Source organism: Corvus cornix, chromosome 27 (assembly GCF_000738735.6).
Source record: "Corvus cornix cornix isolate S_Up_H32 chromosome 27, ASM73873v5, whole genome shotgun sequence".
Classification (NCBI taxonomy): domain Eukaryota; kingdom Metazoa; phylum Chordata; class Aves; order Passeriformes; family Corvidae; genus Corvus; species Corvus cornix.
In genome coordinates, this window is record NC_046355.1 from 1,349,341 (window position 1) to 1,489,494 (window position 140,154).

A 140,154-nucleotide genomic window follows, 5' to 3' on the forward strand; every position below is an offset into this window, starting at 1 on the left:
GGGGTCATGCAGCTGCTGCAGAGACTTCTTTCCTGCCCCTGCTGATGTCACTTGGCCACGGACATCGGGGATACGGGATTCTTTGAACGCACGCGAGGCGGGCCAGAATGCCGGCTGTCCCCGTTTCTGCCGAATTCCTCCGGGAACAGCTCCCGTTCCCTCGGCAGCGCCGGAGCTGCAGGCCCCGGGGCTAAGGGCATCTCCCGGGCAGGGACCGCAGCGCGGGGCTGGGGCCGGGGGCGCACCCGGGGGTGCCGAGCCCTGGGCAGGGGCCGTGCCCACCCCGGTGCCCGCTCCTCCACCGTCCCCACACGCCGCGTCCCAGGGCTGGCGGCGAGCGGCGGCAGCGCCGAGGGGACGGCCCGAGGGACGGCCCGAGGGGCGGCGGGGCCGGCGGGGGGCGGCTCCCGGGGCCGCGGCCGTGGCGGCGCGGCCCTGCCCAGCGCCGGCTCCGCTCCGCGCCTGGTTGGTGCCGTCGAGGCCGGGGGCGCGGCCAGGCCGGGGCCGGCCCGGTAAAGCGGCGGCGCGGGCGAGGCGGCCCCGCACCATGGAGGGGCACCTGGCGCGCTGCAAGATCGTGGTGGTGGGGGACACGCAGTGCGGCAAGACCGCGCTGCTGCACGTCTTCGCCAAGGACTGCTACCCCGAGGTGCGGCGGGGGGCGGCGGGGGGCGGGCCGGGCTCTGCGCCTCGCATCACCTCACCTCTGCTCTCCCCTCCGTCCCCCAGAGCTACGTGCCCACCGTCTTCGAGAACTACACGGCCAGCTTCGAGATCGACAAGCAGCGCACGGAGCTCAACATGTGGGACACCTCAGGTGGGCCGGGGGCTGCGCGGGGGGCGGCGGGGCCGGCCTCGTTCCTCCGACCGACGGTGTCCCCGTTCGCGGAGCCGCCGGGCCGGGCCGTGGCTGGGGCAGGGGCAGCGGCTCCGAGCCCTGCTGGCCTCCCGGCTGGCCTCGGGCAGCGCCGGTGCCGCCGCGCCGGGCGAGCGCTCCCTTGTCCCGCAGCCGCCGCGGCTCTGCGCGGCCTTTCGGTGCTGCACCGATGTGTAGGGAGACAGCGAGGCCGGAGGGGAGCGGGGAGGAGGGAGAGTGCTGCTGGAGGAGGGAGCCCTCACCTCGGGAGGGATGCTCTGGCCTGTCGTCGCCCGCTTGCACAGAGGCTCTGGGGTTCTCTGGCGCCTTTTCGGCTTGTTTTGGTTTTGCCTCTTTGCGTCCTCAGTTGTGGTTCTGCATGAAGCCTCAGGCACAGCTGTCCCAGCCCACCAAGACCCGTCCTAAAGTTTGTGCTGTCAGTGGATGCACGAGTTGCAAGTGAAGTGCTTGATGCAGAGCTAATAGGAATATTGGCGTCCCACGAAGTTCACATGCACTTTCTAATTTACCTTTGGAGTCCTTTGTTCAGGCGGTGCAGCTGAATGCTGTGCTCTGCTGATGAATATACATCATGTGCTTGCTGATGCTCTTTCCCCATATTCTCATAATTTCTGGAATCCTGATTACAGATGAAGTCCTCTCAGTGTCCAAGAGCAGTAGTAAATTAAACATTACATAGGACTTTCTTTTCCTGTTGTTCATTCAGATTCCTTGCTGTAATTTTGCATTCATCAAATGACAGTTATAGGATCGGCATACCTCTACCTAGAGTAGTGGCTTTACTGAGTCTTGGACTAGCTCAAACACGTAAAATATGTTTGAGTCTTCCTCAGGAGCTCCCTGACCCAGGACACCTTGCTTTTGCTGATTTTTATTCCCCGAGACAAAAAGGTAATTAGATTAACTTTGCTCACGAGCTGTGTGCTGTGATGTGAGCCACAAGGACACTGGCTCGTGGGGCAGCTGCTGGGGCTGGAGCTGTGGATGAAGTGTTGGCTCTCGGCCTTTGGCCAGGAGCTGTGCTTGAAGCACAGAGTGGTGGTTATGACATGGAAGCTGTTGCATGGTGGTTGGTGCTGGGCTGATGTGTGTTTGAAGCCTCTCAGACGTGGCCACAGTGAACCCATCCTGGCTGACCCGGGGCCTTTGCTGCAGAGGGTTCCTTGAAGCTGCTCAGGGTGCACCAGGACTAAGGGGTGGTCGACCTCACGTGTCACTGGGATGCACATGAGTGTACACTCCCAGCTTGTTCACCCCCATGGCTTTGGGGTTTTCCAAACCATGGCCTTCTGCAACTCTGGAAGGAGATGGGGTGGGTTATCTTTGCTAGGCACTGAATGGCTTTGCTCTTGAGTATCTGTACTTGATCTAAAAAACTTCATCTTTGGAGGGTGGGGAAGCACGTTTGAAGCATTATCTGCTTTTTAGGAATTCTCCAGAATGATTTGCTTTGGTCTTACAAATGTTTAAAGAAAAGGACATGATAAAAAGTCCTTAAAGTATGTATCTGATACCTGCATTGGATGCTGTCACACATTCATTTTTCGCCTTGCGACAAAAGATGTTTTTCCAATATTTATCTCTAGAGCCAAAAGGAAATGGGCTTTGATTCTTTCTCCCTTCTCCTATGAAAAATGTCAGACCTTTTTAACAGCTTTGCTGTAGATAGAGTTCATCAGGTAGTTTTCCAGATAAATTCCCTTTGATTTGAAATACACAGGAGCTAGCTCTTAATAAACAATCCTTCAAAGCACTATATAGCAATTTTCCCTAGTAATCAAACTGAAATTTTTAGCTGTAGACTGCAAACTGCTGTTGAGTTTCCACTACCCTTCAGAGGCCCTTATAAATGGGAGCTTTGGCAAAAGAAGTTTTGCACAATAGTGAGTTGAATCAGCTGAGCTGAAGGGATCAGGAGTAGCTCATTGCTTCCCCCCCCATGGAGAATGACAGGCACCGGTGAGCACTCCCCCTTCTCTCTGTGCTACCTACTCTCTCTTTTAAGCTGCTTTTCATTTAGTTTTATTGTTCATGATAAATTCCATCCCAGCGAGAGTGAAAAGGGAGTTGTTGAGAAAAGGCAATCCTGACATGAGGAGAGGAACACTTTCTGTTTTAAATGCTCTCCATCTCTTAGATAAGTAACTGGAACCAAAATTCCCTCAGAAATCAGCAGAGACCTGGGGAGAGGAGCTGGATATTGTTTTTTAATTTTTTATTAATTCCCCTCACCCCATACTTGGTTGAGGAAGCAGTTGGAGACTGGAAGCTGCACAGAGTGAGCACTCAGCAGTGGGTGGTGGGGAAAGTGCAGTCTGGCCTGGAAAACTCCCTTTGTGATGACTGAGTGTGGCTGCAGTATACCTGGCTACTCAGCCATCCCACTGGTAAGCCCTGTACAGCCCAGGGTGTTGTCTGCTCCATGTGTCCTCTCATCCTGGCTGATGGTAGTGTGTTGGAAAATGCAGCCTTTTGGGCTGAATTGACCCCTCCTGCTAAGTGGCAAACACAGACTGTGACATTGGCAGCTGGCAGGCAGGAACTCTCATTAGAGGAATATTGACATAGACTGGACAGAAATGATGGAGAACTGAATGGCTCCCAAATTGTATTGGGACCTCTGATTTTCTTTAAATGTCTTTTAACTCTTTGTCCATTGATAAGGTTTTCTGGGGCTGGAGGGTGACTCTGGAGAGTTTCCAGCACTGAGAATCCTTCACAAGGATGAAACCTGTGGTGCTCTGACAGAGCAAATGCTGGGACTCTGCAGAGTCCCAAACATACCTTAGATCTAGGAACGTACCAGGGAGAAAATCCCGTTGTCCAACATCTGCAGGTGCTGGTTGCATTTCATGTTTGTTTCCATTTGTGTCCCAGCTTGGGACAGACCGTGGGAGTAAAAGTGCTTCAGGTGCCATTTCACAGCATGTCAGGAATGTCCCATCCCTCCTGTCCCCTGGGAAACCTGTGCTACATGCTGTTTGCTAAAGCCTCCATTAAAAAGCAGCTTGACATCCTTGTCTGTGAGGGAAGGGGTGCAGAGCCTGCCAGATGGATGGGGTAGGCATGGTTGCAGCTCAAGGGAGTGGCCATGCCCTGGTACCTGTGCTCACGAGCCTTACGGAGGACACGGTGCTTTGCTGCTCTTCTTGCTCCTGTTCTGGCAAATTCCTTTGGCTGCCTGTTGGCTGAACATGCTCAGCACAGAAACAACTCCTCTGCACAGTGCTGGTGTCTCGTGGTGGGGGAAACTCCTGTTCAGTCGGATGTCTGACGGCTTGGGAGTGCTGTTCCCAAAGGGCTGGGTGCCTCCCAGACCCGGAGCGCCTGTGCCCCGGACCATCAGGAAGAGCTTTGTTCCTTGGCAGGTGGAGGAGGGTGGATGGCTTGTGATCATTAGCGATGCTCTGCAAGGAGTGGGCGAGTTTCGTTTGAGTGCGTCAGGTCTGGGAGGGAGCACTGCTACCCCTAGGCATGCACGGGCAGGGAGGTTTTCCTCAGCAATGCAATATTGCTTTCCCTGTGGGATCAGGGAGTGTCCGTGGGTCTGCCCAGCTCCAGGAGGTCTCACACTTGAAGTGGAGCCGCTGTGGTGCTCAGCAGGTCTCCAGCAGCCAGAGCCTTCAGTGAGCAGGCTGACCTGCTTCCCAGGGACCAGGGCTGACCTGCTTCCCAGGGACCTGTGCTTGGAGCATTTCCCACCATGACTCTGGCATTGCCACTGAACCCGCTGCCCACACTGGACTGGCCCAAGGCCCTGCCTGTTCTGCAGAGCTTCCCTGGCTCTGGGTGCAAGCAAGGGGACGGAGGAGCTCAAGCCGTGCTGCTGCCCAGTGCCTCGGCAAGGCCAGGGTGCTGCAGCACTGATGCTGGCAGGTCTGAGGCTTTACCCTGTGCCTAGGGTAGACTTTTTGTTCTGTTTTCGGTAATAATGGCGAGGAACCTACACTGTGCCTTGCAGCCTGGACTCCCTTCTTTGCTTCCCAATGCTGGGAGGCTCTGCCTGCCTGCTGTGCCTGTGGCCTCAAAGTGCAGGCAGGCAGAGCAGTGAGTGACCTGAGGCCATTGAGCTGCTTGATGCATCCTTTGCTGATGCAGATCCAGCTGCAGAGTAGAGCTGCCTGCTTCTGGTAGGGACATCTTTGCCAGTGCTCAGTGGGAGACCCAGCCTGGCACTGTGCCTTGCACAAGGTCACTGTTGCCTTGGAAAGGTGCTGGAGGGGACTTTCCTTTGTGGACCGTTGGGATGCAGCATGGTCGAGAGTTGCAGTGTGTGCTACAAGCTGCAGTGCTGCAAAGGTCAGTGCTCACAGGTTCAGCAGTGCCCTGCTCAGCTCACAGCAGAGGAGCTGTGTGGCTGCCAGCCCTCCACAGCCGCTGTCTCTTCAGCAGATGTGCTTTCAAGACAAGAATAACACTGAATTGCAAATCCCCCTCCGCCTTCCTCTTTGCCTGTACTCAGCAAACAGTCTGCCTTGGAATGGCCTGTGTGGGAACCCACAGGCTGTGATAACAGATCCTTCTTTTAAGGGAACTACAGAGGAATGCTGATGAGATTAGAGAGCTGAAAGGGGCTGAGTTTAGCAATGGCATCTCCATGGATGCTGTGGCTGTCTGTGCCTGGATTCCCAGTGTGCAGCTCCAGGATTGCCATGGCTGCCTCTTCCAAAGTGTAAGAACAAGTTCTGTCTCAGAAAGAGTTCAATGCTACTTGCACTCTGCCTCAGAGAGAAAATGTGGAGCTGCCCTTTCCATACCAAAAGAGCTCCTCCCATGCTTCCTGTTGAGACTAAGAGCCCAAAACCAGCATGCTTGTGTTGTGCCTCAGCACAAATACATAGTTAATCCTAAAAATACGTGCAGCTGGGTCACATTCTCACGCAGGTCAGTAACCAGTCAGACAGAACTTTAAAGGGTTGCAGCAGAAGTGCTGATACTGAAGTGGGTGGAGAATGGACCTTGAGAAGACATGACAGGGCAGGACAGTGCCCAGGAGGATCATCTCTCTGGGCTGTGCACGGTGTGGGGGGCATGCTGCAAGGCTGTGTGGCTCAGGGATGGAGGTTGCTTCTTCTGCATCAAGGGCAGCATGCCCTGTGGCATCATCCATCCTTTGTCCCCTACAGATCTGAGAGGCTCGGCCTCTGTGGGGCCATGGGATGTCCTGGGAGTTGTGGGGGTGCTGAGGAACACTGCCTTTAGTGACAACCAGCTGACCCTGCTGGCTGCTGTAACCTCGTGGAGAAGGAAGGGTGTTCTGTGGAGTGGGTTTGTTCCCAGCTTGGGTGCAGACCCCTTTCCCACAGCGTGGAGGTGATCTGCTCTCTCCTGTGCTCTGCTCTCCCTGCTCCTTTTGCCCCAGATTCTGAAGATAAAATCTCCACTCCATTAAACTTTGCAAGTGTACAGACCCAGCCTTCCCTGTGGGAAGAAACCTTATCTGGCAGCCAAGTGGTTGGGGAGGGATCTAATGCTTGTGAACAGTAAACCTGAAATGTGCAACATTGCATCAAGATAATTGTGTTCATTCGGCCCTGGGACGTGTTCCCCAAGGGCAGAATGTGTACTGGCTGTGCTGTGAGAAGCTGTTGCCACTCTTGGTCCTTGTTGTACCCTATAGGAAGCATGACAGGCAGATTGTGGCAATGCCAGCTGTCCTCGTGACGTGGCAAGAGTGCCAGGAAGGGACTTCTGACCCCCGTTTGTCTCCCTGGTCAGCTGCTGCAGGCATGATTGTGAAAAGGCTGGGTGAGCTCTTCTGCATCTGCAGACCCAGGCCTCCCATGCCAGACACCCGTGATACTCCCCCAGGAGCCAGCAGGGACTTCTACAAGGAGCTTTCAGGGGCTCCTCACGGTTGCTGGAGGAGGTTTGCATCTGAGCAAGCTTCTCTGGGCCACTGGTAGCTGCATATGTGAGGCAGAACATGGGACTGGGATGAGGCAGAAGCACTCTGTGCCTCCTGAGCTGGGGATTCCTCCACCGGTAAATCCAGCAGAACAGCCTCCTCCTGAGGGGCAGGCTTCCAGTAATGAGATCTGGAGAGGGGCCCAGAAATGCCACCTCAGCCTACGCAAACACCATTGCCTTCATCCTGAAGGTATGCCAGCTGGGCTCTTTAGTAATTCACTAATTTTTATACTTGCATTGTAAGAATTAGGAGCAGAGGTTAATTGTCCAAGCTGATGAGTTGTTTTTTTCAGTCGGGCACTTTCCAGAAGAGTATTTATTCTATGTCACGGAGCAGTTTCCTCCTTTCCTATACTTCAGGCGTTTGCAGTGATGTTGCACAAGCAAGACAAATGTCAAAGTCCAGCTGGGACAGAACGTTGTAGAAGTCCTGGCGTTGTTGACTTGGTCCTGCTTTGGCAGCTTTGTCCTTTTACCCAGAGCTTGGCTGGACCGTGGCTGGGATCTGTCTGGCAGAGTGGACATCCTCTGTCATCTCTAAAGGCTGGTGCTCATCTGGCACGACTGTTTGGGGAGGTGACCCAAAACTCTTTGGTTTGTCAGTGCAGCCCTCCAGAAAGCTGGGATTTTCTGTTTCATTCCACAAAGGTTGTTCTTGGCAGCCCCTGCAGAAAGCAGCATGTGCCTCAGCATCGTAAACTCTTAGGGGAGAGTTTACAGTGAGCCCCCCAAGACAAGTGTGCAGCTGAGAAATGTAGGTCTTGGCAGCGCTCATCTCTGTTTTAAGCCAGAGCAGGGCTGTGGGAGCCCCTTGCAGAGCAGATCGTGGCTCTGCACATACACTGTCTTTCCTGGTTTGTAATGCCCTATTGTTGGATGGAGGGTGCCTATGTGAGGAGGCTCATTATCTCTGGAACAGCTAATGAGGAACAAATGAAGATTAGCACAACGAAGTATAGATTAAACAGCATATTTCCGTCCCCTGCCCAAGAGTGCCATCTCTGAGCTGCGGTGCCAGGCATTCCAGGATCTACCAGCCATGGGGAAAGAGGAGCTACTCATGCTTGTATCCACCCCTGTGTGAATTTTATTTTTGAGCTGGTTGTTGGCTTGCTCCAATTCTCTCTTTCATCATGAACAGATGCACATAGGTCCTGTTTCTTGCAAACCTGGATGCCAAGTGGGAGAATGACTCATGCAGTAAAGGAAGGCTGAATCTGCAGATGCACCAGCCTTGGGCACCTGTGTGCATACATGTGTTTGGAAGTGCTAGACTGGGGGTCTCTGGGGTGTCTTGCTGGAATATCTGAAAGGTGTCAAGTGCTCATAATCAATAAAATTGAAGAGCCAGAGTTGAAGGCACTGAGGCTTTTGTGGGTTGTTTGGGGGTTTTTTTTTTGGGGGGGGGGGTGTTTTGTTTTGGTTTTTTAATTGTCATATGCAATGAAAAAGTAATAGATGCAAAACCATCACCCAAACAGAATTTCCTGATTCAGTAGAGATGTCTCCAGAGCAAACTGGGGGTTACCGTGGCTGGGAGCAATGCAGCTCTCCTGCCCCACAGGGCAGCACTGGCTGTGGGTCCCCATTGGTTTCTGTTGATCTCCTGAGGTGGGCAGAAGCTGCTGCTTCTGGCTGTGAGCTGAACTGCCAGCTGAGGTGCCAGGGGTGACTCCTGCTCTATGGAGTTGGAGCAGAAAGTTAATGAATGGGAAGCAAATTTTGATCTCATTAAAAAGATAAGGTTCTCTACCTTGTGCTTCCCTGCCCTCAGTGTCTCCTGCCAGCATGGGAGTCTCTCCTCCTGTGGTCCCAGGTGATGAGAGCATGATTCCTGGCACTGGGATGAGACAGTGGGGGTCTTGTGGGATAAAGGGGGGCTGCAGCAGCGCTGTCGGCTCTCTGCTGAGGGGCTGGCTGGCTGCTGAGGAGCAGCAGGTTGCTATGATACAGTTTGCTGTGGCAATGTCTGTGCTGAATGAGCCAAAACTACCCCTACAAAAGGAGCATTCCTTGGCTGGGAGGGGGTAGATTTATCTGAAGTGTTTATGTAAAACTGAGAAGCTGCAGGGAGAGGATGTGCGTGGGAACGTTTCCTGCAGCACTAGGGCCCCTGTCGGGAGGCAGACACCCCTGTGTGCGTGGGGGAGAGGGCATGGCTCAGATAAAGGACCAGCCTAATTCAGGCATGCGGATCAGCACTGGATCTCCCATCCCATCCCGTCCTGTCAGCCCATGCCAAACGTGAGACTGAAAACCCTGTTCAAAGGGGAGCTCAGAGCTCCTGTGCTCGGTGCTGCCTGTGAAAGCAGCCCTGTGCCGAGCAGGGCTGGGTCATCTCGCTGTTCCACGGGGCCCAAGAGGGAGCAGTGGATGGTGTGACTCTGCCAGGTGTGAACTGCAGCAGTGTGAGCCTGAGGCGGGGTCAGAAATCTCTGTGCCTGGGACACTGAGTTGCCCTGGCTCACCATGCCTGCCTGTCTGGCATCCCTGTCTCCAGAGCTGTCCAAGATGCCACAGGGACTGGCTCCTTTCCATTAGGGAGCATGACTTTCCCTCTAGGAAGAGGGCTGGGCTCTGCAGAGATCAGGGTCTATTTCTTCTGTGCTGATCCCCGCTGCTTCCCTTCCTAGGGACTTTGCAGGGACAGAGACCCGTCTCTCCCCAACGGGAGCAGGGGTGCAGGTGCCTTTGCTCCTGTGGGCTGGCTGTAAGAGCTGCAGACACCCGTAGCCAATTTTGCTGGGAATCCAGCTGCACATCAAATCCAGGGCACCTTCCCCTGGCTGCGTGGGAGTGGCAGGGGCTGGGCTGGTCAGAGTCCCAGAGCTCTGCTGTTGTTGGTACCGTGCTCTGAGCTGGATGCCAGTCTCTGGCAGTGGGCAGGGTTTGGGAAGGCTCCACACAGCCCTCAGCCTGCCCCATGTGGACTCTGGGCAGAGGCAGGAGCGTCAGGCTCTGCTCCCCAGGCTTAGCCTTGCAGAGGGGCCCAGGGTGTTTGCAGAGCACCTGGTGTGCAGCGCTGTGCTGGGGGACTGTGCTCACTCTGGGCTGTACCTCAGCTCGGAGCCCCTGTGCACACAGGACCTAGGACTGGAGCTCCTGCAGAGAATCAGCCCATTCTCCTCTCCTTAGCCCAGGCAGATTTCCATCCTTCCGGAAACATAAGCCACCATCATCCATAATTCATCAGGTGCTGAACTTCATCAAGGAGCCACCTGGCACCTGGGCTGCACCCTTCTCCTGGGGTGGGAAAGTGCTGGGTCCAGACATGCCAAGGGGCTGCAGCAGGAAGCGTGTCTAGCTTCCTCGGCCTAGGGTGGGCAATCCTGCTTTTGGAGGAGGCAGATTCAACAAGGACTCTGGTGTCTTTGTTTCCTCTTTTCATAAATAAACATCTGCTTCTCATCCCTCCAGGAAATTTAAGTCATTTGTCTTTGCAATATAAAACCAAAACAGTGTTTTTAAGTAGCACTGAGCTGGTTGCTCCGTGACTGTTTGCTGAGGTGTCTGCACTCGCCAACAGAATGCACTGCAAATAAAAACCCTATGGCACAATGACTTCAGTGCCTGAAATTTGCATTGAAGGTGTGTGCATGCACACATGTGTGTAGTAAAAGCTGTTCAGGATTCAGGCTGGGCTCTTTGCCTGCTCACAGAATTCCTAGGGAATGCAGAATCATCCCCTTCCATTTATAGCTTGTTCACCAAATCCTGTCACTTCTTTTATATACCAAAAAGAATCTGTCTGACTTTTCCCAGCACAAATCCAGAAAAAAAGGCAATTCGTTTTTACCTGTCACAAATTCTCACAATCTATATGTGAGCTAGCTCTCCTGTATAAAGATAGCAAGAGAGGATAAAAACTAGCAGTAGCATTGCCTGTCTTCTCTCAGCCACACCTTTCCACTGTTAGTGGTGCAGCACTGGCATGACAAGTGATGGAATCCAGGTGTGAGTGTGCTGTGGCACTGCAGCCCTCCTGAGCTCCCTCCTGCGTGAGCAGCATCCCCAGCAGCACAGCTCCACCAGGTCTTGCCAGATGCTCTCTAGAGAGGGAGAGCGATGCAAAACTTCCCTCTTCACTCTATCAAGGGGTAAATATAAGAAAACAAGGACAAAACCTCTGACTTCCATGCCTAAACGAAGAAACTAAAATCCTTTGCAAATCAAACTCTGCTGAACCTTATGGTGTCTGGTCACTGGCCAAGAGCTCGGCTTAACGTCCTTTGTCTTCAACAGAGCGGTCTGCATCATGTGCCAGTGTCTCCAGTTCTTACTGGAGTTAAAGACCTCTGCCTGGTGGAGGGGGCTGAGGTCTCAGCCCGCCCCTTTGGGCCAGAAGCAGTCCGTGGGATGGGACCTGCTCACCGCACTCCTCCCCTCCTCTCCGCAGGCTCCGCGTATTACGACAACGTCCGGCCCTTGGCCTACCCGGACTCGGACGCTGTGCTCATCTGCTTCGACATCAGCCGCCCCGAGACCCTGGACAGCGTGCTCAAGAAGGTGAGTCCCCCGTGCCCTCTGGCCATCGAGAGGGGTGCTCTGCAGCACCTTAGGGCCCACCGTGAGGTCCCTGTGCCCTGAGGCTCTCATCAGGGCTCAAAGCTCTGGCCCTGTGGCCAGGCCTTGGCTGGAGTGTGTGTGCTCAGAGGAGGATGGTCAGGTGTTCTGCTTGATCTGTGCAGAATGCAAGATATTTCCATTTGAAAGGAGCCTGGTGAATGGTGAAGCTCATGGTAGCTTGCAGTATGTGTGTGGAGTCTGTAGTCACACGTACAAGTGTGGGGACAGAGAGAAATGTAGGGCATTTGTTCTGTTTTCCATTAAGACCTTGGAAGATGTTAGGGATCTCTGTTAGCAGAACCACCAGTGCCTATCGATTGCCTGCAGCAGCTGAGGAGTGGCCCCTGGTGCCTGTTTCCAAGCAAGCAGAGTGCTCAGTTTTTTGGCTTTCCCCCCAGTTCAGCATCTGCATAGCAAAAAAGACAGCAATCAGTTCTCTATAGCTTGTCAACAAAAATAATGAGCTGTGGCACTGAATTTCAAGCCCATGGATTAATAAGATGAGATGGCACAATGCCACTGTCCTGGAGAGCAGGCAGGGCCCTGAGCCTGCCCCAGCAGAGCTGAGTGGCTATGCTCTGTGGGAGCAGACAAGAGTTTTCTACCTGCAGCTTAGTGCCTTTCAGCAAAGCTGATATTCCAGCTGGCAGGTCCCAGAGAGCCTCATGGGGCTGGGGATCTGCTGTGGAGCACCCCTGGCTGGTGTCCAGTGGGTCACTTCTGGGAGAAGGTCCCACACAAGGCTTTCCTCTGAGATGGAGTGAAGTCCAGCAACTCAGAATGCTGCTCAGAGGAGTGAGGGTAAGTGGCTTCCAGGTCGATTGCATCCCTTGGTCCTGGCTGTAGCCGGCTTCCTTCCATGAAATTCAGGGAGCTGTGGTTCTGCTCTGCAGGAAAGCATCTGGCAGCTGCATCCTGTCCTGGGAGCCTTGGCTGGCATCTCATTTGTGACACTCTCTGAGACACTGAGGCATGAAAAGCATCACAGAGCAGTGGTTCCCGTGGCTGTTCTCCTCAGAGAGCCCCAGGCTGCTAGGGCTGGAATGGCCACAGCCTGAACATGTCACATTGTACTGGCTGGCCTCTTGGCCTCTCCACATTTTGCCAGACGTTGTGCTGAAGCAAGTGCCTCTTACTCAGCTGCTGGGAGGGCTGAGAAGTGAGTCTTTGTCTCAGGAGTGTCCTGGTGAGGGGACAAAGACCCTTCAGATAAATCGGTCAATGGCTCAGTGTTGGCTTCCAGAGCAGGTCCCGGGTACCAAGCAGGCTGGGTTGAGGGAGGGTGTTTTATGTGGACTCAAAGAATTCTCTGCTCAGCACGGGAGTCAGCAGAATAATAATGCAAGTGAATCACTTACACCTTAATGAAATACAAACCCCTCAATAATTAGGTGGGGTTGGGAATTATTTGTCTCTCTGCACACGCTTCATGTGAGTCCATCCTGCTCAGTGTGTGGCTTTCCCCGTACAGCCTCACAGATGTTTTGAGTGCTGTTAGGCAATGTTTTTTTGATATGGTAACTTAAAATAAACCCTAAATCCCAGGAGATTTCTTAAGTACCTCTGAGTAGATGCCTTGTTTCCTTTGGTGCAGGCTCACAGCCTTACAGCAGTGAGGAAAATTCCTAAGACACCATGAAGTTGAAATGGGTTTTAGCTTGTGATATCAGGCAAATAAGGAAAATAACACTTCCTGTTCAAGCCTCAGGCAAAAATTCAGCAGAGGAAATCTTTATTAATGCTGCCCTTCTGATGCCCGGGCCGCTGTACAGCATGTACAGTTGAAAGGGCAGAGCCATCTGAGGGAGTGCAAGCAAGCAGCTCTGCCTTTCATGCAGAGCAAGTTTTCATGGAGTGGTGCTTGGTTCTGACAAGTGTTGATAGCACAGCAGGTCTTGGGCCCCCAGAGGTGTCAGTCATGTAGGGAGAGGGTCACAGCTCTCTCCATAGACCAGGGAGCCTTGTGTCACTACAGAAGCTGTGACCTCTGCCAGGTGTGACCAGACCTTGGAGCTCAAATCCGTCATGTAAATCAGGGTGCTTGAATTCCAGCTCCAGAAGAGCTGGATCTGTTCATTGTGAGGGTGTGCTGGCCTGTGGTTCTCTGTGGCTGCAGCACCATGATCTCCAGCATGCTGCCCAGGGGCTGGGGGTGCCTGAGTCCTGGGGAACCAATGTCCTTGGCAAGCAGATACTTGAAGATATCTAAGACAATCTCCTGGTAAAAAATAAGATTTTTCATATTTTGCAGTTGCTTTGGTCTGATACTGGTTGAATGATGTTTGGGTTGTTCTTGGCACTTCCCTCCCCTATGAGGTTGTGGACACTGGACTTGGTGGCTTGGCTGTGGCTTGGTTTTCTTTCTGCTTCTAATTGCCCAGGAAATATGCTTAACCACCAGTCAGCATAGCAGGAAATTGCTAATTCCAAGTGATGACTTCAGCTGGGGGTAATCTCTAATTATTTATCTTTATTTACTATCTGCTTTCTACTTCAGCACCACTAGATAAGTAACTGGGGCATTGACATGCTGATGGAGCTGTGCAGGTCTCCCCTGGGGGAGGTCACAGGTGATGGATTTATTTACTGCTGCAGACACAGCTGACATCAGGCATTCATTTGGGGAGCTCTGAAAGGAGCCATTTATATGAAGGACATGGATGTTTGCCCTGGCCTTCTCTCCTTTGCTTCAATTCTTTATTTCCCTGGCTATAGCTATGCTCTGAATATCATCATGTCTTTAACATGTGGCTCCCAGTAATAAATAGTGTGTGAGTGTGCAAAGAGCTCCCCACTGGCCAGATCTGGGGTCCCAGATCTGAGCATCAGACTGTGTGGTTGTTGTTTTTCCACAGCCAGGACTGGCCCCCCACAGGGGACCACCGCTGGGATGGGGCAGGTTTGCAGGGCAGAATCTGGAACAAGCGAGCATAAAGTTGTCCAAAGGGGACTCTGGCCATTCCCATCCTTGCCTATGGCCGTCATTAAAGAGTCCTCATGTGCTAATCAGTGTTTGAACAGTTGTGACACCCTGTTTGGAAAAGCCATACACACCAGAGCCTCTCATTTCCTCTGCAGTGGCAAGGGGAAACGCAGGAGTTCTGCCCCAATGCGAAGATTGTGCTGGTTGGCTGCAAGCTGGACATGAGGACAGACCTCAACACCCTGCGGGAGCTCTCCAAGCAGCGCCTCATCCCTGTGACACATGAGCAGGTGTGTTTGGGCAGTGACCCTGCAGGGCTCACCGTACCCAGGTCTTGGTCTGCAGCTGGTTTGATCGTGGCTCAGGGGCTCGGAGCTGCTCAGGTTTACAGCACTCTTGTCCCCAGCTCTGGAAGACCCTGACTTATTCCTGATGCTCTGCTGAGCAGCCAGCCAGTTAGTAGCCAAAAAGTCATTCCTCAGAGCAGGTGGAAATGCCTGATTTGACAAGTTGGACTGGCTAAAGGGGAGTGTTGTCCTTCTGCATCTCCTAGTTCAGCGCAGCTCTTTCTGCTCCCAGTGACTCTCCTGCTTCGGTTCTGTGTTGGGGCAAAACTGCAGGGGGGAAGGAAGCCACGGCTGAGGGGCTGCTGCCAGTGGCCTCCAGGGGACCCAGCAGTGTCTCCAGGCTGGCGACAGACCCAGACTCTGTGGTGCAGAGGCTCTGAGCTGCTGCTGTGCCTGGCTCTGTGTTGTGCAGAGCAGGCGACTGTCCAGGTGAGGGGGGCTGCCCAGGTGTCTCAGTTGCAGGGGTGGCCCTGTGTGAATGAGAAAGTGGCAGTAACCCAGGGCCCAGTGGTCAGCAGCACTGTCTGCCCTCACCTCTGCAGCTCTCACAGAGCCTTGCTCTGTGTTTACAGGTGCTGAGGAGCCACTGTGTCCCCATGGTGCCACTGGCAGGGCTGCTGGCTGTGTGAGAGGCTGCTCCTTGGAGAGCAGCGGTGTCCTAACCTTGTTCCCTCTTCCTCCTGCTCTGTGTGGCCTGCAGGGCAGCGCGCTGGCGCGGCAGATCGGGGCAGTGGCCTACGCAGAGTGCTCTTCCAAGGTCTCGGAGGACAGCGTACGGGACGTGTTTCATGTGACCACGCTGGCCTCGGTCAACAGGATGCACAAGAACTTGAAGCGCAGCAACTCCAAACGGGGACTGAAGCGGGCGTCACAGATGCCTGGCAGGACAGACTTACTGAGTGACACAGAGATCAGGAAAGACCGAGCCAAGAGCTGCTCCATCATGTGAAAAGTGGGCTGTAAATAATGTGTGTGTGTTGTCCATTTGTACAGTAACTGGCTGAGACAAGGGCACGGTGCTGGCTGCAGGAGCTAGCCTGCCTTTCCAAAGCCTTTTGCTCAGTCTCTAGGGCTGAGTAAAGGTCCCAGCTGCAAGCAGGGGTGCACGAGTCACCCTGCACTGTGGAGACTTCTGGGCTGGCTGCTGCTGTGCAGATTGCTTGGGATGAAGGAACCACTTGGCAGAGGAGTATTCGGGTGCTGGAAGGTCTGTGACTGGGTGAAACAAAGTAAAAGGGAGCAATGCCGTGTGTGTGCCACCCTCCTGTACCCACAGCCCAGGCCCTGCCCATGTTCAGCTGTACAGCACACACAGTGTGGGGTGGGGGCTGTGTGGGACCTGGGCTGGAGGGAGGAGGGGGGGTCAGCAGAAGGTACTCTTCCAATCTTCCTTGAGGAGAGAAATGCTGTTTGAGGTGGTGCTGCCCTCAGCCAGGTTGGACAGCAAGTGCCATGGAAGGTGCAGGTCTGGGCCAGAGCTGGGAGGGGCGGCACCCTGGGAAGGAACCTTACCCTGATGAGACACCACAGTAGTCCACCTCCTGCAAAGAAAATAGACAGATGTCTCTTTCCACGGTATTTGAGATACTTGAACAGTATTTGAAATGCAGCTGAGTGGATCTGGCTCCAGGGGAGAGGTCTGTCCCAGTAGATGGATCCGGAGAATCGTGGTTCCCTTCAGCAAGCAAATGCCCCTGGGGAGCTTTGTGTGAGCTGCTGACCCCTGGGCACTCCCCGGGCTCTCCCTGCTGCCGTCGGCCGCGTGTCCTGCGCACACGGCTCCCAACAATAACTGCAATAACGATCCATATCCTGCTCTCCACCCACTTCCAGCTGCAGGTTGTGTTGCATGGTGCTGTGTTTGTCTGGTATAGATGAGAAAAATGATTTTATGCCTACTGCACCCTGTCTCTGCTGTGGCAGTGGAAGAGGAGGTGCTCCCTGCCCTTGTGCCTTGCTGTCTGGCCTCCTCCCAGCATCTCCCATTGCTTCTGCTGCTGCCCTCTCTGAATGCCTTTGATGACAGTATTAGCCTGGGCTTAATGTCACATGGACACTTTATGGAAAAAAAGAATCTGCTCTGTTGCCAGATCCAACTGTGTCTGCGGGCTACAGGAAAAATAAACATCACTGGAAAATTCGTAGTGCTTGACTGTGTTCATTTTTAATAGTCAAACCACGCATCCCCTCAAAATCTTTTACCGCCCAGCTTCTCTTTGTATCCTAATGTCTCTCTCTAGCTCTTGAAATATGCTTGTGCTATACACTTCAGTGAAAAACCCAGAGGACTTATCTGCATGTATTCATTTTGGAGCTGGAACACCTGTCTTGAATAACCTCTCCCTCTGTCCCGACTCCTTAAATACTGTGGAGCATTTGCAGGTTGTCTGTGCCTGATCCAGCAGTCTGAGCTAACATGAGCTGCCTCTTCCTTCACTGCAGCAATAGCTTTTGACTCAATATTTTGTGTCTGCTCTCACTCCCAGGTCTTAGACTGCAGCTGCACGGTGAAGGCATTTTGGGGAATTGGAGCTGCTGATTTACCAGGACAAGAAAAGCTCCATCAGTGACTGGACACTTGGGCTGTGTGCAGGTTGCAAGAGCATGAAAATGCCCAGCTGCAGTCTGGGAGGAGGAGGAACTGAGCAAGGCAGTATGTCAAGAACAACCCTCAGCATTCCTGATGCTTTTTTTGCACTCTCTAGGGTCCCCAGAACCTTTGCAAACGTTGTTGAACAAAACCAGATCCCTGCTTGGATTGTAGCAGTCAATGGCACGTAAGTGTCACTGCCACTCCCCATAACCTGTCTGCAGTTGTTCTCACCATCCTCATGTGACACAGTGCTGCACTCTGCCTGGCAGGCTGCTGCTCCCTGAGAGCTCAGCCAGGGTTTCCTAGGACCATGCGATTCATCGCATCCCGGAGTTCAGTCCGGACAGCCCCGCGGTCTGGCTCTGGCAGCGTTACAGCGCAGTGCTGGCAAAGAAGGCAGAGAAGGGTCTCTCATGAGGGTTTGAGAGGGCTTTAATCACATCCTGTCCACGCTCAGAGGCAGAGAGCCCGCGTGGGCTGAGCGCGGGGTGGTTTTGTCAGGGGCCCAGGGGCGGTCCCTGGGCGGGGTTGGGGTACAGGAGCAAATAGGGAGAAGCTGAGGGAGTGGCCAGGGCTAGGGAGGGAGCAGGGGGTCCATACAGAGTCGGGGGGTTAACAGGCCGCCCCAACACAGTCGCTGGGACTTCCTTCTTTCCGCATGCTCACAGCAGCGTTTGGCCAGCGCGTTCCCTTCTACTGTGCTCTAGCATCTTTTAGGCTTTTGAATCTAATGTGGCAGTCTCTACAAAAGCACTTTCTGGGTCACTGATTAGTTTAAACTCGCGGTGGCTCAACATTAACTTGTTAGCTCACCCTATAAGCAAATCCTTCATTCCAGGATCCATCCTGAGGGGCTGTGCAGGGCAGCACCCCCTCCCCGAGGGCTTTCACCACATGCACTGCTGCAGTGTGGGCACAGAACATCAGACTCAACCTCCCAAGGCACAGCTCAGGGAGAGGTGGGAGCCTCAGCACCACCCGTTCCAGTGTTTGGAGCTGTTCTGTGTCGTGCTGGGGGAGGCACAGTGCTGGCAGCGTAGGGAAAGCAGAACAGATGAGTTCATTGAGACTTGCAGCTCAGTAAGGGCTTCATGAACAAGGTCAGTTGCAATCAGGGGAATCTACACCCCCACAAGATGCTCCCCCAGTAAGGGAAGTAGGACATGAACTCCAAATTGCCTCCATGAAGAGGCAGCTGCATTCTCCATGGTCTTCCCTCTGCTTTCCACGGCCATGTGACATCTCCCGTGCACATTCAGGTGAAGCTGCAGTGCCAGAAAAGCAGCTGCTGTTTGGGGATACACAAAAAGGATGGGATGAAAACTTCTTGTTCTGGTTTTGTTAATTTGTTTTCTGCACTGGAGGGAAATGTCATTTCTACCCATCTCCCACAGCACAGCTCTAACTAGCTGGAGGCCTGTGGTATGAAAACAATGACACTGGAGGGAAAGTAATTTGTGCTGCTTCTAGAACAGCCAAAAAGCCCCCAAAAGACAAAAAAAAAACTGTAACAGCCAGAAAATGTGCATTCTGCCAGAGGGAGCAGGACCAGACTCAGACGTAGACCTGACCAGTGTAGAGTTGGACACGGAAACATGCAGCCCATGAGAAGCTAATGAAAGCCAAAATGCAAATGCTGCCACAGCTGAGCTGAACCCAAAGCATGCATCTGTCACACTTGTATGCAACCCAGACATCGACTGTTCTTTGAAGGCTTGGGCTTGTGGCTTCAGAGTGGGATTGAATTCTGGGCAAATGAGTGTCCTTGTCCCCTTCTCTGCCCCTCCTCAGAGGACTCCAAGGCTGCTCTCTGCAGCCACAATTCAGTGAGCAGCTTAATATTCTGGCACTTGCTTCTCCACCAGCTTTCTTGTCTATAAAGAGTGTTTGGACTCCCACAGTAGCTCATTTAACCAGACTTTTCAAAGGAGCTCCTCTCCCTCACTCTCCTTCTCTACAGACGAATAAACAAGACAAAACAGGAAGCAAAATCAAAGGAAGAATAGAAAAAGCAAAAAAGGAAAAAAAGTCTGAAGCAGGAAAGGAGAGCCACAACCACAGAACAGATCAAATGAACCCATTGTTGGGTCCCTTCTCCTCCAAACCAAGCCAGAGCCTGCTGAGAGGACTCTGGGAGCCTTTCTATCTACTCCTATATATATATGTAGGAGGAGATAGAAAAGTAATCAATGAAAGTGTTGGGATTTTCCCCTTGTCAGCATGGGAACAGCTCCAAAGAACCTGCTGAAGTTAATGGCAGGGAATTTGGGATTAAAAAAAGCAGCAGCACATGTGTATGGGCTGTGGCTGTGGCACTCACTCCTGAGCATCAGAGTTTCTGTTAAAAAGCACCAGGTGACCCAGCAATGTCGTTCAGGGCTCCCAGGGTGTGGGATTCTGGCAGTTTCTGCCGCCATGGAAAAGGCTCGTGGGTCACCCTCAGCGTGTGCTGTGCCTGATGGGTGCAGAGAAGGCACCATCAGTGCACCTCCTCTGTGTGCAAGGGAGGATCCAGCCCGTGGGAAGAGCTCCTGCTTGCAAGAGGGTGACTTCATGGTCAGCTGGGGATGGAGTTTGCTTGGGAGACTGGATACCGTGGAGTCCTGCATGGCCAGTGGGGGGAACCAGGCTCCCCAAAAGAACGACTCAAATAGCCAAAACCAGCTGCTGGTCTCAGTTCCAGCCTTGGTCAGCTGGGAGTGCTGGAGCTGGTGAAAGCTGTCTCTGGCTTGCACGGTGTGCAATCCCTGCTGCCTCTCAGCTGCCTGAATGCCAGCTCCACTGTGTGCCTGCCTGCCCTGGCATGGTGCAAGCCTTGGCCTCGCAGGCACGGGATGGAGCAGCGGCTGCTGCAGAGCTCCCCAGAGGCACAGCCAAGGAGCTGCCTGTCTTGGGCAGATGAGTCAGCACAGGAAAGAGAGAAACAAAAACAAGCAGATGGAAGAAATGGAACTGACACATGAAAGACACAGCAAGTGAGGAGGACTTGAGGCCCCTAATTAGTGCCTGCAGAAAAACTAATGAGCAACACTGCCAGTGCAGGTGTCCTGCCAAAGAAAGCATTCCCTATCTGTGGGGTACACTGAGCAGCTCGCTGCCAGGGACAGACAGCCTTCGGTCTGGGTCACAGCAGAAATTGTTCTGCTCCCAGGAGTGGTGATTGTTAACCCTTTTACAGCCCCAGTCTCTCTGCAGCCCCAGCGCGGGGCTGCAGGGGCTGGGGATGGATGCAGCAGCCTGTGCCCCGGCGGGCACTGCCCTGCTAGGGGAGGCGACGTCCTGGGAAAGGCGAGGGCAGGGCAGTGATCTCCTGACCCAGCATGAGGGCTCAGGGAAGGTCTGCAAGGCTGTGGCACTGGGTCACCAACTCTTCAAGAGTCCTTTCAGTGAGGTTGCTGAAAAAAACTCTTATGATTCCAAGTTGGGCTTTAAGTGTTAATTAATGGACACCTTCCAAGTCAGGATAACATTACAGTGACAATTCCCTGTCAGCAATCCCATCTGTACTAACTGACCTGGTGTTTAATGTAATAGCTATGACTATAATGAGTTTAAATTATTGAAAAGAAATATATAAAGCCTTTATTAATAATTAATAATGTCTTCCTGGTGTGTTATTTTAATAAAGCTCCGTGACCTGTAAGATTAACAATCAGAGGACCCAAGGGAAAAGCAAGGAGAATGGGTGACCAAATAGAAAGAAATCAAAAGCAGCTAAGAGTTCATTTCTTCTGCAACTGCAGCAACAGGGGTCTAGAACTGAATATTTGATACATGCATGTGTATATCTATATATCTATATCTGTATCTATATCTATATACTGATACTTGTGTAACCAAATGTAAGTTGTTCCTCTGACTTCACCCACGTAGCTTTTTATTGCAGATCTGATGTTTTTAGGTGTGCTATTCTTCCAGTATTAGAATGCATTTTCTTCAGTATATTTTATAATGTTTATATCCACTTCCAGACTGTTTAGACTTCTACCCTTCCTACAAATGAGATCATTTGTTCCAAAACCATCAGCCTCACAATTTTTGTTCTGATTTGACATTGCAATTTCCAAACTCTATTATTTAATTATGTATTTTTTAGTAACAGCAGGTTCCCCTATACCTCTGGTATATATGCATGTCCTGGTTGACCCAGACAGAATGCCAGGCACCCATGAAAGCCACTCACTTAGCACCCTCAGCAGATGGACAAAGGGTTCCTGAGCTGAGATAAGGACTGGGAAATACCGCTCACTAAATACCATCCAGGGCAAAACAGGCTCAACTTAGAGATATAAAGTGACTTTATTGCTAACAGAATCAGACCAGGATAATGAGAAGTAAGATAAGCCCTTAAAAACACCTTCCTCCCACCCCTCCCTTCTACCCCAGCGGCACAAGGAGACAGGGAGTGAGGGTTATGGTCAGTTCATCACCTGAGGCTTCTCAGGGAGAGCAGTCGTTCCCCTGCTGCACTGTGGGGTCCCTCCCACGGGAGAGTTCTCTGCAAACTTCTCCAGTGTGAATTCATCTCAGTAACAACAGCTCTCTGCAACCTGCTGCAGCGTGAGTCCCTCGCACAGGCACACAGCCCTCCCAAAACTGCTGCGCCGTGGGTCACTCTGCCACGGGGTGCACTCCTCCAAGGCCAGGCTGCTCCAGCCTGGGAGCAGGGCCCTCTCTCCATGGGTCTCCCGCAGGATCACAGCCTCCTGCAGGCATCCCCTGCTCTGGTGTGGGGCTCCTCCACGGGCCGTGGGTGGATCTCTGCATCCGTCAGGGATCCCCACAGGCTGCGGGTGGATCTCTGCATTCCCCGGGGATCCCCAGGGGCTGCGGGTGGATCTCTGCATCCGTCAGGGATCCCCACAGGCTGCGGGTGGATCTCTGCATCCCCGGGGATCCCCAGGGGCTGCGGGTGGATCTCTGCATCCCCCGTGGATCCCCGTGGGCTGTGGGTGGATCTCTGCATCCCCCGTGGATCCCCAGGGGCTGCGGTGGATCTCTGCATCCCCCGGGGATCCCGTGGGCTGCGGGTGGATCTCTGCATCCCTGGGGATCCCCAGGGGCTGCGGGTGGATCTCTGCATCCCCCGGGGATCCCCAGGGCTGCGGGTGGATCTCTGCATCCCCCGGGGATCCCCAGGGCTGCGGGTGGATCTCTGCATCCCTGGGGATCCCAGGGGCTGCGGGTGGATCTCTGCATCCCCCGGGGATCCCCAGGGGTTGCGGGTGGATCTCTGCATCCCCCGGGGATCCCCAGGGCTGCGGGTGGATCTCTGCATCCCCCGGGGATCCCCAGGGGCTGTGGGTGGATCTCTGCATCCCCCGTGGATCCCCGTGGGCTGTGGGTGGATCTCTGCATCCCCCGTGGATCCCCAGGGGCTGCGGCTGGATCTCTGCATCCCTGGGGATCCCCAGGGGCTGCGGGTGGATCTCTGCATCCCCAGGGATCCCCAGGGCTGTGGATGGATCTCTGCATCCCCAGGGATCCCCAGGGGCTGCAGGGGCACAGCTGCTCCCCCATGGTCTCACCACGGGCTGCAGAGGAATCTCGGCTCTGGCTCCTGGAGCACCTCCTCCCCCTCCTTCTCCACTGCCCTTGGTGTCTGCGGGTTGTTCTCCTCACATGTTCTCACTCCTGCTCTTCTCTAGTCACAAAACTGCACAACAACTTTTGTTTTGATTTATTCTTAAATCTGTTGTCACAGAGGCATTATCACCATCTCTAACTGGCCCAGCTTGGCCAGCAGCATGTCCACCTTCAGAGCCATCAGTGATCAGCTCTGCCGGACATGGTGGAAGCTTCCAGCAGCTTCTCACAGAAGCCACCTTTGTGCCCCCCCCACTACCAAAACCAGGCCCTGCAAACCCAATGCAGTGCATTACTGTAAGTTTGATTTTATTACTCCAATTATTACAATACCTGGACAGTTTGGAGGTGACTGTAGGATCTATTCTATTTAGTAAATGTTTGCATTAAACACAATCAGGCAGAGTCTTTTCCAAGATGATCAATCTGTGTTTAGACTTGCTAATGGAAGCAAATTTGAAAGCAACCCCAACACAGATGAGAAGTGTAAGAGAACCCCAGAACCCACAGCAGATGAGACTCCAAGGAGACCAGAACTAACCACCCACCAGTCACCTGTCTGGCCAAGGGAAGATGCTGGCACAGGGATGTTCTCTCCAGCTCACCATCCAGCTTTTGTCATGCCACCGGAGCCTGGGCCAGGCTGAGTGCTCAGAACAGCTCACCTGAGGTCCTGATTTTCTAACTGAATTCAAAGGGTCAGCACAGCAAACAGCTAACAAACCATTCTCTTCTCCTGCCAAGAAAATACATCTCCCTTGTCACATATTTACAGGCAGGAATGAAATGTTGTTCCCAAACTGGAAATACTTGCTACTGTTGTCCATACTTTTTGAATCAGATGTGTGCAAAGCTTTAATGGCCTCTGTACCCACAGTGCACAAATAAACACATCATCTCTAACAGGGTTTCCATCTCCATTCAAAGACAAATAGACCTCAGTGAAATTCCACAGAGTGGCACTGATGCAAGCCTTCACACCCAGCAGGTGTGCTCAGTCCCCCTCATGCAAGCAGAAACAGCTGAGCCATGACATTTCCTCCCTGTCAGTCTCCCAGTTTGTATTTCGTTGGCATTTCTCCACCCACTGCAAGAAAATTATTCAACAAGGCAGATACCTGTGGAGAGGAGGGGATGGAGAGCCTCTCAAGCCAATGGGCCATCAGGAACCTCCTGTGTGGATCAATGAATGTTCTCCATTAGTGCCAGCCAGCCTGTGATGAGGATTAGAAGGGGAACAAGGATGTGGAAATTATTTTCCCAGGCAGCACATGACAGAGTGCTGCTGGATGGCTGCCTCGATGTGCCACTCGCTCACCGTGGCACAGGGATGCAAAGACAGTAGCCCATGGCAAGGCCTGGTCTCTGCTAAGTTCAGCAGCAGCTGTCAGGTTAATCCTTTACCTCCACAGACTGTCTATTCTTTAATAAATAGCTTGTTCTTTCTCACTGAGTTCAGCATCTTCTTTGCAATAGCACCAAGAGCGAGTCCCCTGACAGCCACACCACAGCCTGAACTGACATGGCAAGGAGCTTGTCCTTGCCCATTCCCACAACTTCCTGAGGATAAACCCAGTGCAGCTTCGTTGTTGAAAGCTCAGGAGTGGTTAAATTATTGACAGTAATTTCAGGTGGAGCAGGACAGTGTAGATGGAGGTGGGCACAGCTATCTAGGAAAGGGTATAATCATGAAATCACACAGCTAGGTGACATCACTGAGTCTGTGAACCTTGGAAAACCAAATGTTCCCGGTCTGGCTTCCACTGTGGCCACTGTGATGAGTTACTAGTGATGAAAGGTCTTTCTAGCAGCCCCCGAGTCCACTACCAAGGACCCCAGGGTTTCAGCCTTCTCAGAGTGATGCCTGTGCCAGGTTTCTTGCTAACTGTGACCTTCAGAGGTCACAGCTTCAGCTTTGATTTGGGTTATTGGAATGCTGTTATGTCCAAGAAAGTCCAGAAATGAACAGACTAAAAATTTTTTCACAGAACAATTAAATGTTCTCACAAAAAGAAGTTTGTCACATGTACCGGACATTCCAAGCAAAACTCAAAATATTTGACTTGTATTCTGTCTTTATTTTGTTTTCCCTTGGGAGTGGAAGAAAAAAAAGAAGAGTTTTATCATGCCTAGTGTCACTTGGCATAAAAATCACAGTATTTAATAACTTTAGCAATATATACCTAAAAATTACTTTAAACCTCTGAAAAACTCTTCATAACATAATTTCGTAGTGACACTGTGGCAAGAGGATGGCACTGTGCAGAGCTGAAAACACACCATCCATCCAGAGGTGGATATTAATTATTGTTGATTCTCAAAGCATGTGCAGGAGCAGTCAAACAGCAAAAATCACAGACTAAGGACTCAGGATTATTTGCCTGTGATTTGTTGCTCTTCACTTCATGGCAGAGCAGCCTTTTTAGCAGTCTTCAAGTGTAAAACACATTGACAGTGTGCCTTGGTCGAAATGCAAGAAAATAAAACTAAAGGCAGGCCTCTCTCTGCATCCAGCTCATCTGGGCCCCCTGATCAGCTCCAATTACAGACTTGACCGTGGTCTTTGTCTGAAGAAGGAGTATCAGTGTGAGATGCTGGGTTATTGCTGTCAGAAGCGGTTTAGCTCATTAAATGTCTACATGAGGAACCTCCTTCAGCTCCTGGTGTTGCCAAGTGGGTTTAAAAGACATTAAAAATCCTAGGACTGTGTCGTCATCCTCACAGGCAGTTGGGTGATAATTCATGAACAGTGTTAAGTCAGGATGTATTCCCATGAACCACTAGTCAGCATTAACTCCAAGGGTGGCATGAAGGACAGCGCTGGCACATCTGAGTGGCTGGAACAAGTTGAGAGCAGAGGGCTGCAGAAACCCCATGGACTGGAAAACACAGAGTGCTCTCAGCTACAAAACAGGCAGCTTTCTCCTGAGCGTGTCAGTGCTGCTGACCATTGCAAAGCCATGAATTTATCCTTAAAACCACTCTAGATGTGTTTTCCATGCTTGTTTCCATCTGCCCTATTGCCCTACCTACACCCTCTCGGTTGGTGTCTGGTAGTGAGTTTGCTCTATACAGCTTCTCAAGCTGGGCTTTTCCCTTTCCACCTAGCCTACCCCAAGACTTAATTCTGGGGTTAAAGTCCCTAATTAGCCAGAAGTAATTTGGCATTTATATTAAAAATGTCAAATTCTCTTTCAGAAAGAAAGAACAGCAAGAAAGCTCTGCGGACAAAACTAGGTCGAGGTTCCTACTCAGACAATTCTTCTCAGGGGCTCCTCGAGGGCAGGGCAGTTCCCCCTGTCTGTATCCCTTGGCAGCCAGTGCTTTCTGGGGGAACGTGGCAAGTACAGAGATTCCATGGCAGCTGCCAGTCACAGGGATGGGGGATACTAAGCACAGGACCAGTTTCACCTGTTTCATGCTCTGATGAAGACCAGGTTCAGGACTCTGGGAGGTGCTGTGGGAAGAAGGCATCGTGGCAGCAGATGGTTTCGGTGGGTGGGAACAGTGTTGGTACTGCAGGGTGGGGCTGCAATTTCCATATGGATGTGGATGGGAAGAGAGCAGCACAGGAATCCAGCATTGTTCCCAGCTCTGACCATTAACCTTCCATAGCCATGAGAAATAGAGAATGTCAGGCAGACCTGCCCAGAGGCACAGAGGAGACACTGGGGCACCTGGCAATGGTCCTGCTTTGTTTTTCAGTGGCCAGTGTCTGCCTCTCTCATAAAGCTCTTTCCTCTGTTCCAATCAAGTGCTCAAACCCCCTATGTAAGAAATGACAAAGAACCACTGATCTCAGGTGAAACTGAACTGAAAGTGAACCACGTGTATTTTCCATGTGTTTACTCTGACCCTCGCTGATTTGTACAGCTGTCAATTAACCACCTTATTTCATTTAATCAATCAACACATTGTAATCAATTGAAATGTATGTATGTATGCAAAATGGCAAATGCTTCTCTCAGAAAGGGCCTCGAGGGAAACGTGCTGTCAGCAGCCTTGCTCTGGGAAGCCTGTTTCATTTATATGAGCGAATAAATACAAATGCTGAGGGCTTCAGGACCTGAATATTAATGCAGGTAATTAAACATGGTTTTTTTCTGGCAGATGACTTCATGCCAGGCCCTGGCCTGGAGAGGCTCCATGAACAGAACCTCCTCCCTGAGTCTCTTGCTCTTGCCTGTATTGCATGAATATATTCTTGGCCCTTGATTTAACCCCACAGAAAGGTGGGAAGGGGAGGCACAAGGGCCATGGTTAGCAAAGACAATCATGTGCAAGACACAGATGAAATTTCCTCCTTCTTTTTGACTGTGCTTGTTAATATCAAGGTTGTGGAACAAGCCCAGCACGGTGCTTTGAAATTGTAATTGAGCCTGAAACATCGTTCCTGCTGCCTGTAGTTATGGTGTTCATGGACATGGTCTGGCTGTGAGCAGGAGGCAGAGCAGCCTCCAGCCCTCTGCAGGACACCCTGAGGGACCCTTTCCAAGCGAAGTCTCGCCCAGTTGAAGTCAGCAGGACTGGGCTTGGAGCACCTTCCCTACCAGAGTCCTCCTGGGCTCTGGTGTGACGCTTCTACTGCAGCCTGCAGTGCTCCCCGGGTGAGAGGAGCAACACAGGCTTGGGCTGCTTTTGTTATAATCCTCTATAACTGTGGAGAGTTAAAGAAATGCTCCATAGGTCAGGGTAAGCCCGTGTTTACCCATGTCTGTTTTCCCCACACCCAGTCAGATTCCCAGCTCCTTGGCTCTCCTTTATAACAGCAGAAAGCATTTTACTTGCTGTGGGACCAGGGCAGGGGAAACTACAACCCCTGCAGTCTGGAGTCAAATTAGGATTAAGAAGGGGTCAGTGGTTTTTAAAAAACTGCAGTGGTGATCAGCAAATTAATGAGCTGCTCCCATAACCCCGAGTTCTCTGTGCAGGGCTCTGCCAGCAGTGCTTTGATTAGTATTGCCAGCACACACTTGCACAGATGCACGGCTGGTTGCTTGGCTAAGGGTAGAGACAATTCAGTCTCCTCTCCCCCCTTCTCTGCAGCTCTCAAGAGAAATATTAGCTGCAAGACTCACCACACAAATCTCTCTTAAATTCACTGGCTACATAGAAACTTAAAATAATTCATAATTTAAAAGTTAAAATTAATATTTCTGTGCTTGGCTGTTCTCGAGGAATGGGTACAGAACTCTGCGTGATACACGGAACAGCCTGAAGCCTGCAACCCTGGTAGGGAATGGCACCGAGTTTCCTCCCTGCAACAAGGGAAAATAGGTTTTCTTCATTTGCTAATCTAGAGAAAAAGTCTGGCAAGGAAAAAGGGCATCCCAATGGGCAATGGGATTGGGTGCATGAGCTATAAAAGCTGAGTTCCCCAGAGCAGCATTGGGAAGGCAGCTGTACCACGATCAGCCTCTGAAGTTCTGTGTGTCACAGTCCACCAGCCCAAGGAAAGGCTCCAGTTCCCTGCTATGACAAATAATCACAATCACCAGGTGGGAAACAGGCTATAGCAAATTCTTTGATGTTTTCCCTCACCCACACTTGGTTCCAGCCATGATGACATTCTGTCAGTACTTGGTTCCTGGTGAGGCTTCCTCTTCCTCTGAAGTATAAATTTTCATCTATGTTTGTCTAATCCTGAACTGGTTTGAGGTGTTTCTCTCACCAATACTGATGATTTTTCTGCAAGAGGTTTCTTAAGCTGAAATAAAGCCTCAGTGAATCAAAATCTTTCAAGCCAGGAATGAGAAATAAGTGAGAGTGCAGGCAGGGGAGGAAAGCCTCCACACACCTCCTAAGAAAGTTTCTGGAGAGGTTCTTATGAATAGGGGAAAATGAACAAAGGAATTAAGAGCTCGTGGGAAATAGCTGACCCAGCATCCCTACAGGAGTATAAATAGCTGCCCTGATCCACTGCATTCCCTTTGGACCAGTCAAATCTTTGTCAAATCTTGCCTGGTAAATGCTTGAAAAGGATCTTGGCAGCAGCTCTGCCAGCTTCAAGAGAGGCTCATTCTTAACTTTGGAATTTCTTCCTTTTGTGCACCTTTCCACCAAATGGGCTCCTGGAGCTCGGTGTGGCTGGCAGACCTCAGCCAGCCCCCAGCACAGCTCAGGCTGTTGGAGCCCTGCACTGTGCAGAAGAGCTCTCTCCAGGAGTGAGCGCACCATGCTGAGCACTACCACCAGCTGGAGCTGAAATGGTCTTATCTGGCTAACACAAGGCATTTTAGCAGCAGTCACTAGCAGGACACAGCCACGTGCTGGTGCCTTTTCTGTCTCTGGCTTGCCCTTCAGCTTGAGGAGGTTTTCTGGCACAGTCAGACACATCTGACTTTGCAGCCTGACACAGACTCCCCGCAGCACTGCACAGCTTGTATTTGCCGTAGGTTTAATGACACCCCTTCAATCCTCCCCACTGGCAGGGCACTGCTCTGATGTTGGGAGCCTGTTTTGCAGATTTGTCTTCAGCAGGCAGCTTGGAAACCCCTGGCAGGTAGCTGTGGACACAGGGGGATTGCACTGCACACACCTGCAGGGTACATGCATGGAAATGCTTTGGTAATGAAGCAGCATTTCTGGACTTTCTGGTTCACAGGGAAGAGAATTTAGAGGTTGTTTGGGCACAGTCTCAGATTTCATTAGCTGATCCAGGCTGCTGGATTGTGACCTGACAGAACAGGCTATAAACGAGGTGAGTGCAGTGACTGCATCCTGTCTGACGAGAGCACAGCACAGGGAGCTGGGACAGCTGGTTCTCCAGAGGGGCAGAGGAATTAGCTGTGCACCTAAGCAATTTTTTTGTTGACCAGTAGCTCCAGGAAAGCCAGCTCTCACACTGTAGGGTACCATCCCCACAGGGAGTAGAAGGGAAGAACTGTTTCTCTGTACAGCTTGATCCAAATGAGTACAGCCTTTCTTTTGGGCTTTTCACCCAAGAATTAGGGACTGACCAGGGGAAGAGAAAAAAAAATCCAGTGAGACCAAAGGTTGCAATAACCAGACTTGTAAGTCTTTAAAAAAAAAAAAAAAAAAAAAAAAATTCTGTCAGGAGTTTCTCTTGCAACCTTTTGACTTCCAACAGCTTCAGTACTGGAATTGTTCCTCTGCAGCTGGGTTAAGGCATAAGGATGTCACCCTAACATCCAAAGCCCATGTCAAGACAGATGACTGCCTTGAATTCTGCTCGGGCCTCCAACCTCTCCAAAAGGCTGAGTGCTGCAGGGATTTAGCAGGGGAGGTAGTGAACAATGAGGAAGAGAGAGCCTGGCTGCTGATCTGAAGGTATGATTGTGTCACGTCCTGCTTTAGGGAAAAGGACTTTGTGTTCTGCTGAAAATCTGAACTTTGCACTAAATCACCTCCCAATAGCTTTTTTTTTTTTAATTAGACGTTACAGCAGCACTTGACACATGAATAAGCCACAGCCCGTCGAACATGCCCTCCCCTCAGGTGCCTGTGAAGATAAGTACCTGTTGCTGTCCAAATCTTACCAGCATTCTCAACATTAAAGGCTCAGAGCCTGATGGGTTTGGAATGCCTTTGCTTCACAGCAGAACAAGGAACTGCTCTGCAGAAGTGCTCTTTGCATTAAATAAACAAGCAAATAAGAATTGATGCTTTTTCAATCTCAACTGAGGCTTAATAAGGAACTGGGTGGCAGCTTTGCCACTTGGCCTCAGATCACACCCTCTGTCCTGTGAGCCAGGTGAGTTCAGGGGCATTTCCTACCAAGAGGGATCATTATAGATTATGCACAGATTTTTATTCATAACATCAGCAAAATAAAACTGACACCAGAACCAAGATGAAAACAATCCTACAGAAACAACAGAACCTATAAAGCAGGGGCAGTAATACCTAACCTCAATCAGGAGAGAATGATCAATCCCACCTGTAAAGCAGTTTATCCAGCAATCCCAGCATTTACTGGGACTGCTGGATGGCTGACCCTCACAATCTGGGCAGTGCCAGCTCAACTCACCTGCCAGCATCCTGATCCTTTAGTCAGCTTGCACCAGTGCCAGGCCAGAAACAGCTCAGGCACTCTATAAATGACAGAAGTCTCAAGAATCTCTGCTCAGCTGTGGGGCTGTGTAGAGAAAGACCCCAACCACACAACGCTGATAGAGGTAGGAGAGTTGAGTTTCAATAAATTAAAGATGCACTTTTGCACCTTGAAAGTCCCCTTTCAAACCATAATGGCCTATGAAGTGTCACAGCAGGGACTGGAGCCTAAAGAGCTTCCCCAGCAAATCCCTAAGTAGGAAAGAGAGCCTGCTGTGGGAATCCCAGCTGCTGTTTTCTGCCTTTGCCTCCTACATGATAAATGGATTTGCCACTTTAATATTTAGAGCAAGCCTCAAAGCAGCTCATTTACAATGCATAATGACGAGTAGATGTGTTTAAAATCTCTCCATTACAGCATAGAAACCAAGCCCCCTCCCACCTCCTTTTGAGCAAAGCTGCTGTCCATAACCTGTTAGGAATGTAAAGGGTGTTTCCTGGCAAACGACCACCACAACCATGTTTACCTTGTGCACTGAGTCTACAAATCAGGATGCAGAGTGGGAAGAAGTGTGCTGGTACCATCCTGCATATTCAGGTTGTATTAAAAACTCACATAATTTGGCAGCTGTATTAAAGACTCTCAATTATCCCCCACCCCCTACTGCTTTATCCTTTTTCAGGCTAGGTAAACCCAACTGGCATTTCTAGCACGTGGATTCTTCCAGCACATCTGTCTTCAGCGTGCCTTGCAGGTGTTTCCAGTAGCAGCAGCTGTGGCTGCAAGTTTGAGAGTTCTGAGCAAGGAACTGGACCAAGGAGGGCAAAAGAGAAGCAACGATATGGTTCAGTGTTGGGTAGAGCAAGGAGAAAGGCAGCAGAGGCACTGCTCAAACATTTTAGATACAGATGTGCTCCACCATGGTCCAGGAGAAAGCCTACTGTTTGTCCTTTTAAAGGTCAGAAACTCCCCTTGAGAAGCACTAGAGTCCTGCTGACAAAATTCAGTATTGCCAAAGGGCTATTAACTATCAAATTATTTTTACTTCGCTGTTTAATTACTCCCTCAGTCCACAAGCTTCTCCCTGTTGCTTCAGTCTGCAGCCTTCACAACAGTTATGAACCAAAATCAGTTACAAATTTATCCCAACAGCACAACTGCAACCCGAGTGAACTCTGTCAATGCTCAGCAGCAAAATGTAAAGGACAATCTGAACTGGGAACAGGCTGCTGACCTCCACATCATTACAGGCGATAAGAATGCAAGACAAAGTTATGCCTAATGAATGCACACTAGAAAAAAGTTGTGGACAGCTTCTGCCTCCCTATTAACAGTATCTGGTAGCCCCACAGCAATACTTCAACTCATTTGTGCTGGTGAGAAGGCAGAAACAGAGCCCTGGAACATCTCCAAAGCTTTGGGCTGTGCCAGAACTCACATGCTACAGCAGATGAGATCCAGCAGAAATATTGCTGAAGAGCCTGCCTGGTGGTACAGCTGTGATTGTTACTCTGCACAGCTGAAGGCTTGGCGAAGTAAAGGACAACAGAAGATGGGCATGGCCCAGCCAGGCATCAGGCAAAGCGTGCTGGCGAGGATCAGGTGCTGGGGGCTCCCACCAGCAGTGGCTGCGGGACAAAGGCAGCCTCGCCGTCATCAGCTCAGGGTGCACTCGAGTCCGCAAAAATCCCGCTATGAAAAGTCAATGTCCACAAAGGAGACAGAGGAGTCCTGCAGCTCTATTCGGATAAAGGGAGAGAGGCCACTGGGGCACACGCCCGCGGGGTTTTCTCTCTCTCTCTCTCTCTCTCTCGGTCTCCCTTTTATCCCAAACTCCCGCCCTCCTCCTTTCCCCATCGGCTGAGGTAGCAGGAAGGTGCAGCCTTCCCGAACCGCCTGCCCCGTATCCCCCCTTGAACCTGTCATTTCCCCCCAAAGTTCAGCAACTCAGCCTTGTGCAGACCCACGTGTCTGTGTCAGGAGTCAAACTGTCCGGACTCTGTAACAAACCTGCGGCTCGGAGTGGGTAGGGACATTAAGACCCAGCTCAAAGGCATTAACACCCACCGCCGCACCCATGGAATTGTTTGTAAAGACATTAGCACACATCTTTCCTATCACTTTGTTTCCCCAAAGTAGCAGATTCCCCTCCGTTGCTTTAGAAATTAGTTTAGCAATTAATAGCTTAGAGAGAAGGGGAAGGAAAGAATTCAACGTCCTGGCCCCTTGGGTAGCTTTGAAAACTTGGGCACAGCTCACTGTGAGCCGTGAGCCAGAGGGAGCACGGCCCGAGCAGGAGGTCAGGAAAGGCGGCGTCCGAACTCCGTGTCCACCACCTTCCCCCTGCAGCTGGCCCCCAGCTACTGCATCAAACTGCAGCAGAACTCAGGCTTCTTCAATTTCACCCTGATGCAGCTGCATCGAGAAAAGCTGCTGTAGAGTTGCAAACCCAGAGAGTTTTAAGTACAAACGTGGTACTTATCTGATGGCAAAGCCTCAGGCAAAGCTCCAGCAGCACCAACCTCTCCTGTGTTTCCTCCCTCCTTCCTCGCAGTGAATAGGATCAAAAGCACACGCTGCTGACGGCAGTGTGCAGCCCAGCCACGCCTGAAAACTGCATTCACCTCAGGTTTCCTACCCTGCAAACTATCACAAACCTACTCTGGCATATGAACAAACAGGGAAGACGACTTGGAGCTTGATCCGGACATACAGAACGACCCACAGAGTGCTGTGAATCTCCAGGTGCTGGGGCTGTATTACCAAAGCTGGAAATCTGACTAGAAAATCCATATGGATTCCACGATGGAGGCCTCAGCAGCTCCCTTTACACTGCCTACTCCTCTGGAAGCGTATCTTGGCTTTAACTGTCTGTTTTGTAGTCATTTCACTCCATTCAAATCTTACACGAGATGGACATCACTACAAAAGCTCACAGATAAATAACACTTTAAAGAAACAGTTTCCACAGATCCAGTCACCTCCAAGGAGGAATGGCAGCACCGTGGGTGTCATTCCGTAGACAATTATCCAGCTGGAGCTCGCACCTGACCGAAAGAGCCTTTGCATCAAGATCTGGGGGACAATTCCACAATGGCCAAAGCAAAACAGTTTTGCTTGGCCTTTTCCTTGCCTCTAACAGGCAGTATTTAGTCGTTGCCTCCAGCTATCCTTTGAAATGTAGATTATAAAATACCCAGTGCCAGCATGGGCTGTAGAGATAAGAGGAGCATCAGGCTGAAAGTGAGGCTGTGTTGAATGGCCTGGTAGTTATGGAATATTGTCACATAGAAGGAAACAGCAGCGTGTGTGTCAGCTGAGCAAGTGCTTCCAGCACTCCCACTGCCAGCAGCAATGCTTGATCAGCCAACCTGCACTTGGCAGCTGCAGGGCAGCTGATAACACATTCACTCCTCAGGTTGACAGCAGTTGCAATTCTGATTGCATCTCTGAAGTTCTCATTTACATTTTTTACTCTCTCTAGTAAGTCTCCACTTCCTTCCCCATTTCAGGAGGTTGCACTTAGGTATTTTTTCCACATATGCCTCAATGCAGAGACCGAGGGACTGGTTCACATAAGAAAAGCGAAACAATTAGGTAAAATACTTGCCAAAATAATTTTATTTCCTTTGTGCATTCAAATATATATAAACAGACTTTCTTAAACTTTCCAAGACAGCAGCATCTTATCACAAAAGAATTTTCTGAACTTAGCTACATTTTTAAAGTACCCAGTTCATGAGACCAGATTCTCCTTCTGCTCTCTAAGTACAAAATTAGGTATGAAGTTGAATTGCTTGGCAACAGAGACAAGCAAGATATTTTCTTTTATAAAAACCCAATTTCTTTGCAGCCTCATTTTGCAAGCAGAGACTATTAGGAGCAGATTCTTATTGGGCTTATGATGGGTCACTGGGATACTAAAATGCATCTATTCATTATCCTCTCACAGTGCCACACACAGAGTCAGAAATCAGACTGACAACACTGGTTCCTGGTTTTAAGGCTTGCCTTCTGCTTGGACTCAACCACTGCCTTTCTGGGGACCATAGCTGTGGATAGTATTTCTGGTTACAGTGAGTTGGCACTTTGATACACAACAGGAAAGCTGTATGTAGAGTTTTCAACACCACCATAATCCATCAACAGCCAAGGCTGATGCATTAATAATCACAAAATAGTATTCAGGGTTTGCATTTAAGCAAAATGAAAATATGAAGGTTACTCCAGAGTGCTGGTCTGTTTTAATTCAAGCCCTGAGCCAAATATTCCTCTTTTAAATGACTGTCTTCAAAATGTCCTCAAGTAACTAAACAGGAACTGGCTGCAGTAGCAAATAATATATTGCCACTCCTCTGAGGAGGCCATACACTACATCTTCTAACTTTTAAAATTTGTTCAACCTCTATAATTTCCTAGTTCTTTAAGTTAATGTAAAGCTTTAAAGAACAGTGGGTAATTCCATCTTGAGATGGCAATGTTGTTTAAGTAATTTTATCAATAAGAACTTGCTGTTCACCCTTAGGACATGAGGTAAGCACTGAACTCCTGGCACTCATAGCAAGCCACACTGTCCAAGACCCATTCCCGAGTTACCACGGCAACGTTGTTCTGCTGGTGGATTGCTGCAAGACACAAATGGTACAGCTGTTATCAAGGAGTCCAAACAAGCTTAAGGTGAGTCAACTGATGTCTTTCAGAATAAGCTGTTTGCTTTATCTGTGACATTTAAAAAGCCTTGATAAAAACCAGTGTCTAAAAGCAGTGATGTGGCACTACCATTCCCTTTAGCAGGGCAGCTAATACTGCTGCTCCAAAGAGGAGCTGTTTGGCAACTGGCCAGGCAGGCAGCAGTGAACACAACATAAACACTAAAAGCAAAGAATGCAGTTGTTATCTTTTAATTTAGGATCTCAGTGATGGAGCTTAGGTTCCTGTCTGCCCAGACATACTGAGTATGTGACAAGCAATGAGTCTCATTAAGACAGAAGCAACAGAAAATTACTGAAGTGCTTTCAGTTATTCCTCATTCCAGGATCTTTTCATTTTCTCATTTTTCCAGTGCCATGGAAACAGCTGGGTTTTTTACATCATTGTCCTGCTCCCCAGTTCTGTTGGATTTCACTGTAGACTAACTAGCTCCCATTCATTGGGGAACCCCACTCTCTCTGAGGCAGTCTGGATCACTTGCACTTTCAAAGTCTCAAGGTTTCTCCCAAGCATTTTGCTTAAAAGAAAAAAATACAAAACTGTATCTGTTAAGGCTTTTTAACACAACTTTTCCAGACCAAGGGAATCGTGTTCCATCTGAGGCTTTCTCCTAGATCTTACTAGTCCTCCAAGGACACCTTTCCCCACCTTTTAAAAACTTCTCAATTAGAAAAGTTTCTGTAAAGCTGATGATACACAGAGGACAACTGAGGCAATAGGTTTCATCTGCCAGAGTAACTTTTAAGACTCTACTGCTGATTCTTTAGACAATACACTTTGTCCTTCTAGGTTTTTCTTTCAAGACATACTTCCATCTCCAGATGCAGTAGAATTTTGATTCCTCTACAAACCTCTGATATTTAGCTATTAAAAGGACAAATGTGATAAAGACACTCAATGTGTACCAGAAAGCAGCTCATGACAGGGTTGCTTTACCTCTATAATCCGTGTTTTCCTTCCAGGCATCTGGCTGCACAACCACAACAGCAGTAGAATTCTAGGAATTTAAGATTAAAAAACAAAAATGCTATTGTTGTCTGTCCTTACATAATTCTCATTCTCATATCTATCTACAGAGAGCAATAACTAGGCTAACTCTGCTGCAGAGCATCACTTCAGAGAGGAATTTAAGAAGTATAGAGGGAGAAAGACATTCGTTCCTAAGATTCTTCTGTGATTTCTCTCCAGAAATGCTGTGACTACATTCAGGCACTAAAAGGCTTTCTGTGCTGGAAAGGGAGGCTCAGTGCTAATTTCAAGACAAATTAGTTATCTGGTCAACCTCAATCATTTCTCCACTACAAGGGGGCCTGTCTTCTAGGGAAGGTTGGCCAGGCCTAGAACCAAGGGACACTGCCAGGCTGCACAGACAGCTCTCAAAACTATGGGAGGGTAACATTCATCAACACTTACTGCTGTGTGTGTGAACAGATCAGGCTGCTTCACCACAGAGGCACCACACAGCTCCACCATCCACTCCAGATGTTCTGAAGAAATCAGATGAACAGTCAGTTACTTCAGTGTTTTAGATCACATTGAAGCTGACACTACTCCCAAAGCCCTCCTGTGTTTGTTCCATTCACAAACCACCATGATTTGAAAGAGATGTTAGCCTCGGTAGAAAATAAGTCCTTTCACTTTCAAGCCTGCTAGGGAACATCAACTCCCTCATCCCCTAGTCAGGTCTGCACAAAACAAAACCCTAAAAAAAGCAATGGAACACATGCCCAAAACTTAAAGTCACAAGTTATTTCCTCTTACCATAAGGATGCAAGACATGAAATGAAAATTAAAAGTCAGAAGTTAGAACCGTGATTATCTCTCATTAACAAAAGTAGCCAAAGTACTTAATTTCCACCAATTTGTTGAATTGGTAGTGAAGAAGATTAAGTCTCTCAAGTATAAGAGCCACAATTGAGGATCACTGCAGCAGGTGAAAGCACTGCATCCTTTTACAGCATCCATTGCATCCATTTACAGCAATTACTGTAAATGTCAAGAGATGTGAGCATATTTCACCCAGTCAAAAATAAAGTTATATTGGACAAATCAGAAAGTACCTGCTGAATTAACCACAAAAATGGGAAGTCAAGTACAAATATTTTAAGCAGGGAAATTATAGCTTAAATTTTCAAAACATGTAACACACTTTATTAAATCTTAAAAGTAAAAAAATGAAGCTCTCCTGAACAGCTTTTTCTTTTTATACTAACTACTGGCTTAGTTGTGTTTTGCTTTTAACACCTGCTCCTATAGACAGACAAGGATGTGTCAACTGCTAGAAAAAGGATGCTTAGGAGCTGCTTACTAAGACAGAAGAAAAAATGCTCAAATACAAGTGCTCAAGAGTATGGATCACAACTACCAGACAGCATGACATTAATGCTTTTCCTTCAGCACTAGAGAATCAGAGATAAACTAGATAAAAGGCCTAGTTTGAAATGCAAAATTGCTGGGGGGTGTCTGAGGACATCCAAAGAAAAAAGAACACAATTTCCACTCCATTTGGAGATACAAGTGGATAAAGTTCTTTACCTACACTTTACCCCCTGTAGGTATTTTAAAACTTCCAGAGGAGAAGAGCTAAAAAGTTACCCAAGAAGAGGTCAAATGTAAAATTCTGGTGAATGCACAGCTCAAGGTATTTTTATGTTAACTATTCATCCAACTCCACTAAAATGACACACCTGTAGTCATATCAGTGAAAGGTCCATAGCAACAGATCTCAAAGTCTTTAAAGATCTGAAAAGCAAGGAACATGTTAAAGTTCATGTGGGGTTTTTAAAGGACAATGCTTAATATGCTGTTTTCAGTGCACTTCCAGGGCTTGTCATCAAGTTACCTATTTCACAAAGCACATCCAAAGCTCTTTGTAACCTCCAAACCAAAAGAATATTAAAGACCACTAACTGTACGTTATAAAAAGATAGCACCCACTCCAAGCTTAGTGAGTCACTTCAGAATATCTGCTCTGCTGCTGACAGAGCTCACCTTTCATGTACAAAAATGCTTCATTTGTACAACTCCGTGTATACAGAAGAGCAGAGAAATTGGAAGGCATTCCAGACACTCAGCCAGCACAGCCACGTATCTGAAACAGAGCAGGACAGAGTTTGCATCCCATTTGTACCTTTTCAGTCAGAGCCTGTCTGGCCCTCTTAGGACCTTGGTGGTTCCGCCCATTAATTACATCTCCTCGAACTTCAAAGTTCTCCTGGAACATAACATAAGCAAGGAATCAGAAGCGAGAGACCACTTTCCTGTCAAAGTTCTGCATCAAAACAGGAAGATGGCAGATTTCAGAACTGAAAATCTATGAGTGTGTTCAGAATATGAATTAAAAGGCTTTGCAAAAGAAATGCTGGAGTAATGAAACTCCTGCAGCACCAGGCAATTTTTAAAGAAATAAATTATAGTCAACCTGTATAGTAGTCTAGCAAACTAAATTCAAGAAGCAGCACACTCCAAAGACTATAATTGTCTTATCAATAAAGTCTTATTTGATAGAAATTATCTGTACATAACATTATTTCCTTAAGCAAAGAATAGATCTTTTGCTCTATGATATAATCTATTAATACCAGTAGAAATACTAAAAAGTACATCTATAACCTGTTAAAAAAACAATAGGGACTCATTATGTCTTCAATGCCAATGAACACATATAGCCTAAGTGTGGCTTTTGGTCCTAGCATTTGGTAAAATTAGAATCCCAGGTTTCAGAGCTAAAATTACATATTGAATGTTTAGACAATATCTGAGGTAACTGGTAAGTCCATCATGTAACAGCATTACTTAACCATTTGACAGTTCACTCAACATATAAGACCTACCTCATCCAGTATCCTTCTTTCTTTAAAAGACTGAATTATCCCTAAATAAAAAGATCAGAACAAGAAAAGTCATTTTATCCAGCAAAATGGTTCTTCCACTACCACTAGTCTGACTTCATTGCTATAATAAATTGAAGGTATTTGTACTAAAGGAGTACAGTATAACACTGAAAGAACTTAAAGAACTTTTTTACCTTTTATAAATAATACTAATTTTACACTAATTGATGCCACACTTTGCAAAGATTTAAATTAAGAGGGACAAAAGGGTTTTGCCACAGTGGGGAGCAATCCACTGTGGCTATCTGAAAGCAGAAAAAGTATTCACAAGAGTAAGCAGCTTGATGCTGTTGTTTAAAAGAAAGTAAAATTAAAAACCACAAAGTATTTAGAAGAAACATTGCAAAACATCAGATGGCAAGACATGAAGAGATCCTTTTTCTTTCCTGTAACAAGTGAAGACTGCATTCATGGTAGAAGGGCAAAGACCATTTAGCTCCAGAACAAGTTACACATACACTGATAACTAACTACCCATTTTCCTCCTGCAATGCCCAGGAAGTACTTCAGTGTCCGTTCACACACCAGCTCCTCATCTGCAGGGCAAACAAGAGTAAGAGCTCTTTTAGTTTTGCCATTAGCAAAACACCACAGGTCAGGTTATTCGTATGTAAAAGCAAACATTTTTTGCAAAGTGCAGCAGCAAAATATCAAAACTATACAAAGGTTCCAACAATCCAGGGTCGTGATCCTACTAAACTGAAGGAAATGAGCAGAAACGAATCACTTGTACCACTTGTGAACCCTCTTAAAAATTATTCAATAAAGATAAGAGGCAAGAAAAAGCACAATTTCTTTGGGAACTATCTTTGTTTTCTTTTGGTTGGTTCTGAGCTACTTCACATTAGTGTGCTGTAAACACCTGGAAGTTATGACCAAGCAGCTGGAGAAACAAATACGAAGTAACATTAACCTTGAATTACACAAGGAAAAACACAAAAAGGAAAAACATGCCCTCACACTGATTCTGTGAAACAGAAAGATTCACAAGCTTCAACAAAAAACTTACAATGGAGAAAACAATCAGTACCTTTTCCTCAAACTTACTGAAATTTATTGCTTGTTGGTTAGACTAAAGGTAAAATTCTATATGGTCTGTCAATACAGGATTTGGTCCCATAGCTCCCAACAAACCTGTTTTCATTATGACATGGGTTGTTCCTTTGGTAATGTGATTAGATAAAGTGCTCTGAGTTTTTTTCACAAACTTCTGGACCACCAACTGAAAAGCAGTTAAGAAAATTAATAGTTAGCAACAGTTTTAAACCCCCCCAGCAGCCCCAGTTTGTAGGAGCATAATGTCACAGGACAGTTACTTTAAAGTAACAGTTTTTTGTGTTGGCACACAGAATGTACATTTCCTTAAGTCAGGTTTGGCACCATTCAACAAACTAAAGTAAAGCCGAGCTCTTGGTTTGTGTTTTATAACCCAAAAGCCAAATTCTTCTGGAAGTTGAGTGCAAAAACAGGTTATCAGCAACTCAGAATTATTACTTACAGAAATGCTCACTATGGATCAGAATTTGGGTGAAGCAGCATCACCTGGAAACACTAACTGAACCAAACACCCACACAGCCCCTCCCCACCCCCTTGCCTTTCTAGAAGTCCTCTGGTTTTGGAATCATGTGTTTTCCCCCCCAGACATCAGGGATCATTTAAAAAGTTCAAACTTCACTAAGCTTAACAGTGCCATTACAGGCAGCATTCTCACAGTCTTAGGAATGATAAAGTTTGACTTAAGTTGCTGCATTACTCACCTGCAATTCTTACAAGATTTGTTTTATTATACTTAGAGATCTCTCTATTGAGGACTATAGCAGTAATCAGGAATCACTTAACTAGTGATCTCAAAATTCTGGAATTTACTTACAAGCTCACTGTGATTCAGACCTGATGCCACAATTGACATTTCTTTCCTCTTAGTCACAACTGGACTTGTAGCATTTTCTTTCCCAGTTGCATTGTCCAGAACAGGTGCAGGAAAACAAACACTTTTCTTCAATTTGTGTCCTGGGCCACAGCTTTTATCAGTGTTCTGAGGTATGACAGGCTCATCTGTGGCTTCTGCAGTTTGAGGGGTAAAAAGCCCTACAGAAGAGGAAGGGTTATTTGGACTCTGGGTCACATTTCCAAAAAGATCTGATGAGACAGATGCGCTGTTTTGCCTGGTCCCAGATTTCTGCTCCTCTGCATTTTCTGAAGGAAAAGAGAAATTACCCCTTGAGAAAATTGCATCTCTTTCTTGTAGCCATGGTAGAAGGGTGTTGCTCTCTCTTTTAGGTTTAAATTCTGCAGTTACTTCCTCTCCTTATATGTTTATCACTTCATCTTTGCCTCTATCATTACTTTTTCCTGATCTATTGGCAAGACACTAGAACACCTGTGAAACTTTCAGCAGTGTATTTGTCAAAGCGTCTGAATTTAGAAGTGAGACAGAAAAACTCCTAAAACTGTCAAAATGCTGTCACACTGCATTTGATGGGCAGCCATACAGCTGGGCTACCAAACAAAGCAGTAACACCTTTTTAAAATGACCAGGAACATATAAATCAAAATCCTTGATTTACAGGAAAAAGTTGTACCTTGCTGATGTATAATAACATGAAGAGAACAGGAGAAAACCATCAGAAATAAAAACGCACTGGGTTTCTCTTAAATGTTACCTGCTTCAAGCTGACACTGCCTGTATTCTTGCACTGCTTCCTGCACAGGTTTTGTCTTTTCAGAGGGACTTTCATTCTTTAGAACACTGTCACACTCAAGGCCTTTCTCCAGATCTGATCTCTGTGTTGAAGATGATTTAGAAGATGGAAGCAACAATTCTGGAGACCTTGAGAGAGGGAAATTGATTTTAATATCTTTTTCACTCTAAATATCAGAAAAATGTAGCAACAGTGAAACTCCTGTAATTTCTCAGAAGCTCAGAGATATTTCAAGATTTTTTTAAAATAAAAATTTAGAAATAAACATAAAAGCCCCCAAACTCCAAACAAAACCATTGACCTTTTTCCTTCTCTCATTTGATCCATTTCAAATGTTCCTTCAGTACCAGCATGTGGCGGTTCCCTATGGACAGGTAAAGCTTCACAGTTCTGACTTCCATGCTGCTTTAGCACTGCTTCAAGCACAGCCATTTCCTGCTGAAGCTTTTTCAGGCTATTTTGCATAGCATTCTTTTGCTGCAAAGGAGGCACAAGAATGCCAACATTAGCAAATTCAGGATGAATTTCTTTAACAAACACTCGAAAATCAGAAATAGCAGAAGTTTTGAATTAGTTTTTGCCACATGTTCAAAAGGTGACCGTGGTGCTTTTACTGGAACAAACAGTGCACACACCTCACATCAGAAGCAAAACCAACCAACCACACACACGTTTTGCCAGTCATGTTATTTCAGTTTCGGTGTCTCAGGGTTTAATCATTCAGAAAAGAAAACAACCCAACTCCTGCACAAATTCACTTAAAAGTAATTTTGTCCAAACCGCATTAATAGTTCAATACATGATATTCATTATTAAATTTTAAATTGAGTCTTCATTTTCCACCATTACTACATGCCCCAAAGATCATTTAAAGGACTAAAATATTTCGTAATATTTTTCCTTATGTTCCCCCTCAAAAATCACATTATTAAAAACATGCCATAGGCAGGTCCTCATAAGAACAGCTCAGGGTTTCAAAGGATGTTTTTAAAAACCCAAGCCCTTTACTTTACATGATGAAGCAATTTCCACAGAACTGAATATTCCATTTGTAGCTCCAGCACTGGCACCGTGTGGAGCCTCTTTGTTACTGAACCCATAAAAAGCCCCAAACAAACAGAAAACCATCACCACACCACAACCCCAAATTCCCCACCCATACTGCCATTAATCCATTCAGAGCAGGCACATCCCAGTATCTCCATCCATGAAGATACATTAGGTAGCAATTCCCTGCCAGCTGATTACATTTTACACTGATGCTGTAAACAGAAGCACCCATAAAGCACAGAAATCAAATTCACTTTCCTTTGACATACATAAAGCCCATAGGGCTGGTAATACTGAAGAGAGATTTGGCATAAGACTCACCTTAAAGTCACAAAGGACAAAAGAAAAAAAAACCCAAAGCAAAGCAAAAAAACCCAAGCCCCTAACCCTCAACTGAAACCCCACCCCAATTCACCCAATACATAAAGTCAGGCCCCTGAGCAGCATTCAGGGTATTAACAGCAGACAAAAAATACACTGCTAGACACACCTTTCATTAGACACTGCCTGCTGGGACTTGTATCTATAATATTCTAATATAGAATGATTTGATTTATTCTGATATGGAATTATTTGATTTAATCTTTACACATAGCAGACAAGTCTCTGTGCTTCTAAATATCTACTGTAACAATTCTAATCCTTATCACCTAATCCTTATAAATTCCTATCATTAAAGCTTCTAAATATAGGGACTGACATTTCCAGCACTGGCCAAGTGTGGAGATGCATTAATTAGCATCTCCCACAATTAAGCCCTGTAACCAATACCACATAAGCTGTGGCCATTGCAGTGTAAGGTGAGGCAAAGTTGGAAAAGTAATGGCATAGAAGCAACTCTACAGTTCTTCATTAATTATGCTTTTGGAAGTAATGTAGTGACAAAGAATTATGATGAAAGAAGTTTTCCACTGTATTGACTTCACAGCTTTCATGTGCTTGCTTATCTCCTAAAATGTAAGCTGCTTCCAGCATTTAGTGCATGAACTCACCTGTGTAGTGAGGATTTCACCCTGAGAGAGTGGTCCACATGAATCTTCTACAATACTTATTTCGCTGTCATATCCAGATGCTTCACCTTGAAGAAGGTGGAAAAAAAACCCCCTTGGGTTAAAGAAAATCCCACCAAACAACAAACCAACCAACATTATCTCTTACCATGCAGAGGGTTTTAGAGAACTAATAACTATAACTCTAAAGTGACAAGTTTTGAAAATGTTGAAGTTAGAAGGACAGATCTACTTTAAGTGAGCATTTCAAAGAATACCATGTCACACACATGAGAAAGTAAACAGAATTCTGTGTTTCAACAGTGATAGAAGAGTCCTAAACATTTACAAAGGCCATAAAAAGGTCAAAATATTCACTACAAAATCCTACAGCCAATTTCATCAAACATTTCATCTGGGGAAAAATCTTGGATAGGCTGTGAAGTTTTGCTGATGATGCAAGTACCACATTGCAGTAAGAGAAATAGCATTTCCCTCAAAAATAAATTCCCATTAGACAGTCAGCCTCTAATGCCCAGTCTGTTAATTTGTGCTCTGAACAAAGAACACTGGAAGAACATAATTTTCAGGAAACAAACCACTGAGGGTTTTTGTTTGATTGTTTAAGGTAGATACATTCCTCTAGGAGACCAAGCACCCCATAAACACAGAACAAAGTTCCCATGCAAACACCAAAAACCTCAGTGTAAGGACATTATAAACACAGCTGCAGAGATAAAAATCTTGATTTGTACCTAGGTTTGCTCCCATGTCTGGGTCTTCTTGGCATTCATCTTCAGTTCTCTTCAGCCCTCGATCACAATTTTGGAAAGTCTCTTCACTGTCATTCACACTGCTCATTTGTTTGGATACATGAGCTTCTGGTAAATGCTTCTTCAGCTCTTGTGCTCCATTAACTGATTCTTCAGACATGTTGGACTGGGAAGAAAATAAGTTGACAGAGCATTCTGATTCCTGGCTTGGTGAAACACACACGTTACTCTGGGCAGCTTCAGGCACTTTCTGCACAACATTGTCATCATTACTCACACCATTAGGAAACGTGTTGGGACTCACTGGAGACTCTACCACAGATGTCATTTGTTTATCACTCTGCAAAGGTGTGCTTGCTGATTTGCTGAAGATTAACGTCTGAAAGCACGGTAAGTCTTCATCCTCGCAGGACTCTTCATCTGAAGATGGCAGTTTCTGCACTCGCCTTCGAGACTTGTGAATGCCTCGAGATCTTGGCTTAGAACTTGCATTTCTATTGTGCAGTTCTTTTCCCGGGGCATTGTCACTTTTTACAAACACTGCAGATTGCTCTTTCCTATCAGCTTCACATAAGCTGGTGTTCTCTTCAACATCAGAGCACAGCAAGCCATCAGGAGTTTCAGACAAACCTGTAAGATCACTGTTCCCTCTAAGAGGATCTTCTAGAGCCTCTGCAGCTAAACACTCAGGCATTGCTGTGCTAACAGTTGGGGCTGCTTGTTCTTCATTCCCCTTTACACATTTTCTTTCTCTTTTGCTACTTTTTGTCCTAGTGACTACACAGCTGAATTCAGCAGGGCTTTGCTGACAAGTTGCAGGACAAATAACTGATTTGGATTGAAAATGTAGAGTTGGTCCTTTGCAATCAACAACTTCAGTCTCTCCTGCTTGATTGCTTTCTGAACTGAAGCCTGTTTCCTGGCCTGTGTTTAAATCCATTTCTTTGGAATCATGCTTTTCTGTGTTACTCTGATCACTCTGGCTTCTATTTTTCATGGCATTCTGTCTCAACTCACTTTCTATCCCTATCTCAGTTGACACTGGCTTTTCATGGCCCTGCTCTTCTTGTAGCAATCTGGTTTTGTCCTCAGTCTGAGCAGTCCCTGTTCTTGTCACTGCTGCCAGAGTCCTTTCCCCTGCAGCCTGTGAAATATAATTCCTGTGCTCTCCTGTGCTGACAACAAAGGAAGACACACGATCAACATGGGCAGACTCACAGGTCTTAAGCTTCCCTTGCTCAGAAACCCTGCTCAAGCTTTGAGCAGCTGTTTTCTCTTCTTGCAAGCTTTCTGGTTGTAATTGTTTGCTATGTTTATTTTCTCCCTGAGCAGCACATGATAAAGTTTCAGAAGCAGGACCTTCCACTGCATGTGCCTGCCTGGGAGTCTGAAAAAGGCTAAAGGATGAGCGCTTTGAATGCCTAAATATATTTCGCAGATACTGCGTGTCTAATTCACTGTCTTCAGCCTCCTTAGTCAACTCCAAAACATTTTTAGCCATTGGCAACTTGTCAGTTTTGAAGTCTCCTGGAACACTCTGTGAATCATGCCCACACTCCTGGGGAAAGGCAGTATGTGATTCAGTCGTCTCTTCAGTCTGGTGAGAAGCAGTTTGCACAGCAGTCACTGAAGGAGGTTGCAGGAGGAGAGGGCTACCTTGTATTTCTCTGTCTTGAGAACTTGTGTGAGGTGCAGTGGGACCACAGTTTGAAGGCTGACGTGAAGGACTGAACAGACTTTTCCCAGTTTCTGCAGTGTCAGATAAATTCTTTAGACTAACCTGCATTTCATTTGCTTCCAGATCACCTCCCTTCAAATTAGTGGCTGGCTTGTAACTCAACATATCTCGAGGCTCACACAGGTCTTTGCATTCAGCAGAGTCAGTTACCACATTCCTTTGGCCTCCAGAGGCACACCTTCCATGATCACTGTTACTCTTTCTTGCTCCCATTAGTCCTTTTCTTGTTTCTTTTGTCATTTCCTCAGTAAGTAACTGAAGCCTTCTGCTGCGTCTGACTTGCTTTTGCTCAGAATCGACTTTCCTGGGCTCTCCACTGCTTGGATAGCTATCAATCTGTGGCTCAGCTGGATCAGGGAAAACAGAGCTTCTATCCACTACTAACTGTAGAGCACACATAGTTCTACTAGAATGCCTGCATCTTTTTGCTGCAGAACTTCTTTTTTTGGTGCTTTTCTGATCACAGTTATACATTTCTAGTTCCCCATCACAGTGCTTGCCAGTGACCTCCTCAGTAGCTTTCTTCCATGTGGATCCTCCTGCTTCCTCAAGTTCTGTTAGTGTATTATTTGCTCTATTCTGAGAAAGGTGACTCTCATTAACAGCAACACTTTCATCACATCTTTTCTTTTCAGCATCTCCAAGGCAGCAATTAACACTTTGAGGGCCCCCATCTGCCTCTTCTGTATCTTTTTTCTTGATAAAATCCTCAGGTTGCAGGACACAGACAGTCTTCCTTTTTCGTTTGAGTCTGTCTTTGCTGAAATTATTCAGGCACTTATCAGCAGCCACATCTTCCTTTCTTGTGGTAGGTAAAATGTCTTTTAAGGCAGAAGGGGGATTTGATTTCCTCTCTCTCTTGTATGTTTTTCCAAATATTTTGTCTTTGATGTCATCTGCTGTTTGTTTTTTTGACCACCTCTTGTTTCCTTCAACTGCTGCAATTTCCATGGAATCTACCATAGGGTCAGTCTTTTCTGAAATACAGGACTCTTTATCTGATAAACACAGATCTCCTTCACCTGAAACATCAGCTGATACAGCAGACTCATCCAGGGAAGAACTGGAAGACAGAATCTCATTGCTTTTTGAAAACCATTCATTGACTTTCTGAATGCTCCGCTTCAGTCTCTTCTTGGAGACTTTATTCAGGGTGGCAGAGTGAAGTGTCTCTGGCTGGTGTAGCTTCTCCAGAGGAAGCTCTTTGTCATGGAAAGAGTCATTCTCAGGTTCATATGCCTCTACAGCTTCCACATTTTGTACATCAGCATCCATTTCCTTGTTTTTATCCAGCCTGCCCTCTGAGCTATCTTCTGAATCAAACTCTTGGTTTTTACTGTTGCACTGGGTTTGCTTTCCACCCATTTCTTCTGAGTTCTTAAAGAATGATGTGTCCCCGTTCACTGTGGGACTGGCAGCACCTATTCTGTCACGCTGCTCTGGGAGTAGGTCTACAGCAAGAACATTTAAAGCAGAACTCTGGCATTCAGTCACATTCACTTGGTCAGGTTTGGCACATTCAGTGATGCTCTGAGTGCTTTTCTCGCTCAAGCCTTCCTTTGAGAAATCCCTTTTACCTGTCAGATTTATAGGTATTATAAATTATTAAGCTCTATTTTACACACACAAGCACAATAACAGGCTTAATGGCTACTTTGTTTTAAAAGAAGTCTTCTTTCCCCCCAAACCAGGATATTACACTGCACAAGTCTCCCTCTAGAAAAGGCAGAAAGATCTTACTACATGTTCTTCTAATTTTTTACATGTATTACCAGCCAGTGCTCTCCATTTGTACTGTAAGTTATAATATGGCTCATGTAGAATAGATTTAGTTTTGTACTTTGATCAAGTCACTTATTTTTCCTTTCTGTTCCTGTGTATAGAACATCCACATTTTAAGTCTTTGTCACCAAAACAACACACCTATGATATTTGGTAGTGTTATTTCTTTAGCACACAGCTTGTCAGGCTGCACATTGCAAGAATTTTCATTCCCTTTCTCAGCACTCTCAAGTTCTTCTAGCCTTTCTTGAGAAGAAATCTGATCTGCTGCTTTGTCTTCAAACCTGTTGGGAAAAGAAATCTAATTTCATTACAGATAAAGCCACAACAGACTGAATAGAAGATGATACTCATTTTTCCCTTTTTGCCCTCTGAAATAGTTTCTGGAGAAGTCAAGCTGCATGATTGACACTCACCAAAACTAGATCCCTTCAGAGTTTCAGGCCATTTCTTTAAAATATCCTTTCTTGCAACCCTGAATTTAATATTTACATTTTAAAGCACAGTATCTACTTTTCTATAGAAGATCTACATAAGCAACAAAACATTTAAAAAACAGTTCTAAAGCATGCAATATGGCAAACTGCTGGAATTCAACTACCCATTCCACCCTAATGCCCTCAAAGCTGAAAATCATTTGTCAGTTTAAGAATTACATCAGTCCTATGCTAAGAAACTAGAACACAGGAAATGAGAAGACTGAACTACTGTCTTCAGAAAATATGAATTCCTTATTCACCTTTACTTACCCAGTTTTGCTTGCCTGTTTAAAAAACTCTTCAGATGATTCAGAGCCTGAAAACAAATCAGCTGTTACTCTGGCTGGAATGATTCAGAGAAAGGTGACTTGCCAGATTCAGTGCCTATCATCACATACATACCTAGACCTTTCTAGAGCTAGATGCTTTCAACTTTTAGCAGATGAAATCAAGTTCAATTGTGAAGTATTTTACCTAATTATAATGATTTATATGTATACATAGCTACATGACTCCAGCATAAAATTGTGTTTAAATACAGTGACTGGTAACTAAGAGTTAATTAGCTGAAAGTTAGTTTCTGATTTCTAAATTTATACACAAAACAACTATTAGTATTTAGAATTTTGAACTGGAAGTCAGAGAAATATATTCAAATGTCTGCCTCAGACCCTTTGATCCTGGCACATGCAATAAGGAAAGAAGTGAGGAAACAAACTCTACCCGTTAAAAGCAGCAATTCCTTCAAGGAACAGGATAAAAAATAAGCTATGCATGGTATCTGTCTTGTTTCTCACAGCAGTCAGCATCAGATAAAATAAAATTCTGAAAAGCTAGGATAAATAGCAATAAAATATTGATTTCTCAAATAGATTTCACTCTCATCTCAAGCATTGGCAACAAGGCTTAGCATTCTTCAGAAAACAGTAGCCACCTTTAGCTGTAACAGCTAGAATTTTTTGCTCATCTGTAAACATCTTCTCTGGATCTTGTACACCAAGGCTTAAGGGTTCACTACAGCAGTGTTATTTGCCACGATATAATAAATTATGTAAAAAACCCTTCTGATTAACCAACTGGGAATTGTCCATAACTTTTGGCTGTTAAGGAGAAATTAGTGTTTATAATCACCTACAGAATCATACATATGATTATGATGAACATAATCACCTTTCACTACTTTGCAAGCATTGTACACAAGATCAATTAGTGTGGATTCACAACAGATCTTACCAAACTCCATATAAATACCCTTTGAAGAGTCACATTTCTGGGGTTTGTTTCTTGGACAACACGTTTTGGTCTCTGTGAGCTGAATATTCACATTAGCTTCCTGCTGACAGGAAAATAGAAATGAATAATTATTTTTAACAGTGGTGTATTAAAAAACCCCATAGCTATTTAAACTTTAGCAGGGGGCTGATATAAATACTTAGTTCACATGCATTGGTAGCTTCTATGCACAATACAGTACAAGTAATTTATCATTTTGATATCAGTAATGAAATGTGTCAACAGAAGCAATGTGTCATGCATTTAACAGATCAAATCATTGCAAGTTTGATCTTATATTCTGTTTTGTCTAACATTCTACTCAGCATTAAGCAGATGAAAACAGAAACAACATGCCATGGACAGTCACACACACAGCAATTACCCCAAGCTGGGTAATGCCTTATGAATCCTAAGACATAGTCATGATCTTACCCCTAAAAAGATGAAACCCCTACATTTTAAGGCAGCCTTATGAAACAAGCAGGTTGAACAAGTTTTCAATCCTAGTTTCAGTAACAGACTGTATTATGGCAATATTATGTACAAATTCAGGTCAAACATCTTTCTCAAGTAAGTCCAGAATACAAAAATATATAGATGTCCTTGTGCAGAATATTACTCAAGTCAAAGAGCAACCTGAGATCAACCCAAAATCTCCTACTTCATTCTTTTATTTATATGCATGTATACACATTGCAAATACATTTTAAACAATCCACAAAAATAAAATGGGAAAAAAGTTACCAAGGTGCAGTTTTCTTGTCCATTCCCTTTAGCACTTTTTCTCCTGTTTCTGAAGCCCTTACTTTGGATGACAGAACTTTCTTTACACAGGGACTCAGGAGCAGTGGCTTCCGTGGATGTTTTAGGAAAGCGATGACTCTTTAAAACTAAAAAAGTTATTAGGTAAAAAACCCAAATTTTTTTACAGTGAGTATGACAAGTATTATACAGTAATGAAATGGACTTGTGTAGACCCTATGTGCTTAGTGCATATACAGCTAAAACATGTTTATCCAAGAAAGAAATCTTGTTGAATTACTAGTCTGATCATTCTGAGTACTCTTCAAGTAGTAAGTAAAAAGCCAACTAGTTTTCTCAACCAATTTTGGTTAGCTAGATAATCTAGCAAGAACAGGATCTCATTCTAGTGACTTTAGAATGGCCGAGCAAGTTAGAAAGAATTAAAAAATAAAGTCTGTTTTTTATAGCACAATATACAAAACACTACCATCTGCCCCCAGCCACAATGTCTTGTTTACCAAAATATAAACAGGCACATACCTGACTTACCAATACCCTACCAGCACCCTTAACAAGGCACTGAGTTCCAGAAAGGGCAAATTTGGACTCCCTGAGGATCTATCTGAATGGCATGAGTTAACAAACACTGCTACATCACCTGCTAATTCAGGCTCTGGGACTGTTTAACAAATTAAAACCACAAGGCTGGGCATAATCAAAAGCAGGACCTTTGTTAACAGTTACAGATTAAACATTATTTGATAAACATTCAGCCATATTTCAGGAACTGAACATAAGATTGGCCAGAGTCATCAAACACACAGTAAAACTGCTCAAGAGATTTTCCTAAGAACATCTTGGAAACTTAATGGAACTTATGCTTCTACATCCAAGAAAAAAACCTTTTGATAATTCTTCCCGTATTTATTACTGCACAGTAAATGGGTTACCTTATAAATAAATAATCACGATATGCCAAAGCCTTATTTTAAAAAAGACTGGGGGCATACATTCACAACACTTACACTTCACTCCAGTGTCAAGCTCAAAAGCACAGATAGTCTCCAATAATCCTTCAATTAGTTGCTTAAATCTGGAATTTTCTTTCAGACTTCTGAAATAACATCAGTACTTCAGTCATTTTAAGACAAATGAACAGGTTAACTATAAATGCCTCTAGAATTTTGGCTGAACAACAACAACAAAAAAAAAGGGGTAAAACTCCAAAGTGGAAGATGAGACAATGAGAAATTGTTGCTAAGGAGTAACAACACAATTCCCCCAAACAACCATTTCTATGGGAATTAAAACTACCACAAAAGTGAACTATCATATTTTTCCTCCTGGAGGTGTAGTAGAGAGAAATCAGTCGCAAGAATTAAACACTGACATAGCACAGACATTTGTTAAGAGAGGTGTGATCACCTGGAAAACAGCTTACATTGAGGTAAGGGAGTACATTTACTCCTTTAGAAATAGACAGCTTACTTAATAACCACTTTTTCTTCTGTATTTCAGTCTTAGGTTAATATATTTTAAGACTATTGTTAGCATTTCCCCAGAGTTCAAACATCTCAGCCTCCAGCCCCCTTACAAAGATGCATTCCTCACCTCTTGGTAACTTCAGTCTTACACAGAGGACACTCTGCCACACCTTTTTTCTTTTTACTGATAAGTTTGAACATGCAGAACCTAAGAAAAAAGAACACTTGTGATGGTAACAGAAGAAGGACTTTGTTTTCCCTAAAACTGAGTATGCACATTCACCTCTTAGCAGTAATCAAGTATGTATTCTTGTTCTGGTGTTACAGTGAGTTAATTGATCCCCTTTGACACACTCGTGAAGCTGCAGTTCTCTTTTCTACAGAATTGACTTTTTCCCCTAAAGTAGCTGCACGTGAAGTTACCAAACCACAGTATACATACATGATTAGCACTGAAGAAATATATATAAAAATTAAAACCGGTATATATATGAAATTAAAAATTGTAAAACCAAAAAGATATTATATATAGAAACTAAAAATTGCATTGCACCTGCAAGTTTTCAATCCTACCTGCAGAATACGTGATCACATTTTGTTGAAACAGGCTCTTGGACCACATCCAAACTACAGAAAGAAAAACAAAAACACAGAAGTTGTAGACACTAGGGGGCCAGATTGCAACCAGAACCTTTGCTATTTCAGCATTTGTTTGCGCTAAAGAACTACACACCTCATTTACCTTTCAGAAACAAAAGGGACAAAACCCCACACTGCTCTACAAACAATACTCTAATCCAATCAGATACATTTTCTTCCCCCGCTGAATAGAGGAGTGACACATTTAGGTTCTAATAGAAAAGCAAAATTTACAAGAACATAAGAGCAAAAGACAAGCTTTTTTTCTTGCACTTTCTCATTTGAGCCCCACAAAACATCAGTATGTTTAGCCCTAAGCACAAATCTCCTTGCTTTCTGGTAAGCCATAGAACTGACAAAGCATATTCCCCCAAAATCTCCAAAAGATTAACTACACTGATATTATTTCCCGGCATACCATATTGGGCACTCCAAGTTCTTCTGCATAGCTGAAAGCACATTTTGTACGTGCCCAACAGTGATCACTGAGAAGTCCATCCTTCATCCAAAAATACTCTACAGAAAAAAAAAAAAAAATCAGCTTTGTTTCTGCAAAAAATTCTGTTGCATCCCATGACTACGCTTCCTCCCGCACGGCTCTGCTCTAACCTGCAGAATGGTATCAAACACGTTGCTGTTATTACTTGAGCAAAACTTTACAGTACAGAGTTCTTACTCTGAATGTTTACAGTTAAAACCTCTCCAGTGTCTTGTAGCCAAAGGAGCGCCCAGAAAGGGTTTAGAGCAGCAGCCTTCAGGAGGAGCTCAGTAAACGCGCAGAGCACAAAACGGCAAAGGAGAGGGGCTTGCTAGGCGGAAAAACACACGAAGTAGAGAAGACGGCAAACGTGCTTATGCAAAGGACCCCGGGCATACCCACACGAGCCAGCACAGGCGAGACCCCGCAGCAAATGCCCCAAATCCTGGAAATAAAGAGAAACCACTTGAGCTTCCCGCGGCGGCAGCTCGGGGCCGGCCGGGCCCTGCAGCGAGGCCTGTGGGCAGTCCGAGGCGAAGCGTCCTAGCACGGGCGGAAGGAGCGCGGGTGAGCGCGGGGCAGCGCCGGTGCGGCCGCCAGGACCCAACCGGGGCCGCCTCGGGGCCGCTCCCACCCCAGCACCGGGGCCGCCCCAGCACCAGGGCCGCCTCAGCACCAGGGCCGCCTCAGCGCCGCTCCCGCCTCAGCGCCGCTCCCGCCTCAGCGCCGCTCCCGCCCCAGCGCCGCTCCGAGCGCCGCTCCGAGCGCCGCGTTTCGCGCCCTTCCCGCCCCGCCGCGCGCAGCCAATCCGGTGCCGCGGGGCCGGCGCGCGCCCCTGCAGCGCCCTCTTATGGGCCCCTCCCGCCTCGGCGGGGCGGGGCGAGTCTGATTGGCCCTGCCGCTGCCACGTGATCCCGGCGTGCGCAGGCGCCGCCGCGGCGCAGTCGCCGGACGTGCGTGGCCGCCGTGCGCGCGCGCGCGCGCCCGGCTCTGTTTATTGTTGTGGTTCCGCGGTCCCTGGCTCCGCCCCCTGACCAACCAGAGCGGCGAGCGGGGTGAGTGACAGGCGGTGCCGCCAATAGCCGCGCGCGGAGGCCGCGGAGCCGGCCGCCCTCGGGCCGCCATGTTGTGCTGGACGGGACGGCTGGCGCCGCTGGCCGCGGCCCCGCGGGAGCGCGCCATGGAGCCGCGGGTGACCCTCCGCGTCACCTGCCGCGGCGACACCCGGAGCTTCGTTGTGTCCGACCCGGCGCACACGACGTGGGCCGATGTGGAGGCCATGGTGAGCGCAGGCTGGCCGCGGGAGGCGGAGCGAAGTGTCCGCCGTGGGGCCGCAGCTGTGGGGAGCCGGCTCGGCTCGGTGCTGGCTGTGCAGCACGATTCTGTTAGAGCCTCGAGTCTTCGAGGACCCGGCGTCTCCGCCCGCGCCTTCCAAAGCAGTGTCCCCCATTTCACAGACTCTTAGAACTGGTGGTTCGTACGGCTGAGATCTCGGTTTTTCTTGTTTCCTTAATGGTGTGGCTTGCTCCTGCTGTATGCTTAGAGTGACGTGAAAAGCCTGTTTTGGAAAAAGATTCTGAAGGGCCCTTTTTTTTCTGTGTGAGCAGGTGGTCTTAGCTGTGTTCTTTGCCCTTTTCCACAGGTATGGACGCTTGGTTTAGCTCTGTATCCATCTGTAAAGTACATTCTGTTCCTCTTATCTTCTTTTACTTACTGAAATAGCTCTGGTGAAGTAACACACGTCTGCTGCTTTTCTGAAGATTTGTCTGTGCTCCTTGGGATACTGAGTCACTAATACATTTTTGTTTGGTCCCTTGGTTCCTGGAGCTTTGGGTGTGTTAATTTGGATAGAGCAGCATCTGACTGGGCCCTGCATGCAGGCAGTTGCTTATGGAGATCTGCGTATCATGCACTTGGTATAGTTAAGAGTTTGGGTGCTTGTTTTCAGAGCTGTTTTGTGAAAATTCCTGTATTGGCTGAGGTTGAAATTGTGTTGTAAGGATTCCCTTGGCTATGATGAAACTAACATTGTTATTATTATTATTATTAATTCTGTAGCAACTGCTCTGTTTTTCTTAGCTTGCTTTCAAAGTCACATCTGAAGAGATCTTGTCACTATTTTATTTTCTCTCTCTCAGCTCTTTTTCTGCCTAATATATTCCAGTACACATATAGAAGGGTTTTGCTTTATGAGTTACTCAAGTTCAAAGTTTGAACTGCATCATCTTCACTTGCTGTATTTCAGTCCTCGGAAAGAGGCACCAGTTCAGTCTTAGAATACTTAGTGGCAAGTAGACCCTGCAGGAATGTCTGAGCTAGTCAGAATCCTGCTTGCATCAAAGCTGGAAGCAGATTACTGTGTAAGTACTGTGTTGCCCTTAATCTTGGGTAGTCTGAGAGCCAGGGTGTGTTTGTTCAAGGCGTGGTGTTCTATTTCAATGTTTCCTTATCCAGGGTAGTACCACGAGTTGTCTCTGTTGTGTGAATTGCTGTTTCAAGGGACTACCAGTTAAACTTGTGTCTTTTGTATGTTAGTATTTTATTAAATGAGTTTGATGTTTCTAAGGAGTAATGTGAGCTCTTGTTTTACCCTGAGTTTAGGGGAACAGTCTGTGGTACTAGACAACTTAAGTATAAACCACAGTTTCTTGACAAGACAAGTTGGTTTGCTCACTGCATTCACAAAATTTGGAATATGTTGCTGGAAGAAGCTGCCTGAAGCACGTTCACTGCAGAATGTGTCCATGTGTACACTGTGTCCATGTGTACACTGTGTCCATGTGTACACTGTGTCCATGTGCTCCAGTGGTGCTGTGTAAGTCCCAGGCAGCCACTGAGCCACCAGTTGGCTGAGGCTGCTGGTGTTGTTCTGTTAGGTCTGGGCTAGCAGGACATGGGTCAGTTGTTTCAGAGAGTTTCTGTTGGGAAAAACACAGCTTTTGTAGGTATCTGGTACAAAAACGTACAGGAGACTCAAAAACTCCGCATATGGAAATAACTACTTTTATTTTATGGTTCATTGGTGCTGCTCATTCTGCCTTATTAATGTAAAATGCAAAATAACTGCTCAGCTCTATTCTCTGAATTCTGATAGGCTGAAAATAGGCTGATCACCTATGTGAGCTGTTTTCCAGGTACTTCTTAATGTAGGAGATAGAGTTTAGGAGTTGTTTGCCTTAGCCTTCATGTTTTGCAGTGTTTACCATGACTGAGTTGGTTAACCCTGAGCTTGTCCTCTTAGAATGGGAAGGTTATTATTATTTATTTTGGAGTAAACATTAACCAGGCAAGGTGCAACAGGAAAGAAACTTGTTTATCCTTTTCATTAGGGAAAGTTAGTAAAGGCTGAAGGCAGGGCGCTGGGAAGAATTCAACTCCAGAGGAATGGATTTGGTAAAATAGTGTTTGCTTTTGAGAAAATGAAGGGAGGGATGGAAGCGTTTTAATGTTATTCCAAATTAATAATCATTGTTAACTGAGGACATCTGTTGTCCTGCCTCACTATGGTTTTATGTTCCTTTTTTTCGTTGCAGGTTAAAGTTTCGTTTGACCTGGACAACATTCAGATCAAATACATTGATGAGGATAATGATGAGGTAAAATACCTGCCACCTGACCCTCTCAATAAGTCAACTGAAAAATCACTGGTGGGAGTCTTTCTGCCTCGTGATAATTTGTAGTGGGTCCTTCAGGAGTGTTTGTTACGCAGATCGGGGTGGGGGAATGTTTGCCCCTTTAATAAGAAAATAGCTGATAGTCTTGTGCTTTTACTCTTGATGCAGCATACACGTTTTAAAATAGTTTTTTTAGAAGCTACTGCCTATTGAAACAGCCAGTGGTTCTCTGTGCTCTGAGGGAGGAATGTTTCTGCTGAGGAACTTTTTTTTTAAATGAGGATAAGGTAGTTGGAACTATTTGTGTTTGCAGCCATGGTAAAGCCTTGTCTCTTCAATCTAGACTCCTTCCTCTGGAAAATGTAGGTCCCCTGTCATTAGCATATGTTTGCTTCAGTGATCTGGTGTGCTCAAATCCTCTGCTTGCTTTATGCAATTGCTGTAATCTCCAAGCAGATTACTGACTCAGAAAACAAATTGGTTACTTCTAGTTGTCCTTGTTGAGTAACTTCCTGCTTGGCACAGTCTCACCCTCTCATATTATTTTTGTTTATCTGGAGATTCAGAGGAGAATGTAACTCTCACGCAGAACAGGCCTTTTGCAAATGCAGCGTTCCACTGCTTGGATTATAACTCTATTAAATGAAATAGGGGTTCTTGTTCTTATTTTTTCCCCTAAGGGGAAATGTCAAGAAGCTTCAAACAACCTTTCAGGGAAAGATTCTCCCCTTATTTTCTAGCCTGTGTAATATATAAATATATAGCTGCATCTGTGAAAGCTTTTTCTGAAATACTGAGCAAACATTGTTCAGAATCCTGTGATGCTGTAGAGATTGAATAGCTTCTTGTATTAGTGACTTCTATGTGTGGAATTGATAAATGAGTATCTGTAGAAGAATGGGCTTATGAAACACTTAACTGGTCTTTTGCTGGGCATTTAAAGCAACTGGGGCCAAGCTCTGGACTCATGTAGTGAGCCCAGTGGTACAGGCACCAGCTTTCTGAGGAGAGCATGCTTGTCCTGGGTGCCAGCAGTGCAGAGAACTGCTTCCTCTGCCAATCCAGTAGCGAACATGGGCTGCTTCAAAGCACCACAGCTTTGGGTAATGATTAAACATGGCAACAACAACAAATATCTAAAGGAGGGGTGTTTCAGAAACTGTATAAAAAATAAAAGTATGTTTATTCCGGAGTGTGTTAATTTTAAGAGAATTGCGAAAGTGTGTCTGTGGCTTTTGCTCACTGTTACTTCTCTTTGCAGGTCTCTGTGAACAGCAAAGGTGAGCTGCTGCTTTATTGAGGTGAAATCAAGAAAGAGACCCCAACTGTTGCTTGTGTTTTTTGGAGATGGAGTTGAGAATGCTTGCTTTTTGATTTTTGTATTTGGTATATGATTTGGCATCAAATTCTTCCCAAAGGAAGTAGTTCTTGATCCATAGGAACAAATTGGAAGTGACTAAATTAATGGAATGTTGTGGCTCTTAGCTGTGCAAATGTGTGCTAGTTGCTGTATTTACAGTTTCTTGCACTATTTTTAAGAGAATTTACAGAAGGTAGGGGAGGCCCCTTGTCATGTAAGGGTTTCTAAATACTGTGTGCTAAACTTGCATCTGTTGTGTGAGATAGGGGTCATTCACATTTCTTTCTATTTTTCTTTAGAGGAATATGAAGAAGCTCTGAAGGTAAATGTGCTCTTTGACTTTTTTCAATATATTCATCCTTCTCCAGTTAAAATTGGGGTAGCTGAGAAAAAAACCAGCGTTACCTGGCCCAGGATATGAGAATAGCTGTTTTCTAGCTTTAGACAGTAGCTTGAGTGTCCTAATACATTTTTTTTCCATCCTGGTTGGTCTTTGTTTTTATAAATTAGTTGTATAGGCAGTTATGATTGAGGACCCTGAGCAGTAGTGGCTTGGTTAAGAGACTGACTTTCTCAAACACTTCAACAGTAAATCCTGTATTTGGAAATACTGGGCTTTAGTGAATCCCTTGAAAAATCTTGCCACATAGACCCTACTGCCAGAGTATATCATTAGGAGTTATTAGACTCAATGCTTAATTACTTCATAAGCAGTTAGACAAAATAAGAATTGCGTTCCTTTATGTTTCTTTTTTACATTATTAAGTCTTTCAAAACTTTTTGCTCATGGTTTGAATTTCAAATCTGGTAATTGCAAAATAATAATTTTCTGGACACAATCTACTGTTTACTAGCTCCTATGAACACTTTATTGGGCTGAAAAATTCCAGTAGGATATTTTCATGATTATCCTTTGGCTTTTAATAAACTTTTTAATAAGCATATTAGTAACCTTTAAGAAGTAGAATATCAGCTGCCTCTGCCTTGGTGTTTCTCTCAGTTTTTCTTTTTGTGTCTGTTAGTCTTTCCCCAAACTCCCCAATGTAGTGTAATACTGTATTTTTACAGATTTTGTATGCTGATTGCAAGTGGGAAATGTGGTGTATGTATGTACTGTTTATTTAGATTGCAGTTAAACAAGGAAATCAACTTCAGATGAATGCCTATGAAAAAAACTCTTCTCGTGCTTTGCAACTACATGAAAAAGTTGTGACAGAAAAGCTGGTGCTTCTTAAGGATGAGAAGAAACCACTTTTGCACTGTTCCATGCTAGCTCAGGGATTAGAGGAAGAATTAAAAAATGACAAGGAGCTTACCATTCAGGTAGGAAGCTGAGCTGCATTAAAACAAAGAATTAATAAATGTAATTCACTTTGTAGACTGATTGTCCTCTTTACCCATATATAAAAACTGAGTTCAGAAGCTGGTGTCTGTTTTCAGTTACCTGCTCACCAAATAGTTTGAATGTCTTCAAGAGAATAATTTGATACTGTCTTTAAAAATGCAGGTGCTTTCATGTTGGCCATTCTTAAGTACTTTGATACACAGAGCAATTCGTCTCCTGAAGCCCTCATTGCCATCTAGTAACTTCTGGTTGACTTGACTTCTGTGGCTTTGGTGTGTAATTACACTGATGCTGATGAGGCAGAAACGTTTCAGGAAAATGTCAGTGGCTACTTTGTGTTGCTTCTCCACTGTTTTCTGAAGAACTTTAAATATTTTTTTATAAAGACACTTAAAAGCTCTTTCAGCAGTTAACTTGCTGTGTTGAGGTTTTTTTTTTTTAAACTTTGCATACTTTTTGTTTATTTTGGTTTTTTTCCTCCAGCAAAAGTTAAATCAGACTAGAACAGAAAGCACAAATGAAAATCCTCCAGAATGGTTTACGAGCTACTTAGAAACAGTAAGTGTATTGTCTTGCAAGTATTGGTATACTTGAAGAAATACATAAGAAGCTGTGCATGGAAGAGATCTATGTGATGCCTAACTCTAGACATACGAGCACACTTGACATGAGCACTTGTGACCAGGATCTCAGTGGGAATTAGATGTCTTGACTATGTCTACAGTGTAGGGGATACCTTAAAAAAGCCCCACAACCATAAACTTGATCAATACCACTTGTGAAAAGTGAATTGTTTAGTTTATGCATTTGATTAGTTTGAGTGTAGTTTGAAGTAGCTCCCATAATAGAATCCTTGTAGCACTCCAGCCAGCCATAGGAATTCCAGACCACTCATTGTGGGACAGCATGGAATAGTGGTGCTCTTGTAGACTCTTGATTGCCCAGTTTCAGCAGGGGAGTACTTTCAGCAGGGCAATGCTTTTGGTTTCCTGTGATTGAAAGCAGAGCATTTGATGACCTTAGTTTTCTTGACTGCTTTGAGAAAATACTTTCAGGAAGCCATTGACAATAACCTACAGTTAAAGATGTGGATGTTAACTTGTTTTGAACAGCTAATAAAGTGAAAAACAGTTTGATGCCACTGCAAAGAGTTCATTAGCTAGCGAGTTCTTGAAACTATGTGCATTTATCTTTAAGCATTTTTTCCTAGAGTCTCCTTTCCTTTGCCACCTATTTATACAAACTAAAAATAGGGGGAGCTCATGGTTATATTTAAAACATCCTTGGTGGGCAAATCAGAACTTAATGGTAGAGACTCCAGAGGGGTTTGGGAGTTGTGGTAATATTTTGGAGATGAGTTTCCTTCCCTTCGTGCAAGGTTATGGAGGAAAAACAATATTGTAAGCACAAATATGTGATTTTTAACTTGCCTTTTTAAAAGCTCCGGGTTGGTATTTTCTAAAATAAAAGTCCTCTCTGAGGAATGTGGTGTTTGTTTAATTTCGTGTAGAGTGTGTGGGGGGGTAGGGGAAGTGATTCTGAAGTAGTCTATGACGTACAGATCGGGAGACTTGTGACCATGTAACTCAGCTTTTCAAACTTCGTGTGTAGTTCTCATCTATGACTGCTTTAATTTCTTTCTAGTTCAGGGAACAAGTAGTTAAGGAGACTGTTGAGAGGCTGGAGCAGAAGCTGTATGAGAAGCTTGTTCATTGCAATCAGCCTCCAGATTTTTCTGAGAGCTCAATTACAGCAGCACCTCCACCTTTGGAGAGCCCGTCGGGGAGCAGCAGCCAGTGTGACTGGCTGATCTCCTGCTGCAACTGCCAGGCTCGGATTGTTGGGGTTCGCTACCAGTGCAGGTAGAGTCTGATGGGAGCTGGGAGTGTGGGGAACCTAACATGCATGGCGTGTGAGTGACTCTGAGAAACTATCCTGGGGTCACAGATTTCTAGGTTACTAATCTACAGCCTGCTATACATTTCAGAATGTCTACAATGTGTCTCACCAGCAGCTGATGTTCTCTCCTGTGGTGACTAGATTTCATCTGCATAAAAGCAAGATTAATACTATTTGAGAAAAGGCGATTGTTAAAAGTGAGAGAACTTCACAGTGCTGTGTTCTCAATGACTCTTTACCTTATCTGCATATAGCATGCAGTAAATTGTAAAGGAAATTGTTTTGTTTGGTTAACTAAACAAAAAAGCAGGGTTTGGTTGGTTGGTTGGTTCTGAGAGTCAGTGAGACTAAGGCAGGTCATACTTTTTTTTTAATGATCACACTTGTCAGTCTAATAATATGAAATAAGTTTTGATGAATGTCTTAAGTGAGGCATTAAAAGTGAGGCTTTTATTTGAATGAGGCAATTGCTGTAAAGATCAGCATTTTGGGAGTAGGCAGAAGCAGTGTATGAAATGCCAACAGGAGCTTTTCTTTGGATTTTTTTTTTTCCTTGCTGGCAGGAGATGACAGTCTGGTTTTTATCAGCCCTGTTCCTGTAGGAGCAGTCTGCCTTGCATTCCTGAATGCTTGTTGACTTAGCCTCTGTATTTTCATAAGTACGGCGCTGTTTCTGGCACTGGATTTTGGTAAAATGTCCTGCCCTTTGTAGCAACAATTTTAGTCCTTTGTGCTAAAGGAAGCATCTATTTTTTTCAATGTGTGTTCAAAGAAATAGGAACTGTGTTGCAGTTTTGCCAAGAAGAGAGATAATCATCTAGGTATTCAGATGGCTCCAAATACTGATACACGAGTGAGACAACCAGCTGCTGTCGCTTGGGAACTGCTTACTGTGGTAGAGTTGTTTCTCTGCAGAAATTCTTTGCCTCTTGGTAACCTCCTGTCTTTTCTGCTTTGCAGCCTTTGTCCAGCCTACAATATCTGTGAAGAGTGTGAAGCAGGAACGTATGCACATGATCCCAACCACGTGTTGTTAAAGCTGCGCAGACCCATCCTCTGTGTCGCTGACAATTACAGCCTTGCAGAGCTCTCACCACGCCTGCCTGCTACTCTGGAGCAAGTCAGGTAAATGGTGGCACCTGTCAATACCTCACAAGATTGTCCTGATAGCAAGTGGAAACACCTGTGTTGGAGTTGAGGTTCACCTTTTATTTTTAGAGATAACAAGAAATGGAAATGGTACTCAAACTTCATTGTGAGTAACTAAAAATAGCTATGTATTTATAAAGGGCATAAGCCATAAATCTTACAGTGCTTCTAATAACAAAGTAGGAAAGACAGACTTTTGTGCCATAGGTGGGTAGTAAACTTTGAGACCTTGTGTTTTCTTTGGGCGCTCTGTGTCTGCCTTTTTTTGTTCTTTCAGAGACCATTCAAAATAGTTCCACAAGCAACTGTGAGGATGTTCTTTTAAAATCATTTGGTATCCAGTCTAGAAGCATGGGACATTTCCTGAAGGGTTCTCTTGAGACTAAGACTGTGCTGGCTAAAGATAAATCAGTTTAATGTAATAAGGTGTCTTAATGGCTCTGCAGGCTCCAGAAACAGATGGACAAAAGATTTCTGAAGGCGGAGAAGCAGAGATTGCGAGCAGAAAAGAAACAACGAAAAGCAGAGGTCCGAGAGCTCAAAAAACAGCTAAAATTGCACAGGAAAATTCATCTGTGGAACTCTATCCATGTATTGGAAACGAATGGCTCACCTACTCTGAAATCTGAGAGTCTCCAGCCTAATACCTTCCTGTAAGGGTGGTTGTTAACTGAGCATCTGGTAGTTGTGCTGTCTGACCTTTTGTTATGAGACCAAGTTAAAGTAACAGGAAGAAGGTTGTGAAATTGCTCATTTGAAGTATGATTTGTCATTTGACTGTGTGAGAATTTTGTCTAAATGTGATTTGCACAGTAGAGCGTTTTTAATTGAGAGGTGAGTAGAAGAAAGGAAAAAAAACTACTGATGGTTATTACCAGAAACTTAGTGATTTATGTAGATTTAGGAGGAAGGAGAGTGCCTAGGATTATATGTACATGTACATGTGCATGCTCATACAGCACAAATTAACATTGCTGCCAGTTTTAAAAAGTCTGTATCTTCCTACCTTATTAAGTGTGTCTGCATAAAGTCAAGTATATTCTGTATATTTACATTCAGAGCTATTTTATCTTCTTTATTTTCTTATTTCTTATGTGCTCTTAAGCTGAGATTCATCAGACAGCAACCTTTGCAACTGCTTTGCATTTCCTATTCCCCTTGAGTTTATGAATGTGCAGTGTAAAACTTGTATAGTTTGTTTCTTTAGTTCATCCCTTCCATTTAGGGCATTTAAAAGGCAAATTAACATTAATCAGCAGCTGAACTTCTTCAGTTTTGGTGTATTTTGGTTTTTTTGTTTACTCTCTCCAATCCCAGGAGTCCTAATCAACCCTTCCAAGCAATTGTCCCAACATTAAGTGCAGTATTTGTGGATGAGAATTTGCCTGATGGTACTCACTTGAAACCAGGAACAAAGTTTATCAAACACTGGCGAATGAAAAATACTGGCAATGTGGAATGGAGCTCAGACACAAAGGTATCTTGCCTTTGCTCTTACTTTTGCACACTAAAATCATTCTGGAAGATAACATTTTTGTGTGACTTCTCTGTTAGGAACTGTTTAAGATTTCCTTTGGCCTGTTGATTCACAGCTGGGAATTCTGGGGCAATAAGCTGTCTAGGTACTCTTCACAAGTGTAGACTATAGGAAGAAAGCAATTCAGAGTACCATCACTGAACATGTTTCCCATTAATAATATGTCCCCCATGTATAATGTTTGACCTGGTTTACAACTGGTCTGTTGCTTTTCTGACCTCAAAAACCCTTTGTTCTGTGAGTGGCTGCATTGGTGTTGAAAGGTGGGGGTACCTTTGTGGTGTTAATGACTAAAGTGAGAATGTGTACGAGCAGCCTGTCTTCTCCATGCCTGGTACCTACAAGGCCTTTCAGCAGAGGAGCTCTGCTTCCTACTGCCCACACTTTGCAGAGAAGCTTGTGAAGTTAACTTTTGGCTTTTTCTGTTGTATATTTCAGTTGAAACTTATGTGGGGAAATCTGACCTTGGCATCTTCTGAGAAAAAAGATGTGTTAGTGCCATCCCTTCCATCTGGACAAGTAGGAACTGTTTCAGTTGAGTTTGTAGCTCCCAACATAGAAGGAACTTACACTTCTCACTGGAGACTGTCACACAGAGGGGAACAGTTCGGGCCAAGGATCTGGTGCAGTATTGTTGTGGATCCCTCTCCAGCTGCTGACTATGTAGAAAGTGATTGGAAGGATTCTGACTCCTGTCAGAAGAGTAGAGCTTCCAGAACAAAACAGGCAAGTCACTCACCTGGTATTTGGGGCAGTTCTGAATTGCCTTGGAGACAGAGTATTGTGTATTATTTGGCACAGTATTCCTAACTAACTATTCAAGGGGATTATTTTAGCCATTTGCTTCTAAATTTTATTTTTAATAGGAAAGACACACAACATATATTGCATTTATAAGTTCTAAAGTAGTTGGTCTTTTTGACAGGCATGAGGTTAGTTATCAGTCTGTTTCAGCTATTTGTCTACTTCTTTGTTTGAACTTAAACACTGCAGAATTTCTCTTTATTAGGTCTTGTCCTTTTGGCTCTGTAATGAGCTGATTTAAATCTCTTTCAAATTACTTGTGTGTTTACACAAAATTCAGGCTTTAGGTTTTATGGTGTTTTATTTACTGTGGCTAAGGGGCTTCTGGGACACTGTTTATTTTATTTTTGCAGGAGGCTTCCTTAAAGACAGAAACAGGTGCACAACTCACGGGTGGAATTGCAGAGCAGGCTGAAATATCTCTGCCAACTATTCCCTTAAAGATCAAAAATCTGCCAAGTGAGAGAGAATTTTATATCCCATCTGTCGATCTCCTCACTGCACAGGTAAAGTACTAAAATTCAGATAGATAGAAAACAAACCATCTTGGGTTTGATGTCTAGGTATGTAGACATCTGTAGGAATAAAGCTGCTGAGCTCTAAAAATGGCCACTCTATTTTCAGAAAGAGTGTATTGCATTTTATATAGCAGAGCTGTTTTCTCGAACTGGTATCAGGGACTTGTCATTATGTGGAAGGTATGTGCAGGATAGATTAAGATTCCCAAAAAAGACTCAATGCTGACTCTTTATCTGGCCCCTAACAACAGAGTTCTTAGCTTTGTCTCTTGCTGCCCTGATGCGTGCACCATATTCAATGATGTAAATATATATTGTGGGAAAACTGCCCTCTGAGGTCGTGTTGAGGAACAAAGTGTTATTTCTACATCAGTGGGATCTGTGCTGCCAAGTACAGATATGATTCAGTTTCAGAGTTTGCTCATGGAAACTGTGTGGTGTTTCTTCCTGTAGGATTTGCTGTCCTTTGAGCTGTTGGACATTAATATTGTGCAGGAACTGGAGCGAGTGCCACACAATACTCCAGTTGGTAAGGCTCCCTTATTCTCTGTGCTCTCTTGAGCACAGACAGCTATCCTTTGTGTTTTTCAGTCTTGGCTTCTTTTCACCTTCATGTCCCCAAGATGATAACATTGCAGATGTTGAGGAATGCTGCCATTTTCTTTGCACAACCAGTGGCAGTGTAATGTAAAGCTAGTTGTTTATTCCACCAGATTATCTTGCAAAATAACTTAGTTTCTTCAGTCTTGAAAAAATGTCCCTTAAAAAGAATAACTTTTTAAAATGTTACCTCCTGGAGGCTCCTTCTCCTTTAGTGCCAATTATCTTTGCTCCCTGTGTTTTCCAGACATGACTCCATGCATGTCCCCTTTGCCACGTGACAGCCCCTTGCTGGAGAAACCTGGCTTAGGTCAGATAGAGGAGGAGAACGAGGGGAGTGGATTTAAACTAGTGCCTGGTAAGCAGTAGTCCTGAAGAGCTTGGGGGTGAAGGGAGGATATTGTCACTTCTTTGTAGTCAGCAAACCTGATGCCTAAAAGAAATTCTAACTACTGTCTTCCCCTTCTTTGGAGAAAAAAAAAAAAAGGTTGGTTGGTTCATAAACCTGGAGTCTGACACTACTTTAGTGATTGTAGAGGTTGGAGCATAATATATGTTGATTTGGAAATACAAATCACAGAATCACAGAATGGTTTGGGTTGGAAGGAGCCGTAAAGATTATCCAGTTTCACCCCTCGTTCCGTGAGCAGGGACACCTTCCACTGTCCCAGGTTGCTCCAAGCCCCATCCAACCTGGCCTTGGACACTACACGGATGAGGCAGCCACAGCTGCTCTGGGAAACCTGTGCCAGGGCCTCACCACCCTCACAGGGAAGCATTTCTGCCTAATATTTAAATATACCCTCCTCCATCTTAAAGTCATTCCCTGCTGTCCTGTTACTGCATGCCCTCGTATAAAGTCCTTTCAAATGCTTCTTTTGATTTGTCTGACCACTAGAATTGTTGGGAGAATTACCAGTCTGCCCTTTATAGACTAGGTTATACTCAAAACGTTCCAGGTTTGGCTCCCCATACTTCTCAATCACTTTCACATTCAACTTGAGCTGAATTTAAAAATCTTTAAATTTTTAGAAAGAATTAACACACAGAGTCAACATTAGCTGTGGCTAGTCTAAAAAATTCTTATTATAGTTACATTTCCTTGTTTTGGTGGTAAAATCTGTTAGGTTTCCCTTTCCAAGGCACGGCAGAAGCCTGCCTTTCTGTGGACTCTTCTGTGGTGAAAGTGAAAGCTGAACATGCATTGAACCAGGAGGAAGGGGAAGAAGATATGAGTGGGACTCAGTTTGTCTGTGAAACTGTAATTCGATCTCTGACCCTGGATGCTGCACCTGACCACAAGCCCCCACAAAAACCCCCCAAAATCCTCCAGAGTAAGTACTGGCATTAGCTGCCTTCTGTGGCTTGACTTGTTTTGCAGTCAGACGTGAGACACAAATTGCTCAGCTCAGGTGGTTGATACCATTTAATTGTTTTTCCTGATTGGTTTTATTAGACTCTTTACAAACACTACAAGACACCTTCAGTTGCAATATGATAAACGAAGAATCTCCTATGATAAATAGTAATTCCACTTCCAAAAAGGAAGCAAAGATTCATCAGTCAGAGCCAATGACAGAAAATTCCTGTGGTGAGTTTGAATGTAAGATAAAGCTGTAAAAAAATCATGTGTGAAAAGATCTGATGCTGTTCTAGGAAACTGATCTTCATTAGATGAAGAGAATCATTAGATTGTCCCAGTTGTAAGAATGATTACATCAGAAAATTGGTGTCAGTACTTTAACAACCAGCTAGTTTAATAGCTGTTTTTTAAAGAAATGAAATTGAGACCAAAAGGTTCCAGTTGGGTATTCAAATAAGTGCTCATATGTTATGCATGACTGGTGCCTCCGTATTTTTTACACGTAGCTTGAAATATTTCTGACCTGTTTCTAATGTGTGTGATTTAGGAGCTGAAAACTAGAGTTTAGGCTCTCTGTATAGCTCTTACTCCTGTTTTTACTATAAGCATTAAGACCAGCAGCATATTTGCATAGGCTTAACATTAAGATCTTTTACTCTTTCACATTACATCCTCCTCACAATAGGGCACATTACACCATGAATAGCAGCAGATGAGGTTTACAGTTGTTTCTAAATCTTATCTCTTACAACTGGGACAACACTGTCTCTGCTGTTGTCCATACAAAATGGACAATGGTTAATACTTCACTTTTTGTCTTACTAGGGGACCTTCCACTGTCTGAGAGCACAATCCCCTGTAGTGGTGCTGGCAATTGTGATGATGAAGAAGATGATAAAGATGATGTTCAGAGTCAATGCTCTTCTGCTTCATCAGAGGATTATATCATTATTCTCCCTGAGTGCTTTGACACCAGTCGGCCTTTAGGCGACTCCATGTATAGTTCAGCTCTTTCTCAGCCTGGTTTAGAAAAGACTGGAGAACCTGAAACAGTAGCAGAGAACCCAGAAGGGGGAAGCCAGCCACAGATCCATAGGGTCAGTGATACTTTGACAGCTTCACAAACACTGGCTGCAGTACCATTAACCCCAGCAACTGTGGACACCTTACCCCAGACACAAAGGTATGCTTTGGGGACAAGAACAAAATGGTGATGCTGGTATTGCTGTAGGCTCTGCAAGGTCTGGTACTTCCAAACAGGAATTTTTGTAACAAAAGTTTTATCATATACTGAGATAAATGTTCTTAAATCCTGGAACTTTTTTATAGAGCCTGTATTCACTGATCTAAGTGAGTGCAAGAGAGGGAGAGAAGGGAGCATGTGATCTTTTTTCTTTTTTTCTGTTGATCTGGACTTATTTATGTGTGTACATGTAGAATAAAAGTAGTGATGTTTTTGCCTTACATTCTCAGGAATCTTTCATCTCTTCAGAATCCTATCTTCCAAGAACCAAACACACCAGCTTCAGAGAACCTCTCTTCTGCTCCTCATAATCAAACACAAAGAGAAGGTACTGACAGTATTTAATGCAGGGTGCAGACTATTGCTATCACCTATTCCTTATGCCTAATACTGAATTTGATGTCTCGTTACTCTTGAGGAGAGCAGAAATCTACTAACTAAAGATTTTAATTTTTCTCTGGGTGTTGAACTTTTGTTATGTGGATGTTGCAAATAAAGAAATAATTGGCTTTGTGGATTAGTTAAGAACATCTATTATAGGAAATGGTAAGAGGATACTCAAACGTCCTTACAGGCATCTGGAAAATTACCTTGCTCTGGAATTAATGAGCTATGCATTTAAGCTGCAGTTACAGTCACTGAGACAGCAGTTCCTCTCGTGTTAAACACCCGCTGATGAATCAGTCACGTGGTTCTGAAACTCTTCTGACTGCTTGCACTGCAGTGAGAATCCTGGACACCTGGTCTGCATAACTAAACTTAGAGTATTACAATTGTACCGAGACACACTTTTTTCTGTTTATGTATGTGTTGCATTTCTCCAGCTTAATTATTGTTACCTGGACATGTTGACATTTTTTTTTTTTCCTTTTCCAGAACCCAGTGGTGAAGATAGTCATGGGCCAGGATCTTCTGCATTTCTCACTAAGTTCTCAGAATACCCGAGGTAATGAAGCTGAAGCTGTGACTTCACAAACACTATTTCAGACTGAGAACTGCTTAATTAGACACCTAGGAAAAAGCTCTGGCTTATGGATTTCATGTAGTCATCATTTTGGAGAGAGGCCTCCCTTCTTAAAGGAAACATGCTGTATTTTCTTAAGATCTTGGTTTCTACTTGGACACAGTTCTAAAGGATGCAAGAACTGGCAAGCCAAAATTAATGAAGAGCTCAAGTTGAATGCTTCTGAAGTTCTGTGGCGTTTTTTTCTGGAAAATCTCAGGATTCTTAGAATGGTGATTTTACAAGTTAGCTATAAAGTTGTCCTAAAGTACTGAGACTGGAGGAGTAAGTCAAAATGTTGAGCAGAATATTAAGTAACTTAAGTATTCATAGAAAACAAATGGAAGTTACCCTACCCTGAATGGGTATGTGTCAGTGCACAGCTTTCATGTAGGTATGTTCTCTTCTAGATACTAAGCTCTTTACAAAAGGTTGCTTCATGGAAAGCATACATCCACAATTTAATAGAAGGTGTCAAGAAAAAGGGAATGAGCTTCTTGTATAGCTCAGTTCCCAAACATGGCTGATTCCTTTGGATCATAGGCTGTTGTCTCCAACAGTCCTCACATCAACAGGCAGCAACTTGCATTCTACTGAAACAAACCCTTGGCTTTACTGACCCTAAAGCAGCACCTGGTCTCTTCACAGGTACCCTCAAGGAAGCAGCATTGCAGGAGAACTCGTGAAAGGAGCTTTGTCAGTTGCTGCTTCTGCCTACAAAGCATTATTTGCTGGACCACCCATTATTGAACAGGTAACTGTTTTTCCTGTATTCAATGTGAGTTTCATAAAATGACAACCTTAAATTTATAGGTTTATGTTTTAGAAGGGTATCAATATTCCATATTGGACTTAATGTAAGAATCAAATATTAAGTCTGATGGCATCCCTTTGAGGAGATCAGAGTCTGCTCTCAGCAGACTGGGATATCCATGCCATAGGGATGGAAGCATGTCTCTTGTAGCATCATGTAAGAGTAGTAACTCATCTTTGTAAGTGAGCAGTGAAAGGGAATATAAATGGGGGTAAAAGAGCCTCTGTGCCTCAATTTGATTCTAGTATAATGCAGGGCCCCTAGTTCAAATGGCAAAAAATAAATTACCTTTTTTAGCTTATCTTACTCTCTTTTGTTTTCAGCAGCCTGCAGCTACAGAAGAGCAGACTGACACTCTGCTGTCCAGTCTGTGTGAGATGGGATTCTGTGACAGGCAGTTAAACCTGCGGCTGCTGAAGAAACACAACAATAATATGATTGAAGTGGTAACTGAATTGCTTCAGATCAGTAACAGAGACTGGTGCAATAGATGCTAAACCTGCCTGGTGGAGAGAGGAATAGTCTTCATTGAGTAAACTCTAATTAAACATTGCAAGAGTAGCAGGCTGCTCCTCAGCTGCTCTCTGTTTGGAGGTTTGACTTAAAACCTTGGCTTTTCTTTGAACATTTGACTTTTTCTTTTTTTACCCTCATGGAAATGTCAAACAACCCTTTTTGTGGCATCTCTTGAAATGGATACCAGAATTTCAGTTATTATTTGGACCTCATAGTTAAATGAGTAGTCTTTAAATCTCTAATTTCAGATCAAATCCTTTTACCAGGGAATAGTGTAGACCTAAACTTTGCACCCAGATGAGAACTTCCCATTTTATTGTGTATACCCTTTTTTTTTTAGGCAGCTGGAAATTTTTTGTTGGCTTAATTAGCTTTGGAATAGGAACCAGCGTAAAATGCTGCTATAAAATGTAGTCCTGCTTAATTTACAAGAGATGCCCAAAACTAGTAGTTTGTTTCTTCTGATGATTTTAGTAATTGGTTTTCCAATGCACGATAGTATTGTGACAAATTTAAATCTTACAAGTTATTCTAAGAAAAAGAAGTTACTCACAGAAGAAAGCCATCTTGAATCATCAAATGACTTTTGAAAAGTCTGAAAGTGTAACTGCAGTTAAACTGATGAATTCCAGTAAAGTTGTTGCTTGTTGTAGCAGAAGGAAGCAGAAGAATCACCACCAGCAACTGAACCAGTAATGACAGTGCAAACCAGATCTCTTAAGAGTGGAAGTATAACCCACATAAAATGTTTTGTTAAAAATGGAGTATAAGGGTAGGAAGGGCCTTTCTAGGAATCTTTACAGGCTCTTTGTTAAAATAGTAAAAATTTGACCATTACCTTTTTTCACTATAGGGCAAATGTTTTACTCTGTTAATACCACATAAATTCAAGAATGTGTAGGAACCCAGACCTGAACTGGAGCACACATTTTGGTAATGTTTAGGAATGGAAAGAATGCTTGAAGCAGGGATCACATAACTTTACATTAGAGTTTGAAAAATGTGTTAAGCACTTTCAAGTGTACAGTCTCCTCTGATGGTTCTAGCTGGTCCTGTGTTTCCATAGCCACACCTGTAGAATGCATTTTTCTCACAAGATTTTGTTTTAGATGCCCATATTTAATTTGGAAAACTTAAGAATTCCTTTCTAAATATGCTGAGAGAGTTGATTCTGAAGAATGACGAGAAATGAGCACCAGACACTGCTGTGCAGTGGGGTATGCACAGATAACTCCTCAGAGTTCAGTCCCTCAGCAGGTGACAGTGTTGGCTACCTTCTTACTTTTTCCTTGCTGCAGTAAGAGACCATTGATTCTAAAATATTTTATATTACTCCTGCTTCAAACTAGTGTTCTGTTTCGTCACGATATAGCTAAAGCAGTGTCAGTATTGTGACTGACCAGGTTATCAGTAATTTTTTAAAAGATTTAGTACCCCTAGAGATAAAATACCATTAAAATAGTTCAAGAAAACAAATGTATCATACCACTTTCGTTTTAAACCTATTTTTATAGATTGTGGAAGATATACTCTTAAATGTTTATTTTGAAATACAGTAGAAGTATTTTGCAGTGTTTCCCATCTCTCTGTACACCAGTATAACTGTGTGCTGTGGACCAGTTAAAGATCCTTCTGTAACTTTCCACCTTAACTTGGCTGTGTTGTTTTGAGTATCTTTTGACTAATGACAACTCTAGAACAAGGAGGAGGAAAGGACAGGGGCGAAATGCAGAAGCTGATGACACTTTGAAGCATAGTGTGGTTATTTGCTTGGGTCTTTCAGGGCCCAGCAGGACCCATGTTCACTGTGTGTACCTTTGTACTTGGAATGTTAATGTGTTCTATAAATTGCAAAACGAAAACATTTGAGGAGGAGCACTTCATTGCAGATTGAAATGGCAAGTGTGAGATGCTGTTCTCTTTAGGTTACTTTTTACTAGAGTTTAGATGCTGTATGCTCAGGCTTAAGATAGATATATTTCTGTTGGCTTTGTATATTTTGTTAATGGATGCATGATATAATTTATAATATATTCTACAGAGCAGATGTGATCTCTGTATCTTATTTCGGGTGAGCACAGGCGCCTGGGACAGGGGGGTTGGGATGGGGTTCCTACCCCTGCACCGGCCGCAGGCTGCCCAGCACGGGCCGCGGGCACCGCAGCCGCTTCCCCCGCCGCTGCCAGGAGCACACGGCCTCAGCTCCTTCGGCCAGGGGTCCGCCCGTGCCTGCGGCGGGCAGGGGGTGAGCAGGGGCACCCTGAGGGCCCGGGGGCAGAAGCGGGGCCTGCGCTGAGACTTCTCCTACCGCAAGGCCCGGGGTGAGTGAGCTCCCCACGCCGTTCTGCGCTGGCCCCCGAACACAGCAGTCGGGGTACCGTCAGTTCATGGTCCTTTGTTGTTGAAGGAAAGCACCTTTCCGCTTTCGTTGAGGAAATCCTTTACTCGACCGCGGCGATTGGTTCAGGCTGGCAGCCCGGCAAACCCCTCCCGCCGCCCGCTGCGGGCCGGTCCCTCCGGGTGTCCCTGTCCCTGTCCCTGCCGCGGCCCCGCCCCCGGCCCCGCCCCCGGCCCCGCCCCCGGCCCCGCCCCCGGCCCCGCCCCCGGCCCCGCCCCCGGTCCCGCCCCGCCCCCGGTCCCGCCCGCCCCGGCCCCGCCCCGCCCCGGTCCCGTCACGGCGCCGTTTCCGGCGCGCCCCGGACGCGGCCATGGCGGAGCTGGCGGCGGCGGACGAGCTTGCCAAGCTCGAGTATCTGTCGCTGGTCTCCAAGGTCTGCACCGAGCTCGACAATCACCTGGGCATCAACGACAAGGACCTGGGTAAGCGGGGCGGGCGCGGCCTTTGGGTACCTCCGCACACGGCGGCCGGTGGGTATCGCGTTCCCGGCCGGCCGGCAGCTTGGGGAGGGCCCTTGTAGCCCTTTCCGTGGGGCCGCACGCATTTTGTGAAGGTCCTTTTCGAATTTAGACGATAAAGCGGATTATTTTCCTTAAAAAAAAAAAAAATCAAAACAACTTGTCGTGAGCCTGAGGGAACGCTTCGGTCCGGGCTTCCACGGGGGGAGCTGAGGCACAGGGGCCTGGCTGCACCCTGCGCTGCCACAGCAGCTTCTGTCCCCACGTGCAGTCCTTACACTGCTTTTTACTTCGTTGTTTTAATTCACTTTATGCTTTTTCCTCACAGCCGAGTTTGTGATAAGCCTTGCCGAGAAAAATACCACGTTTGACACATTTAAAGCAATTCTTCTGAAGAATGGTGCTGAGTTCACTGTAAGTGAGATCTGGACGTTATTTATGTGTTCTTTTTGTTGTAGTATATCTTACAGAGCGTTCTGTTTTAAAGAGAGAGTTGTGAGGAGTGGTTATTGGTTTTCTTCGCTTGGAAAACTATATACTAATCAGCTTCTGATATTCCTGTCTCCCCTGCCTCCCCCTCCCTCATTTTTTTAAAAACTTTTGTACTCTTTCAAAAGCATCTTCCTGAGGACTCAAACTACTTATTGTTATGCTGAACATATAAAATGTGAAAGAAACAACTTCTCATGAAAGCAAATGTTGTCATAGGTCGTGTTATGATGCTTATATGCTGTGTTTATCAATTCCTCAGAAATAACTGCAGTTGGATTAAATAGATGATTAAAAATGATTAACAGAAAAGTCTCTTAGGTGAAATTATCATAATTATTTTCAGGTTCAATTTATGCCTTTTTAGGATGTACAGAAAGCCCAGTGATAGTTTCTAAAAATCAACCTACATCTTAGGAATTGAGGGGCTTTTTGTCCTGCGAATAAACCCTCACTTGTGCATTCTAATAATGAAAGTGTTGCAGGCATTCTTAAAGTATTTTATTATTTTTTTCAGGATTCTCTCATTAGTAACTTGCTACGTCTCATACAGACAATGCGGCCTCCACCAAAACCTTCTACGAGCAAAGGTACGTGGAGCCACTGGCTCAGTGTTTGGTGGGGTTGATGCAGTTACTGTTTTAGTCTTGTAAGGCAAATCCTATTGCACCATCCATCCTGCTGTTGTTATTCTGAGGGTACTGCTCAGAGTATTCGGTCTTTCACCTATTCACTAATAATCAGAATTTTATTTGAAGGAAGGTAACACAGTATTCCTTGAACTGAATCTCTGTAAAAGCTGTATCAACCTTTTCATTCAGATGAAAATTAAACTTTATATTCAGTTAATAGAAAAGTCAAGAGTGAAGTGTTGTAGCACTTCTAAGTTTTGTGTTTCATTGTGTTTTTTTCTTTTTTTTTTTAATATCTCAAAATCAGAGGCAGCTGTCAAACCCAAATCAGAGAAAGAAAAGTTGAGGGAATTGTATCCAGCCCTTTGCAGGCCAGACAACCCCAACATCAGGGTAAGGTGGTCATTTCAGATTTCTTTTGTGACTGTGTGAAAACTATTTTTTTTTCCCAGTTAGTTTCAACCTTTTTTCTCTGTCTAATGCATGGATAAATGTGAACTATGAGAAATGAACTGTGGAAAAGGTATAAGGCTGGTGTTACTACACATTGTTGCAAAGAATAGCTGTTAGCAATTGCCATGTTGATACTGTTCTGCAGAGTATGTGGAAGATGAGACTGTTGTAACATGAAATTTGTAGCCTGGCCTTCCTTATGTAATGTTCAAAGTAATGATATGTTATAAATTAGTTGAAAATTTTGTATGTTTAGATACTATGAGGTACTTTCATTTTGTGTTTCTGTAATAATTTGGGGCATTGAGATGGAACTTTCCTTTGCATAAAAGTAGAGTTGTCTCAATATTGTGGCCAAATAGGGAGAGAGCTTTATTACTTTTTTCTATATCACATATTGAGTCTTATATATCTTATTATATCTTTTTTTATCTCGCATTCTTTGTAAATAGATACACGTATGACGATCATTCTGTAGATTAATTCTTTGTGACAGGCTTTTTATCAGCCCTTGTGCAGGACAGTTTTCTGTTCTTGCAGAATATGCTGGATGAAGATGATGTGAAAGTGGCAGCTGACGCCCTGAAAGAGCTCGAAGCTCTGATGCCGAGTGCAGACAGGCAGGGCAAGCAGAGGAGCAGCGACCATCGGTAGGTGCCTGGTGTGTGTGGAGGGAAGGTCTTGGCTGCTGTCATTGCCTGCTCACTCTGTTCTGAGGTGGAAATTCAGTGCAAAGATGTAATATTTGTTTGTTAGGGCGAAGAAAAGGAAGAGGAGCCGAAGTCGTAGCAGGGACAGGAAGCGAAGGCACAGGTCTCGCTCCAGGTCTCGTTCCAGGACTTGGGATAAGAACAGGGGGAAATCCAGATACCGGTCAAGGAGCAGAAGTTGGAGTCCCAGCAAGGACCGCAGGGATCGAGAAAAGTACAGTGAGAAGAGCCATGAGAGGTGGAGAGACAAGCACATAGACCGTCCACCAGCTGAGGAGCCTTCCATTGGAGACATCTACAACGGCAAAGTCACGAGTATAATGCAGTTTGGATGCTTTGTGCAGCTGGAAGGACTGAGGTACCTTCTGATGTCCACAATAGATGTGGTACTATTTCAGCTGAGTTCTCTTTTCTGCTAGTACCTTAAAGATAAGGCTACCAGAAGGTGTGCTGGGCTGTGAAGGACTGTTTCAGGAAAAATAAATTTGATAGTGGAGAATTCTAAAATTCTCAAAACCAGTTTGTGAACACACACAATCAGTTGACAGCAAAATATTTTAATCTAGATTCTGAGTGATCTGAAGGACTGTCAGTGTAATAATGTGCCCCTCTCAAGCCCCTCTGTTTCTTCCCCAGGAAACGTTGGGAAGGCTTGGTCCACATCTCAGAGCTGCGAAGAGAAGGACGGGTTGCCAATGTTGCTGATGTTGTGAGCAAAGGACAAAGAGTGAAAGTCAAAGTGTTATCCTTTACAGGATCCAAAACCAGCCTGAGCATGAAGGTACAGAGGTGCTAAAATTCTTAAAATTATGCCTCTTTTTGCTATTTTTTATTCTTTTTGATGGAAACTTACACATAACCGTTCAAGTGGGAGTTAAAAACTGAGTTACTGTTCTGTATTTAACTGGCCTATTACTTTTTACTTGTTTTCTCTAGGTTCTTAGTTTTGATGTAGTGTTCCTAACAATTTATTGGCTTGACATGATAGCAAAGAGGCAAGGCAAGGCAAACCTCAAGCTGTTGGTATTTGTCTTCCTTTTTCAGTAGGAGAGAAACTTTTAATTTTAAACTAAATCACTACTATGGCAAAGACCGAGTAGAGCGTTCCATGCCTGAGGATGTTTTTACCCAGCAGTGCCAGCTGGAAAAAATAAAAAGCCTACAAAACAGCATTTTCTATGAATAGGCTGTTACTGCCATTAGAAAGCACCAGAGTTAATAGATGAGGAAAAGTGTAGAATGATTGATTAATCAATCAATGTAATGCAGGATGTTGATCAAGACACTGGAGAAGACTTGAACCCAAACCGCAGAAGGAACCTGGTTGGAGAAATCAATGAGGAGACCTCTATGAGGAACCCGGACAGACCCAGTCACTTGTCCCTGGTGAACGCCCCGGAGGTGGAGGACGACAGCCTGGAACGGAAACGCCTCACTCGCATTTCAGACCCAGAGAAATGGGAAATAAAACAGGTGTGTGTTGCATTCAGGGAAATAGGATGTCAGCCAATAAAGTTGCCAGGGAGTTTCATGAACTAGAATACAGCTCTTGGATTAATCGATTGTGTAACTTACTCCTTAACTCTGAATTACCGATTTGGGACTGTTTTGGTGCTATTTGGAATAACAAAAGGACTGTTTGGTCAGAGCCTGGAAGACCTGGGAACAGGTGTGCCAGGATATAGGACCATTCCTTTGTTCCTGTTTTACAGGAATGGTGTTAGAACTGAGTCATAGGCATGAGTTGTGTTTGTTCATGGGGACATACTCATGTTGTATTTATTCTGTTCCCAGATGATTGCAGCTAATGTGCTTTCCAAGGAAGAGTTTCCTGACTTTGATGAGGAGACTGGGATTCTTCCTAAAGTCGATGATGAAGAAGGTAATATGTTCCCAGTAGTCTTATTGTTGTAATTCCTTGTCTTTCTGGATGTATTTTGATTCAAAAAGATACTGATGATAGAAGTAACTATAAAGGATCTCACAGTTTGCTGTCATCTTGTACATTTGGAACTAGGGTTCCTCTGGCTGTATTATTAGTGGCATTTGGATGTGCCGTCTGTGCATTTTTATTTGAAGAGGCACTTTTATGTACCTGAAAGGTGTTTAACTTTTTCATAACAATTGTCACTTGCGGATTTTTAGATGAAGATCTTGAGATTGAGCTAGTTGAAGAAGAGCCACCGTTTCTTCGAGGTCACACTAAACAGAGCATGGATATGAGTCCCATTAAAATAGTAAAGGTAAGAGACTTCCAGGGCCAAAACCAATGTACTTGATTTAATTAAATAAATATTTGGGGAATTTTACAACCACTTTCCCACCTGCACACTACTGAGAGCACTGAAAAACATAACCACTGAACTGAAGCTCCTTCCTAGTAAAGCTGGGTTCTAACTTAACTGGTGACTGTGAAGTGGAATAATGGAACTGAAATGCCATTTTACATAAGTGTGTTAGAACATACTTTCTCTGTTCTGCTTTTTCTTATCTTTTGAAAGTAGAAGGTAGTAGAGAAATACTTTTCATTGGTTGTGCTCATAATCCTTCTGACTGGGCACTGTAAGGATGCTCTGTATTAGTTATGACCATGAAAGTTCATGAGGCTATTCTAATGGAAATATCCTGGAAATCTAACAAACAAAATTAAACTTTTTTTAAAGCATCTTCAGAAGATGCTTCTAAAGGACAGTGACAACAGAAGGATAATTGAAGGAATGGTGGTGCTTGAAGTCTTTTCTTCTTGCTTTCCAGAATCCAGATGGTTCCTTGTCCCAGGCTGCAATGATGCAAAGTGCTTTAGCTAAAGAGAGGCGAGAACTTAAACAAGCCCAGAGAGAAGCAGAGATGGATTCTATCCCCATGGGCCTCAACACGCACTGGGTGGATCCTCTCCCTGATGGTATGTCTGAGCACAGGTAAACTGTGCCTTTTTTGTGTTAGTTGAAGCAACCCAGGAGAAATGTCTTGATACTGTGTTTGTCTGCCACACTTTAAAAGTGAGTCAAAGAAGAAATGCTTTTCCACTGAAATGGAAGTAGGAATGTCAAGGAAAGTGTACAGGTATATCCTGTAATGGTGGGGATATACACGTAGGAACTTAAAAAACGTTTACACATACAGAATAGAAGGCCTGGATGATGGAGCAATTGGAGTAGGATCACCAGGGTCTGTGCTGTGTGAACCTGGATGTAATGGTGAAATTGTTTCTTTTCTAGTGGATGGAAGACAAATAGCTGCAAACATGCGAGGTATTGGGATGATGCCAAATGATATCCCAGAGTGGAAGAAACATGCATTTGGTGGCAACAAAGCTTCTTATGGTAAGAAGACCCAGCTTTCCATCATTGAACAGAGAGAGAGTCTCCCAATCTTCAGACTGAAGGAGCAGCTGATACAAGTAAGACTCCTGAAAAGGCATTCTGGTTTGAGCAAGCATTAATTTAAAATACATAGTCTTGGTTTAGCTTTTTGACAGGTGAAAGTCAGCTGATAATTTTAAGTGCAGAGCTTTAGTTTACAATATGTATTTTAAAGTATTATATATATGTGTATACTTTAATAAAGTTCCAGATACTTACTGTTATAAGTCAAAATTGATACCAGGATCATATGGACAAGGGATTAGTCAGCTGAGCAGTTAAACAGGTTGCTGACTTGATCAGTAGGAATACTTAAATGATTTTTGGTCTGGGTCAACTGAAGCAAGAGCAGTAGGTGTTCAATCTAGTCTTAGATAAACCATGCTGAATTTGTTTGGTTTGTTTTGATTTTTTTAAAATTTTGACAAGTGTATGTTTTCTGACCTTTTCTAGGCTGTGCATGACAACCAGATTCTGATTGTTATTGGAGAGACAGGATCTGGGAAAACAACACAGATTACCCAATACCTGGCTGAGGCAGGATACACCTCAAGAGGAAAGATTGGATGTACTCAGCCTCGCAGAGTGGCTGCCATGTCTGTTGCAAAGAGGGTGTCAGAGGAATTTGGTTGCTGCTTGGGACAAGAGGTGAATTTCCATGTTGAAGAACATGCCAAAATAAGCATGAGGAAAAGTAGGAAAAACTAGTACTGGAGCTAGTTTTCTTGTGTGTCCATGTGTCATGTGTCTGTTCCCTTGTAGGCTGTAAAGTGAGTTTGTGGAATAATCAAACTGGGAGTTAATGAGGCTGATAATTGTGTAACTTCCGTTCCTGTGCAACTCTTCCTTCCAGGTTGGCTACACCATTCGGTTTGAAGACTGCACCAGCCCTGAAACTGTCATCAAATACATGACAGATGGGATGTTACTGAGGGAGTGCTTGATAGATCCAGATCTGACCCAGTATGCCATTATCATGCTGGATGAAGCCCATGAGAGGACCATACACACAGATGTGCTCTTTGGGCTCCTGAAGAAGGTAATGTGGCATTGGATTTTTGCTGCTTCAGTGTCCTCTGTATGGGTAGGAGAGCACAGGCAAAGGTGAAATCACACAGGTCAGGTTCATACAGGTGCTTCAAGAGTCTCTTCTGCAGAGCAAATGCTCTTAAGCTTTTGTGGGCTGAATCTTGGTGAAATGAGCCTCTGTGTGAAGGCAGAGCAAGCAAAATGCAGCAGAAACAATGAGAACTGGCCATCCTGCGTGTTCATAATGGTGGATGAGCAGGGTAGTGTTCTTGTTTTCCTCATCCTTCTCTGAAAAGCCAAAAGCTTTCTTGTGATAGTGTTGCTAAGGGAGGCTTCACATGGGACCTCAGTGGTCAATTTCCTGAAATTCTGGTTGCTGGGATGAGCTGCCCTTCTACTCAGCCTTTGAAACACCTTGTGTTACTGGTTGTATTTCTCTAGTCAAGTGCCATATGTTAGTAGTTCCAAAGGCAATAAATGACTTGAGAACTTTGTCCTCCTCCAGACAGTGCAGAAGCGGCAGGACATGAAGCTGATAGTGACGTCAGCAACGCTGGATGCTGTGAAGTTCTCTCAGTATTTCTATGAAGCACCAATCTTCACAATTCCTGGCAGAACATACCCAGTAGAAATTCTGTACACAAAAGAGCCAGAGACAGATTATTTGGATGCCAGTCTGATTACAGTAATGCAGATCCATTTAACAGAGCCACCAGGTGAGTAGAGAATGGTCTTGGGTTATTGGTGATTTAAGGACCTCTGAGCAAGGTCTTTCTGTAAGTCATGGGTCATGTTAGTAATGTGAGCAAAATGCTGTCTGAAGTATTCTTTCTTGTTTGCAAATACAGTAACTAAAATGCTGATAAAGTTGGGTGAAAGACTGAAGTATGTTGCTTTTGGCTAAGAGTTGCTGCTGAGGGGCTAGCAAAAGTTGGGGATCCTCATCAGTGGAAAAGATGTGGAATGGAAATACACAGGAGTTCTACTAAACAGAATTGATTCTGTGAATGTTTTAATTTACTTCCTGTATAGGTGACATTTTGGTCTTTCTAACTGGCCAGGAAGAGATTGACACTGCCTGTGAAATCCTCTATGAAAGGATGAAATCTCTAGGACCTGATGTTCCAGAGTTAATTATCCTACCAGTATATTCAGCTTTACCCAGTGAAATGCAAACCAGGATCTTTGACCCAGCCCCACCAGGGAGCAGAAAGGTAATTTCATCTATGTGCTCCTTCATCTTCTGCTGATACATTTTAATTGTGGGGTGTATTGCACTGCTGAAAGGATACAGTTTTTGGAGAAAAGATGATTTACTGCTTAGAGCATATTTTTGGTTGTTATACATATCAAGTTATCTAAGCATTTAAAAACATGTATCAAAACATCTGATGTAGCAAACCTCTGTTCTTGGTGTGTTATTTAATGCTGTCTTTAAAGGGTATTAACTTCATTTAATCTAAAAATCTAAATGCAGTTCTTGTTGGAAGGAGGTAAATTTCAAGCAGCTAGTGAATATCTACAGGAATGCAATCTCAGGAAGATTTTTCTCTCAATACAGGCTGTGTCTGAGTGATAGGTAAAAAATCTCCCTGAAGTCAGTGCAGTTTGCTTACAAGCTTTCTCTTGCTTTTAATTGTGGATTTTATCACGCTCTTTTCCCTTTTTGCCCCAACTTTAAACAAAGGTAGATACTTAAAACCTGTCTGCCTTTGTAGATAACATCTCCTTGTGTTCTCTGTGAACACACTTCTCCTTTCAACATTAAGTGACAGTGGTTGCATTTATAACAAACTGCTCCTATGACACCAGTGGATGAAGTTGAGTGGTGGGGTTGGCTTGGCAGCCTGACACAGAACTGGTGCTGACTCACAGTGTGATTTGCAGGTTGTCATTGCCACCAACATTGCAGAGACATCTTTGACTATTGATGGGATATATTATGTGGTCGATCCTGGCTTTGTGAAGCAGAAAGTTTATAACTCCAAGACTGGAATTGACCAGCTGGTGGTGACACCGATTTCACAGGTAGACATTCTGTGTTTGGCTCTCTCCATGGGTGTTGTGTATCTTGTCAATGTGGCATCCAAGCACATGTGAACAGAATGTGAGCACATGTGAGGTCATGATAAAACCACATTTTTGATAGCTCCACGAGACTCCTTGAGGCTGTGCCTACAGAATACATACTTTCCTGTGTTGAATTGAAAACCCTTCTATCAATACAAGTAAAACTGTGAATAATCATTTTATTTTACTTGTTTTCACCTGTTCCAGTTTGTACCTGGTCACTGAGATGCCTTGTTATTTTTAGGCTCAAGCCAAGCAGCGGGCAGGAAGGGCTGGGAGAACAGGCCCAGGAAAATGCTACAGGTTATACACAGAACGTGCGTATCGAGATGAGATGCTAACCACCAATGTGCCTGAAATCCAGAGAACAAATTTGGCCAGTACAGTGCTTTCCCTGAAGGTAGGTATTTCGCCAGCTTGTAGCAAGCCAGCATGATAAGTGTTTCAATAAATGAGTCTCTGAGTCTCGGGAAGTAGTGCTCTAATTTCAGATCATTCTAGTGAACAGAGGTATTTTGGACAGGAGACTTCAACAAAAGCAATTCTCAGGCATGGGGCTTGCTCCTGTGTTTTTCTGCTGAGGGTTATTCTGTTGGGTATCCACCTAAATTACTAGTTTCAGCTGCACACAACAGTTAGTTGCAGGAGGTAGGAGAAACAGAAATCTCAAGAGCAGTAGCATTTCCTAAGTAGGGTACATTTATAATGTTAACAGATGAGACAAATTGTTTCAGAGTGGGTTTAGAGTTGCAAACTTGGGCATGTCTAAGTGTGTACCATCCCTCTGGCAGTCTGTGAACTGGATTAACCCCATCACAGCTGGGAAAGCTGCTGCCATTCCCCTTTCTGGGAGCATATTTAACATCCTGTGGAGCTGTCAGGCCACACTGCTTTACAAGACAGAAGTCCTCAAAAGCAGCATTTAGTCTGTGTTTCTCCTCAACTGAATCTTCTTGCTTGAGTGGAACAGTACCAAAGGACCAGACCAGAAAGTTGAGTAGTGCATGAATGCCATGGGCCAGTGCTCATTATTTCAAGTGCAGGGAAGGCAGCTGTGTGTTTGTGACTGCACCTGCAGTCAGGATAAGGATGTGAGGCTAGGGCTGCTTCAAGTTTTGTAGTCCCTCACTGTTTGGCATTATATCTCTGGCTGGAGTCTGTTGTCTTCCTTCTCAGTGTTTTAACTTGGCTTTTCTCCAATCCCTCCCAGGCTATGGGCATCAACGATTTGCTGTCTTTTGACTTCATGGATGCTCCCCCCATGGAAACTCTCATAACTGCCATGGAGCAGCTCTACACCCTGGGAGCTCTGGATGATGAGGGACTGCTCACTCGACTTGGGCGCAGGGTAGGCAAAATAAAATACCTCTTGCCACTGCCTGGATTGCCAATATTTAGGAAATGACATGAGAGCAGTCATAGCAGGCCTTGCCTAGCATTGATTTCCTTTTGCTGTTATTCTCTTGTGTTTTATTGGTAGCTTTTCATTTACCACAGTTACATAACTTCTGCTTTTTAAGGAGCAACTAGCGTTTCCCCTTATTCATAAGTTTACATTTATTAATGTCCAAAAATTTCCTGTAAGTATTGGGATATTCTTCTGATAGTGAATACAGACAAATAATTTGCTTCATGTTGAGTAAAATTATTCTGGGTCAAGCACACCTCTTTGGAAAGTAAATATGCAAGAAAGGGCAATGCTTTCTTTTGCACTGAGAAGACTCAAGATTTTTCACTGAATGCCTTGAAACATGTTTCTTGCAGATGGCAGAATTCCCCTTGGAGCCTATGCTGTGTAAGATGTTGATCATGTCTGTACATCTGGGATGCAGCGAGGAGATGTTGACGATTGTCTCCATGCTGTCAGTGCAGAATGTATTCTACAGGCCCAAGGTGAGGAGCTGAGCCAAGAGGCAGCAGTGTTACAGTCTGGATGGGTTTGGTGTGAATGCCTCAGGGGTTAAGAGTGAGCATATTTGCCAAAAGAAACCTGTAGTTTGGTCAGGCCATGTGCTTGTGCATTACCTCTCTGATGTTCCTTTTCATTTAAGGGCCTGTAGCTGTGGTGTCAGTAGTTTCTTTGCAGATGGGAAGGTTGAAGTGAAAAGTCTTACAATTGCTCTTGCATTTCCCAATAAACACAGCCTAAACCAAGTCAGTCCCAGCTCTGGAGTTCAGATTGCCTTTGCATTTTCAGATACACAGAAAATATTTCTTCATGGCACCTCTATCCTGTGCTGCTTTCTTTTAAGTCAGTAAGCAGCAGACTCTGCTGTGGTGGGGTCAGTTTTGTCTTGGATCCATTACCTCTGCAGGGTAGTGTGTTAACTTCAGTTTTGATCTATGTAGCTACAGTATTTGATTGATGTCTTATGTGCAGGTGGGAGAAGTGGGGAGAGGTATGTGAATCACCAGGCTCAAACCCACTGCTTCAGCACATTTCTTGATGAGTAACAAGTTATTTCTAGAGCAGTAAGAAAACTGACTAGTTCAGTGTGGGCATGTGCTTTCTGCAGGATAAATGAGACATTTACTTTACATTTATTCGCTATGTGTCCTTTCAAAAATAGGGACTGAAATTGAATAAAACGTTTTGTGTTGTCTTAATCTTGTATCATCTGTTTCATGATAGGTTTAAAATGTCATGCTATGAATGACAAGGAGCCTGTGTCATTTGTATTGTCCAGGGATTTTCTCTACAATGTAGATATCTGATTGATGTGTGTTTTATGTGTTAGGATAAACAAGCACTTGCTGATCAAAAGAAAGCAAAGTTCCATCAAACAGAAGGTGACCACCTCACCCTGCTGGCTGTGTACAATTCCTGGAAGAATAATAAATTTTCAAATCCCTGGTGCTATGAAAATTTTATCCAGGCCCGATCCTTACGCCGGGCACAGGACATTCGCAAGCAGATGTTGGGCATTATGGACAGGTGAGCATGTCAAGGAGGACAAGTACTGACTTTGTTTCTTACTCTTCTTACACTGTAACAGCTAAAGAAAATTTGCTAAACTGATCGTGGTAGTTGCATCCAAATGTGGAGAGCTCTAGCCTTTTTCTCTCTAACTCTTGTCTGGCAGGCATAAGCTGGATGTGGTATCCTGTGGGAAGGCAACAGTTCGTGTCCAGAAGGCCATTTGTAGTGGTTTCTTCCGGAATGCAGCAAAGAAGGATCCCCAGGAAGGTTATCGGACACTCATTGACCAGCAGGTGGTCTATATCCACCCATCCAGTGCCCTCTTCAACAGGCAGCCAGAATGGTAAGGAAGGCAATAGCATGGAAGTTCCTGTTTCTCTTCAGGCTTTGTAACAGGGAAAGTTGTGGTGTGCACTGTTTGTGGAGTACGGATCTGAGCAGAGGCTGCTGATTTCTTAGCAATGAGCAGAGTGAGGAAAGTTTCAAGTCTACTTTTGTCTCTTTCTGCTGCTAAACTTAGTGCCTGTGCAGAGATGAGACTGACTTTTGGAGCCAAGGCCAGGCCTGAAGTTGTAGTTGTGTGTTTGTTTTTCGTGGAAGTGAGTTTAAAACAGAGTGTTGAAGAGGGAGAGAGGATTATTTTAAATGGAATGAAGGAATTCTGTGCTGAAGAGTAGTTGTGAAGTAGGAGGGGGAAAATAGGGACAGCTCTTCTGGAGCCTGCACTGGTCCTTAAAGGGAGCCTTATGCTGAAGGAGATAGAGGAGCAAGCTTAGCTACTCCAGCCCTTGTCTTGTTGCTTCTTGTTTGAAAAACCTGATTTCCAGACTTGCTGTCCCCTTTCGCAGGGTGGTGTATCACGAACTGGTGCTGACCACCAAGGAATACATGCGTGAGGTGACCACCATCGATCCTCGCTGGCTGGTGGAGTTTGCACCAGCTTTCTTCAAGGTTTCTGATCCAACCAAGCTGAGCAAGCAGAAGAAGCAGCAGCGGCTGGAGCCCCTCTACAACCGCTACGAGGAGCCCAATGCCTGGAGGATATCGCGCGCGTTCCGGCGGCGATGAGCTTGGCTTCCTCCTGGACTCTGGCTGGTTTCATATTTGTGGGACTGGGACTTTTGCACTGTTGCCAGTGTCCTGGGAGGCAGACATTCCCATGAAGCTCACCTGTACAATGAGCAGGTAGTCAGCCTTGGCAGAACAGGAGCTCAAGGGGCACCCCAGCTGTGGCACAGATGTGCTGCGGCTCCCCAGGCCGCTGCAGCCTCTCAGAAGTGGGTCCTGGAGCACTTTAGTGATTCCCCTTTTAGGAGACAAAATCTAAGACTTGGAAGTCTGGGTACTGAGCTGAACAACACAAAGAAATAGTGATTTAAAACTGGTTTTTCACCAACCTGACTGTTCTGAGTGGCCAGACAAATAGAAGCTGGAATAGTTTTGTGGTTTTACCCTGCTAAAAGGGATTTATTTCTACTTACGTTCTTGGACAGTGACTGTTTTTTTGGGAGCAGCCTTTTCTCTATTTTATCAAGTTTATGCATTTTCCCATTCAATGTAACTATTTGTCTTTTATTTAAGCCATCTCTGCTGAGATATTTAGTATCTCTGGCTTTAGGATAAGGCAGGAAAAATTCTAGGAACCCAGCTAGAATGTCTGTTATATTTGGACAATGGCACAGGTCAGACTGCAAGCCTTACCCTTCATCCCTATCTCCTGGGTGCTGAAGGGTTTATCAAACAGTAGTTACCACATCCCCTCTGGAGCACAGTTCCATCTGAAAATGTAAGTGGTTACAGATGTTTAGACCTTCTATACAATGTGACATGTGCTTTATTTTCACTTACAATATTTGGTGACATTACAGCTGTTGTTGTTTTAGCTCTTACAGCTAAAATGTCTGTAAAAGTTGTGTAACAGTTTCTTGTTTTAAAAAGAAGTTGACTGCCCAGTGTGTGCTGTCATGCCCAAACTATCTGTATTTTTTTAAATTGCTAACAGATGAAACTTACTTGATTCCATAGCTGAGAAACCTTATTGTTTTTTCTTTTGCTAAAATTATTGTTGGAATGAAGAGAATTAGGTTGACTGGTTGTTTTACACAGTGAATTTGAAGAATGTTTCACACTGAAAAGTAACTATATTGGAAATGCCTGTACAAAGATGAGCAGGGATGTTGTTAAAGGTCCTGAGCTTTCCCTCATGTTATATCATCATAAAATTAAAGGGAATTACAAAGTTTGTTAGCTTGGACTCACAGAGTCAAAGCAGAAAGGACAGGAATGGGAGTGCCTCCAAAACAGGCTTAAAGCTAATCAGGGAAATGGAGGTACCATAAAGCCAAAGCTCAGCAAGAACTGAGCTGCCACAAGCTCTTTCAGCTTCTACACTCCCCTGAGACACCTTCCTCCTGCTTTGCTTTCTCACCTGATACTTTCCATAGTTCCCTAGGGGCCAGGAGAATGGTTATTAGCGCCCTAAGCAGAGGCTGGGATGCATAGTGATGATGTGTTTGTGCAGCTGCTCCTTCTGAAGAAGGCAGGCACAGCAAAGCCTGAAGGAGTTTACAGCTACGCCAGAGATTGTGTGGCTCTGTGCTGGGCCATGTCTCAAATCCTGCGTCCAGTTCTGGGCCCTTCACTACAAAAAAGACATTGAGGTGCTGAAGGTGTCCAGAGATGGGCAGTGGAGCTGGGGAGGGTGTTATGATCCAACTGTTAGAGAGATGCTTCTACCCAAATGAAGAGGCAAACGAGACCCCATGCTGATGTCAATAGTATGGATTTTATTTAACTGTAGATATGAGGTAGAGAGAGATAGAAAGAAATAGGAAAAGGAGAAGTGGGGAGTGAGAGAATGAGAGAGACAGATTAAGTAGAAAGATATTCACCCCCCCTGTGGATCCAGTGGTGTCCCGTTGATCCTCTTCTTCTGGTCTTCTTGGTGGTGGGGGTTCCACGAAACATGGAGCTCAGTGGGTTAATAAACATGCAGGTATAGATGGGAATGCCCAAGCACCTTCCTGCTGAGGGGCAGTTTCACACTTTTACAACAGGCTCTGGATCTGTTGCAACACTTGTCAATGCTGTACAGTCTTCAGAAATGAGTCCAGGGCACTTTGGGGGTCTTTGATGGTTTATGATCCCTTCTAAGACTGCCTCTCGTGAATGCCCCGTGTGAATGTGACCTTCTGGGTTGGGTGGGGGTGTTTCACAACTGAGCCAGTTTGTGTAAGGGAGGACTCTTTGCAGGGTCTGTTTCTTACCTGGCCAGGGGATGGGTGTTCCCCCCTCTGTACCAGACCTTTTGGAATCACACTCAAAAACTCTCCCTTTGCCTGGGGGGAAGAGTGTGCAAACCTGACCTCAGGAAATGAGTCTGGGCTGTGCACCCCTGCTGAACCCAGTCAGAGCTGATTTTCAGCACAGCTGCCGGGTTGGGCTTTCCTTGTGGATACATTCTTCTCCCCCAGCCTTGTAAACTTCTCCTTAGACCTGAGATAATTGGACAATAGTGGCATCTTTATCTCAAGTTCCTGTCAGGAGTCATTCTGTGGGGAGTGGGGTGGGCTTTGGTGCAGTTGCTTCTTTGCAGTTTGCTACAATGGGCAAAGCTCTTGGGTGATTTTAACAAAGTTTGAGCCATTAACTATTTTAGTCTTTCTCAGAAAGGTCTGGAGCACAAGTCTGATGAGGAGAAGCTGGGGAGCTCAGGAGGGACCTTCTCACTCTCTACAAGTGCCTGAGAAGAGGTTGGAGCCAGGTGGGGGTTGGCCTCTTCTTCCAGGCAACCAGTGATAGGACAAAAGGAAATGGCCGCAAGTTGTGCCAGAGGAGGTTTTGACTGGATATTAGGAATAAGTTCTTCATTGAAAGGGTTGTCAGGCATAGGCACAGGCAGCCCAGGGCAGTGGTGGAGTCACCACCTTAGAGGGGATTTAAAAGGCAAGTAGGTGTGGTGCTTAGGGAGAAGCACAAATTCTTCCTTAGTCTCTGACTTATGGAAGCTTCTGTGGGAGTGTTTCATGGAATTGTGTGGGAGCTGTTTATCTCCCTCCTGGAAGCTCCTCGTCGTTTTCAGGAGCAGCAGGAGAAATTTAGGACTCTTGTCTATTATTCCCATACCAGCTTCCTCTCAGTCTAGCTGAACTGGAAATGCAGAGTGTATTTGCAGTGTTCATTTCTTGAGCTCCCATCAAGATTCAGAAGTAAACACACATCCCTGATCCCTCTGGATCACATTCCCAAAGCTGTGAGCTGGTGCCAAGGAGATGTGCAAAGCAAGCTCAGAAGGTAAAGGAGGGTAAGTCAGGGAATCAGTGAAGTTGCACTGGCCCAAGACAGACCAATTTATTAATTATAATATTTTTACACTCATAAATAGTAAAGGCAGCTTATACCAAAGGAAGGGCTCCCCTTCACCCTCACTTCTGGGACACCACAGGAACTGTGCTGGCCAGGAAGGTGCAGGGCAAGGCAGGAGGGTCAGGAACTGTCAGAACACCAAGTCTCTGCACAGGGCCTGCAAAGGCATCAGCAGAGCAGACTGCTCTGAGTCTCTGGCCTCTCCTCAGGCAGGGAATGCTGCCTTTCTTGGCTCTTGCAGTCGGGGACGAGGCTGGGAGGGTTTGGCGTTAGCCATGCAGGGGAGAGTCATCAGGGGAAATCAGGCTTTCAATCAAATATACAGAATTTTCTCTACAGGCTACCATACTGGCAGGATTGGTAATGCTCTGTATTCAGCAACTGAAACATCAATCTGAAGCAGTAGGAAACAGACTTTTTCTGTATGGGTACACTGTACTGTGTCTTGTCCAGCTAGGAATGTGGTGGAGCTGCTAATTAAAAAATGAAGCACCTCTTAATGAGGATGTGGTGCCCATTATAAATATTTACTGTTGTGGAAAACCTGCCAGTTTAGTCAAGTTGCATGTGCTGCATTTTCTGCAGAGAGAGCTGCCTTTGCAACACATCTGAATTCCCCTCAAACATGCAAATATCTGTGGAGTTTAAGTCTGAATTCCTATATTAAGATCTATGTATGGTTTAGGTTACTTTGTATAGGATTTTTTAATCACACCTCCACCAGGTTCTTCTCTTGCCTCACGTGATTTTCTAGCCAAGCCCAGGATGGGCACACTCAAGAGCCTGGCAGCTCTTCAAAGATCCTGAGAATGTTTGTTGAAGAAGTTTTTCAGTTTGGAAAAGCCACAACACAACACTGAGCTGGTGTCTCAGGCCTTGCTGCTTCCCACAATCCCTCTACCTGAACATGGCCTTGGCTTTGCCCTGTGCCCCAGACCAATGCAATCAAGCTCCTCTGTAATTCCCCTGCATGGCTTTGGGCCATGTACTCCAGGACTACTCTAATCCTGGCCAAGGCCTCCACCTACCCTGCTCAGAGTGCCTGAATACCAGAAACTCCTGGCATGAGCAAGGAGGTGATAAGGCAGGAGCATGCATGTACGAGACAACGAGTATTCCCCAAGGAAGGCATAAGATCTGTGACCATTGCCCTGCAGCCATCCTGGGAAGAAGGCAAAGCTGGCCTTTCTGAGTGAGTTCCTCTGGCCAGAGCTGAAGGCAGGTCCTACAGAGGTTCAGTACACGTCATGGAGGAATGGAGTGAGCAGCAGCACTGTAGCATTCTCATACATTGGAAAAAAACCTGGTGGGACAGCATCCCCTCCCTCTGCAATGAGAGGGACTGTGACAGGTGTTTGATACAGCTAGAGGCACCAATTACCTGAGCTGCTGCTGCAGCTGTAGCTCTGCTGCTCAGACGATGTCTGCACAGCTGAGAGCATGCCCCATCCTGACACAGTAAGAGGGTTTTATCACAAGCACACAAGAGCCCTGTCTGCTGTGAGGTGATTATCCACTTGTGTACCTGAACACTTGTCCTGACCAAAGCAGGTGTTCAGAGTTTATTGCTGGCCTGAAAAAATGCTGATACCAGTCGAATACTAACCAGCCATCTCCTTCTGTACACAGCCACGTGTGGCACAGCGTGCTCCCAGCAGTGCTAGTACGTGTAGCCTTTGCTGTAGAGCTGTGGAGGGAAGCTCCCAAGGTCTGGCAGGTAGGAGCCACTCTCATCCAGGTGGGAAAGAGGCACCGTGTCCTCCTCACTGATCTGCCGGTCCAGCTCTGCCTTCAGCGCTGGCCGCTGGTTATCGGGGAAGGCCATGGAGAACAGGGCTTCAGGCTCACACACAAACTTGTACACATAGCGCTCCCCAGCCACCTGCAGGGACGAGATGAGGGGAGGGGAATGCTGCAGGCCCAGGGAAGCACTAGGCAGTTGTTCCCCAGCACCAGGGAAGGCCTGCAAAAACATCTGCCTGCCCTGAGATGTGTCAGAGTTGTAATTTTCTCCTTGTGCTGTCCTCTTCTCTGCTGCTCTGGCCTCCCTTGGAACAGCTCCTGGGAACTGGGATGCTGCCAGCTGACTCTTTGTCCAGGTAACAACAGCAGCAGCAGTCCCTGAACAGTCTGTACTGAGACACACTCTGGGTGTGCCACAGACCATCCCTACCACACGGGGCCAAGATCCAGGCTGCCTTTCTCTCACAAGGAAGGACTGATTATATCTCCTTGAAGCTACATAAACTGCAACTCTCCTGACTGCAGACATATACAAAAAAAGAAAGAAATCATAATTCCCTCTTTGTTTTATTTCTCATGCATTGCCTACATTCAGCTCCTTCACAGCTTCTCCATTAACTACAGCAAAGAGAAGTTTTGGGGAGAGCAAGCTTGGGATGCCTGGCTAGCTCAAGGACATTCTGTCTGTAGGACTTCCTGTCTCAAACAAGAGGAGCATCACTTAAAGCATAAAGTTTTCCCCTGCTTTGCAAACTGACCTTCTGCATGATGCCTTTCTCGTAATAGTAGCGAAGTGATCGGCTCAGCTTGTCATAGTTCATGGCTGGACGGTTCTTCTGGATCCCCCACAGCCTGGCCACCTGCAGAATAAAGCACCAGACTGTGGGAATGTCCGTGAACCCAGCCCAAGAGAAAAAAATATCATCCAGCTGTTTCTCTTTGGATGGATGGTACCACGACACACAGACATTTAAATAATAGACTCATCAATAATTTAGCAGCTTTTTAACATGAGGAGAACTCAAGCACTCTGTATCACAGAGAAGTTCTGGCCACTACAGAGCTCATTTGCTGTCACCACTGCTCCTCACTCTCCAGTACTCCAAAAGCTTGAGGATGCCTAAGGGCTGCTCTGTAACACTAAATCTTCAAGGGTCCCATGTTTATCAGGAGACCAAGTACGAGGGAACACACTGGAAGAGACCTCTGCCTTCCTACTCCTACACGATTCTCAGCTTTGTCCATGACACTCAGAAATCTGTTGTAACCCGATGTCAACCTGCCAAGACAACTCATCTGCACTGAAAGTGCCCATAAATTTTGATATGTAGCAAGAATGGTGCTAAATGCAGCTCTACTTGGAACTAGATATGAACAGATATTATGGACACATCTCCCAGGTACTGTCAGGTACCACTGGTTTTTCTGGAACATGGCAGCATTTGAAATTACACTTCAGTTAAAGTCAGTTTGAAATAGATTAGGATTTATCTGCTTCCAGATCCTTATGAAAACTGCTGCAATCGCTGGGGTTCAAAACTCCAAACCTCAATGTCAGCCTCAAGTATGGAGCACGAAAGACAGCACAGGTCACTGCAAGCTTGAGAGTGAAGTATCCAGGGAAGTGAAGGCAGTGGGTAATTTGACTCACTGCATAGCTGAGGTTCTAAACTTACATACAAGCAGCCTTTCTTAAACCTGGTATTTGTGTCACTCAAGTGTTTTGACCTCTTCTAAAAACCTTGACTTGCTGCAGGCTCTAGTGAGTGCCACTGGCAGGCAGAAGCTTCACGGGGCAGAGGAAAAACTGCTTTAGAATTTGCAGCCCCAGAAACAGTGGCTGATTCCCCTGAGCCTGTAGAGAACCTTGATGGTTTCACCTCCTCTGGCTCAATGAGCTTGAACTCCATTCCTCTACCAGTCCAGGCAATGAAGTGGGAATTGGTGGGATTGTCCAACAGGGCCACAAGGAACTGCCAGAGCTGGAGCGATCCCCGTCTCTGGTATGGGGGTCCTTCCCGGTACCCTCCGGCTTCCTGCTTGATATCTCCTGCTGAGAAGAACAAACAGGACATTTCTAAGGATAACAGTGCAAAAACCACTAGGGAAAAAAGAAAAGAAAAAAAAAAAAGCAGCACTTTTCACAATTTCACAGATGTTGACCAGGAGTATTTCAGTTCACACAAAACAGTGGCCAATTCACAAGCAACTCTTCCCAGAGCAGCCCTGCTCTACGTCACAATTAAGCTACTTATGCTACAAGGCCTGGTTGCTGCTAAGAAAGCTCAAAAAGTGGAATACCAAAAATCTGGGTACGAACACACCTGCAAGAACACAGTGTAATGAACTATGTAGACACCAGTCAAGTGGCTGGCTAAGATGGTGAATAACCCTATCTTACACCAAAACTCCAAGCCATTCTTTCTCCAACCTTCAAATTTTTCTGGAACAACACAGACATCATCAGTAAAGGACCTCATCTGCTTGTCATAGCTGCAGCCTGAAAGAGAAAGCAACATCAGCAGTCACAGCCAGCCAGGGTAGTACCGAGGGTGATCCTGTGCAGGGAATGTTTCTTACCTAATGTATCTTCTGTATTTGAATGGCTTGGATAACTCTCAGCACTTATGTACATGGAAGGACAGTCAGGAACATCTACAGAACAATTAACAAACTCATTTATTTAAAAACACAGGTGGCAGAATGGCCTTGCTCTGCAAAGGTGGACAGGTGAGTGCAGCTGTCTGACCAATGTCCTCTTAGGGCCCTCCTAAAGGATTAGTGGCAGACTGGAAACTACAACTTCATTTGCATTACCCTCCCAATCACGAATTAGAGTAGTAAGTTTTTGTGGCCCTATCACACACCATCCTTCAGAGCAGCCAGGATAGCCAGCCAGTCACCTCTGCATCACTTTTATACAAAATCATGGACAATAGGCTTAATTTGAACCTCTCTCTCATCTTAGTTTAAGATAACTGCACACTTTTCTGCTGTTTCCCGAGGTAAGAAGGCATTGCATTTTCCCAGGAGTACTATGATGATGTGAATGGAGAGCAGTGGCATCTGAATGTTTCTGCAGAGTCTCACAAATGTCATTTCAGATGTCTCAAGTCTCCCTGGCTTTCTCACACCATGATGGGGCATTCTCACAAGCACTTTAGACAACATAAAAACAAGACCAGCCTTTGCTAAAAACAAGCAGGAAACCTTTTCATGATTCTGTGTGCAGTGTACAGTGCTGCCTGTGCACTGCAATTTGTGTCTTCTGTATCTTGTGTTTTCTGAATCAAATTTATTTACTGCACACAGCTGAAGCAGGAGCTGTAACTGGGAGCTTTGGAAAGGTTTACCTTACATTTCCCTCACACACCTGTGTCTGGCCATTGCTTCCAGCAGAGATTTTGCTGATGCTGAGGGAAGAGTACTCTGAGCTGACAGACTGGGTGTTATTACAATCATAAACTACTCTCACAAAAAGCATTCTTCTGGCTTTGCACATTTTCTGAACAGAAGGACCCGGTGAAAGTGTAATATCAATATCACCACAGTGATACCCTCACAGGAGCTTTTTATTTATGTGTTTATTTCTGCTAAAGGAAACATTTCAAGATGTCCATTAAAATACCAGGAAACCAGAAGTAACATTCCCTCTGGAAGAGGGTATTGTGATCTCAGGGTAGTGAGCCTTTGACAGGTCTGCCAGAAAAATAACATTTATCCCTTGTGGAAAAATAAGAGGATCACCTGGTGGATCTGGCATCTAGAGAGCTATTTTTGGCATTATAAACTTTTTTCTCCTGTCATCCCCTGCAATCTCTGTATCTTGTTTCTATGGGAAGTAGCAGGTGGAAGCTGATCCTCCAAGGGACACCAAGCAGCACCCTGGAACTGAGCTGAGCCCACCCAGAGCCCTTTTCCTCTGCCAGCGCTTAGAGGGACCTTCTGCTGCAGGGATCCAAGACAGTTTTTCTGTACAAGGTCCAACATATTTGATCCCTTCCTTTCTGCCAGTTACAGACTGTTTTCAGTATGATTTCTTCAAAGCTGACCTCACTTATTTTCTGCAACCTTCCAGCTCACAAGTACCCCTGAAGACAAAAGTTCCCTGTGAAACTGGAAACACCCTTTTCTTTATTTCTGATGGTGTGAGCAGGCTAATCATGAATTTTGAGTCTCCCTTGGCTACTTATTCCCTTGTGGGTGGGGGGAAAAGCATGCTTTAATCTAGTTCGAATGGGTTTAACACCACCTTCTACCTCCTATCTTGCTGAACTTTCAACTCCCTACCAGGAAGTCTTTCCCAGAACATGGTGAATGTCCCAGCCTTATCCTGGCTGCAGTGAACAGACAGAACTGTTTTGGTTTCCTGCTACATAGCCAGTTACCCAGGCCACTTCCCCAGGCAGCACCTGCTCCTGATACTGAGCTGCTTCAAAGCTCAAAGAGCACCAGTGATGGATGCTCACCAAGGAGTTGCTCACCCCACTGATGCCTGGTTCATGCAGTCAGAAAGGGCCAGTTCTGCCTACCTGAGTCGTACATGTAATCCACCTGCTCCTGCTTGACCACCACAGCTGCTGGGTACTGGTGGCTGCTGCCTGCCTGGTTTGCCCGCTCGTACTGTGGGTCGTGGTGCTCCTGTTTGAAGCCCTGATGGGGGTACTGGAGGCAGGGCTTGGGCAGCTGGCACTGGTAGGCAATGGGGTCTTCTTGGGCCATGCCCTGGGAGGATGGGAAGGAATGGCACATCTCCACAGGTGGCTGGTATGCAGAGCTAAGAAGGGAGAGGACATGAGACAGCTGAGACTTTGTTGGCCCTCTGATTTCAGCCCTGGCACAGGGCTGGCTGAAGGACAGAAACTTCCTCAGCCTGTTCCTAGAGCTGTAGGAGCTCACTCATGGCTGGGGCGAGGAAGGGACCCCAGGGAAGGATGTTTCCAAGGGTAGCTGCTACACAGCCCATCATTCACAGAACCCGACAGGGCTAAGGTTATGGGCTTCACACCCCAGGCAGCAGTGGTGGGTCCCACAGGAGGGGATCCTGCAATCACTGTGAACAGAACATTTCCATCTGGGTGCTGCAGCCCTTCCTCCCTTCATCACCAAGGAGGGCAATCCTTGCCAGTGGCTGCCTCCTCCTGGCAATAACTCACCTGTTTTCACTGAGGTATCCACAGCTGGGTGTGGAGTGGGGTGGCCCCCCAGGGGTCAGGAAGCTCCTGTCCTGTCTAGGGAACTGTTGGAGCGGTGGCTGTATCAGGACTCCTGGGCTGGGGGACTGTCTGGGTTGATCGTAGGCACTGGAACAGTCAAACAGATATTGCAGCATTTCAGCTCTCCAGAAGGACTTGTGGCAGCATCTGGGAACCTGTCAAACATGCTCTGTCCCTCTGTGCAGCCACCTGGGCCAGAAAACTCAGCATAAACTCCCTGCTGTCTGATTGCTGACTGATGGACACGACCCTTCAAGCAGAAGCCAGGGAAGGTGTCTGTGCTGGAAGAAGCCACACTACAGCTCAGGCAAGGGCACTGTGGGCGGTGGGGTCAGGTGTGGGACAGGAGGTTTTGGAAGGCAATGGGGAGAGGCATGTGGCAGATGTCAAGACTGCTGAATATCAGCACAAGGGAGGATGAAACACAGGCAAGGCCAGAGCTGATCTACCCAGGCCTGAGGTGCCCAGTGGCCGCCCTCGCTGGGGGCCAGAGCTGCTGACCACTGCTCGCCTGTACTCAGCACAGACAGGGCTGCTGGCACACACTCCATTATTGGATAATGCAGCAGCACCTGATTTCAGAATAGCTCCTGTCCCTCCTCTGTGTGAGCCACTTTACCTGGCATAAAGGCACTGCTCGCTGTTGTGCTGGAATGGCTGCTCATGGCTGCAGGACAGCGTGGGCTCTGAGGGGCTTTGGGGCTCCTTTTTAATCTTAGCAGGAGGACTGTGAAAAGCTACTGCAGGAGAGAAAGGAAAGATCAAATTAACACTTTTCTTCTTTATGGGGAGCTATGATTATCAGGCATTTTCAAATGCAGGTGTCCCTTCACTGAATCTCTTCTATGCAAACTGTCCAGCATCCCTGAATGTGGGATTGGAGGAATCTCAAAACTGCTCTGCTCATCCAAAACACCAGTGACAGTCCAAGGGAAAAAAAAAAAAAAAAGTAAAAAGGTTTCTTTCCATTTTCAGTGCATGGTCTGTGGCAAGAGCCTGACACAGACAAGGAGGGATATTTCTGGGCTGTCAGAATTTCATGAATAACAAATGTGGGTTGCAGTTTACAGCACCAGGAAGTAGGATGTGGGCATTTACTTCTTATGCTTCATTCAATCCAGCAGGGGATAAAACTTGCTTCCTAGCTGCTCAGAACGGCTTGTCCTGGCTGGAGGATGGGCTGAGCATCTTCTGCCTTTGCCTGTGGGCTCTGCTGCTGCTGTTGGGAGGTCACTGATGTTTAGGAAGGAAAGTAACTCCAGAGAGGTAGATATGTCTAGGCTACTTTTTCAAACTAGGGAAGGATCTGCCCTCCAAATCAAAGCTGAAATCTTTTAGTAAGACCAGATCCAGTCCTGCATCACCAGCTTCCTTCCACCTCTTTAAGTCACACGATGCTGCTCTGGGTCTGGGATGTTCAGCACTGTGACTGCTTTTAAGGATGGGAAGTAACATCCTGATCCACCAAGCCCTCATATTTTTGCTGAGTTTATTTCAGGAGTGACCTGAGCCCTGCATGCACCAGCCATTTTCAAGCTAGTTCTCCTTCACATAAAGTTCTAAGTGTCCCTTCAGAAGCAAGCAGACAGCTAAAAGGGTCAGAAAAAGGCCTTTGCTGCCTCTCGTAGCACAGGAGGTTTCTCACACCAAGAGGGGGATATCTGCCCCTTCCTCCAAAACCCTGACTCCTTTTGGCTGTCTTTGATTTCATCCCACACCAGAAAAGCCGATCTTGCCACCACTCAGAGAGCTTGACAGAATCAATGTACATAAATAAACCCATAAGATTCCAGAGCCTTCTGTTGTTTCTGGCTCCTGCTGCTCCTCAGGCACACCTGGCTCCTGTGGCTGCCGTGAGTTGGAGCAGAGGAACCCACCCACAAACAGCTCTGGGCACTGCCCAGACAGAGAGGGGAGAATGCCCTGACCCAGTGGTCTCCACACACCTGCAGTGGATTCAGCATTCCGAGCATGACACTCCTGCACCTGTGCAAACAGCCCAGGCCCAAGGAAGGGCCAGAAGAGAAAAGAGTCTTTTGTGTCTTCTACATTCCCCTGTAGCAGCCCTTCCCAGTGTATGGATGTATACAACCCATTTAAAAATACTGATGGGTCAGCTGGGTCCAGGGTGGAAAAAACCTGCTCTCTCCATTACACTGAACTCCGTGGAACTTTCAAGAAGCTGGAGGTGTTAGGAGCAGCCAATTCTTCCCAACCCCTAATAGCTGGAACAGGCTATCACATTACATCTGACTCATTAATTCACTCAGAGTGAAATGTGGGACCATCCCTCTCCTCAGTTCTAGGTCAAAAAGAGAAAGAAACAAGATCTATGACTCAGAGACCGAGCTGTGCTGTGCTGCGGGGCCACGTCTGGGGAAAGGAGGTAAACAAGTGCAACCAGAAAAAGTGCTTCATTTCAGTTTATGTGGGGGAAACTGCCTGGGGTGGGGGCATGGAAGGCTCCAAAATTCGGATTTGCCCTTCCCCCAGGAGACATGATTATCCCCATGCTACTTACAGTTTTCTGAATGGAAGTCAGGCACAAATTGCTCATCATTGTCTGGAACCTGAGCTGTCAGGAGAGAGAGGGAAGGAGGAAAGGAGGGAGGCAGAAAAAGAGAGAGGGAAGAGTTAGTTCTGGCACTTTGTACAGCATAATTAACAGTAAGGCAGAAATAAATCAACGCAGGAAACATCTGAGCTTTCTGCTGGGATGATTTTAGTGACTACGGAGAGTTTCCCTTTGGGATTAATGAATACCTGTGTGTCCTGGGAGAAACCTTGGGGACAATCTTACCCATATTTTATGACTTCTAACAATTACTTTTACATCCCTTTTACTGCAGGGAAGGGAGAGCTCGCAGGAGATTGTTGTTATTTCATAAAATCTGTCACTGTTGCTGAAAGAAATTCTGCTGCCAGAACACAACAGACAAACCTACAATTTTCATTATTGCAGAGTGGACAACAGACTGCATTCTGTCAGCTCTGAAACAGAGGTGATCTAGTCAAAGTTAAGGGACATAAAGGATGGAAGCCCACTAATCCCAGTCACTTGAAACTAAGCTAGACTAGACATGCCAAAAATGAACCTCAGGGAGTAACACTGTGCTAACAGGTGGGGAATGAGAATGGAGCTGGCCAAACCTTCATTCTGCAATCACTGTTCCTTCAAATAACCTGTGTGACAACAAACTGGAAATATAAACAATGAAAGATGGGCAACTGAGGAAAAAAATCTAGAAAATTAATTCTATGAATTATCCTTAAAAAGCAACATGGAAATAGAAGAAATTATTGGGATCATATTGTATGAGCAGAGTTAGGACTTCACAGCCACTGGTGATGTCACAAAGAAAATTAAATACTGAGAGCAACAGGCCACAGAACAGATGTGAAATGAAGGGCAAGGCTGGAGTGAAAGCACCCAGCCTCACTGCTGGGCAGTGACATTTGCAGACAGCTACAGTCCTGTGCTAGAAGGCTGAAGACACAGTTGCCAAAAGACTATTTCAATTTTTATATTCTCTACCTACTTCATGTATTCTGCAACCCAGGTATTTTCTTGTTCTCCCCAAACCAACACCTATACTTGGAAGAACTGGGATAATTAATCACATCTGAAGCCCAAATCTGGTCTTGTTCCAGTCACTCAGACTTCAGGCACCAACACAGACCCCACCATTTCCCACACAACTTCCAAGAGCTGGAGCACTGGAACTCAAATTTTCTGCCTAGGGACACCTGGAGAGGTGAATCTGCTCCCTGCAGCCATCTCAGGTACCTGCCTCAGCCACTCTTCTCCAAGGAGGATTCTTTTTTGTTTCTCTGAATGCTGATGCACTTCTATAAATTACTGGGCTTGAAATTAGTTCCATACAGTTACCAACTACCAGGTTCACACCCATGCAGTCTACCAGATCCTGGTAAAAATGGTGCAAAAGAAAACTAGACTTTTAGTAACCAGGCCTAGGATTTTTCAGCATATGTTTCTTTTAGGAGGCATCTATATGCAGAATTATTCTTTGACTCTCAAAACGAGAAATCAGGTGTTAATTGACACTAGTAAAAATATCTTAAAAAGATAACAAAGAGATACCTTTATGACTGAAATCACACAAATACATGTAGCGACACACATAAACCGGTGTATATGTGGTTTAAATGCATTAACATTTTTGGCTGATGCCTAATTTCTAGTTTGCTTCCTTCCTAAGTTTGTTCCTCTTTTATTTAAAAAGTAACACCAAGAACTGTAAATAAATAAATAAATATTTTTTAAAACTAAATGTGATAGAGGAAGAGAATAAATAACATATTTCATGTTTTCACTTTTTCTTCTCTGTTGTTTAGGAAGGTGCTCTTCAGTGTTTTGATCCCCCAATCTCATGAACAAACATTAATGTGGAGACACACAGAGGACATTAGTAAAAAATATTTTCACCATTCAGGAAAATATTTTGACATAACGGTGAATAGAAAAAAACCAAAAGGCAGTTTGCTTCAGAGGGTCATTTTTCTTGTTTTAAGTCTGGAAATGGGAGTAACAATGGGAGAAACCAGTTCCCGACATGCAGTCTAAAATCATAAACTAGAATATTAAAACACATATTGAATTTCTCAGGGATTTCACTTGGACTCTGATCAGATGCTATGAGCTATGAAAAATAATAATAAAAAAATCTCTGCCTATATTCCAAAAACATGCAATAAGGTTTGCATCATCGTTTACTAATCCTGGATAAAAGCAGAGCACCTCTTTCTCTACAGTGCTATGAGCCCATGGGGGACCTTCCCTTCACCACAGGGGACTTCCAAATTCATCCTACAAACACTCTGCTACTGAAAAATATACTGTCAGAGATTCTATGCAAATCCTTTAGACTGGTGAGCTAAAAATATCATCAAACATGAGAAAATCTAAAATTGAAAGTCTACCAAAAATCAGTTCAGAGGCAAACTAATTGGCAGCTCGAGTTCTTCTAGGATTTGAAAGAACTCAATCTCGAGCCTGTGTGCACATTCAGCAGCTCTGTTACATGCTCAGCGATTAACACCTATTTTCCTGCTCTGATATAAGTTACGTGCACGTTTCAATATTGAAACAGCCTCCGGGTAATTCCCATTGCGTCCTTGCAACCCTCACACTCCTGAAACACTGCCTGATCGATGTCAACTCATTTCAGTTCCGTTTGAAATGAACATAAAACACTTGATTTTGTTTTTCCTTAATAATCTTACTTAGCTGGCAAATACCTTTCCGAAGGCTTAAAAAAAGAATTGTTTGAGAAGATTGTCCCTCACCTGTGGTAAAATTAGAGGAAATAACCTGCTCAAAATGTATATTTTTATATCATTATTGTTAAATATTTTAAAGTACCTAGATCACAATGAGCACTTCTGTATTTATCAAGAGTCTGTACTTGAGGACGTGTTTTGAATTTTCTAGAAAATGGACCATCTGTAGTGCTGGAATTAGAGCAAAATCACCATGTTTAAAACTAGTTTCACTTGGAATTAATGTGACTCCCTGGCATTCGAAGTTTTCCTTGAAGTTCAAAGTCAAAATAATTAAGACACCAAACTGAAAAGTGTGTAAATTCCAGCCAGGTCCCCACAAAGGATAATATTTTTAAAAAAATAAAAATAAGGGAAGCATTTAGTTCCCCAAATTAAAAGACTACTTCATTGTTTAAGAAAATATCAACGTTCTGGCAACCAACAAAGATAAGTGACAAATTAGCATAAAATCGAAGCAGTTACAAATAGCCTGAAGCGAAAACTGTACCCAGGAAAGCGGGCCAGCAGCCAAGTCCCATTCATAAGCAAATGCCCAGCACAATAGTGTCATTCAGCGTCTTAATTTACACAAGCCAGAGGTTGGCAAGTCTGAAAAAACCACTTTTGTTTGGAGCCAGGCAAACACAGCAAAGGAGCGGGACAAACCTCAAAAGACAAACAACTCAAAGACGATCAAAACCAACCAAAGCTGGGGGAAGGAGCCTACCTTCAGTCAGCCACGTCTCCTGGAGCTGCCTCAAGTCTTGGAAGAGCTCTGCGGGGAGAGGGGAAGGATGCTCAGCTGCGGAGGGACAGCGGGATGCTCCAGCCGCGGCCGTGCCGGCGGAACGAGGAGGTGGGGAGGAGGCGCGGGGGGAGGACCCGGTCCCTGCCCAGCCGCCTCCGCCACCCCCAGCCCTCCCTCCGCCCCCGGCCCCCCTCACCTTCCGAGTCCTGCGCCGGCGGCACGCCCGGCTCCCCGGGGTCTTCCCAGCGCCCAGCACAGCTCCGCCACCCGGGGGCTGCTACAGGAGGAGCGGGTCAGAGCGGAGTCCCCGGCCGGAGCGGACCCAGCCCGGAACCCCCGCCCGGCGGAGCCGCCACTCACCTGCGGGAAAGTGAACGGCACCTGCTGGTCCAGGTACCTCTTCATCCTCCTCGGGCTCTATCCGCTCTCCTCGGGCATCTGGGGAGGGTACCGGGGAGGGGTGCGGCGGGCCGGGCCGGGCCGGGCCGGGCGGGGTGGTCGCCACGGGCCGAGGTCCGGAGCGGCGGCAGGACCGCGACCGTCGCCGCTCCCCGGCGCTCCCGGTGTCCGTGAGAGGCGGCGACCGCGTCGCAGCTGCCGAACTTGTACTGCGAGACGGGACCGAGCCCACCAGCTCCCGGCCGGGACGAACCCCCGGCCGCCCCAGGACAGAAGCCCCGCTCGGCTCGGCTCGGATCCCGTCCGGAGCCGTCTCTCAGCGCCGGCGGCCCCGGCCCACGCGGAGCCCGCGGCGGAGCCGCCCCGTGCGAGCTCCGAGGCCGCCGTGGGCCCGGGCCCGGCCGCCCATTGGCCCCTCGCTCACGGGCCCGGCTCGCCCACTCCTTTGTTTCATCGAATTTGTGAATGAAGCTCTGTGTTGGGGCACGCCCGCCAATCCCCGCTCGCCTCGGCCGTCGCCCATTCCGGAGTGGGCGTGGCTTTTACCCCGGAGGACCAATCACATCGCAGAGCTCCGCTGTTCATTCACGGCGGAGCTCCCATTCATAAAAAAAAAATAGAATTCTCCCGGAGTTCATTCAAGCGAGGCCGCACGCCCAGACTCCGCTCGGCCGGGCCTCCCCTTCCCACGCACCTCGCAGTCGCTTTCAAACACTCCTTGCAGTCTTTTTCAAACACCCTTCAGGTATGTTCAGCTCTGCTACGAGGAAGTTTCAACAGGAGTTGGAAGAAATCTCACGCATGCACAGCTGGAACGAAAATAACTAAAGCCCTGGCTGTCAAAATCAGTTTTACTCATACAAATGCTAAGGGACAAGAACATTAAAAAAAAAAAAAAAAAAATCTAGTCTTGGGATTTGGACACCAAAAAAAGTCGCTTTGCTTTTCCAGATGCCAGGTGCTGACTCCTGGGCCATGTGCATGCACCCAGTTATTTTTTTCCCCCCCAAAATTTCTCCTCTAAAATTCCAAGATGCTATTTAACATTTATTAAGCCGATTTATTCCCCAAAATATATTAGTGACAGGTGGGATGTGGTGATAATAAGATAATCATCCATAGGCTGTCATCTTCTGGAAGAGAAATAGGTACTCAAGAGAAAAAGGGGAAAGTTATCCATAAGGCTAAATGGAATCGTACATTTTTGATGTTTTCTCAACAGCTCACCCCTCCCAGTTTGCTGTACTGCTCTGCTTACTGTGAAAGGGGTGCCTGTGAAGTTTAAATATCTAGTCAGTATATATTTTGATCTTTATGCTCACAGGCTACAACTGTGTCAGGAAACCTGACTGACACACAGTTCTGCTTAGACTTTGTAAGGCACTGAAAGTATAAATTGCATAACAACAATCTAACTGGGAGAAATATTCTCTTACATTTGTCCGAGAAAACTGGATTAACAGCCTGAATAGCCTGCTGCAAATTATATGGAGCAGAACCACACACATGTTAACTGTAGGAAGTTTACATCCAGCACCTGGTCCCACATCCCCAAACACTGTAGACGTGGTTAAATGCAGCACTGGAATTCCAGCTTACTCTGCCTTGAGAAAATCACTGAAGTGTGTGAGTTAATCTGAATTTTCAGTTTTAGCAAATTTGTTTCTGCTCCATATAATTTGCAGCAGGCTATTCAGGCTGTTAATCCAGTTTTCTCAGACAGCTGTAAGAGAATATTTCTCCCAGTTAGATTGTTGTTATGCAATTTATACTTTAAATGTCTTACAAAGTCTAGGTGTCAACACACACTCATGTTTTGCACTTTTGCCTATAGATATCACAGCAAAAACGGGAGTTTGACTCTCAGTTATTAGTGCTACATTTCCTAGTTAAGAACAGAACAGAAACTTTGTTACTGAGATCTGACTTCAATCCCTGGCTGCGCTCTGAACTCCAAATAGGATGGCATTTTCTACTGTAAGATCTGTTTCCTCTGTGATGTTCTAATTTCCCATCCAAGTGGCAGGAACAGGAATGCTGATGTGTGAGGAGCCTTAAGTCTCATTGTAGTTATCATTTCACTCCTCTGTGAAGAGGGACTAGAGACTCTCTAGAACACAAGTCTGATAAGGGGCAGCTGAGGGAGTTGGGTGGGCTCATCCTGGAGAAAATGAGGATCAGAGGAACCTTCTCACTCTCTACAAGTGCCTGAAAGGAGCTTGTGGTGAGGTGGGGGCTCATGTCTTCTCCCAAGTAGAAGTGGTAGGACAAGGAGGAAACAGCCTCAAGTTGTGCAGGGGAGGTTTCCATTGGATATCAGGAAAAATTTCTACATTGAAAGGGTTGTCAAACATTGGAACAGGCTGCCCAAGACAGTGGTGGAGTCATCACCTGTAGCAGGATGCTCTGCCTGGAGTGGGGGTAAAACAACTCAAACTTCACCCTATTTGTAAAACTGTCAGTGGGGAATGGAGAAGGGTGGGACTCACACTGCTTTTGGTGTTGAATAATGCTGAAACCAGCCTGACTTTTTGAACTCAAGGTTAAACATCCTGACAGTGAGATGAATATACGGCAGAGCTGGTAAAGTACCTGATAAAGAAACCAACAGGTGACACTACAGATACTTCTCTGCTGAGCTGACAGATGGCCTGGGGATTTCATACTGTAAAAGCCCAGTCCTACTTTTTGACAGCAGGCTCTTCTAACACCTTCGGGTGTGTGTGGAAATCCCTTCCTTGAGTGGGGATGACTCTCAAGCTCACTCCTCAAAGGCTGAGTGAAAGAGTTGTTGGTCTGGGTGAGTAACATCATAATTGCTACTTCATAATTGTTTTGGCTAGCTTTAATATAATTTCTTCAGTATTGTTTCAAAAATAGTTCACTATGCTGCACTAGTAGTTATAGCTATCCATGCTATGTAGTAAATAATTCTGATTAAGATCTTTTAGTCTAATCATTATCATAATAAATCATTAATTTTTATATTAATATATTTGATTTGCCATCCTTAATCCTGTGGGACAAAGCTGTATAAAGTTGCAATTACACCTATATAATCCTTTGACATAAACTGCTGACAAAGTCTTGGACTACTTGATCCAGCAGCACCCAGAGTCCTCTCTGAGAAGGAGTTTAGAAAGCCAGGTGATCCTTTCTGTACCTCACTGCCATTTGTACTAACCAGACAGTAATGCCATTTTTATTTTTTTTCTCTGACAGAGATGTGCTGTCACTACTATCAATGACTTTTTCTATTTCTATGTCACATTTGTTTTCAAAGGCTGGCTAATCAAGTGTGACCAATTAATGTTCAGGGTGATTAATTGCCTTGTCTGATTTTTTTTTTCTTGAGGTGTGCAGTGTGTGAAGAGTTAAGAAGTGATACATAAACCAGAGAGCTGATTCTTGCTTACAAAGTATTACCAACAGATTTATTCCATCATTGTAACACACACTGCCTGAGGTGTTTCTTCCCTGGACTTACACTTTATTGTCTTAGTTACCAATTGAATTTTGTGCCTCATCCGCCTCCCCCTCCTGTGTCCATCCCTAAGATTTAGCTGTCTCCATTTTTTGTATGGGTTTGAGAAAACCCAACCCTGAATTTCAGATGGATCCCCTGCAGTCCCCAGCAGCTGTGGTCGGTGTAATGTAAAGCTCTCAGACATGGATGCTGACACAGACGGGATCAAATTACAAATGTCTTAGAGAGTGACACACTGGAAGTCGAAAGAAACCTCTCTATACTGTAGAATGGAGCATGAACAGACCTGCAGTTTTATAAAAATAATAATAAACAGCTGGATGAAGAGCTCAGGTTTCTTAACATCAGGCATGAAATCAGCCCAGCTGCTCTTCAATACCCTGTTGATCCTTGAACAGGAATATCCTGAGTAAGGTGCTGAGTCTGCCTGTTGTTAGCAGCCAGCTTTGCCTTGTAAGGTGATGCAATACCTAAGAAAACACAGAAATCTCGACACTGTAAACACCTGCCAAGCACTCATGTGCAGCTCCAACTCAGCCTCACTACTGGCAGTGTGCAAAGAAGGGGCTGGGCATTGCATGTGCAGAGTCTCTCTCTGGTTTCACCTTGTCTGTGTCTCTGCTGCTTTTCAGTAGCACACACCACAGTGGCCTGCATTTGGCATGAAATTCTGAGGGAGGGTCAAGCCCTTGCTGCCACCAAAACTGCAGGAAAGACAAAAAACCTCTCCAACAACATTTTTAATGTTAGAGAATGAAGGCATTACTTTATTCTGGCCAGGATGTGCAACAGAAATAATTTCATCCACACATAGCCTGGGGTGTGCAGAGAAAATCATTCTATGACACGTGAATTTTATTAGATTTTTCAGATACTTACACCATCAAACCCCAGAGAAATTAATTGGCTCAATGTTCATTGGTCCCAGGTTATGCAGTTCTTAGTATTTGGTTTTTTATCAGATGTTTTGGTGACATTGTGACCTATCAGTGCTGGCTTTGCTGTCACTGCAGCAGCCTCTTGTTAATCTTGTCCAGGCTATGGAATTTTGAGCCTCTGCAGCTGATGAGGCTGTCGGCAAAGGCTCTGCCTTTGAAGTATGTGCAATCTTCCATCCAGTCTGACTTAGGCCAGAATCCTAATGAGGATTTTCCAAATCAGTGTGATCAACAAGACTGCTAAAAGAGTGTGAAGCTGAGTAGTTAACCATCTGACTCCAGAGGGGTGCTGGGCAGAAGCAGAAAATGTGAGATTTAACTGGGTCATATGCACTTCCTCACATGCCCATCACTGAGCATTCTGGCTGCTGTAGCTGTTACCAAAACACTGCAACCCGGTCACAAGGTTTCCCCTAAGCCTTCTTTCCCTTCAAGAATTAAAACACCCAGTTCTCAGCCTTTCCTCGTGTGGCAGCTTTCCAGGCTTTGGAGAGCCTTTGTGGCCCTTCTCTGGACCCTTTCCAACCTGTCCACATCTTTTTATTTTGTATAGCAGGGATCAAACTGTATTCCAGGCATGGCCTGTCAAGCGTTGAGAGGGACAGTGACTGCTCTGGCTCTGCTGGTGATGCCCTGCTTGGTGCAGCCCAGTGTCCTTGCTCTGCTGCAGCAGCACTCTGGTCACTCATTTTGCTGCTCACCCCCCAGAACCCCCAGGGACCTTTCCACGGTTTGGAGGTGTCCCCATCCTAATTCATTTTGAAGCAAAAAGCACAGAAAAGAAAGGTTGTGTCCAATGAGGCCCCAAAATTGGATCTGGCATAATCAGTCCATATTCCCAGAAACAGGGTGGATGTAATTGGCAGAAGAGTAGGGAAATCTAAATTTCAGGCATGGCTAATTGACCAAAGTTTGAAATGCACAGAATGTCTTCCTGACAGGAAGTTCTCTTTCCCAAGCCTAAATATGTAAATCACAAACGTTACTTTTGTTCAGTCTCTCTCTGCAAGAGGAGCTATGGTAGCATGAGTTAATAACCTGTAATCTGAATTTTGGGTTCTATTTTCAAGCTGCTGTATAAGGGCAATAGGACAGAAGATTTCCACCAGCCCATAGAACTTTGCTCATAAGACTTGCCATGCTTTTCAAGTCTAGGTGCAGGTAGGCCCAGTATGCAAGGAAGTGTCTGGGTAGGTTTCTTGCACCTTTGTGGCTGTCTGAGACACAACACAGACTCTGGAAAGAACAATTTTGTATCAAGTCTTGTGAATAAAACAGTCCTTTTAAGCATTCATGGCAGCCACTTTTTATAATGTTCTGAATGAGAGAAGACAGTTCAGGCACTCTGTCTACAGGAAGGAAGCAATTATTTTATTAGCACTTTGAGAAATTAAATTATGTGAATTATGGCAGAATAAGTTTAGCAAAAATGCTATAATGTAAGAAAACAATTAAAAAGAGTTATATAAGGTTGGGTGGCTTCTTTATTCTGATAGAGTGTGCAGTTAATTGATTGTCATATTGCTATAATGTACCCAGACAGTTGTGAGAGCAAATAGAGAGATCTCTGCTCAGGAGATGAAGTGCAGAGAAAGGGCCACGTCTTGTAGGGAAAAGGGAATGAGCAGTAGGCTGCCACCCTCAGCTCCTATTCCCTGTATCCTGTGAAGGGATGTAAAGAGAATGATAGGGAATTTCTCTGTACTCAGCTTCCATGGCCTGATGCTGCAAGATCACATTGAGTGCTCCTCATGACAGTGATGCAGGAAGCAGAAGGGCTCCAGAACGGGGTTCCAGAAATGAGAGAAGCAGAGAGGTTGCTCCATTGGCACTGGTAAGGGAGCCAGGCAGTTTGTACCAGCCCAGCCACTGACGTCCTGTTCCTTTCTGAAAGTGCTCAACAAGCTGTAAACCCCCTTGGGCTGTTGGTCAGGTGTAGTTTTAAAGAAGCTGGAAGAAAATTGTATCCTTTCCCATAAAAGCCCATTGCACTTGGTTTAGCACAGAGAAGCATGTAGCTTCTAGCCAGGAAAGCAGCTGTATTAGAGGAAAGGAAATTAATCCAGAAGCAGCAAGTTAAAAATCACTTGCATTATTGGTCTGAAGTGTCATTTTCTTAAAATCTGTGAACTCTTCACTCACTGGTACTCACAGATTTTTACACTACGTAGTATCACCTCTTCTGCTTAATTTTTCAGCATGGCTTGTACTTTCACTGGGGTACTTTCACTTCCCTGCACCACCATGAAACTCAGAAACATTCCAAAAAACTTGACTGATGTGGTGTCACAGAGAGCATCCCCGAGAGCAGATGAGGACCATGTGTGCAGCTCACCAGCGCCTGGGACTGACAGCAGCAGTGGGGCAGGCACTGACAAGCAGGAATTCTGTCTGGATCTGGGCGAGCCAGCAACTTCTGTGCCTCAGTTTCTCACCTGCAGAGGGGTAAGGTATCTTTCATAGACACTGGCAACCATTAATTAGAACTTGCAGAGTACACCACAAAGGGGAAGGGATTGGGTTAAATTCTGTTGCAATGGAGGTTATAGTCATTATAATCGTAGTAATTGCTTTCTTATAATAGTTTGGCACCTTCATTGCTCTAATGGCAGAAATCATAGCAATTTCTCCTTAAATTCTGCCTGTTACCCCTTAAAACAAAGGTAGTGAAAGATGCAGAGGCCATCGCTGTGCACAGTGTTACGGATTAGGGAAAAGCCTGGAAGGCTGGAAGAGAATCACACAGCTTGAGCAGCATGAAGAATACAATGCTGAGAAAACGACTGAGACAACTTAGAGCACGGAGTCTGCGTTGATCAGGAGTCAAAAGGGAGCTGTACCTTTTTGTAAGGCACTTGAAGAAATGCCTGTCTTGATTACCAGTTTGTGTTTCTAACAGACACGACCTACCAATCTTTCTTTCATATAGGAAAACACAGCAGTGTGAAGCACTAAAAGTCAAGAGTGTGAAGGGAGGACCCTCCAATGTCCGTCAGGTAATTTTTCACTTAAAAAAAAAAAATCCTTCTTTAAAACAGCCCGCTCGTTTTGCTTTGAAAGTGTTGATCTCCCAGCTTCATCTGTCTGCACGATGCTGGCTGGAGTACAGTGCTTCAGTCGGAGGTTATTTGTATGACTACAGGGACGACCAGAGGTAAAAATGAGAGGAATGATGTGCCACACTCAACAAATAGGGGATTTTGTCAGGAACACTTTGCCATGCAGCTGACCTGCGGTACTGAAATGCAAAAGGACAAAAGCAACTGAGGTAGTAAGAGGGTAAAGAAGGTGCTAAGTAATTAGCAAGCAATCAAGGCAGGAGAGAGGAACTTCACTTGTAGAAGAGTGTACAGAGCCAGGGTACCAAAGCAAGACCCACAGCTGTTAGCAGGTACTAGCAACTTGTGCCATTATGGTTGAAGTAACCACCAATAAAATCTAATCAATGAAATCCCTTTTAAGTTGGTTGGATCAGTGACCCAGAAAATAGCTCCCCTGCAGAAAAGGAAATGATAGTCTATAAAGTGAGAACTCAATGGGAAAAATCTATTAAAGTGAGCGAGCTCTAAGGAGACCTTTGGTGTTAACTGAAACCTTTTGGAAAGGAGCCACAAAACTCGGAGCAGACTTTTAACCCTCCAGCTGCCGCCGCGCCAGGAGGTGCTGAGGCCCAGCAGGGGGCGGCCGGGCAGGGAGGATGCGGCAGCACCGGGGAGATGCTGTCACCGAGAGTGCAGGAAAAACAAAAACCCTCCAACAACAATCATTCTTGTGTTAGAGAATCAAGGCATTACTTTATTCTGGCCAGGGTGTGCAACAGAAATCACTTCATCCACACATGGCGTGGGTGTGCAGAGAAAATCCTTCCATCACACAAGGTTTTCACTGATTTTTCATGTACTTATACAGTCAAAACCCAGAGAAATTCATTGGTTCAGTGTTCATTGGTCCCAAGGTACACAGTTCTTAGTATTTCCTTTCCTATTGGTTATTGATGCCTTCACCTTCAATGTTAATTACGTTCTCATTCTTCATTCTCTTATCTATCTTTTCCCAGACCAGGTGTCCCCAACTATGCCAGGGATTTGAAGTTGATGGTCATTAATGGTCGTTATCTTTGTGTATCTTCTGTGCTACTCCCACTCTGTTCAGCTCATCAGGCCTCGAGTGCTGAAACAGTCCTTTGAAAAGAAACTTAAAATTCCTTTCCCCCGAGGCAAAGGCGAACAAGACTGAATAAAGTTACTAAAAAAATCTAAGTTTTGTATCATTTTCCAACAACGGGGTGGGGAAGATGCGGTGGCAGCACCGGGGAGGGTGTTCAGAGCCACCTGAGGAGTTCTCAGCAGAGGATTGCAGAGCATCCAGCAATGATGGGAGTCGAGCTCCAGGAACAGGCTCATCCTGCCAGATTTTGAACTGATTCCTCCTCCTGCCAAGCAGTGGATTCACGGTGAGCCCAGAATTACCACTCAGCTTTTTTATACCAAAGAAGGAAGTTGAAATGCTTAGCAAGGCATCCTGAGCCTGGGACAGCGCAGAAGATGATTCTGATGGACCCAGGAGTGCATTATGAAGGAAAGGGTTTCTGGCACCCAAATTTGGGGGCAAAAATTAACCCATTTTTCATAGAATTCTTCTTTTGGTCCAAAAATCAGCTTTCTGTTGTCTAGCTACAGACAGTATTGATTGATTGTTAAGACTAGAAGACAAAAAGCAGAATCTCTGCCTTGTTTCTTCTGACATATCAGTGCAATTTCCTGAGAAGCTAAGCAGGGATCCAACAGCCCCAGGAACATAATTCAGTAACAACAAAACTGGGAAGAGCATCTTGAAAGAAGTTATTAACACAGACCTCCTGAAAATCAGAAAATTCAGAATATGCTATGGATTGAATTCCATCTAAGATTAATTTGATTCAATTACTTTTATTTTTTTTAAATGCTAGGCCATCCCCATTCCTTATCTAAAAATGGAGAGAAATTCAGTGATGCAAAATAAGTCTAGTGTCTAGGAAAAGTCATTATCCAGAACTAGGTCTTGATCAATCAATATAGACTTCATTCTTGCATATAAATCACAGTAAAGAAGCTAAGAATATCCATGTAGAAGTAGAAGTATCAGTCAAGTGTGTTTTCACATTTTCAATTTTAAAAGTATTGGAAGTAATACAGCAAATCTGTCCCCAGGGACACTTAGCCCTTTTTGCCTTTATCTCTACTTGCTACCTCTGACTTTTTTATTACATATAAGTGGAAAAGGGATGGGGGGAGAAAGCTTATATGCACTGGAAGACTGTGTGAAAAACATGTGTAACCTCTGCTCTTTTTGAAAGTGGCAAGAAAAATCCATGGAATTACAATTTGAGAAAAATTATTTTCTGAAGAACCTGCCATGGGATTGGAAGGTCATTGAGCTACAGGACCTGAGGTATTTCTGCCCATAGTAATCATTACATTAAAACTTCGGATTCTGAGAGTCTGAAAAGAGGATCCTACTTCATCAGAATTTTACCTTCTTTTCTTTAAAAAGCGTTTAGTCCTGTTGTTTGGCCAAGTGGGCTTCCAGGGAGAACTTAGTGAGGGGAAGAAGTGAGGGATCCATTTGCAGCACTCGACATTTTCTGAGTGAAGCCCCTGCTGGGGTGGGGTTCATGCTGCTTTGCCAGACAAACTGTGTGTGTCATACTGCAAACCTAAAGATAGACAAACATAATATGTATTATATATGAAATTAATTTTAAATTCACTATTAAAAAGCCATTTAAAATCACATAAATGTGCCTCATAGAATAGTCCACTCTTGCTTCTGAAGGAGTAAAAAGCGTCTCCTTTTTTTGACTCTGGGTATATTTATGTGGGGCAACCAACCTTACTGTAAATATTGGTGAGAGGCACTTGTCCTTTTACATTTAATACCTTACATGTCACTGGCCAAGGTATGTGCCCTGCCTGGAGAAGGGGAAGGGGGCAGCTCTGCATGCTTTGGAGTGCAGGGATGATGAGGCTCCTGAGCAGCAGATGCAGAGGAACAGCCTCGTTCCACCAGATCAGAGGCCACATCCTGCTGCAGCTGCAGGCACTCCTGCACCTCTGCCTGCCCAGCCAGACCCCACACTTCCTTTTGTCTTCACCTTCTGTGTAAAGGGCAGCAACAGTGCAAAAATTCCTCAGCTCTGAACTCAACTGAAAGTACTCTTTCTTAGTAGCTCTGAATAAAAACAATAATCCAAAGTTTTGAAATAAACCTTTATTTTTCCTTAATAACTGTCAGCATGTAAGAGTGTTTCAGGGCTTATGAGAAAGGAAAAAACCACAAATTTCCCAGCCAATTCTGACAATATTTTAAAGCACCTACCAATTACTTGTTTGTCAGAGTTTTTAGTGTAAACTCATGGTAATGTGTTGGCCAGATACTTCTAGGCAACTCTGCTCTCTGCTCATGTTATTGAAGCACTTTTCTCCTTTTCAGAGCACCTCCCTTCATAAGAGGCTGCAGTGGCCCCTTCTGAAAGTTGCTGGGATGGTGGAGCACAGGGCCTGCCTCTACATACCAGTAACTCAGCAGAGCCCTCGGTTGCTTTGAGCTTTCACTCCACTGATCCCATCCTTTTCTGAGCCTGTGTGATAGCAAACATGTCCCACCCTGGATGCAGCACAGGGTGCACCAGTTAAGATGGTGCTTAGGCTGTTGGTAGGGATGGAAAAGAGTTGTTTGGACCATTATTCTGTCCTTTTTTGGATTCCCTCTAGCGTCTGTGGTCCCCCCAGCTCATCTTTCCCTCCTGCCAGAGCAGGAACTTGGTGCTCTCATAGTGAAGGTGTCTCTTGCAGCAAGCCCTGTGCACAGCAGAGCCTCACAAGCAAAGACAACCCCCTGTGGCTCCTCTTGTTTACTCCAGCAAAGAATGAAGTGATTAAAGAGGCCAGAACATACCTTTTCTCCCCAGGATACACCGGAGAAGCACAGCTGAATAAACACCCAGTGTTATTGCAGCCTGCTTGCTTGGGAGTTACACTGCAGGTAGCAAAGAGCTCTGCCAAATGTAGTGATTGCCACACTCTGCATCCACTGCCAACCTCACAGATGAGAGCGAGTCAGAAAGATTTACAAGGGCAAAGGCACATTCCTGGTGTTTCCTGTGTGTGAGAAAAGAGACAACTCTTAATTAAATAAAAAATTAAAATAATTTATTGAAAACAGAAAAATTGAAAATTTACAGAAGTTAGAAAAATATAAAAATTCGGGATCCTTTGACTCGGTAGATGGTATGCCCCAGGAGTGCAGGGATCTGAGATGTCATACATGAAATCCCTATTTATGCTTGGTCTTTGCATATTAAGTGCTTTAATTAATTAATTCTGAGTTAAATATTTTTAAATTGAATCTTAAAATTAACCCATCAGCCCAGGTACAAAAATCCAGTTCCATTATCAGCGTTTTCATTTGTTTAAAGTAGTTTATTAAGAAAGTTGCACCCTTCCCAGTTAAAATTTTCCCAGTTAAAAATCACAAACTTGCCCCTTCTCAAACTTCAAACCACCTGTACACAATAAGAGTTACCTTTCCTGTGTTTACTGTAGACTTTTACAAGTGTTTTGAGATGCGTTAGACGTATTTTAATACTTTTTTGTAGGTGTTTTTCACTGGCATTCTGATTCCAAGGCCAAAAAAACCCCCACCCAGTCTAAGAGCCAGCAGCTATTTTTAGCCACGGCCATTACTCTGCAGGCAAGTCCCATGGCAACCTGAACACCTGAATTTTAATGAAGGCATTGTAGCTCCCTTATCTCGACCAATACCACCCCCCCCCCCGACAACGATGAGCCATTGGTGGACAGAGATGATCCATCAAAGGGAAAGCAGCAATCACTTTGGACCAAAGGGGCGGGCTGTGGGCGAACTGGGAGCGGAGAAAAACTATAAAAAGGACAAAGCCAAGAGGTGGGGTCTCTTTTCCCCTCTTGCTCTCTCCAGATCAGCTGTGGGAGACATTGGTGCTGGGCATTCGAAGCCTTACCCCTTTTAAGGGGCTTTTAGTAATTTTTTTAAAGTCAACCCAGCACTGCAAGTTCTTTTTCTCTACCTGAGGTCTAGTGCTGTCTCAGCCAGAAGATCTCACATCCCTGCGCTCCTGGGGCATACCATCTACCGAGCCATAGGATCCCAAATTTTTATATTTTATTGATTTCTGTAATTTTTCAATTTTTCTGTTTTCAATAAATTAATCTTTTTAAGAGTTTTCTCATTTCTCACATGAGATCTTCTGGCTGGGTCAGCACTGGACCTCAGGTAGAGAAAAAGCTCTTGCAGTGCTGAGCTGGCTTTTGGCTGGTCCAAAAGTCAAAAAAAAAGTTATTAAAGGCTCCTTAATAGGAGTAAGGCTTTTAATGCCCAGCACTGACATCCACCACAGCAAGCCCGCAGAAGACACTCTCTCCATTCTCTCTCTCTCTGAACTTTCTGAGACCTGTCTCGTTCTTTTATAGTGCCTTTGCTCCGCCCCAGTCCGCCCACAGCCCGCCCCTTCAGTTTAAATTGATTGGTGCTTTCCCTTTGACAGATCATCTCCGTCCACCAATGGCTCATCGTTGTCAGAGGGGTGGTATCAGTTGAGATAAGGGTGCTAAAATGCCCTCATTAAAATTCAGGTTGCCACGGAGCTTGCCTGCAGGGTAATGGCTATGGGGCTAAAAATAGCTGCTGGCTGTTAGAACTGGGGTTTTGGAGTTAGCCCTTGGACCAAAGTGCAAGAAAAACACCTAAAAAAATATTAAAATACATCTAACGCATCTGAAAACACTTGTAAAAGTATACAGTAAACACAGGAAAGATAACTCTTATGGTGTACAGGTGGTTTGAAGTTTGAAAAGGGAGCATAAGTTGGGGATTTTTAACTGGGAAATTTTTAACTGGGAATGGTGCAACTCTCTTAATAAGCTACTTTGAACAATTGAAAACACTGATAATGAAACTTGATTTTTGTACCTGGGCTGATGGGTTAATTTTAACATTTAAAATATTTAACTCAGAATTAATTAATTAAAGCACTTAATATGCAAAGACCAGGCACAATTAGGGATTTCATGTATGACACTGTGCTGCAGCTGGAGCTCTCTGGGCTTCCACTGAGTGCAGGGGATGTCTCAGCTCGATGCCCTTCTGCTTAACACAACCGGGGGCTTGTAGCCGCAAGGCTCGGCGTGCCCTCGGGCAGACGGATGCAGTGTTGGCCTCCACAGCGTCCTCGCTGCACGGCTCAGTGGAATCGGCGTGGGATGGGTGCGTGCCTGGCTCCTCCTCAGAGGAAACACGTCGGGTGGCCGATGATCAGGCTGGTGTTTGCCCGGAGGCAAAGAAGGCCGGAGGGGCTTCTGGTGTGGGTTCCAACAGATTCACTCGCAGGAGGGTCCAGGAACCAGAAATTACTCGAGTAGAAGCGGGCTCACCCCTTTATCCCCTTTATGGGGGGTGGAGCAAGGCGGGGAAAGGGAAAACAACCAATGGGGTACAAGCAGAGGGGAGGATACAATTTTTCAGAACAAATGGGGAAAACAGGGAGGTGGGAGTCATAGCAGGGAACCAATTAATAAATAAGAAAGGGAGAACTTTCTGGAACAGGGGGAGGTAATTTAGGATTGGGAGCCACCCAGGGGGAGGTAACCTAAAATCTCAGTGACCTCTTTTAGTCCACTTTCCGATCCACTATCCTGGGTGGGGAAATCCACCCAGTGGATGGCCCTGGTTTGACTGATATTTGATGGTTTCAGCCTGAGAGCAGGCTGAGCCACCCCAGCATCTGCTCTTTCAGCATGTGCTCTTAGATGAAGGCTCTGAGGTACAGCAGAGATGATTCCATGCAGACAGGTTTGTGCATTGTCGGTCATACCTGCCCTTACACAGCGTTTTGCACCCTTCTGTAATGGCCACTCTTTTTCCTAAGAAGCTTTACATGTTTTGAGCTCATATCTCTGTGGAATGCAAAGACTCTCTTAGGGAACAGGAAGGTAAAGGGTTGATGCACTTTCACTTAGCTGCCTGTTTGAGGTGTGTGTGAGCAAAACTGCATTCGATAAGAAGCACAGAAGCCCATGGAGAGGGTTTTTATAACCACCGCTCCTGGGATTGCAGATATTTTTCTTTCTCTCCTTCACTTTCTCTGCCTATTTTGATAGACATTAGCAGAATAGAGATGATTTTTCTACTTAAAAAAAAGCAACCCAGTCAGTGACTAGTTTCAGTCAGTGACTAGTTTCACTGGGCACAAGAATCAAAAACAGGACATGAAGTTAGGAAAAATGAAGAAGCAGGGTCCTAATTAGGGAAGGAAAAAACCCTGATTTGTTTTCCTAAAGAAAACCAGTATTGAATAGTTTTATTTTCAGGTTCTACTTAACTGCTGAAGTGTGATAAAATGCCTTGAACTTGAAAATAGAGTAACTCTTCTCTTATCCTTTTCTAAAGTCCACAAAGAAAAGAAAGATGTTAGATATCCTGCAAAAGGCGTGGGGGAAGCTGCTGAAGGCTCCTGCTGTTTGGGTCATGGGCTGTACTGCACAGCCACTGACTTGGGACCAAACTCGAGGTTCTTGATTGATGGAAAAGCATTTGCCACTATTTTTCAGTGAGCCCAACTTGCTAACACGAGCTGGCTGAGTGAACACAGAGACACTGTAACTGGGACAAATCCCAGCTTCCTCAAAAATTTTCAAACGTTTTTTTTCTTCCTGTCAGATTCCAGACAGATGAAATTTCCTTGGCATAGACCTATTCCATCTCTCCTCTGAATCACAATAAATCAGGGCTTGGAGGTTAACTGATTGTGAGTGTGGGAAGAGAAGGTACCTGGCTTGGTGTTCAGATACAGCCTCATCTGCCCACCAGCTTGCCTTCTCCCATGGGTCTTGCCTCTGCTACTACTCATTTTTTGGAAAATCCCAATTTCAATTTGATTCCAAGGGTTGCTGAGTCCAACTGATACTGTTTTTTGTATGATAGTGAGTGAGTGAGTACATTCCTCAGGTCATAAATCATCTCAACCTGGCCCCAATCAACTACAGACCTGGATTTAATTTCTCTCCGTTCTCACCAGCCATAACAAATTAGGTCATTCTATGTCAGTGAGACACTGGAGTAGACACCACTGGGAACACCACAGGGATTCTGATCCAGCTATGTTGCAGGAAGAGTGATGATTTAGCTGTACCTTGTGCAAAAATCCAGTCAAACACATCATGAGCTCAGATGTCCATCATAGGCACCTGAACTGTCCTTCCCTCTTGAAGGCTCTTCCATTTTCATGTGACACATTGCAAAGACTGCACGGGTCTTGTAAAAGGGACTGTGCCTCTGGCTTTTTTTGGAAAATGCTCTGCTGTAGAGCTGATGGTCAATAGATTCCACAGGTCTGAGAGATTCTTCTGAACAGTACGGCACCACTAAGAAGGATTCACTGTTCTGTGGAATAAGACCTTTTTGAGCTCAGTGTGATACTAGAAATCAAAAAGGTGTGGAAAGAGTGCTGAATCCATTGTTCCAGAGGCTGACATTTATACCTTGGATTTCAGCAGGAAAATCCAAATGACCCTTTCCTATAATTCACTGCTTTCACTATGTTGTTTTACCAATAACAGTTATCTTGTTCTTTTAATGTTATCATAAATGTGCAATAACAATACAATAATGGTGAATAATCTAAAATTCTGTCCCTAAGGAAGACTAATCAGATCAATTCTCTAATGACAACAAGCATGAGAAATTAATTAATTCTTTTTGTTTCCAATTAAAACTACCTGCTTTTAACCCTGTTTTATACCACTGACTACTTCTCAATTGAGTAATGTAGTTTTTATTTGTGAAACCTCATACCATTAAATGCAATGAGCTCATCCTTTTTCTTGGCGTCACCTCATCTTGATTCTGGCAGAGACACAAAGAAATTACAGCAGAGAGAAGACTGTAAAAAGAGAGATCATTTTTCTCTTAAAAATAATGCTACTCAAGTTGGCCCTGGCAACTGTGAAGTAAAGTGAAAATTCAAGCCCAGTTCCATATTTGAAGTTATACACAGATTACAAATCCAACATTAATAGATACATATCCAACCCTTGCATTGTTTTCCATATGGTGAGTTATATTCTTCCTACACATTCATGTGCATAAAAGATGTCAAAGCAACTGCAAGTAGAAGAGATTTTTTCATTTGGAAGTGACCTGTAAGCATTACCTGGTCCAACCACCTGTCTTCTTCAGGGCTGACCAAAAGTTGGAGCATATTACTAAAAATATTGTTAAGTGCTCTGAAAGCTCTAGAAAATTTCAGGCACAGTTTCCTCTCCAGCTATTCTGCCAGCTTGTTACTGGCTGATAAATTCTCACAGTGCACCAAGAAAAGAAACCATGATGTGTAAGAATAATGAGATAATGTGGGCCATATTTAATCTCTTGAAGAAGATCAGCTTTGAACCAGACAAGGACTCCAGGTGTCTCAGTTCCTTCACCAGTGCTCTTCCAGCCTTGGGCAGGTCCCCACTTTACAGTTTGGGAAGGACGATACATCCATATGACCATTTTGGTTTTCTTCTTGATGTTTGCCTATTTTAAATGACAAAATGCCTTTGAGACAAGGCCTGCTCTGAGCCAAACACTGCAAGGCTCTGGTCTTAAATAGTATCTGATGGTGCTACAAAATGCAATGGGTAAATGGATGGTTTTCCCCTGAGTTTGTTTCCCTTATGGCTTTCTTGGACTTTTCAAACAGCTCTGCCAGGATTGGGAGGCTTGTTTTTTCAGAAATCTTGTAAAGGCACAGGAAGAATTTAATTATTGCAGTAGAATGGTTTTTTTCCATGCTTATTTATTTAATGTTTGAATAATTGAAAATGTCTTCTCAGTGTGTGCATTAAAGACTTCCTGCCTAGAGTGTGTGAAGGACTCTGAGCATTCACAGGATATAAACCAGATTCATACTGGAACCCAACAGTATAAACATGTCTTCAGTGCAGACAAGAACCCTTAAGTCTTGTAATGTGAAACATACTCCAGTTGTGTCTGTGTTTTCTTCTGCAAATAAACCAGTCAGAGATGTGCCTAAAACGTTTTCCTGAGACAGACAATTTCTCACCTCATTATTTTATTCTCTTTTTAATAGATTTATTTTTTATTGGCATACTTTATAGAAGTTTATAACTCAACCCAGCTAGATACAGGTGAATTGAAGACAGCAAGTAGCCTGACACAAGTCCATGCTGCCAGGACTTTAAAATAAGAGGCCTCATTTTATACTTTGTGCCATTTCTAGGTATAATCATAGAATAGAGTACTGGATGTTTGTACACTTGAATGAAAATCGGCTTCTTGAGCTACACTTTTCCCCAGAATCTCCTTTTCAATTAACTTCAGACAGAAACAACTGTGGAAAATTATTATGGAGAGTGATACTTTTATTCCCTGGAAAATAACTTCCTGTCCAGATTTGTTAGATACCCTGACACTGGGTCTAGGGGTCTGTCCTCCTCAGCTAAGAAAAGTGGGTGGAGCAATTAAATTAGATCTGATAGATTTTTTTTGTTTTCTGAATTGGAAACTGCACAGATTCCCAACAGTTATATCACTTTTCTTGATCATCCCTCATGAAAGAAATAGACAATGGGAAGTGTTGAAATGTAGTTGTACAGAAAAGGGTTAAAATATAGAAATATAGAATTAAAAGTAGATAGAAGTATAAAACTGTTACGATTTTTGTGGTGAGTATTGAAAGGAAGAAACAATGCATTTTTTGGGTGTCTTTCCAACCATCCACTCAACTGTAGCACTGGTGGGCTAACACTCACCTGGTGATAAATTCCTGGGTGTTGGAAATACTCCACATGTGGCATTCTGGCTGACGAATTACCCTGGGGTGTGAGTGTGGGCCATCAGAAACTTTCACTGAATTAAAAATTAAAGGCTACAAGAAAGCATGTCAATTCACATGTCTGTTTCCTGCTGCAAAGCCAGGGATATACAGCATGACTGAGGGAGGTTTGAAAAAACTGTATTCTTCTTTATTAAAGAAAGAAACATGACTCAAACCTCCGTGGTATGAAGTCACCATCCTCTCTGTTACTCACTCCCATTATCTCTTCTGCAATCTGCTCCCGAAGGAGCTTCCAGACAACCGGCTGCTTATCCCTGTCTAAGAGTTATTTAAAAGAATAAAATAACAATTATGGTATAGAGGAAGGGAATAGTGGTGTAAGAGTCTGGTACTGCACGAAAATCCTTCCTTTATGTAGAAACTAGAACAATGTGGCCTTGTGTGTGTGGGGAGGGTGGGGACGGGGAGCCGCAGGGCTCTGCTGACACCTGCACCCAGAGCTGCAGGGGAAGCTGCCCCATCGTAACTCACAAATACAGCCTGAAACGCAAGAGCCTGAGCCTGAGGTTATTTTACAGCCACACCGGGCAAGTTCCAGTCAGACAAAAGCCCTTCTGCTGTAATCACTGAAAGAAAGTGGATTTCCTGTCCATCTGCCTAGAAGAGCTCTGTGGATCCAGTGTGCTGAGTGCTGTCACTAATGCAGTCATGTGTCTTGAAGGGGCTGTGCACTTTCCTCAAGGGAAGGGAATTACCCAAAATATGAGATAGTGGCTGATGAAACTTAATATGAGCACTGCTAGAGGTGGGGGAACAAAATGGGGTAATTGAAAAATTGTGTGTTCTGTAAAATGCCCTGATTTGTTGTGTGTGCTTGTTTCCTTGTGTAGGAAATTCTACAGGAAGTAGGATTTGCGAGCTTTGCTCGTGTAGAGTGTGTCCCAGTCAAAATCTCTGGCTGTGAAATGTTTGCTGAAAGGGCTCTCTTGTTTTCCAGACAGTGTGAACTGGAGGGTTTGGTTCCATATTCACAGCATGCCTATGAAATTTTTTACTGTGAGGGTGGTGAGGCCCTGGCACAGGTTGCCCAGAGAAGCTGGGGATGCCCCATCCCTGGAGGAGTTCAAGGCAACATTGGACTGGCCTTGGGTTATCTTTGGAGTTTAAGTAGCTCCACTGAGTGGAAAAATCATTAGCTTAAAGCTGTAGAATGACATGCAGAAACTGAGGACTAACAACAGAGGAGTCATAGGATACAGAACCAGAACAAATCAGGGCCTCTGCTGCATTGGCATCAGGCTAGATGGATAGAGTCCATAAAGTCTCTGACTCTAAGGAAAGCACTTCTCTCCCTCTACTTAGAAGAGGCAGCACAGATATAAAGGGCTACAGCACATATTTTTGTGTTTATACAGATATCCCCACTCCCTGTGGGCTGTTTGCACTGGCAGAAAGTCCTGCTTGCATGTGCTTCCTGGGGAATTCCTGCCAGACTTCCCTGATGCCATGGGGTGATTGTGTGCTCAGATTATTTATGGAGAATAAGGCATGGAAAACATTGCCAAACATCCCCAGGTATCTTCCCTCCCTTCTGTGAGGAGAATACAGCCTGAAGTGTATTTCTGAGAAAAATAATTGCAGGTCAAAGACTTTGCTCCCAGACGACAGGCCTTCCCTGAAAGATTCTTGGCACCAGAGGTTCAGAGGTCAAATGCTTTGATGTCAGGAGTGAAATGTTCCTTCTCAAAACACTAAAATCTTAGAGTGAGCAGATGGTTTAACGAAGAAACTGCCTAAGCACAAGAAGATCTCACAGGTGACTCATAGCTTATTTCTCAAAATTCAGAGCAAGAACTGTTTAGGAGCTGCAATTATGGGTACAGACCGAGATCCCATTGATTAGTTTTTAAGTGAATTAGGATTCAATGTGCTACCATTGACAGCTTCCTTGAAAGGAAAGATTTATTAGTCTCTCTTTTGGGTGGGGAGCTGATTTTGGTTTATGTTAGTAGCCAAGACCCCAAAAGTTCTCATCTCAAAATAAGCTGCTTCTGCAGGTTGCAAACTTTCTAACCACAGTGGGGAGGAGGTGATGTACAGTGTTAATTGGCTTAAGGGGTTATGAGGATATAAGTAAAAAAGAACTCCTGCTCCATGGTGATTTGTGTTCCAGGAGAAGAGGGTAGGATATCTGAGCACCAGAGTTCTTCACAAAACACAACTTTCTTTAGGCTTTGGCAGGAGCCAAACTACTGAGTTTAGTCAGAAGTCTAATCAGAAAACCAAGGTTTAAGAAGTAGAGTCAGAGACATTTTCTGTTCTTAAAGATACTGTGAACTGCATCTTCTTCTCATCTGTGCATAGGCAATTTTTTTAGCCAATTAGTTTTATGTCACCTGAGTAGTGAGATTATTAGCCTATTTTTAACATGAGGTTTGTAATACACCAAAACAATGGTGTTCTGTCATTGTCCACCTCAGCTTATCACTGCTGAAGGAGCTGGGATCCAACCATAACTCCCTGTCTGTACCCCCTTCCATTTAAACAACTACCATGCACACACAAGTGTCCCAGGAGGAAGCTGAGGGTAGCTTTTCCTTACCATAAAGATCTGAAGAGTCAGGGGTAGGTCTAGCTCATGCATGCATACTCCTAAATATTATAACTCCTAAATATTATAACTGATTATATGTAATTATTATATTCACAGGATTTACATCCATGCTGTGATTGCAACAGTTTGTGGACAGGCCCTGTGTGAGACATCACTGCTGCTGTTTTCGTAGCTTTTTCATTCAGGAGCAGAGCAGTGTTGGCATTTTGTTTTGGGTAACTGTTGTTTTTGGATAAAGTGGGTAAGAGCAAGTAGCGCAGTAGGGGAAACCAGACAGTAACCTAATTCACTTCCTCAGTGCTTCTCAAGCTGCTCAAGTTTCTTTATTTTTAAATAATTTCTGTTTAAAAATAATTGTTCTTTTAAATTGGTTTTGCACAAATATATACTCTAAACTGTTGATTTTTCCATCTGTCAATCAGAGTTTAGAAATGTTAAGAAGGAATGTAATGTATGTTTTTTCTTAGTAGAGACAATAATCAGCTCTTTGAAAAGAATACAGCACCTCTGTTAAAAAAAATCTTGATATTTATCTATTTTGAGACCTTTTACAAGTGGAATTACCACTAATAGCTTTATAAACATATAATCCAGATATACAAATTCATACCCAGCATATCTACAGTTCACTTGCACCCACAATAGCAGTGCATCAGAGGAAGGTGAAAGGAAGGCAGAGTGCTCTAGCTGCAAATAGTGGTTACCTTTGAAATGTTTAAACCAAAGTTTCAGTGTTCTCCATAGTCATAATGTGGTATGCTAGAGTAAAATTCTGCTTAAAATGTGGCATTAGTACATGAAACAAAAAAATACAAGGAATGGGAGCAGGCACTATGCTTTTCTAAATCATCATAATTTGATACTCTACAAGTTTCGGTTGAAAGTGGGGATAACTTCAAGTGGCAGCATTCTTAAGACTTCTGGTGGTGCTGTGGCAGTTTATTGGAAAACTTGAAAACAAAATAGTGATATTTTAGCTGTTGTGTTGAGACTTTAATCTCTGCTGTGCCTGCTGGGACATTTGGTAATGACTGCTTTGAAAAAATATTTGAAACTGAGATCTAGCAATTTAATTTCAGGATTTACAATAAGCTTGGAAGAAATCTCCCTCTGCAAATTGCTGCCATCAACAAGGCACCTACCTTCTTGGACTGTCAGTGTGAAAGCCATCTCTTCTGAAACTGGTGAGCAGACTTCTGTGTATGTGTATTTTTAGTCTCACATTTTATTTTGTAAGCTTATTGCCTAGTCATAGAGGTGTTCGACTCATTTTGCAAGAAAAATCAGTGACTATCAAAGTATTTATTTCTCTCAAAGTAGGGCACAAGGAATGTGTGCATTGTCAAGTCCAAATGCAGACTGAATAGGTGTGACCAGGGAAAGGCTGGATGAGGATGCAGCTGCATTATCACTTGCTGACTAACAGTCTATATTTTCTGAATGTTTGGGAGTTTCAACAACATTACTCCTGTTTTATATTCAGTGTTTGTTGTTTTTTTCTGTAGACACATCTGTGGTAGTAAGAGAGCTCGAGAGACAAAAATCAAAATCATGCTGTCCTTTGGCTTTTTCCCCCCTGTGCTCTTTAATTGCCTCTGTAACCTCAAGCATCATGCACCTTTTAGAGTATGGGCTACAGGATTTGCAGGCAGGGTGAGCTCATTGTGTAGCTGATTCTAAGCAGTTGCATCCACATTCCAATCGATGACTTTCTCCATCTCCTCTCCCATTGCTGCAAGGGCTACTCAGAGCTGGGGGAGGTGGCAGAGTCCACATCTTCTGTGTCGTGTTCGTGTGGGGGCACTGCTTGCCCACCTTTAACACGTTTCCACTTCATTCTTCTGTTTTGAAACCACACTTTGACCTGGGTGATAAAAACAAAACAATTACTTGTTGCCTCAACCTGAGCTGTATAAGCAGAGCTGTGCATATATGTGTGTATCAATAGACAGATGATTTGTGGAATTCTAGAAGAAAAGGTGAACAGAGCCTCACAAGTTTGATGAAGCCATCTCTCTAACACAGACTGGAACAATTCCTTCTAGAACGCTCTACACAGATGTTCCTCTGAAATCCTCAAAGGTAGTACAAGTGCTTTGCCTAGAATCTGTCATCATGTTAAATAAACAAGTCAACACGATGAGCACAGTGCCTCTCATGTATTTTTAATATCTAGGCCATCCAATCTAATGCTTCAGGAATTTTAATTTGCCTCACATAATTATGCAATTCTTCTGCTGCCCACTTAGCCTTGATAAGGAAACTTGGACTGAGATGACAATGAGAGAACAGAAATACCTTTCTCCACAAAACTCTGTATATTTGTCTTTCTTTATCACCTCAAAATACCACCTGACCCAGGAAGAATGCATGTATCAAACATGTCATTCTAATAATTAGTCACAGTCTAAGGTGATATCCACATTCCATATGTAAGCCTTGATATATCAATATGCACCAATGAATGGTGGTTAACAAGAACTCAGTAGAGACCAGCTATTACCAAGTCAATCTTTAGTTTAGAGAAACATAATTAAATTTATTAACAACTTACAGAAATGTGTAACAAAGGTGTTGGAAAGAATGTGGAGGCTTTGTTTGAAAATACCTCTGTGCCACTGGAAAAGCAGACCCTCGAGTAACATATCATTTTTAGCATTAGAGAGAAGTTGTGGGGGAGGAAGAAGGATCTGGGGAGACAAGGGTTTGGAAAGTACTTGTCTTTCGGTGAGATCCAGGTTCACAGCTATCTCGTATCTCCTGAGCCTTGTCAAGTAGTTATGGTGGGCAAATTCAGCTTCCAGCTCCCGTAGCTGCTCCTTAGTGAAAGCTGTCCTTTCCTTCCGTGATTTGCTGCTGGTTTCTGCCTTATTGCTTGAGTTCTGGTTTTCTAAGAGGCAAACACACTTGTGTAATTTGTGGTTATGCTGATGTGTTGTGAACATGTGCAGTTGCAGAGGTCTGATAAACAACCCCTTGAAGTGCTCAGTGGAAGTTTTAAAATGTTTGCTTTATGCCCCCTCGAGCTCAGCGTGACTTATTGGTGTGGCCAGCCTTGGTTTTGAGGGGACAGAGGTGGGACAGCTCACTCAGGATGGGGAGTGTTGTCAGAACTGCCTGGGTCTGCACAGTCACAGAACAGTAGCTGTGCGAAAGAAGCTCTCATTCCTTGCTGTCATTGCGTCAAAATAGTTTCCTTCCCCACATTTTTACTTTTACTCCCTATATATGTATTTTCACCCTCCCCTGATCCAAGGCAGCCAAAAACAAGCAACATGTTAGGAGTGTATGGTGCCCAGCTTTGGTGCAGGACACAAGAACAAGTCACTCAGGGAGCAGCACCCTCAGCTGTGGTGTATGGCCTGGAAATACTGGGGATGTGGGGTGGTAAAACAAGCAAAAGCAGAGAAACAGTGGTTTTTGCAGTGGCCTGGAACTATCTTGAACACTCCAGTTTTCTAACTTTTTCTGATCCTTGCTAAATGAAAGCTCCAAGCAGATCTGGTATCTGTGTACCTGACTGGCCCCAGTATCATCCTTGTCATTGTGCTGTCCTGAAAAACCTGTTTGCTATTTGTGTACATTTCTGCAATGTGGTCAAGAGCTGTATTTCAAAGCCAAATTTCAAGCCATAGCCAAAGTGATTCTGTACCAATTATGATAAAAAGCAAACACCAACTGACTTTACCTGAGACCGTGGCAACCTTTTATTCACTTTTTTTTGATCCTTTCTCTTTTTACTTTTTCTTTTTTCTTTTCCTTTCTTTTTATTTTTTCCTCTGTGCTTTCAAAGTTGGTGCTCAGAGAATCTCAATGCAATGCAAGGAAAAATGCATTTCTTTCAGTGAGCAAAGCCCAAATTGCCAGTCTTTCAGGGGGTCAGTTTTGCAAGTTCCTTGACTCTCTCCTCCTGCTCCTCTTGCTAGATTCCCTAAACTAAACATGCTAGTAGGGGTTTTGTTATGCTGTTAATGACTTAATTTTTGTGTGTAACCAGTATGCAACGGAGTTCTGTGTGTCCTAGCATAATATTTCTACATAGCAATGATAAGCAAAATAGTAACAGTGTGAGCGTGATGTGCAGCTTCATCTTCTAGGTGTCCTTTTGGCTGCCAAAGTAGTAAAAATGGAGAAATCTGGGAGGTGTGACTGTAAGCTTTGTGACTGATCTGACCTTATCTCTGTCCATCAGAAATGGAGAAATCAAACAGAGCTTTTGTTACTAGTAATGCACACAGGGACCGGTGTGTCACCTGCTGTAGCTGGGCTGCTTTCCATTCCAAGGGAATTAGTCTGGTTTGTTCCATACTGGTTTTGCTGCTTCAGAAATCCACAAATAAAGTTGGGGAATGTACAGGAACAAAACTCCGGAAGTGTCTCCCCATGTTTTTGTCTACAGTTTAGCAATCCCCTTTGTTCTTATCCCTTACCTCACAAATACTCTCTTACAGGTTTCCCAGAGGCTCACAAGTGTGACTTTTGAGGGAGCAGTAGGGAAGCAGGATTTGAAGTATGGATCTCTTGCTGGGAACTTCTCCACCAGCTTCTGGGAGCCTTGAACTCAGCGGCTTCCCCTGGGGTCTCTGCTCCCCTCACAGACACGTGGAGGGCTGAAGCAGCTCCCCAATACCATCAGCACATGGCAGAAACTAAAGACAAGCAGCTAATTCCAAGTGGATGTACCTGTGAGTTCATCAGAGCCCTGTGGGAAGGACACCCTCTCCAAGGGGCAGTTTCACCAGTCTGCATCTCCAAAAGACAATGTGAATAGTTTTAAATGGATATTTTTGGGAACAGAATAGGATGTGTATCTTGGAATCTCTCATCCACACTGTGTGCCACAGGGTATTGTCAAGAGAAGTAATCCTTACTCATGGCTTGAGGTCTTGAGATATTCCAGAAGTGGAAATGTGGCCTGGCTGCTTCAGTTTTGACAGTAGAATGTGAGAAATGACAAATGTGTGAAAGGACAAATCATCTTGGGCAGGTTTTTCCTACTGTACTGCCAGTTTAAAAGAAGAGAGGAGAGGAGAGGAAGGGAAGTTTAGGGAAGTTCAGGGAAGACAAAAGGGAAGGGAAGGGAAGGGAAGGGAAGGGAAGGGAAGGGAAGGGAAGGGAAGGGAAGGGAAGGGAAGGGAAGGGAAGGGAAGGGAAGGGAAGGGAAGGGAAGGGAAAGGAAGGGAAGGGAAGGGAAGGGAAGGGAAGGGAAGGGAAGGGAAGGGAAGGGAAGGGAGGGAAGGGAAGGGAAGGGAAGGGAAGGGAAGGGAAGGGAAGGGAAGGGAAGGGAAGGGAAGGGAAGGGAAGGGAAGGGAAGGGAAGGGAAAGGAAGGGAAGGGAAGGGAAGGGAAGGGAAGGGAAGGGAAGGGAAGGGAAGGGAAGGGAAAAAGATGCTGCTTAGGACGCAGAGGCAGATGTGTCTCTCCTATGGATTGTGCATCCTTCCAGGATTCCAACCAGCTTCAGCGCTGGGTTGAATTTAACAGCTGCCTCTCCCAAGGGTTGCAATGGTCACTAGAAGGCGGAACCTCAGACCTTTCAGGGATGTCATTGCTTACAGCTCCCTGAAAGGAAAAGTGTAGGGGACAGCAGCAAGTGTGAAAAAAAAATATGAAGAGTGCTGGTAAGTGAGAATAAAGGAACTTTTTCCTTCTACTTAAACCAGGGAGATGTGCTTTGGAATCAGTCTCTTTAAGAATAAAGATATCCCTCTAATCTGAGTAAGCTGAAATCTGCTGTTTATCTGTGACTAACTGATGCTTTCATGAACACATTGTTCACCTTTTAAATTATTACTTTTTTAAACCTTCTTTGCATTTGGGAAAATTTTGACTCAACATGTGTTTTCAGTATAAATGAACTTAAACTCTACAAATGTCTGCAAAACCCAGAAATTAATCAATTAATATTTTTATCCCTGCATTCTCTGCCTGTCAAATGGGGCTACTGGAAAATATTCTCCACTTGGTAGCAGTGCTGTGGGAAAATGCACACTGTAGGTTGTAAATTAATGCTGTGGCATTTGAATGCATATAAGCATCTTAAATTTTAATGGCTTCCTTAAGAGAAAGAAATTTTATGCATATTTCACATATTTGGATCTGAGACATCAGCAAGTTAGAGTTTGCAAAACTATGAAATTATTGGTTTTTACACTGTAGAAAGAATGTGTTTTGCTAGCTGGGATGACACCATGAAAACGATGTCCGTTTTCTGCACTGTTGGACGTTGTACTGATGGGCAAACTTTTAGTACCTCCTGTTTTGAGGTCAAAATATTTAACATTTAGTGAGGCCAAATAGAATTTATACTTAAAGGAAGACTTTTCCTCTTGTACTTCTTCCCATAAACCAAGATGTCAAAATCCTAGCATGGCATTTCCAGCTACCACAGGCAGCTCAAGGTGAGGGATCTTTGCTCTTTGCCATTCTCTTTTGCTCGGACAAATGGCAGGTATGGGTTTATAACTCCACATCCTAGGACTTGCAGTTCTGTGTGTACCTGCCGTGTGATTGCTGTTCAGTTACAGCAAATGTGCATTGTGCTGGTGAGTAAAATGCCTGCTTCAGTACACAAGATCTGCAGGAGTGAAGTACAAAGACCAGAACAAGAACAAGACAGTTTGTTACAGTGCTGTTACTGTCTAAAGTTTCCCCAGTCAAGTATTATGAAATGTTCTGCTCATCAGCTTTCTCTCCTAATTCCCAGTCTCACCAGGTGTTCTCATTCCATCTCCTGCACTCTACCACAACCCTGATTTCATATCACCTACCTGAGCTTTCCTTTTTCCTTTTGGATGTCTTTTTCCCAGTGTCATTTGTAGGATTTGCTGGTGCCTCATCATCTTCATCCACACCCACTGCTGCACTCACTAGGCTTGGGCTGCTGCCCTCTGACTCCCCAGAAGCCAAGGCCAGTCCTGGGTTTATTCCTCTTCTGGCCTCAGTGGCTGCCAGGTGCCAGTCAGGGTGCTGGAAAGAGGGGTGCTGCTCCACAAGTGCCCGCTCCTCACGTGGGAAGCTGTGGGGAGCTGTCACCAGGCAGGAGGCTGAGAAATCAGAGTAAGCAGCAAAATCTGGTTTTTGCTGGAAGGAGAATGGTGCTGCTGGGTAGTGGCTGAGCCCTGGAGCTGTGGTCAGATCCGTGTGGGAGCTCCTCATGCAGCCCCAGAGCGGGGTGGGAGGCTGTGGGCTGCGCATGCAGCTGCTGCTGCTGGGATCCATCTGCTTCCAGTCCTGTCCACACCTCAGCGCTCGTGGCTGGTGACAGCTCAGCCTTCAAAAGCAGAAGAGAAGCAGGGGGAAACTCTTCCAAATTTTACAGGATAGATCTCCTCCCTAAACAACAGTTTGCTTGTGGGTTTTTTGCTGTTGCAGGTAACTCTTCTAAATGTCTTCATTGCCCTGACTGGGGCAACCAGATTTCTGCAGGGATTGCCATGAGCAGCTTCCTTGTGAAGTGCTGGGCATGAGTGAAACACTTTTTAAATACTGTGCTGGGGAGACAGTGACAAGTTTGTGAAGTGAAATGTGAGCGAGGGGAGGGAGGGGTTAACACACATACCCTCAGCCCCTCCAACCAAAGCAAAGCAGGCAGCTATTAATCATCTGAAACCTTATATGCACATCTAATGGGATTTGCAGATGGAGCCTTTTAAAGAAATAATGTCTGTATTTTTTTTTTAAGGGAAAGAGCAGCACACAAAAAAGTCTTTAATGTTTCCTTGTAACACTATGAAGTTATTTTTATTGCACTGTTAACAAAATTCTCCATCTTGGGTTTAGAAAAAGCCCTAAAAGAGAATTCAACAGACACCAATTTTCAAGAACTGAAGTGGGATATAGAAGTAAGAAAGGACTTCGCAGATTATATATAATTTAAGGCCCAATCCTAAGGTTAAAAAGAATTATTAAACCTGGCTTGTACACACATGCAAGGCTTTGAGTGATGTTTGTTTGTTTTGTTAGATTTGTAACACATGTATTTGCTATGAGTTGGAGTTTGCTGCCAGTGGCAGTTACTCTTTCCGTATTCTACTTTCTAGGGAATTTTTAATACACCCTCCTGCAAGGAAATCTCCTGATTTTATGCCAATGAAAGACATGTTTTTCATCTTTTGTTGAGCATTTTATAGTTTTTCCTAACAGAAAGCAGATTTCTAGACCCTAGAGCCCTCTCAGCTGAAAACACATTAACCGGGAATCTGTTCTCAATCCCTTTTTCACAGAAGTATGGCAGCTGAGAATGCCCCAAACCCTGCTATGCCAAGGTTACTGCAACTCCTCTCAAGGTTGTTCTCCATATTTTTAATGACAATTTATGTATTAATTTCCAGCATCTGCTTGCAACCATCTCAAATACTTGTTTCCCCAGGCCTTGCTCCATGTTGTGTGAGCCTCTTTCCCTTCTCCCACCACTGGTGCTGGGTTTTGTGTTCTCTCAGGAACACAGAGATCTAACAGACATGGAGTCTTCATTCTTCACAGGAGATGAAATTATGTTATTTTGGGTTTTGTAGAAGTCAGAATTGTAAAATGTCATGGAATCTGGGTGGGCTGGGGAACGTGTTTATCCTGTTATACTGTTGGTTCTTAGAACTTGGCCTTTTCCAGGAAATCAAGTAATTTTAGTTCAGATCATTGTGAACAAGGACATCAAATTCCTTTCTATCACACAAATCTTAATTTTCATGCAAAATACTCAATATCTGATACCTAATTCATTCTCTAGGAAGAACCTACCTAAATATTTAAATCTGTTGCTGTGTTCCTTTAAATAATAAATTTTTAAAAGTACTTCCTACTCACTGGCAGAAGGAAGACCCCCAGACTGCTCTTTTTTTGAAAGGTCAGGTTATGATCAATCTGTGAATGCTGCAAATGTTTCAGGCACTGCCAGAATTTAGGTCAGAGTCCAGAACTTTCTGCTAATGCAGAATATTTAATTTATATTCTGTGTGTGTTGTCACATATATAACACTTCACTTCCATGGGTTACTCGGGGTTTGTATGAATTCAGACTAATTCTGTTTTTCAGTCCTGCCTTCAGTCTAGAAAAAGATCTCTGTAATTAGGCAAACATTTGTCCTTGCAGGGATAGAGGGAGAGGAGGATTGTCCCTTAGTCTCACATCGGCCAGGACCAGCTTTAGGCCTCCACCCAGGACCCCTGTGAGGTCTGAGCAGGGCCCAGCCGAATTCCTGCACATCACTTTGCGTTCCCATTTAAACTGCTCGGACTCTGATTTCCTGACGGGGCTCTCCCTGTTATTCTTCCAGCTTCAGATGTGGGAAAAGGAGGTGGCTCAGCCTTGCCCGACGTGGGAACCCCCGGGCCCTGGGGCTGCAGCACCCCCGGCAGCTGCTGCTGTCACTCGGCCCCTCAGCGGGGGCCGCGGCACCGCTGCATCTTCCTGACACTTCATTCCCGAAACAACAACAATCATCCCCTCTTGCCAAACCCCATTTGTTGGCTGAGGCAGCCACCTTTAACCTTCGTAAAGTCAACATCTCTTCAGTCAGGCACTGAAGAATGGATGGGAAAAAAAATAGCTCGGATGGAGATGGGTTTTTGTGAGGAACGCTCCCGTAAAAAGCTGAAGGTTGGGAGTGGAGATTTGGCTTTGAGCTTTTTATCAGTCCATTCTGTGATTTCCCCAGGTAAGGAGCAGACCCAGCAGGAGGAGGGCAGGAGAGCTGGAGAAGCAGTCTCAAGGGCAGACACAGCAAGCACCTGTGAAGGAGAGGAGAAGGGGGCTACAGCAGCTGTGAGAGATGGGAAGGAAATGATGCCATGAAGATTTTTGCCTTTTCTTTTATACCCCTGTTATACCTTTTTACAACTTCTGTACTCCTAGTGCTTTTTGCCTACGTTCTTGGACTTGTTTGTCAAGCTAAGAGACTAAACGTTTTAGAAGCTTTGTAGCTAGGGATCAGTGTGCCCCAGAGCCCAAGGTCCGCTCCAGAACACATTCTGTAAACTAAGATAGAACCATCCAGGAGAAGGTTCCTTGGGGAGGGGGGCTCACTTGAACCTTTCTTTGGGGAATCTTTGATAGATCTGCTAATTAGTAAAACCTATAATGTTATACCCAATGTTGGGGAGGGGGGACAGACACAGAGATAGACTCGGTGGGGTGCATCTCGATGCATATGACCTGGACGTGTGCACCTAAGGATCCTTAAAATAAATACCAAGGTAAAATCCCTTTTCCCCTTCTAACCATGTGTGACTCTTGATTTTAAGACCAGGAAAAGGCATCAGAAATACCAAGCCCAAAGATGGGCTCTGTGTATCTATCAGTCATTTCAATAAAATGTCATTTCAGCCTTTCTGAAAGAATAAAATAATAGAAGAAGTGTAAAGCTCAGACTAATAGAGCAGTGTACCTAGAAGGGAAAAATGATCTCCTACCAATGAGAGTTAAAGAGCCATGTGATTGAAGAGCTCTATTAAAAGACATCAGATATTGGAGAAAATGTCATGAAATATTAACTTGCATTTTGATGTAATGACATATGACAAATTAGTCGAGTTTAAAAGGCCTGTATTTGCAGGAATTCAGTATTAGAGTTTTGATAATTTGAATGAGGAGATTTAGATAAAGTCTGCATTCCTTCTCAAAAAAAAAAAAAATTAAAACCCCGCTATTATGTAACAGTAATATCACAGTTGTATGATATCTTTATCTCTCTTTCTAGGAACAAGTTTTCAGTCAATTTGTAGGGAGTTTTCAAGCATAAATTATATGTAACGCCAGCGAAACAGTGTTTAAGAGAAGGTGCCAAACAACCAGCTCCTCAATCTGAAGTAGTATAATGAAGTTGAGTGAGTAAATGATGCTTTTAGCTCCAAAGAATTCTACCTAAAATGTGCTACACTTACTGAGATGGAGTGTCTGCCTTGCTCTACAGACGGGGAGCTGGCATCACCCCCACAAGTGTTTCTAATTTAATGATAATATTTCCCTTAGCACTAAGTCAATATTTCCGGTATTAATTAAATTTGATGGCTTCACAGTAGTGAAAAAAAAAAAAAAAAAAGAAATCCTGCTTCAGGTGGAGGAAACATCAAGAAGTGTAAGAGACACTTAGATGATAATATATCTTAGAACAGAGAGCAGTAGGAGATAAAGCAGAAGAAAGAGGGGCCAGCTTTAAGTTTGCAGAAATACTAAAAGGAAAAAACACTAGCTGGGAGCTGCTGCAATGTTGCACAATGTTTTGTTCCTAAAAATTGACGTGAAACCCTAAAAAAAAAAAAAAAAAAGAAAGAAAGATGGTGCTGCTGTCATTGAAAATGGGGAATTAGACACAATAAATTCTAGGATGGGTCGAAGCATACATACCTTGAATCTGTTTCCACTTAATTGGGATTTTTTAATGCAATTTGTTTAACACATTCTCTTTTGGTTTCTATCTACTATTAAGAAGTGGGTATGAATGAAAATAGAGAAATGTTTATAATATTGACTGAAATGTAGCAATTAGAGGAAGCAAAGTATGCTCAGTTTTTTCAGCAGCTGTTTGCTAAGGGAGCAAAGATCTTGGCTTGCAAGTCTAGACACAACTTCTGTATTCCTTGCTTGTCTCTCCTCTTGCAGTACTTTTTGTGGACTTGAGGCCCAGTACCATGTGAAGATGAGGAATATCCTTCCCTTGAAAGGTCATAAAAGCAAATACTGTCTCAGCTACAACATTAATCCTTAAGACAGGAAAAACCATTTGCCAAAATCTTTGATAAATCATCTTTTTTTTAACGACTCCTGTCTTTATGTTGTGCATGCTCTCGTAGCCATTTCGTGAAGAGCTGAATGTCCTGAACAAGGTCCAAGGCAGCAGAAACTTTCTATTAAACCAAGAATATTTTGAAAGATCAGCAAAGGAACAGTTAAAGAATTTGACTGGCAAATAGTTCGCAAAATACAAAATTAGCTCAGCTTTTGGCAGATTACAAAACTCTTCTGTTGTTTTCATCAGATGACATGAAAGAAACAGGAATCATGGCATCCCCAAGGAACAGAGAGGAACAGAACACTCAGCCTTTTAAAACCATTTTTTTGTGGATATTGATTAACAAATCTACACTTAGACTTCAATGCGTGGTTCATATATTTTGAGGCAAAGCAGAATGCAACATTTTCATTTTGAGTTTTTGTTGTATTAAGAATCCCATATGTTTCTGGAGATCCTAATAAATACATTTGTAGGATTATCTGACAGGTGATAAACTTCAGTGCCAAGAGGTCTGCACTACTTTTCTTGAGACCACCCTTTGCTGCTGCCTTTGTCGTTGTGCTCTGTGATCTCTTTTAGTGGAGCTGGTTGAACTAAAGGCAATTAAATGAAAATTTTGTGAAAGATTTTTGGAGGAGCCAAAATTCATTCCTACGTTGAATGACTGTAATGGAAAACGATTTTTTTTTTTTTTTTGCCTAAATTATGGAAGTATTCTTTAAGTTATTATTATGTGGAATGTAGTCACAGAATGTCTATAGTTTCGAAGAGATCAGAGTGAATTCTGGTATTAAAGGTGTCCTATGTGATCCTATCCAGTAATTAAAGTTCAGTCAGTTGCCATTTTGTTAGGGAATTCTGCTGAAACCACAGAACACCTTGTGCTGTATTACACCTTAGAACTAGAGCAGACTTACTTCTGTTCAGTTTAAATCCTCTTTTCCAGTAAGTTCTGCTGTGAAGGAATTAATTGTTATGGTGGAGTATCTCCCTCTATTGGTACATTTTTAAATGCAATGTAAGGAGAGTTTCCATTTCATTGCACCAATTTCACTGTTTTCAAGACACTGTAAGACACAGCCCACAAAAAGCGAATTTTTACACTAACCAGCCTGTCAGCTTGTGTCCTGAAAATAAAGGCCCTGAGGGGTGCAGGCTGTGTCTGCTGTGAGAGCAGAGTTTATGTGCTGGCCTTCCTCTTGAGATGTTTCTCTGTAGCCAAAGCCTTGAACCAGATTTTCCTTGCTCCATTGCCTGATAATCTATCCAATAGAAAACTATTTATGCTGTGCAGGATATGGATGATTGAATACAGAAAGGGTAACTGAATGCAGCATGCTTATGTTACATGATGCACCATCATTTATGTTTATATGTAGCCAAAAGTCTATAAAACCTTTTTCCTTCCTGACTTTTTTGTGTAAGTGTGCTGCTGCTGAGCACAGTTTGCCTTGGAAAATAATCTACAAAAGTCATTTTAGCCTGTTGCATTTGCATAAAACAGCAATTCAGAATTTTTCGAGGGATACTTTGTTTTCACGCCACGAGGTGGAGATGTCTACCTGCAATTCTGGGTGAAGACGCAACTGAGAAGTCGTAGCTGAGGTTTAAATAAAATGGTGCCTTCCCCCTCCCCTCCTGCCACTTAAAAATAAATAAACAAAATAAAATAGTATAGGCTAAAAGTATGATGATGCTTTATCAAGGACCTCCATTATTTTTTTGGCTTACATAAAAAATAATTTTAAAGAAATCACTGAGTTGTAGCAGCTGTCCACTGCTTGGCGAATATGTGAATTTCCATGGATTTTCCATAGTGTGTTCCACAGCCCCTGGGCAGGATTTGCTTGCCCAGGCCTCAGGATGCAGCTGAGAGCTGGAGCATGCTTCCAGCTGAGGGGCAAGAAAAAGCAGCGAGGAACTGCTTGGTGTGAAAGAAGCCCACACCTGAGCACAGGGAGGAGTTCATAAATTCACAGCTGGAGCAATTCTTTTAGGAAAGGCCCATGCTGAAGTGTAGAGCCAACAAAAGCACACAAGGTCACACACCCTCCCCTGTACCTAATGGCAAAGGAGGAGGGAAATCATGGGCTCTGGCAGGACAACCTAGGATTTATAAAAAGAGAGTTTTGAAGACTCATTTTTGCAATAGAACAAGGACAAGCCCAGGAGCTGGGGCACATTCAGACTCCTTGAGCCTTTGGTGTGTGGCCTTTGGGTGCAGGGACAAGGCTCTCCACAGTTTTGTGGCCTTCATGCTCCCCCTCTCCCTGGTTGTAGTCCTTGGCTTGTGGCTGTTTCCTCATTTGGTTTCATTTTATGCTTATAACTTATACAATCCAGGTCCCTGCAGCAAATTATAAGTGTGTTTGCCAGGTTGTTGTCCAGGAGTGAGGGCAGCTGTTAATTTCTTTCTGGTCATTGGACTGTTGCTATTGTGGGAGAAATGTGTGTGAGGAACAAAATTCTGTGCTGGAAGGTGACTGTGACAGTCACTCCTGTGGTTTGTTGCTCAAAGACAGTGAGGCACCATGGTTCCTGCTGTGACTCAGGATGTAACCCTTATGGTTTATGGAGAAAAAATTTGATTTTCACATTTTCTTGTGTACTACATGTCTTGCTCTTTTTAGTTGCATGCATGGAAAAAAAAAAAAAAAGGTGAAATTTTTCTAGTGGATGCTTTATTTTTCAAAGTGCCAAGCAACTGGCTACCCCAAAAAAGTAGCAGTTTCCTCAGTTGGAATGGTCTCTGTGGTTGCCATGACAGTGACTGGCAGGATCATAACACAAAGGTGAGGAGCCTGTAAGTTGAAGGAGGCCTCATGTAGGGTTTGATTGATAGAAAAAGTGATTTTTAACTTGGTAAGAAAGAGTGTGAGCAGCTCCTCCACTTGCCCCTTGCTGGGTTCCCAGGGCCTTAAGCCCTCTTGCAAATAAGGAACTATTTGCCCAGAAGCTATGAGAACAGAAACTGATCTAAAAAAACCACCCCAAGGAATTCTATTTATTTCTGAAGGACTCAAAATAGAAAAAAAAAAAAGAAGAAGAAAAAAGGAAAAAAAGGGGTAAAAAAGGAAAAAAGCTAAAACTGGGGTGAGGAGGAGCTACTGATTCCAAAGTATGTGTTACACTGTGACTGGCTAGGAGGGTACAGGGCTACTGACAGATTTAAACACCCTGACATCTGGGGTTTGGATAGGATATTTGTCTCTTGGCTAGTCAGTCTGACTGGTTAATATTACTCTTACTCCTTGGAGAGAGCCCTACAAGACCAGGTTGATGCCACAGTAGGTCTGTTCTGATTCCCACAGTTGTTTCTTACCCATGTTTTTTCAGGGGACTCTTTAAAAACTGATAAAACTGCTGCACCTGTACCTGCTGTAATTAAAAAATCTTCAGTGCCCCATTAGTAGCAAAGAAACTTCAGTAGACTGGTAAGGTTCACTGGGAATGAAAAATCTTTGACTGAATTTTTATTACTATAATGTTCTATTTGTCAAATCTGCTGAACACATCTGTCAGCCACAAGTTAGGATGTGTCTGTAGGTCTAACATAATATTCCCATTACCAACTAGTGAGTTCTTAGGAAAAAAAATAAGAGGGAAACCCACAGAAGAAATACTTTTATGATGCTCTGTTTATGCCTTCTAGTGTTGTTTCAGGCCCACAAGAGTATCTCAGTTATGTAGGTCAGTAAAATGTGGGAAGAAGTGTGGGAGAGATCCTTCTGTTATCACAGAATCAATTAGGTTGGAAAAGACCTCTGAAATCATCGAGTCCAGCCTATGACCCACCACCACCTTGTCAAACCATGTCAAACTAAACCATGGCACTGAGAGCCACCTCCAGGCTTTCCTTAAACACCGCCAGGGACAGTGACTCCACCACCTCCCTGGGCCTTCCAAGATCTCATCACCCTTTCTGTGAAGAAA

General features: G+C 44.7%; 6 protein-coding genes and 1 long non-coding RNA gene across 18 annotated transcripts; 4 read left to right on the forward strand and 3 right to left on the reverse strand.

Moving 5' to 3' along the window:
* The first annotated feature begins 493 nt into the window (after positions 1-493).
* RND2 (Rho family GTPase 2) lies at positions 494-16,765 on the forward strand. The gene is made up of 5 exons (XM_039565688.1): positions 494-649; positions 730-817; positions 11,184-11,293; positions 14,432-14,566; positions 15,324-16,765. The coding sequence occupies exons 1-5, from the start codon at positions 548-550 to the stop codon at positions 15,570-15,572; spliced, it is 684 nt and encodes a 227-aa protein (XP_039421622.1). The 5' UTR covers positions 494-547; the 3' UTR covers positions 15,573-16,765.
* A 17,649-nt stretch (positions 16,766-34,414) lies between these two features.
* Positions 34,415-54,233, reverse strand: BRCA1 (BRCA1 DNA repair associated). Of its 5 annotated transcripts, none has more exons than XM_010412803.4 (22): positions 53,956-54,233; positions 53,494-53,591; positions 53,010-53,063; positions 52,564-52,644; positions 51,978-52,066; positions 50,953-51,098; positions 50,167-50,269; positions 49,204-49,249; positions 48,596-48,738; positions 44,917-48,249; positions 44,165-44,250; positions 42,424-42,599; positions 42,084-42,250; positions 41,291-41,616; positions 40,554-40,641; positions 39,878-39,955; positions 39,360-39,400; positions 38,657-38,740; positions 38,214-38,268; positions 36,940-37,013; positions 36,463-36,523; positions 34,415-35,441 (listed from the first exon to the last, which is right to left on the reverse strand). In XM_010412803.4, exons 2-22 carry the CDS (start codon positions 53,571-53,573, stop codon positions 35,338-35,340), a joined length of 5,415 nt encoding a protein of 1,804 aa, XP_010411105.1. In that variant the 5' UTR covers positions 53,574-53,591; positions 53,956-54,233; the 3' UTR covers positions 34,415-35,337. The 5 variants fall into 5 exon arrangements, with proteins under 5 accessions (XP_010411105.1, XP_010411107.1, XP_010411108.1 ...); XM_010412805.4 differs by having other exon boundaries at positions 50,167-50,266; positions 53,952-54,233; XM_010412806.4 differs by having other exon boundaries at positions 41,291-41,508; positions 53,952-54,233.
* A 429-nt stretch (positions 54,234-54,662) lies between these two features.
* On the forward strand, positions 54,663-73,368 carry NBR1 (NBR1 autophagy cargo receptor). 8 transcript variants are annotated; one of them, XM_039565660.1, is made up of 22 exons: positions 54,722-54,835; positions 57,087-57,149; positions 57,481-57,529; positions 58,429-58,447; positions 58,827-58,849; positions 59,653-59,850; positions 60,356-60,430; positions 61,517-61,734; positions 62,732-62,896; positions 63,367-63,573; positions 64,238-64,397; positions 64,896-65,183; positions 65,615-65,767; positions 66,233-66,308; positions 66,627-66,737; positions 67,507-67,713; positions 67,836-67,970; positions 68,568-68,925; positions 69,216-69,313; positions 69,862-69,931; positions 70,637-70,742; positions 71,126-73,368. In XM_039565660.1, the coding sequence occupies exons 1-22, from the start codon at positions 54,822-54,824 to the stop codon at positions 71,297-71,299; spliced, it is 2,967 nt and encodes a 988-aa protein (XP_039421594.1). In that variant the 5' UTR covers positions 54,722-54,821; the 3' UTR covers positions 71,300-73,368. The 8 variants fall into 8 exon arrangements, with proteins under 8 accessions (XP_039421596.1, XP_039421589.1, XP_039421590.1 ...); XM_039565655.1 differs by lacking the exon at positions 57,481-57,529 and having other exon boundaries at positions 54,664-54,835; XM_039565656.1 differs by lacking the exon at positions 57,481-57,529 and having other exon boundaries at positions 54,664-54,835; positions 71,129-73,368.
* Positions 73,369-74,026: 658 nt separating this feature from the next.
* On the forward strand, positions 74,027-88,081 carry DHX8 (DEAH-box helicase 8). The gene is made up of 23 exons (XM_039565653.1): positions 74,027-74,138; positions 74,503-74,588; positions 75,181-75,253; positions 75,603-75,688; positions 76,289-76,398; positions 76,505-76,816; positions 77,095-77,239; positions 77,728-77,931; positions 78,253-78,340; positions 78,604-78,701; positions 79,213-79,360; positions 79,677-79,858; positions 80,274-80,468; positions 80,674-80,859; positions 81,355-81,565; positions 81,882-82,063; positions 82,737-82,877; positions 83,164-83,319; positions 84,130-84,267; positions 84,684-84,812; positions 85,658-85,854; positions 86,003-86,182; positions 86,688-88,081. The coding sequence occupies exons 1-23, from the start codon at positions 74,027-74,029 to the stop codon at positions 86,905-86,907; spliced, it is 3,579 nt and encodes a 1,192-aa protein (XP_039421587.1). The 3' UTR covers positions 86,908-88,081.
* A 2,074-nt stretch (positions 88,082-90,155) lies between these two features.
* On the reverse strand, positions 90,156-103,686 carry ETV4 (ETS variant transcription factor 4). Its single transcript, XM_039565676.1, is given in 13 exon segments — positions 90,156-92,086; positions 92,706-92,807; positions 93,828-94,000; positions 94,379-94,447; positions 94,528-94,602; positions 96,480-96,724; positions 97,104-97,250; positions 97,783-97,903; positions 99,685-99,738; positions 103,174-103,221; positions 103,391-103,438; positions 103,441-103,471; positions 103,555-103,686. Coding segments are annotated over 13 exon segments (1,380 nt in total). The 5' UTR covers positions 103,600-103,686; the 3' UTR covers positions 90,156-91,864.
* LOC104697777 lies at positions 103,365-114,127 on the forward strand. Its single transcript, XR_005603683.1, has 4 exons — positions 103,365-103,587; positions 110,217-110,463; positions 110,948-111,014; positions 112,076-114,127. It is a non-coding gene; the product is annotated as an uncharacterized LOC104697777 (long non-coding RNA).
* An 11,999-nt stretch (positions 114,128-126,126) lies between these two features.
* On the reverse strand, positions 126,127-131,710 carry MEOX1 (mesenchyme homeobox 1). The gene is made up of 3 exons (XM_010412812.4): positions 131,260-131,710; positions 127,208-127,380; positions 126,127-126,354 (listed from the first exon to the last, which is right to left on the reverse strand). Exons 1-3 carry the CDS (start codon positions 131,708-131,710, stop codon positions 126,232-126,234), a joined length of 747 nt encoding a protein of 248 aa, XP_010411114.3. The 3' UTR covers positions 126,127-126,231.
* Between the last annotated feature and the right edge of the window lie 8,444 nt (positions 131,711-140,154).

Coding starts and splice junctions, on each gene's coding strand:
- BRCA1 (XM_010412803.4), bottom strand. CDS start 53,573: ATGGACTTCTCAGTGATCACTGTTGGGCACGTACAAAATGTGCTTTCA. Junction 41,617..42,083: donor GCAGTGTCAGCTTGAAGCAG/GTAACATTTAAG, acceptor CTTTTCCTTCAG/AAAATGCAGAGGAGCAGAAA. Junction 38,269..38,656: donor GACAGGCTCTGACTGAAAAG/GTACAAATGGGA, acceptor CTTGCTTTTCAG/ATCTTTAAAGACTTTGAGAT.
- MEOX1 (XM_010412812.4), bottom strand. CDS start 131,710: ATGGATCCCAGCAGCAGCAGCTGCATGCGCAGCCCACAGCCTCCCACC. Junction 127,381..131,259: donor AAGGAAAAAGGAAAGCTCAG/GTAGGTGATATG, acceptor TTTGCCTCTTAG/AAAACCAGAACTCAAGCAAT. Junction 126,355..127,207: donor TGGATCTCACCGAAAGACAA/GTACTTTCCAAA, acceptor TTTATCACCCAG/GTCAAAGTGTGGTTTCAAAA.
- RND2 (XM_039565688.1), top strand. CDS start 548: ATGGAGGGGCACCTGGCGCGCTGCAAGATCGTGGTGGTGGGGGACACG. Junction 650..729: donor CCAAGGACTGCTACCCCGAG/GTGCGGCGGGGG, acceptor TCCGTCCCCCAG/AGCTACGTGCCCACCGTCTT. Junction 818..11,183: donor CAACATGTGGGACACCTCAG/GTGGGCCGGGGG, acceptor TCCTCTCCGCAG/GCTCCGCGTATTACGACAAC.
- DHX8 (XM_039565653.1), top strand. CDS start 74,027: ATGGCGGAGCTGGCGGCGGCGGACGAGCTTGCCAAGCTCGAGTATCTG. Junction 83,320..84,129: donor GTACAGTGCTTTCCCTGAAG/GTAGGTATTTCG, acceptor AATCCCTCCCAG/GCTATGGGCATCAACGATTT. Junction 85,855..86,002: donor ATGTTGGGCATTATGGACAG/GTGAGCATGTCA, acceptor CTTGTCTGGCAG/GCATAAGCTGGATGTGGTAT.
- NBR1 (XM_039565655.1), top strand. CDS start 54,677: ATGTTGTGCTGGACGGGACGGCTGGCGCCGCTGGCCGCGGCCCCGCGG. Junction 60,431..61,516: donor TTACGAGCTACTTAGAAACA/GTAAGTGTATTG, acceptor ATTTCTTTCTAG/TTCAGGGAACAAGTAGTTAA. Junction 62,897..63,366: donor GCTACTCTGGAGCAAGTCAG/GTAAATGGTGGC, acceptor ATGGCTCTGCAG/GCTCCAGAAACAGATGGACA.